Source organism: Ranitomeya variabilis, chromosome 2 (assembly GCF_051348905.1).
Source record: "Ranitomeya variabilis isolate aRanVar5 chromosome 2, aRanVar5.hap1, whole genome shotgun sequence".
Taxonomy (NCBI): Eukaryota; Metazoa; Chordata; class Amphibia; order Anura; family Dendrobatidae; genus Ranitomeya; species Ranitomeya variabilis.
Window position 1 is genome coordinate 1,081,163,144 of NC_135233.1, and position 144,179 is coordinate 1,081,307,322.

At 44.3% G+C, this 144,179-nt stretch overlaps 1 protein-coding gene across 1 annotated transcript; it reads right to left on the reverse strand.

The window, feature by feature from the left end:
• Positions 1-29,040: 29,040 nt before the first annotated feature.
• LOC143810212 (cytochrome P450 2K4-like) lies at positions 29,041-77,736 on the reverse strand. The gene is made up of 9 exons (XM_077293086.1): positions 77,484-77,736; positions 62,732-62,894; positions 58,405-58,554; positions 57,825-57,985; positions 35,890-36,063; positions 34,612-34,753; positions 32,300-32,484; positions 31,160-31,301; positions 29,041-30,122 (listed from the first exon to the last, which is right to left on the reverse strand). The coding sequence occupies exons 1-9, from the start codon at positions 77,673-77,675 to the stop codon at positions 29,941-29,943; spliced, it is 1,491 nt and encodes a 496-aa protein (XP_077149201.1). The 5' UTR covers positions 77,676-77,736; the 3' UTR covers positions 29,041-29,940.
• Positions 77,737-144,179: the final 66,443 nt, after the last annotated feature.

Here is a 144,179-nt window from a genome sequence, read left to right on the forward strand (position 1 = left end):
AACCATCGCCTTTATTGACCAATTCTCCACCTGGCTCCTTCACTTTCTGTCTGCTGACATTCCCACCATCATCATGGGTGACTTCAACATCCCCATTGACACCCACCAGTCAGCAGCCTCCAAACTCCTGTCCCTTACTTCATCCTTTGGGCTTACTCAGTGGTCCTCCTCAGCCACCCACACAGACGGACACACATTAGACCTGGTCTTCACCCGTTTGTGCTCCCTATCTAACTTCACAACCTCCCCTCTCCCTCTATCCGACCACCATCTACTCACTTTCACATCCCTGTCCTCCTCACCTGTCACCCATGTCCAGCACCACGCAGGAATCTCGCACACCTAGACACCAACACACTCTCTGACTCTATCCTACCACTGTCCTCTATGTCCTCACACCACGACACAGACACTGCCACTGCATTCTACAATGCCACTCTTGCATCAGCTATTGACACGGTCGCCCCTGTCATGCATAGCAGAGTGCGACGAACCAATAGACAACCCTGGCACAACAACATCACTAAAAAGCTTCGGCAAGTATCCAGAATTGCAGAACGGCGTTGGAAGAAAACGCATTCACAAGATGATTTCACTGAACTCAAACAAGCAACACTGGCATTCAAATCAGCTCTCACCTCTGCTAAAAAGGCCTACTTCACAACCCACGTATCTTCCTTATCCCACAACCCCAAACAGTTGTTCAACACTTTTAACTCCCTCCTCCGCCCACCACTGCCCCCTCCGACTTCCCTAATCGTTGCCGAGGTCTTTGCCATGCACTTCAAAAATAAGATAGACCAAACAAGGCAAGTCTTTGTTGTCCAACCACCAAAACCAGTTTGTATGAGAGACCAATGCCCAAACCCCATAACTTCACTCTCCAAAATCTCTGAAGGGGAGCTTGCTCATCTTCTCTCCAAATCACACCTCACCACTTGTGCACTTGACCCCATCCCATCCCACCTCCTCCCCTACCTCCCCACCACACAAATCCCATCCCTAACCCATCTCTTCAACCTTTCAACTTCTGGTACCTTCCCCTCTGCCTTCAAGCATGCCACAATCACACCTATCCTCAAAAAGCCATCCCTTATCCCAAGTGCTATGTCCAGCTTTCACCCCATATCTTTGCTCCCATTTGCTTCCAAACTCCTTGAACAGCATGTCCATGCTGAACTTTCCTCTCACTTTGCATCTAACTCTCTCTTCGACAACCTACAATCTGGCTTCCGTCCCCACAATTCCACTGAGACTGCCCTGACCAAAATTACTAACAACTTACTTACAGCCAAAGTTAACAGACAATTCTCTATACTCCTCCTCCTAGACCTGTCCTCTGCCTTCAACACAGTTGACCACTGCCTCCTACTACAGATCCTCTCTTCCTTTGGGGTCAAAGACCTTGCCCTATCTTGGATCTCCTCATACCTTGCCAACCGCACATTTAGCGTTTCCTACTCCCATACTACCTCTTCATCTCACCCCCTCTCTGTTGGAGTCCCCCAAGGCTCTGTCCTAGGACCCTTACTCTTCTCAATCTATGCACTTGGCCTGGGACAACTCATAAGGCCCTATGGCTTCCAGTACCATCTATATGCTGATGACACTCAGATCTACCTCTCTGGCCCAGATGTCACCTCTCTGCTCTCCAGAATCCCAGAGTGTCTATCAGCCATATCCTCCTTCTTCTCCTCTCGCTTCCTCAAGCTCATTGTGGACAAATCAGAACTCATTATCTTTCATCTATCATGCATATCTTCCCTACCTGATCTATCTATCAAAATAAATGAAATCACACTTTCCCCTGTCCCCAAAATCCGCTTCCTCGGAGTAACCCTTGACTCTGCCCTGTCCTTGAAACCACACATCCAAGCTCTTGCCACCTCCTGTCGCCTCCAGCTCAAAAATATTTCCAGTATCCATCCTTTCCTCAACCCACACTCTACCAAAATGCTTGTGCATGCCCTAATCATCTCCCGCCTCGACTACTGCAACATACTCCTCTGTGACCTACCTTCTAACACTCTCGCACCCCTCCAGTCCATCCTTAATTCTGCTGCCCGACTAATTAATCTCTCTCCTCGCTACACTCCTGCTTCACCTCTTTGCAAATCCCTTCACTGGCTCCCAATTTCCCAGCGTATCCAGTTTAAATTACTAACACTGACCTACAAAGCCATCCATAACCTTTCTCCTCCGTATATTTCCACACTAATCTCTCAATATCTTCCCTCACTGAATCTCCGGTCCTCCTAAGACCTCCTCCTCTCCTCCACGCTTATTCGCTCCTCACTCAATCACCTCCAAGACTTCTCCCGAATATCCCCCATCCTCTGGAATTCAGTGCCCCAACAGATCCGGTTATCCACTACTTTTGGATCCTTCAAAAGGAACCTGAAAACCCACCTCTTCAAAGAAGCTTACAGCGTGTAAAGACCACACGGCCACCTCAACACCATTGGAGCTACTGCAACCCTCGACCTACTGTCTCCTTCCTCATAATCCTGTAGAATGTAAGCCCGCAAGGGCAGGATCCTCTTCCCTCTGTACCAGTCTGTCATTGTTAGTTTTGTTTACTGTAAGTGATATTTGTATTTTGATGTAACCCTTTCTTTTGTACAGCACCATAGAATTAATGGTGCTATATAACTAAATAATTATAATAATAATAATAATAATTTGTTATAACCACAGTTAGTTACTATGCCCAGGCAATGCCGGGCTCTTAAGCTAGTATAGTCCACATAGCTACATAAAGCAGATCCTGATGAATAATTAATAGTGGTTCTTATAGCTATTGAAATAAGCATAAAAAAAGAAAAACACTCATTTAAGTGATATATAATTAGATATTTCTGTATGATCCACCACAATCAATGTTTTGGAGCAAACAGTTCTATGTGAATTTCACCAACATATACAAAAATCAGAGATACCTTAAAATAGGTCTTTTTTCTATTATCTTATGAGATAAAAATAGAAAAAAATAGATATATCTGTATGAGCCACCAAAATCGATGCCAGTGTAGACAATTACATGTAAATTCTCTCTCATGTAGAGATAATTGACAAAGGCACCCTAATAGATGCTTTTTCATACTCAACGCATTTCCACCCCATAGATCTGAGTATCATCAGGAGTCTAATAAATGTGAACATAGCATGGTTCTGTCTAATGCCCACAAGAGATTTTCAAGTACTGTATGGCTCACAAAACTACTGGGGGCAATGGAGAAAATAATGAGAGGCATAGTACAGTGTTGGGAATGCTACAGGAGGCCATTGTACTGTGTGTGGGGGAGGAGGCTACTGAGCGCCTTCACACAGTATGGGATGAGGCTACTGAAGGCCATCTTACATAGTGTGTGTGGCAAGAGGGGAAATACTGAGGGCCATCATACCATGTGTAGGGGGAACACTGCAGGCCATCATATATTGTGAGGGGAACATTGGGAGCCATAATACAGTGTTAGAGAGGCTACTGTGGGCCATTATACATTGTCGAAGAGGCTATTTGGGGACATCATACTATGTGTGGGGGAGGGGACTGCTGAGGACCATCAAGCAGTATGGGGGATACTGAGGGCCATCATACAGTTTGTGCTGGGGGTAAATGCTGGGGGCCACCGTACAGTGTGTAAGGGTACTGTCACACAGTGCAATTTTGATCGCTACGACGGTACGATTCGTGACGTTCTAGCGATATCGTTACGATATCGCAGTGTCTGACACGCTACTGCGATCAGACATCACGCTGAGAATCGTACGTCATAGCAGATCGTTTGGAACTTTCTTTCGTCGCTTGATCACCCGCTGACATCGCTGGATCGTTGTGTGTGACACCGATCCAGCGATGTGTTCACTTGTAACCAGGGTAAACATCGGGTAACTAAGCGCAGGGCCGCGCTTAGTAACCCGATGTTTACCCTGGTTACCAGCGTAAACGTTAAAAAAACAAACAGTACATACTTACATTCCGGTGTCTGTCCCCGGCGTCTCAGCTTCTCTGCACTGTGTGAGCGCCTGCTGGCCGGAAAGCGAGCACAGCGGTGACGTCACCGCTCTGCTTTCCGGCTATGGTGCTTACACAGTGCAGAGAAGCTGAGACGCCGGGGACAGACACCGGAATGTAAGTATGTACTGTTTGTTTTTTTAACGTTTACGATGGTAACCAGGGTAAACATCGGGTTACTAAGCGCGGCCCTGCGCTTAGTTACCCGATGTTTACCCTGGTTACCCGGGGACTTCGGCATCGCTCCAGCGCCGTGATTGCAAAGTGTGACCGCAGTCTACGACGCTGGAGCGATAATCATACAACGCTGCGATATCACGGATCGTGCCGTCGTAGCGATGAAAATTGCACTGTGTGACAGTACCCTAAGGGGAATATTGTGGGAAACCATACAGTGTGTGTGTGTGTGAGTGGGGGGAATACTGGGGGCCTCCATAAAATGTGTGTGTGTGGGGGCAAATACTCATGGCCACCATACAGTGCATGTGTGTGTGTGAAATACTAGGGGCCACCATAAAGTGTGTGTAGAGGGGAATACTTTTGGGCCACCAAACAGTGTGTTCGTGTTTGGGGGAAGTACTGGGGGCAAGCATACAATGTGTTTCTGGAATACTGGTGGCCACTAAACAGTGTTGGGAGGGGGAAATACTGGAGCCATCATAAAGTGTGGGGAGAGTGAGTATATTGGGGGCCAGGGCCATCATACTGTGTGTGGGGGGGGAACACTGGGGACCATCGTAGTGTGGGAGAACACTGACAGCGATCATATTGTGTTTGGGTTGCTACTGAGGGCCATCATACATTGTCTGGGAGGCTATTGGGGGCCATCATACAGTGTGTGGGGGAGGGGGCTACTCAGAGCCATCACACAATTTTGGGGAGGCTACTGAGGGCCACCATACAGTGTGTGTGTGTGAGGGAAATACTGGCAGCCACAGTACAGTGTATGTGGGTGGGGGGAATACTGGAGGCTACCATATAGTGTGTGGTTGTGAAGGGGAAATATTGGGGCAATCATGCAAAATGTGTTTGGGGAATACTGGGGCCACTATAGAGTATATGTGTGTGTGGAAAATATTGGGGGCCACCATAGAGTCAGTGTGTTTGTGTGTGTGTATGTGAAGGGAAATACTTGGTGCTACCATACAGTGTGTGGGGAATACTGGGGCCACCATACAGTGTGTGTATGTGGGGGAAATATTGGGGGCCACAATACAATATGTGTGGTAGGAATACTGGGGGTCACCATACAGTGTTGTGTGTGGAGTGGAAATATTGGGGGCCACCACAGTTGGGGAGGTGGGAAAATACTGGGGACTATCATGCAGTATGTGTTCAGGGAGGCTACTGGGGCCATCATAGTGGTGGAAGCTACTGGGGGCAATGTAAAGAATACTGAAGGCCATTGTACAGTGTTGGGGAGTCTACTGTGGGTCATTACATTGTGTATGAGGGATGGCCATCACAGAGCAGGAAGAGCTACTGAGGGCCATCATTCAGTATGGAGCAAGCCACTGAGGGCCAGCATAGAATTTGAGGAGGCTACTGAGGGTCATAATGCAATGTGGGGGTAGGTAATGAGGGCCATCATGCTGTATACATTGGGGGGAAAAGTATTTAGTCAGCCACCAATTGTGCAAGTTCTCCCACTTAAAAAGATGAGAGAGGCCTGTAATTGATGTCATAGGTAGACCACAACTATGAGAAATGAGAAAACAAATCCAGAAAATCACCTTGTCTGATTTGGCAAGATTTGTTTTGAAAATTATGGTGGAAAATAAGTGTTTGGTCACCTAAAAACATGCAATATTTCTGGCTCTCTCAGACCTGTAACTTCTTCTTTAAGAGGCTCCTCTGTCCTCCACTCATTACCTGTAGTAATGGCACATGTTTGAACTTGTTATCAGTATAAAAGACACCTGTCCACAACCTCAAACAGTCACACTCCAAACTCCACTACGGTGAAGACCAAAGAGCTGTCAAAGGACTCTCATAGTTGCGGTCTACCTATGATGTCAATTACAGGCCTCACTCATCTTTTGAGTGGGAGAACTTGCACAATTGGTGGCTGACTAAATACTTTTTTTTTCACTGTATATTAATTTGAAATTATTTGCTTGACTCACCCCAAACAGGGCAAGCTCGGCAAAAATTGTCACCAATGGCATGAATATCAAACCAAGATTAGGCTAAAAATCTTAGAACTAAACTATGTTTATGCTTTATATCATTATATTTGTTTTAAATTTCTTCACTATAAAGGAGAAAACTTGCTAGTTCTAAACAGGACTTCCCTCCCATTTTCCCCACCCCTCCTTTCCATGTTTATTCCCCCCCCCCACAACTTTCCCTAAGTTCCTACCCCATGTATAAAATGAATGCTGTTACACTCAAATGTACACAGTTGTTTTCTTTTTCTCTTTATTGTGTACAATTACACTCACTGGCCACTTTATTAGGTACACCTGTCCAACTTCTTGTTAACACTTAATTTCTAATCAGCCAATCACATGGCGGCAACTCAGTGCATTTAGGCATGTAGACATGGTCAAGACAATCTCCTGCAGTTCAAACCGAGCATCAGTATGGGGAAGAAAGGTGATTTGAGTGCCTTTGAACGTGGCATGGTTGTTGGTGCCAGAAGGGCTGGTCTGAGTATTTCAGAAACTGCTGATCTACTGGGATTTTCACGCACAACCATCTCTAGGGTTTACAGAGAATGGTCCGAAAAAGAAAAAAAATCCAGTGAGCGGCAGTTCTGTGGGCGGAAATGCCTTGTTGATGCCAGAGGTCAGAGGAGAATGGGCAGACTGGTTCGAGCTGATAGAAAGGCAACAGTGACTCAAATCGCCACCCGTTACAACCAAGGTAGGCCTAAGAGCATCTCTGAATGCACAGTGCGTCGAACTTTGAGGCAGATGGGCTACAGCAGCAGAAGACCACACCGGGTACCACTCCTTTCAGCTAAGAACAGGAAACTGAGGCTACAATTTGCACAAGCTCATCGAAATTGGACAGTAGAAGATTGGAAAAATGTTGCTTGGTCTGATGAGTCTCGATTTCTGCTGCGACATTCGGATGGTAGGGTCAGAATTTGGCGTAAACAACATGAAAGCATGGATCCATCCTGCTTTGTATGGAGCATCTTTGGGATGTGCAGCCGACAAATCTGCGGCAACTGTGTGATGCCATCATGTCAATATGGACCAAAATCTCTGAGGAATGCTTCCAGCACCTTGTTGAATCTATGCCACGAAGAATTGAGGCAGTTCTGAAGGCAAAAGGGGGTCCAACCCGTTACTAGCATGGTGTACCTAATAAAGTGGCCGGTGAGTGTATGTTGTCATTCCATTCAACATTCCTAAATAAAGAATTTACAAAAATAAATCTATAAACACACACTTCACATACAGTTCTTCTCTTCAGTTCATCTAAACTCTTGCAGTTGTTAAAATACCTTTTGTGACATAATAGTCACATGACTGTGATATCACCAAATGTCCTTAAGTAGTCTTAAATAGAAACAGAAATACTGGATGCCCCAAAAGATTACAAGCACAGGTCAATCGTCCAGTTTATACACTCTAACGCTGACCCTGACTATAACTAGGGCTTATTTTTCAAACATACTCCAAAAACCCTGAAGAATCATTCCAGGACTTATTTTCAGGGTAGGTCTTATTTTTAAGGAAACATGGTAGTTACTAATGTGGAGCTATGCAAATCATGCAGAAATGGGGGATTCTGCTGAGATGAAATCTAGCATTTCACTCGAATTTGGCAGGGAACGCAATGAGCATTAAATATGTTTTATAAAATTTAACGTTTCCTAATTTGCTCTGGGTCTCGCCAGACCTTCGATAAAAATATGTCTAGGATATATTGTACATACCTTGTGCTTGAAAGTTTGGACTACCACAATCTGATTTTTTCTGCACTTCCGGATTCTTCTTTTCTCCAGTGCGTAATGTCCTCTGTCCAGTTTCATCTCTGTGCTCCCAAGTGTAAGTCATGACTTCTCTATGTGCATGACACAAGGTCTAGTTGGTGAATCAAATAGAGCAAGGTGTAATGTTAAGACTAAAACAGTAACATAGGAAGCTTAGCTAGTGATAGATAGAGATGAGGGAATTTGCTCAGAAAACAATCGGCAAACAAAAATTTCGACACGAACATGGCACATTCGGATTTGTGATCGGAATCAAGAGCAAAATTTTAAAAATCGGAAAAGATGGAAAACATTTGGTAAAAGTGCTGGGAAATAATTGCGTTGCCACTAAAGTATTTTAAAATAGATAGATCACTATTCATATAATGCGTTTGGTGTCTTCAGGGGTAGGAACACCATATTTTCTTATTTTAATGCCGATACTCTCTCATTTTGGGCATTTGGTCTCCTTTCTCTGAGATAGCACCAATCTGTGGAAGAAGCTGAAGCTTTGACCATGCTCTTCTATGGCCCTTGCTAACACCAAAGGGGGCATCTTAATCGAGAATTCAAGTCATCATTTAACCATGGAGCAAGTTTATTGTTCTCCAGTACAACCTTTTCCTCTTTTTTCTCGGTCTGCGTGTGGAAGTAATGAAGTGGTTGTTCTTAAAAAAGGGCTTTCCACAAAAATGTACAAGGCAGTATGAGGTACAGCACCCTACCATAATCTACAGTAACTGGTGCTCTTGATATGGCAGCAAAGAGGGCCCAATAGACTGCTGTAGATTGGTGTAGGGTTGAGCGAAACGGATCCGTCATTTTCATAAGTCGCCGACTTTTGGCAAAGTCGGGTTTCATGAAACCCGACCCGATCCCTGTGTGGAGTCGGCCATGCGGTACGCGACTTTCGCGCCAAAGTCACGTTTCAATGATGCTAAAAGCGCCATTTCTCAGCCAATGAAGGTGGACGCAGAGTGTGGGCAGCGTGATGACATAGATCTCAGTCCCCACCATCTTAGAGAAGGGCATTGCAGTGATTGGCTTGCTTTCTGCGGCGTCACAGGGGCTATAAAGGGGCGTTCCCGCCGACCGCCATCTTACTGCTGCTGATCTGAGCGTAGGGAGAGGTTGCTGCCGCTTCGTCAGAAGCAGGGATAGTGATAGGCAGGGTACATTCACCACCAAATCGCTTGTGCTGTAGCGATTTCCACTGTCCAACACCACCTTTTGTTTGCAGGGACAGTGGAAGCTACATTTTTTTTCCTCAGCGCTGTAGCTCATTGGGCTGCCCTAGAAGGCTCCCTGATAGCTGCGTTGCTGTGTGTGTACGCCGCTGTGCAAACCAACTGCTTTTTTCAAAGCACAAATCCTGTTGTTCCTTCCTTTCTGCACAGCTATCTTGTTTGTTTGTCCACACTTTTGTGTGCAGCTGTCCCTTTTATAGCTGCCTGCCATACTTTTCTGAGATTACTGCAGGGAGATAAAGATTGGCAAGTCTGCCTCTGTGCCAGTGCTGTGTGTGGCATCTGTCTCTCAATGTGTGCCACAGAAAACCTAGTGTGTAATACAGGGCCATTTTTTTTTTAATTATCCCTGAAAAAAATAAATAAATAGTGGGAGATAAAGATTGGCAAGTCTGCCTCTGTGCCAGTGCTGTGTGTGGCATCTGTCTCTCATTGTGTGCCACAGAAAATCTAGTGTGTAATACTGGGCCATTTTTTTTTTAATTCTCCCTGAAAAAAAATAAATAAATAGTGGGAGATAAAGATTGGCAAGTCTGCCTCTGTGCCAGTGCTGTGTGTGGCATCTGTCTCTCATTGTGTGCCACAGAAAACCTAGTGTGTAATACTGGGCCATTTTTTTTTTTAATTCTCCCTGAAAAAAAAAAATAGTGGGAGATAAAGATTGGCAAGTCTGCCTCTGTGCCAGTGCTGTGTGTGGCATTTGTCTCTCATTGTGTGCCACAGAAAACCTAGTGTGTAATACTGGGCCATTTTTTTTTTAATTTTCCCTGAAAAAAAAAAAATAAATAGTGGGAGATAAAGATTGGCAAGTCTGCCTCTGTGCCAGTGCTGTGTGTGGCATCTGTCTCTCATTGTGTGCCACAGAAAACCTAGTGTGTAATACAGGGCCATTTTTTTTTTAATTATCCCTGAAAAAAAATAAATAAATAGTGGGAGATAAAGATTGGCAAGTCTGCCTCTGTGCAAGTGCTGTGTGTGGCATCTGTCTCTCATTGTGTGCCACAGAAAACCTAGTGTGTAATACTGGGCCATTTTTTTTTTATTCTCCCTGAAAAAACAAAAAATAAATAGTGGGAGATAAAGATTGGCAAGTCTGCCTCTGTGCCAGTGCTGTGTGTGGCATGTGTCTCTCATTGTGTGCCACAGAAAACCTAGTGTGTAATACTGGGCCATTTTTTTTTTTAATTCTCCCTGAAAAAAAAAAAATAAATAGTGGGAGATAAAGATTGGCAAGTCTGCCTCTGTGCCAGTGCTGTGTGTGGCATCTGTCTCTCATTGTGTGCCACAGATAACCTAGTGTGTAATACTGGGCCATTTTTTTTTTATTTTTTTTAAATTCTCCCTGAAAAAAAAAATAGTGGGAGATTAAGATTGGCATTTCTGCTTGAGTGCCGGTCCTGTGTGTGCCATCTGTCTCAAATTATCGGTGCACAGAAAACCTAGTGTGTCATACTGTTATTTATTTATTTTTTTTTAATTCTCCCTGAAAAAAAAAATAGTGGGAGATTAAAATTGGCATTTCTGCTTGAGTGTCTGTCCTGTGTGTGCCATCTGTCTCAAATTATTGGTGCACAGAAAACCTAGTGTGTCATACTGTTAATTTTTTTGTTTTTTTTTAAATTCTCCCTGAAAACAAAAAATAGTGGGAGATTAAGATTGGCATTTCTGCTTGAGTGCCGGTCCTGTGTGTGCCATCTGTCTCAAATTATTGGGGCACAGAAAACCTAGTGTGTCATACTGTTAATTTTTTTTATTTTTTTTAAATTCTCCCTGATAAAAAAATAGTGGGAGATTAAGATTGGCATTTCTGCTTGAGTGCCGGTCCTGTGTGTGCCATCTGTCTCAAATTATTGGGGCACAGAAAACCTAGTGTGTAACATTGGGCCTGATTTTCCTTTCAGTGTCAGGCACCTATAAAGGTATATGTAAATCCTACAGAAATTTGAGTTCACCTTATAAGTTGTTTTACAATAACAAATACCGTTACTTTGGTTACGTTTTGCAAACAATGAGGAAGTCTGGTGGAAGAGGTCGTGGCCGTGGGCGGTCATTGTCAGCTGGTAATGATGGTAGTGGTGGTGGAGCATCAGGTGGTCGTGGTAAAAGCAGTACAGCACCTAAGTCTTGAGTTGTTGAGCCAGGTTCGTCGTCTGGCTACACAAGGCCTCGAACGCTCCCTTTTCTGGGAGTAGGAAAACCGCTTTTAAAGTCGGAGCAGCAAGAACAAGTTTTGGCTTTCCTTGCTGACTCAGCCTCTAGCTCTTTTGCCTCCTCTTCTGAAAGTGCTAAATGTAAAAGCAGCGCGTCGTTAGTGGATGTTCACAGTCAGGGACAAGTCGCTTCCTTGTCTTCTTCACCCAGAACAAGAGAGAAGGATGCGTCAGGCGACACAACGGGTTACTCCATGGAGCTCTTTTCACATACCGTTCCTGGGTTAGACAGTGAAACAGTTAACAGGCCATGCCCATTAGAAGTTGAATCAGACATGGAGTGCACAGATGCACAGCCACAGCCAGATTACTATGCTGTTCCTTTTAAAATGCGCGCGTGTCCTGCCTCCCATGACGTCACGGCTTGTGATTGGTCGCGTCGCCCATGTGACCGCGACGCGACCAATCACAAGCCAGAACGTAATTTTAAAATCCTGAAGGACCTGAAATTATGTCACGGCTTGCTGTGATTGGTCGCGTCGCGGCCACATGGGCGGCATGCGACCAATCACAAGCCGGGACTTCACGGAAGGAAGTAAACGCGCAAATTTTAAGCAAAGAACGCTACCGGTTCCCTCCGTGAGGTCCAGGCTGCGTCGGAGAGGTGAGTATAGCAATATTTTTTATTTTAATTCTTTCTTTTACACATTAATATGGATCCCAGGGCCTGAAGGAGAGTTTCCTCTCCTTCAGACCCTGGGAACCATCAGGGATACCGTCCGATACTTGAGTCCCATTGACTTGTATTGGTATCGGGTATCGGTATCGGATTGGATCCGATACTTTGCCAGTATCGGCCGATACTTTCCGATACCGATACTTTCAAGTATCGGACGGTATCGCTCAACACTAGTCAGAATCTTAAAAGTCTAAATACAAGTTGCATGCATAGACATTTAACCACCATGCATTTGCAAGCCTGGACTAACTACCAAACGTCCCTAAAGGTTGCAGCACCCTCGGCCAATGAAGCTAATCAGCAACGCTACATCCCTTCCCTCCCTGTAAGCCCACCATTTCCCGCACCACCTGCAGTATCTGTGCAGCTTTCGTCGCCAGGCCAAAGCAGTCAGGGAATCACCAGGTTAGTAGTAGGAAACACTGCATGTAGGGCACCGGCAAGAATACCATCTCCAACCCTCTCTCAGTCACCCATGTCCACCGGCACCCCCGCTAGTTCCACCGTATGCAGCTCTCCAGTCCAGCTCACCCTCCATGAGACTCTCATTAGGAAAAGGAAGTACTCATCCTCGCATCCGCGTACACAGGGTTTGAACGCCCACATTGCTAGACTAATCTCATTAGAGATGATGCCCTGCCGGTTAGTTGAAAGCAAAGCTTTCAAAGCGCTGATGGACTATGCTGTACCACGCTACGAGCTACCCAGTCGACACTTCTTTTTGAGAAAAGCCATCCCAGCCCTCTACCACCATGTTAAAGAGCGCATGGTCCATGCACTCAGGCAATCTGTGACTACAAAGGTGCACCTGACAACAGATGCAAGGACCAGTATGCATGGCCAGGGACGTTACATGTCCATCATGGCACACTGGGTGAATGTGGTGGATGCAGGGTCCACAGGGGACAGCAATATTGGGACAGTTCTGCCTAGCCCACGGTCAAGGAAACAGTTGGCTGTAGGCGTTCGCCCCCCCTCCTCCTCTTCCTCGTCCTACTGCAGAAGCGAGAGCTCATCCACAGACCACAGTCGCACATCCACTCCATCCACAGCTGCCACTGTTGCACACCAGGTGTGCCATTATGGGACAGCTAGTGGCAAGCGTCAGCAGGCTGTATTGGCAATGAAGTGTTTGGGCGACAACAGACACACCACAGAATTTCTGTCCGTGTTCTTGCAGAAAGAAACCCAGTCATGGCTGGGCACTGTACATCTTGAGGCAGGCAAGGTAGTGAGTGATAATGGAAGGAATTTCATGGCTGCCATAGCCCTTTCCCAACTGAAACACATTCCTTGCCTGGCTCACACCTTAAACCTGGTGGTGCAGTGCTTCCTGAAAAGTTATCCGGGGTTACCCGACCTGCTCCTCAAAGTGCGCAGACTTTGCTCTCATATCCGCCGTTCGCCCGTACACTCCAACCGTATGCAGAACTATCAGCGGTCTTTGAACCTTCCCCAGCATTGCTTAATCATCGATGTTGCAACAAGGTGGAACTCAACACTGCACATGCTTCAGAGACTGTGCGAACAGAGGCGCGCTGTAATGCAGGGGCGGACCTACTGCCGGTTCAACCGGTGCAGCAGCACCGGGGCCCGGAGGTGGAGGGGGGCCCTTGCAGGCAGGGACATACAGGGGCAGGCTTTGTGCTGCTGCAGTAGATCGGTGCACGGGTGCAGGCCCCGCACTGTATTAGCAGTGTACAAGTGCCGGCCGGCATCCTCCTATTGCAGACACAGCAGGAGCCTGTGTGTCTGCTGATCTGACGTCACCTGCGCGCCGGAGAGGAGAGATGAAGTTAGTAGAAAGCCATGGGGTCCCGGCAGGAGGTATGTGACGGGCTTCATCTCACTCCTGCTTTCTTAGGCTACGTTCACATTTGCGGCCAGCGCCGCAGCGTCGGGCGCCGCAGCGGCGCCGCATGCGTCATGCGCCCCTATATTTAACATGGGGGCGCATGGACATGCGGCGCACTTGCGTTTTGCGCCGCATGCGTCGCTGCGGCGCCCGCGTCGGGGCGCAGAGGACGCAGCAAGTTGCATTTTTGCTGCGTCCAAATTCAATGAAAAAAACGACGCATGCGGCGCAAAACGCAGCGTTGTGCATGCGTTTTGCTGCGTTTTTGTTTGCGTTGTGCGCTGCGGCGCCGACGCTGCGGCGCACAACGCAAATGTGAACGTAGCCTTATCTGCTTTCTGTAGAGGATCTCTCTGTACTGTGAGATTTATTGCACCACCTTAAGTTTACATACAGATAAGGTCTCAGCTCCAGCGTCACCTGATCTGCATGTAAGCTGAAGCTGCAGCAATAAGTCACAGTGATCCTCACCCTGCACTGTGTGACCCTGAGCCCGGCTCCAGGACATCCCACATTATAGATCAGATATATATTTGTACTATGTGCACATATATAGTGTTATGTGCACTGAGCACTGACCAGGCTGCAGGAACTCACATTATAATATAGTATATTATAATGGTCAGTGCTCAGTGTATATAACACTATATATGTGCACATAGTACAGTGCACAGTATATACAGTATGGAGCATCATGTGTGGTCATTATACAGTATGGAGCATCATGTGCGGTCAGTATACAGTATGGAGCATCATGTGCGGTCATTATACAGTATGGAGCATCATGTGCGGTCATTATACAGTATGGAGCATCATGTGCGGTCATTATACAGTATGCAGCATCATGTGCGGTCATTATACAGTATGGAGCATCATGTGCGGTCAATATACAGTATGGAGCATCATGTGCGGTCATTATACAGTATGGAGCATCATGTGCGGTCATTATACAGTATGGAGCATCATGTGTGGTCATTATACAGTATGGAGCATCATGTGCGGTCAATATACAATATGGAGCATCATGTGCGGCAATTATACAGTATGGAGCATCATGTGCGGTCATTATACAGTATGGAGCATCATGTGCGGTCATTATACAGTATGCAGCATCATGTGCGGTCATTATACAGTATGGAGCATCATGTGCGGTCAATATACAATATGGAGCATCATGTGCGGCAATTATACAGTATGGAGCATCATGTGCGGTCATTATACAGTATGGAGCATCATGTGCGGTCATTATACAGTATGGAGCATCATGTGTGGCCATTATACAGTATGGAGCATCATGTGCGGTCAATATACAGTATGGCGCATCATGTGCGGTCATTATACAGTATGGTGCATCATGTGTGGCCATTATACAGTATGGAGCATCATGTGCGGTCATTATACAGTATGGAGCATCATGTGCGGTCATTATACAGTATGGAGCATCATGTGTGGTCATTATACAGTATGGAGCATCATGTGCAGGCCATTATACAGTATGGAGCATCATGTGCGGTCAATATACAGTATGGAGCATCATGTGCGGCAATTATACAGTATGGAGCATCATGTGCGGTCATTATACAGTATGGAGCATCATGTGCGGTCATTATACAGTATGGAGCATCATGTGTGGCCATTATACAGTATGGAGCATCATGTGCGGTCATTATACAGTATGGAGCATTATCTGCGGTCATTATACAGTATTGACCATCATGTGTGGCCATTATACAGTATGGAGCACTGTGTGGCCATATTTTTTTATTTATAATTATTCTTTATGAAAGTGTGATCAGCAGTGCTAAATGGGTGTGGTTGGGACGTGGATATGGGTGTGACTAGTTATGAATGGGTGTGGCCAGAGGCATGGCCTAAAATTTGCCGCGGCACGCGTTGCGCGCCGCAAGCTTTGTCCCTCTTTCCCATCTTCAAAAGTTGGGAGGTCTGATGCTGGGCAGGGAGGGGGGCCCAGACACATTTCTTGCACAGGGGCCCAAAGCTGTCAGTGTCCGCCACTGCTGTAATGTATTTGTGGGAGGATACACATACACGGGCAGGCAGTTGGATGGCAGACATGGAGTTGTCTGCTGTGCAGTGGTCGAAGCTCCAAGACCTCTGTCAAGTCCTTCAGTGTTTTGAGGAATGCACACAGCTGGTTAGTGCAGACAACGCCATAATAAGCATGAGCATCCCCCTAATGCGTCTGCTGATGCAAAGTTTGACACACATAAAGGAGCAGGCGTCTGCAGCCGAGGAAGAGGAAAGCCTTGATGATAGTCAGCCATTGTCTGGTCAGGGCAGTCTACAGGATGAGGTAGCAAGCGAAGAGGAGGAGGACGAGGAGGATGATGGGGATGAGTATTTTTTAAATGAGGAAGCTTCTCCGGGTCCAATGGAAATTGCTGGTGTGGCAAGGCCGGGTTCAGGTTTTTTGAGGGAGACAAGTGACATAGATTTGCCTGTACCTGCCCCTCAAACCAGCACAACCGCAGATTTGACTATTGGAACTTTGGCCCACATGGCGGATTATGCCTTACGTATCCTCAAAAGGGACCCACGCATTCTTAAAATGATGACCGATGATGATTACTGGTTGGCCTGCCTCCTTGATCCTCGCTATAAAGGCAAATTGCAAAATATTATGCCACATGAGAACCTCGAACAAATATTAGCAACCAAACAAGCAACTCTTGTAGACCGTTTGATTCAGGCATTCCCAGCACACAGCGCCGGTGATGGTTCTCACATGAGCTGCAGGGGGCTACAGGGCAGAGGTGTTAGAGGTGCACAAATCAGAAGTGGCGTTGGACAGAGGGGTTTTCTGACCAGGTTGTGGGGTGATTTCGCAATGACCGCAGACAGGACAGGTACTGCAGCATCTATTCAAAGTGACAGGAGACAACATTTGTCCAGTATGGTTACTAACTATTTTTCAGCCCTTATCGATGTTCTCCCTCAAGCGTCATTCCCATTTGATTACTGGGCATCCAAATTAGACACCTGGCCTGAATTGGCAGAATATGCATTGCAGGAGCTTGCTTGCCCAGCAGCTAGTGTGCTATCAGAAAGAGTATTAAGTGCTGCTGGTTCAATATTAACTGAAAAAAGGACTCGTCTGGCTACCCAAAATGTTGATGATCTAACCTTCATTAAAATGAACCACTCCTGGATTTCAAATTATTTTGCCCCACCTTTCCCAGGTTGGTCCCTACTAACGGTGTGTGCCGCTCCCTGGTGTTGTCCTCCACTGTATAAAGCTGAGCTTCAACCTTCAGGCTCTCATTAAGTAGTTGTTTTTAAAAATTGGTGGTTGGGGCCTACTAACGGTGTCTGACGCTCCCTGGTGTTGTCCTCCACTGTATAAAGCTGAGCTTCAACCTTCAGGCTCTCATTAAGTATTTGTTTTTAAAAATTGGTGGTTGGGGCCTACTAACGGTGTGTGCCGCTCCCTGGTGTTGTCCTCCACTGTATAAAGCTGAGCTTCAGTCTTTAGGCTTTCGGCCTATAGTAGCAGATATTAAACTGCATTTGGCCTTCAACTTTGGTTGGGCCCTACTAACGGTGTGTGCCACTCCCTGGTGTTGTCCTCCACTGTATAAAGCTGAGCTTCAACCTTCAGGCTCTCATTAAGTAGTTGTTTTTAAAAATTGGTGGTTGGGGCCTACTAACGGTGTCTGACGCTCCTGGGTGTTCTCCTCCTCCTGGGTGTTCTCCTCCTCCTGGGTGTTCTCCTCCAGGTTTCCTTGTTTGAGCTTCAACCTTCAGGCTCTCATTAAGTATTTGTTTTTAAAAATTGGTGGTTGGGGCCTACTAACGGTGTGTGCCACTCCCTGGTGTTGTCCTCCACTGTATAAAGCTGAGCTTCAGTCTTTAGGCTTTGGGCCTATAGTAGCAGATATTAAACTGCATTTGGCCTTCAACTTTGGTTGGGCCCTACTAACGGTGTGTGCCGCTCCTTGGTGTTGTCTTCCACTGTATAAAGCTGAGCTTCAGTCTTTAGGCTTTCGGCCTATAGTAGCAGATATTAAACTGCATTTGGCCTACAACTTTGGTTGGGCCCTACTAACGGTGTGTGCCGCTCCCTGGTGTTGTCCTCCACTGTATAAAGCTGAGCTTCAACCTTCAGGCTCTCATTAAGTAGTTGTTTTTAAAAATTGGTGGTTGGGGCCTACTAACGGTGTCTGACGCTCCTGGGTGTTCTCCTCCTCCTGGGTGTTCTCCTCCTCCTGGGTGTTCTCCTCCAGGTTTCCTTGTCTTAGCTTCAACCTTCAGGCTCTCATTAAGTATTTGTTTTTAAAAATTGGTGGTTGGGGCCTACTAACGGTGTGTGCCGCTCCCTGGTGTTGTCCTCCACTGTATAAAGCTGAGCTTCAATCTTAAGGCTCTCGTTAAGTAGTTGTTTTTAACCCCTCTGTGACCTTAGACGTACTATCCCGACGAGGTGACCTGGGCCTATCTGACCCTCGACGGGATAGTACGTCATAGCCGATCGGCCGCGCTCACGGGGGGAGCGCGGCCGGGTGTCAGCTGCATATCGCAGCTGACATCCGGCACTATGTGCCAGGAGTGGTCACGGACCGCCCCCGGCACATTAACCCCCGGCACACCACGATCAAACATGATCGCGGTGTACCGGCGGTATAGGGAAGCATCGCGCAGGGAGGGGGCTCCCTGCGGGCTTCCCTGAGACCCCCGGAGCAACGCGATGTGATCGCGTTGCTCTGAGGGTCTCCTACCTCCCTCCTCGCCGCAGGTCCCGGATCCAAGATGGCCGCGGCATCCGGGTCCTGCAGGGAGGGAGGTGGCTTACCGAGTGTCTGCTCAGAGCAGACACTTGGTAAGCCTGCAGCCCTGCACAGCAGATCACAGATCTGGCAGAGTGCTGTGCACACTGCCAGATCAATGATCTGTGATGTCCCCCCCTGGGACAAAATAAAAAAGTAAAAAAAAAATTCCCCACATGTGTGTAAAAAAAAAATAAAAAAAATATCCTAAATAAAGAAAAAAAAAAAAATTATTCCCATAAATACATTTCTTTAGCTAAATAAAATAAAAAAAACAATAAAAGTACACATATTTAGTATCGCCGCGTCCGTAACGACCCAACCTATAAAACTGCCCCACTAGTTAACCCCTTCAGTAAACACCGTAAGAAAAAAAAAAAAAAAAACGAGGCAAAAAACAACGCTTTATTACCATACCGCCGAACAAAAAGTGGAATAACACGCGATCAAAAAGACTGATATAAATAACCATGGTACCGCTGAAAACGTCATCTTGTCCCGCAAAAAAAGAGCCGCCATACAGCATCATCAGCAAAAAAATAAAAAAGTTATAGTCCTGAGAATAAAGCGATACCAAAATAATTATTTTTTTCTATAAAATAGTTTTTATCGTATAAAAGCGCCAAAACATAAAAAAATGATATAAATGAGATATCGCTGTAATCGTACTGACCCAATGAATAAAACTGCTTTATCAATTTTACCAAACGCGGAACGGTATAAACGCCTCCCCCAAAAGAAATTCATGAATAGCTGGTTTTTGATCACTCTGCCTCACAAAAATCGGAATAAAAAGCGATCAAAAAATGTCACGTGTCCGAAAATGTTACCAATAAAAACGTCAACGCGTCCCGCAAAAAACAAGATCTCACATAACTCTGTGGACTCAAATATGGAAAAATTACAGCTCTCAAAATGTGGTAACGCAAAAAATATTTTTTGCAATGAAAAGCGTCTTTCAGTGTGTGACAGCTGCCAATCATAAAAATCTGCTAAATAACCCACTATAAAAGTAAATCAAACCCCCCTTCATCACCCCCTTAGTTAGGGAAAAATAAAAAAATTAAAAAATGTATTTATTTCCATTTTCCCATTAGGGTTAGGGTTAGGGCTAGAGTTAGGACTAGAGTTAGGGCTAGGGTTAGGGTTAGGGCAAGGGTTAGGGCTTGGGTTAGGGTTAGGGCTAGGGTTGGGGCTAGGGTTAGGGCTAGAGTTAGGACTAGAGTTAGGGCTAGGGTTAGGGTTAGGGCAAGGGTTAGGACTAGGGTTAGGGCTAGGGTTGGGGCTAGGGTTAGGGCTAGGGTTAGGGCTAGGGTTGGGGATAGGGTTAGGGCTAGGGTTAGGGCTAGGGTTAGGGCTAGGGTTAGGGCTAGTGTTACGGCTAGTGTTAGGGCTAGTGATAGGGCTAGGGTTATTGCTGGGGTTAGGGCTAGGGTTAGGGTTAGGGTTGGGGCTAGGGTTGGAGCTACAGTTAGGGTTGGGGCTAAAGATAGGGTTAGGGTTTGGATTACATTTACGGTTGGGAATAGGGTTGGGTGTGTCTGGGTTAGAGGAGTGGTTAGGGTTACCGTTGGGATTAGGGTTAGGGATGTGTTTGGATTAGGGTTTCAGTTATAATTGGGGGGTTTCCACTGTTTAGGCACATCAGGGGCTCTCCAAACGGGACATAGCATCCGATCTGAATTCCAGCCAATTCTGCGTTGAAAAAGGAAAACAGTGCTCCTTCCCTTCAGAGCTCTCCCGTGTGCCCAAACAGGGGTTTACCCCAACATATGGGGTATCAGCGTACTCAGGACAAATTGGACATCATCTTTTGGGGTCCAATTTCTCCTGCTACCCTTGGGAAAATACAAAACTGGGGGCCAAAAAATAAGTTTTGTGGGAAAAAAAGATTTTTTATTTTCACGGCTCTGCGTTGTAAACTGTAGTGAAACACTTGGGGGTTCAAAGTTCTCACAACACATCTAGATAAGTTCCTTGGGGGGTCTAGTTTCTGATATGGGGTCACTTGTGGGGGGTTTGTACTGTTTGGGTACATCAGGGGCTCTGCAAATGCAACGTGACGCCTGCAGACCAATCCATTTAAGTCTGCATTCCAAATGGCGCTCCTTCCCTTCCGAGCTCTGTCATGCGCCCAAACAGTGGTTCCCCCCCACATATGGGGTATCAGCGTACTCAGGACAAATTGATAAACAACTTTTGGGGTCCAATTTATCCTGATACCTTTGTGAAAATACAAAACTGGGGGCTAAAAAATCATTTTTGTGAAAAAAAAAGAATTTTTATTTTCACGGCTCTGCGTTATAAACTGTAGTGAAACACTTGGGGGTTCAAAGTTCTCACAACACATCTAGATAAGTTCCTTGGGGGGTCTAGTTTCCAATATGGGGTCACTTGTGGGGGGTTTGTACTGTTTGGGTACATCAGGGGCTCTGCAAATGCAACGTGACGCCTGCAGACCAATCCATTTAAGTCTGCATTCCAAATGACGCTCCTTCCCTTCCGAGCTCTGTCATGCACCCAAACAGTGGTTCCCCCCCACATATTGGGTATCAACGTACTCAGAACAAATTGGACAACAACTTTTGGAGCCCAATTTATCCTGGTACCCTTGTGAAAATACAAAACTGGGGGCTAAAAAATCATTTTTGTGAAAAAAAAAGGAATTTTTATTTTCACGGCTCTGCGTTATAAACTGTAGTGAAACACTTGGGGGTTCAAAGTTCTCACAACACATCTAGATAAGTTCCTTGGGGGGTCTAGTTTCCAATATGGGGTCAATTGTGGGGGGTTTGTACTGTTTGGGTACATCAGGGGCTCTGCAAATGCAACGTGACGCCTGCAGACCAATCCATTTAAGTCTGCATTCCAAATGATGCTCCTTCCCTTCCGAGCTCTGTCATGCACCCAAACAGTGGTTCCCCCCCACATATGGGGTATCAACGTACTCAGGACAAATTCGACAACAACTTTTGGAGCCCAATTTATCCTGATACCCTTGTGAAAATACAAAACTGGGGGCTAAAAAATCATTTTTGTGAAAAAAAAAGGAATTTTTATTTTCACGGCTCTGCGTTATAAACTGTAGTGAAACACTTGGGGGTTCAAAGTTCTCACAACACATCTAGATAAGTTCCTTGGGGGGTCTAGTTTCCAATATGGGGTCAATTGTGGGGGGTTTGTACTGTTTGGGTACATCAGGGGCTCTGCAAATGCAACGTGACGCCTGCAGACCAATCCATTTAAGTCTGCATTCCAAATGGCGCTCCTTCCCTTCCGAGCTCTGTCATGCGCCCAAACAGTGGTTCCCCCCCACATATGGGGTATCAGCGTACTCAGGACAAATTGGACAACAAAGTTTGGGGTCCAATTTATCCTGATACCCTTGTGAAAATACAAAACTGGGGGCTAAAAATCATTTTTGTGAAAAAAAAAAGGAATTTTTATTTTCACGGCTCTGCGTTATAAACTGTAGTGAAACACTTGGGGGTTCAAAGCTATCAAAACACATCTAGATAAGTTCCTTAGGGGGTCTACTTTCCAAAATGGTGTCACTTGTGGGGGTTTTTAATGTTTAGGCACATCAGGGGCTCTCCAAACGCAACATGGCATCCCATCTTAATTCCAGTCAATTTTGCATTGAAAAGTAAAATAGCGCTCCTTCCCTTCCGAGCTCTGCTATGCGCCCAAACAGTGGTTTACCCCCACATATGGGGTATCGTCGTACTCAGGACAAATTGCTCAACAACTTTTGTGGTCTAATTTCTTCTCTTACCCTTGGGGAAATAAAAAAATGGGGGCGAAAAGATCATTTTTGTGAAAAAATATGATTTTTATTTTTACGGCTCTGCATTATAAACTTCTGTGAAGCACTTGTTGGGTCAAAGTGCTCAACACACATCTAGATAAGTTCCTTAAGGGGTCTACTTTCCAAAATGGTGTCACTTGTGGGGGTTTTTAATGTTTAGGCACATCAGGGGCTCTCCAAACGCAACATGGCATCCCATCTTAATTCCAGTCAATTTTGCATTGAAAAGTAAAATAGCGCTCCTTCCCTTCCGAGCTCTGCTATGCGCCCAAACAGTGGTTTATCCCCACATATGGGGTATCGTCGTACTCAGGACAAATTGCACAACAACTTTTGTGGTCTAATTTCTTCTCTTACCCTTGGGGAAATAAAAAAATGGGGGCGAAAAGATCATTTTTGTGAAAAAATATGATTTTTATTTTTACGGCTCTGCATTATAAACTTCTGTGAAGCACTTGTTGGGTCAAAGTGCTCAACACACATCTAGATAAGATCCTTAGGGGGTCTACTTTCCAAAATGGTGTCACTTGTGGGGGGTTTCAATGTTTACGCACATCAGGGGCTCTCCAAATGCAACATGGCGTCCCATCTCAATTCCAGTCAATTTTGCATTGAAAAGTCAAATGGCGCTCCTTTCCTTCCGAGCTCTGCCCTGCGCCCAAACAATGGTTTACACCCACATATGGGGTATCAGCGTACTCAGGACGAATTGTACAACAAATTTTGGGGTCTTTTTTCTCCTGTTACCCTTGGTAAAATAAAACAAATTGGAGCTGAAACAAATTTTGAGTGAAAAAAAGTTAAATGTTTAATTTTATTTAAACATTCCAAAAATTCCTGTGAAACACCTGAAGGGTTAATAAACTTCTTGAAAGTGGTTTTGAGTACCTTGAGGGGTGCAGTTTTTAGAATGGTGTCACACTTGGGTATTTTCTATCACATAGACCCCTCAAAATGACTTCAAATGAGATGTGGTCCCTAAAAAAAAATGGTGTTGTAAAAATGAGAAATTGCTGGTCAACTTTTAACCCTTATAACTCCGTCACCCAAAAAAATTTTGGTTCCAAAATTGTTCTGATGTAAAGTAGACATGTGGATAATGTTACTTATTAAGTATTTTGCGTGACATATGTCTGTGATTTAAGGGCATAAAAATTCAAAGTTGGAAAATTGCGAAATTTTCAAAATTTTCGCCAAATATTCGTTTTTTTCACAAATAAACGCAAGTTATATCGAAGAAATTTTACCACTATCATGAAGTACAATATGTCACGAGAAAACAATGTCAGAATCGCCAAGATCCGTTGAAGCGTTCCAGAGTTATAACCTCATAAAGGGACAGTGGTCAGAATTGTAAAAATTGGCCCGGTCATTAACGTGCAAACCACCCTTGGGGGTGAAGGGGTTAAAATGTGTGGTTGGGCCCTTAAAACGGTGTCTGATGCTACTGGGTTTTCTCCTGTTTTGTTGTCCCGACCTTCAATGTTCAGGCTTTCGGCTTACATTTTAAATAATTAAACTGCAGTTGGCCTACTACTTTGGTTGGGCCTAGTAACGGTGTGTGCCGCACCTTGGTGTTGTCCTGTGTTATTTTCCTGACCTTTAATCTTCAGGCTTTCGACCCAGACCACTACATTCCCCTTGCACGCTACACAGCCACAATCTGACCCTGCTGAAAGTCAAATTCCCCTTCCCGCATACTATACCACCTTACACAGGGACAAAGAGGAAGGTGCAGATGAAAGTGCAGGTTTCTTCAACAGGTAGGGGGGCATACTCGTTGGCGATGTCACAGGCACAGGGCCCCTCAGAGTACGCAAAAGTGTCGCTGCCGGTGGGAGGCGCCCCCGCCGTGCAAACACACCGCTGTACTTTGAGGGGCCCTGTGCCAGAGCCAATGCGAACGAGTGGGCCTCCCTGCTTGCTCAGGATCACAGCACTTGCAAAGTTGAAATACTTACCTCTCACTACTCCACCGCCATGACGTAGTCCACGTTTCCTGGGCCCACTAAAACCTTGAACCAGCCCTACCCCCCACAACTTTTGCCAAATGACCCCCAATTTCCAATGCCCAACTATTATTAGAAAGTTAATTAAAATTGACAAGCTTCAGAAACAAGAATTGATGTTTTTGGCATTAAAATGGGCACTGTAGGTGTTTTCCTGGCCTCCACTCACTGCCGACTATGCTTCCCCATTGACTTGCATTGGGTTTCATGTTTCGGTCGATCCCCGACTTTTCGCGATAATCGGCCGACTTCACTCGACTTGACTTTGGACAAAGTCGGGTTTTGCAAAACCCGACTCGATCTTAAAAAAATGAAAGTCGCTCAACCCTAGATTGGTGCTACAAGCATTTGATAAGGAAGCTGGATGTCATATTAGTGAAGAAGTATACACTGATACTAGGAAAGAAGAGGCTGCAATGTTGACCAAAAGTTTGCTTGATAGACCTGCCTGATTGAGAATCTGTAATATACACATTATTCAGAAATAACAGAGGAGGAAAGAAAGAATATTGAAATGTCTGGGACAATGATGAAGCACTACAGCACTAACTGTACATCATGCGGGAAACATAAATGGAAGATTATGTACCTTATCCATGATGTATTTTGTTGTTTAAAGGGGTAATTCACTCACTTCTGCATTGGGAGTTCAGTAAGGCCGTTGAAATGTATCTGCAAACACCATATCTGCTGGCTTGCAGGCACAAACTATAGATATCTAATTAAAATAGGTCAGAATATTATTTACTTGCAAACACAATCATTACTATATTAATAGACTTGACATTACTGGCCCCACTTCTTAATTTGGAAGTAAGTGGCGCCGGATAACTTCATTAACTAGAAATATTTCACTCCTGAACTCATGTGGCCTATAGGTGAGATACAGTTGCCTAGAATATTATGCCCTCACATTGAGAGATTGCAATCCTGAAATCACTTTTGGGGAGGTGAATGTTAGGGGTCAGGATTCTCCCGCTGCACAGGATAGATCCCAAGCCTTATCTGCCTCTACGGTTTCCCATTCAGGTTCAGCCACTGCGGGTGCTGCTGAGCATAGACATTGGTCCCAGTATCTTGCTCAGGCTTACGGTGTTCACTTGGTTACTGCTGGCTCTCCAGCCAAGTCTATGGTAACCGTCAATAGGCAGTGGCGATCTGATGCTCTGGAATCTAAGTCCAGAAATTGCCTTACTGATGTTAAGGTGAGCAGTTTTACATCTCTGCATGGTGTACCCCGGGTTGCGATTGCACTTTATTTTTTATTTTATTTAGAGCAATCCGCCAGCCCTAACAGTATACTAGCGCCAGGGGCTGGCTAGCAATGGCGGATGAGCAGCATCTCCAGCAGTACATCCAGCAGCTGGAGGACAGGCTGTCCACGCTTGAGCAGGCAACTTCAGCTGTGGATTTATCTGCAGTAGCGGCAGAAGCAGTCAGCAAAGTGGTCTCTAGAGTTTCTGCTGCAGCTCCTGTTCCGTCTTTTTCACATCTTCTGCTACCTGATAAATTCTCAGGAGACAGCAAGGCTTGCAGGGAGTTTGTGAATCAGTGCTCAATTCACTGTTACAGTTACAGGCCTCACATTTCTCGTATGAGCTAGCTAAGGTGGGATTTATGGTGTCTTTGTTGATGGACAGAGCATTGGAGTTGTCTACCCCACTGTGGGAGCTTAAAGACCAGGTGGTCTGGAGCGCCTCCCATTTTTTGGGTGTCATAAAAGTAGTCTTTTTGGGGCCACAAGTAACCCATGATACCACACTCCAACTTCTGGGTCTATCTCAGGGTTCGTCCTTGGTTAGTCAATTTGCCATCCAATTCCACACTCTGGCTTCAGAGTTGGAGTGGCCTGATAAGGTCCTGATACCTATTTTTTGGAGAGGTTTAGCAGATCATGTCAGGGATGCTTTGGCCACTAGGGAGATTCCTACTACTCTGGACGAATTAACATCTGTGTCCACTCTCATAGATCTCCGGCATGCTGAGGGGCAGTTGGAACGAGTTCAGAGTAGATCTGGGATTCGGTTGGCTCTGAACTTCACCCATCCCATGGATCCTCCAACTCAGGTTGATGACCCTGTAGAGCCCATGGATGTCTCTCGAGCGGAATCAAACACCCACTCTGTACTTCTAAAACCTAAATGTTTTGCCTGCCATTTTGCTAATAAATGTCCCAAGCATCAGAGGGAGTCACGTCGTCTAGTGGCTTTAGGGAGAGGCTCACTAGTTCCACTTGATGTGTTTTCCAAATTGGCCTTTGGGGTTTCTTTGATGCTTGGGTCGACTACTCTCAACGCTGAGTTGCTGAGGCTTGTGTGGTCTCTGGGGCTGAGGGCAATTTCATGTCTGCTACTTTCGCCCAATGGCACGCAATTCCATTAGTGATGCTTCCTAAGCCTTTGTCCATACAGTTAGCTAATGGGTCCGTTTTACCAAACTCAATTTGCCATCAGACTATACCTCTTACTCTCACCATGTCTCCAAAACATCAGGAGATAATTTATTTTATTGTTGTCTCTGAGGGTATGGATTGGGTACTTCTGGGGATGCCTTGGTTGCTCCTCCATTCTCCCCAGATTGATTAGGTGACAGGGAGCATACAAAATGGGGCAGTTTCTGTGAGAGTTTGTGTCTAAAGGCCCAGGTGCTCCCGGGGCGAGATCTATGTACCATCTGATCTTCATCCGGTGAGTCATTGTGAGGCATATATCTGGAAATGGGATGGTATCTCCTGTACTAAAAGAGGCACAGTGCGTTTGGAGCAAAAGAGAGCTTCAGCTGATGAGCAAGAGCACATCCATGCCTCCCAGCATGTAATGACTTTCAAGTGTGGCAAACGTCATCAGGGAGGGGATGTTAAGTGAGGGGTAATGTTAGGCATTTGGATTCTCCCGCTGCATGGGATAGATCCCAAGCCTTATTTGCATCTGCGGTCTCTCTTTCAGGTACCGCCGCTGCGGATGCTGCAGAGCATAGACATGGGTCCCAGTGTCTTGTCTCTTGTGGTGTTCCCTTGGTTACTGCTGGCTCTCCAGTCAAGTCTATGGTAACCAGCGAAAGGCTGCGGTGATGTGACGCTCTGGAGTCTAAGTCTAGAAATCACCTTACTGAGCATGTCCGTGATGTTGCGTCTTCTCATGGGTTGTCGAACGTCAGCTGCTCTGGTGATGTGGCAGCTCCGGATTGGCCTGTGGATGATGTCACGGCTGGCTGGGCATGAGTGTTTGGGGTGGAGCCTTGGGTTTAAAAGGCTCTCAGAGGCACAGGCGGGCGTGCTAGTATCATTTATATGTGGCTATGTGAATGGAGGCTCTACCACTCTGTCTGTGAGTGTTGTATATCTGTCTGGCTATTTGACTGTAAGCATAGGCAGGCAGCTAGCATTAGTGAGGGCAATTAGCCACTTGGCTTATCATCTGTTACCTACACATGTGCGGTTAGCACAGTAGAGTTTCAAAGCAAGCTCAACCCTTGTCAGGGTATTATGCTCAGCATCTGTTTAGTTTCTGTGTGTGATTGACACAGCTCTGATGCATAGCAAGCTTTTCCTCATGTTTTCCCTGTGATGTTTGAAAAGGGCATAGCACACTGTATGCATTCATTCAATACCTCTCTGTGGAGTAACGGAGTTTGGTGCTTGGTGTTCCGTTCACACTGTGTGGCGTTAGCACAGTGTGTCCAGGCAATCTCTGTCTGTTCCATCATTGTTCACACTAGCAGCAGTTTTACATCTCTGCACTGTGGGCCCCGGGTTGTGATTGCACTTTATTATTTATTTTATTTAGTGCATTCTGCCAACCCTAACAGTGGGTTTGATAAACTCTAAAAATTTTACAATGTAGTTTATGAAACATTCGCAACAAAATCAGGACTGTGGGCAAGCTTGCTGTGAGATTTTGAAAAGTGACCCATAGGCGTGGAGTGCATATTCATTACCTTAATGAGGGGTACCACATCACAGCTCTGCAGAGGAAGAAGCTGCCGACCCAGGACAATGGAGAAGCAGGGAAGTGCAGAGACTGTTACAGGCGGGGGTGAGTATGGCAGGGGAGGGAAGGGGAGCCATGCATACACGGGGGAGTATGGGGGAGCCATGCATACACAGGGGCGTACGGGGGAGCCATGCATACATGGGGGAGTACTGGGGAGCCATGTATACATGGGGGAGTACAGGGGAGCCATGCATACAAGGGGGAGGACACCGAGCCATGAATACAACAGGGGGAGCCACACATAGCAGGACAGGGATGAGGGGACAATGCAAATCTGGCTTATACTCAAGTCAATAAGCTTACCAAGTTTTCCGTGGGAAAATTAGGTGCCTTGGCTTATACTAGGGTCGGCTTATACTCGAGTATATACGGTAATAAAGAGCCTAGATCAGACCGCAGTGTGTAGACTGTTTCCCCTAAATAAAGACTCCAAAAGCAAAGGTGAAGATACCTTCCCATTGCTGAACTTCTTTTCATTCCAAGATACCACCCCAATGCATAGACAACAGGCTTGGCATAAGGACATTGTCTTAGAAAAATACAGGCTTGGGATAGTCGAGAACATTTCAAAGAGCATGCACAGCAACTGTTAGATTTGTTCTTCCATTAGTCCAAAATGTCTCTTTTTTATTTATGTATTTAATTTTTAAAAGTAGTTTTTTAGACATTTTTAATAATGTAATTATGAGTTCCCCTCAATGTCTGGATCAGTTCCATGTTTGTAAAACCTGTGATCTGTCCCAATTAGAGATTAGAATTAGAAGCAAATTGATTTGATGCATCTACCAGCTAAGATTCCCACTTTCCAATCGTATAATTGCTAAACTCCATGTAGAATAGTGGGGAAATCATTCTAATTTAATACCTTTATTTCACTGGTTGCTTTGCTTCGAAGAAAACATTTTATCCTTGAATGGAATTCAGAATTATTAGTGGAATTTTCACCCTATTAGGACCTTCACTTGTTAACTCAGACAAAGAGAAGCCACAAAAAGAACCTCTTACACCGAAGGGTCCAGCATGCCTATTCATATCACAAAATTAATTTCCCCTGCAATGGCACAATTTTACAAGTTCACATTGCCAAAAATCATCATTATTCTACATGGTAGTAAAGTTCCATTTTATTAAGACTGATGTATAGAAGAGATGGGAAAGGGTGAATATTGACCTACTTGCTCATTAAATTTAGCCAATTCACACTAAGTAGATTGCTTTACTGCATACTAAGAAAACACTCTGTCGGCAAGATTGAGATGAGTTTTACACAAGAACAATGTGATTACTCATTATTCCAGGCCTACATTTGTAATATGACAGGTTTTATACCATCGAATATGTGACGTGCTACACCTCACATTACCAAGCCTCTATTTTGTGAGGCAAATTGTCTCTTGAAGTTGCTTTTTTTCCTTATATTCGGGATACACAGCAGATTTTCTGAGAAATGGGAGGAATTGCTAGTCCTGTTGCACGTTTCGCATGAAATTCATTTATCTCTGGGGAAGGACGAAAGGTAAATTTTTGCATAAGGCTTGTAAAGAACAGGAACAATTCCATCTTTGCGAGTGTTTGTCCTGCACAAACTCTTCTTCCTAGAGTGGATTATAAGAATATAAGGAAAGTAAGTAGTATATCAACACACTGCACTTAATATGGAAACGTATAGGACTCTATCTCAGTTTCTACCCACTCCCATACGTTATAATTTTATTTTGTATTATGTTTTCAAAATTTAATTTTGTTTGCAAATTCGATTTATTTTATCTCTATCAAAAACAGATGGCAAGCTTCACTTAAACAACGGGTAAACCTAGTTGTATTGGGCTAAAGAATCCAGTATCTCAGAAACATGTCCTACAATCAGTATAAAAGTAGGGTAGATGGAAAGCCCACTATGAATTCTTACCCCAAAGGCCTAAATACTTGCAGTTCTGCCTTTTAAAAGAAGGGTAACATTTCCTGGCAAGAGTGGCAAGAGTTCACTGAAGTGTAAAGGGAATTGTTTATTTCAGAAAAATAATTTATAATACCATTATTTACAATTCTGTAGATTGGGGTTTTCTCATTAAATCAGTGATCTTGGTGCTCAGGTGACTAATAGTTGGAACATCATCACTTCTTGTCCCAGAAGAGACCATCGGAGCAACAGAACTGAAGCATCAGAGGATTTCAGGGGTAGGTATTTTGTTTAATTGAGATCCTTTTGTTCTGTAAACTTTTCCGAAGAGTGAAAAACCCCTTAATATTTATCTGTAAGGAGTCAGGACAGATTTTCATGAGGCATTCAATTTACGGAAAAGTTATTATCCACAAATATAATGTGCCCTGGAGTCTATGGGGCAATTTGAGAGGCTAGGTCTGATTTTAATTTTTAGAATCCATTTCAAAAATTTAAATTTGCAGGAATCTGCAAACTTTGTTAAATGTTAGATTAATTTGATTTAATTAAGAATAATTCTGCTTATCCTTAGTGGGGAAACTCTTCTTAAACAAAATCTAAAAGGGACAACCACTTTAAAAAAAATGCACAACTTTTTGAGATTCTTTTTGTAGCGATTTTGACTTGAACATGGAGGACCAAAAGGAAGCATTCACGATCCTAATATTGGATTATGGAAGAGTATATTACCTGCTGAGAAGGGCATAAAAGCAGATCTTTTGACGAACTGTCCCTCTGAATCAAGAAAATGTTCAGGATAAAAGGATCTAGGCTTCTCAAACTGTGTTCCATCATGTAAAACTGATTCCAAAAGAGGGATGATGTATGTGCCCTAAGGACCAATATATTAAAATGGATCATAATGTGGATTGTTTCATATATGTGTATCGGCAGGTTTCATTATTATACAGTTAGATTCAGAAATATTTGGACAGTGACAGAAATTTTGGCATTTCAGCTGTTTACCAAAACATATTCAAGATACAGTTATACAATCAATATGGGCTAAAAGTGCCAAATCTCAACTTTACTATCATGGTATTCGCATCCTAATTGAAGTAAGGGTTTAGGAATTACCACTCTTTGATATTTAGCTGCCTCTTTTTCAGGGGATCTAAGTTAATTGGACAATTATCTCAAAAGCTCTTTAGTGGTTTGCATGGGCTTTTCCCTCATTATTACATCATCAATTAAGCAGTTAAAAGGTCTGGAGCTTATTCCAGTCGTGGCATTTGCATTTGAAAGCTGTTGCTGTAAACCCACATCATGCCGTCAAAGAAGCTCTCAATGGAACATAAACAGATTCATAAGCATGTAATAAAAGAAGAAGCCCACCAGAAAGATATAAGAAATGTAATGAGTGACCAAATCAACAGATTTGTACATTCTGCAAAAAAATAGTGCTCGGAGATTTAGATTTTCTTGCCGCAGCTGAATAATTTACATCTGTTAGCCAGCTTGATTACATGTGGGGGTTCCCTAGCAACCAGGCAACCCTCACATGTACTTATGCTGGCTAACAGATGTAAATCATTCAGCTGCGGCAAGAAAAACTAAATCTCCGAGCACTAAAAAATACTCGGAGGACCCCCGAGCGTGCTCGAGAAATCTCCAGTAACGAGTATATTCGCTCATCACTATTCACCACTTCAGGTTTCACTAAGCATATTACTATTAAAAGTTTTGCTAGGAGGGTCTTTGGGTGGTCCTGTCTTTGTTAATTGTGATGCAAATATTTATTTTCATGTTCCAATAATTAGGATCTGCATACAAGGGCACTATTTGTATGGTCTGGTCCTATATGAAAGCAGCAAAAGCAACAATGCATACCTTTGGTATATTGTAGCCCTGAAAGAAAACATCCCTTGTAGTTTCTCGAGGAAGATTCATCGGTAAAATATTAGCAAATCTCTGAGTTTCATGGATGATGGCATTGGTGTAGGGCATATCCTTACGGTGGTCAATCCGCGGGATGGCGGAACCAATCACTTTATCAATTTCATCGTGTACTCGCTCTAAAGGAAGTAGATTGTGAAAAGAAATATGAATTTAGTTAAATCCAATTGCATATTTAATTTGCTGGATAATATGAGATTCTGAAATGATAATAACAATTAGAAAATACCGCGCTAGAAAAAATTGTTGTTAGATACTCCAAGCAACGAATCTGCAGGAGGAACTTTACCTATCTGGCATACGGCGGTGTGCATCTGCACATTAAAGAATTCATCACCTGCCTACCGTAACATTTACCTGACACCTCCACATGATTATAAGGTATGTGCCATGTAAAATACTATATATGACAATTAGCAAGTAAATTTGATGCATCCAGCACCAATTAGCACAATTTTCTAAAGGTGGTTTTACATTTCTCAGTTGTTGCTCTGCGGTTTATAGTTGTTCTGTATTCTAACTACAAGTACTCTTTGGAGTATCTAACAACAATTTTTTCTAGCGTGGTATTTTCTAATTGTTATTATCTATTTATGTACACTGACAGGAGGAACCACAGCCTCCGTCTAAATACCAGCAGCTTCTTTCCCCCCTCCCCAGAGTATACATAGTGCCTGTGTATCTGTTTGATAGAGATTCTGAAATGATTCACAACATTCCTCTGCAACCTGAAACCACAGATCTGTACTTGCCTCCAGTAGTTTCAAGGATCCTTACAGTGACATTTTTCTAAAATTTTCTCTGTTCATCTTCTGTACATTATTGTGTGATTCCATGGGACATGTCACATGACTTTATGTGATCTAGGTAGATTGAGTTAGCTAAATATGACCATATGAGGTGACATCAATATGACCATATGAGGTGACATCCTATGGAAGTGGCATCAAAAAGTTGGGTCTTGATTGGCTGCTTGTAAATTTCCCATGCACCACAACACTAGCTTCATCTTATCTTCTGAAAAGCGACCCATTGGAATGGCAAAAAATATATACAGTGGGGAAAGAAAGCATTTAGTCTGCCACCAATTGTGCAAGTTCTCCCACTTAAAAAGATGAGAGAGGCCTGTAATTGACATCATAGGTAGACCACAGCTATTGGCATCTGAATGTGGTGGTGCACCATCTTGGTTGTCAGGTCCGAGCATTCCTACATGAACAGTTTCCTGGAAAGTGGATTGGTAGTCGTGGGCCAGTTGAATGGCCACCAAAGTCTCCCGATCTGCCCTCTTAGATTTTTATCTTTGGAGTCATCTGAAGGCAATTGTCTATGCTGGTAAGATACGAGATGTGCAGCATCTGAAACAACGGATACTGGAAGCCTGTGCTAGCATTTTTTCTGCAGTGTTGATATCAGTGTGTCACGAGTGGGAGAAGAGGGAGGCATTGACAATCCAACACAATGGGCAGCGCTTTTTATAAGTGGTCATAAACTTGTAAATAACTCAAGAAAGAATAAAGTTACATTAAAACCAAGCACACCATTATTTTTCTTGTGAAATTCTCAATAATTTGATGAGTCACATGACCCTCTTCCCATTGAGAAATCATCAAGTTTGATCCAAAATGGCCAACTTCAAAATAGCTGCCATGGTCTCCACCCATCTTGAAAAGTTGTCCTCCTCCCATATACTAATGTGCCACAAACAGGAAGTTGATATCACCAACCATTCCCACTTTATTTAGGTGTATCCATATAAATGGCCCACTCTGTATAATCAATCCCAAAAATCTGGGGAAAGCTCACAGGATCTAGATGAATTGCAACATCTGTCTATGAGCACTTTTTTTCTAATCTGGGATCCTAAAAGTAGTTAAAGCTGGATAAGTAAAGTTTAGGAAACCGATACATTACTCCTAGCAGGGAATTCTATGTTATTAGAGGGTCCTTTTTCCCAGGGTCTACTTTTGGCCAGAGTAGATAGTAGTTATAAAAAGAGTCTCTTGTTCTGAAAGACTTGTCCTGTCCTCCATATCATGGACAACCCATGGATTTAATTGGGCACAGAGAAATACTTAATTTCTCCTCTGGAGGTGCTGCAGGAAAATCAACCACTTTCTGTCTGGTTTCCCTACAGAGTACAGGACATCACTGAGGTTCCAAAGAAAAAGAATTTGTGATTAACTAATTAGTAAGGTGTCCTTCTAACAAATAGAAAGCTCATTTAAAATCATCACAGAACTTACTCTGAATTTCAGGCTTCTGTACCATAAATGTAATGGCCCATCGTATAGTAGATGATGTGGTATCTGTTCCAGCCATAAAAAGTGTCGTTAAGATGCTTAAAAGATTATTTTCATGGAAATAAGTGTTGGGATCCAATTTTTCCTAAGTAGACATACAACATGCAAATGCATAGTACTTTTTATGATGAAGATCACTTTGATTACACTCCTGACAATTTAAGCAATTCCCAAAAAAATTGTGTTCACTTCTAGGGTAGACTCAATGGCCTTATTTCATCAAAACCAGCATTGTTGTCTAGATGAAGGGATGTGCTGGAGTCAAGGATGCTTGAAACATTAAGAGTTGCCCACCTCTTGATGAATAAGGAACATCTGAAAAGTGGCAAGCACCTCTGTGCCTATTTTGGCAGAAAACAACAAAAGTCACACATTTTTTGTGCAACTCTGCTTGGAAATTTATTTTTAACTTTTCAAAGTGTTTTTTGCCAGAATTCCTGTGTAAATACTTTGATGAATCGAGGCTTTTCTATTTTATGAAAAAATTATTGATAAGTTACAAAACAAGGTTACGCTAAAATGTTTCAACTTTTGTCGTTTTCACCAAGTGACCATGATGACATCATCACAGGTTCTTCTGCACCTCTAGATTTCTGCCTCTTTATGACTGGTTAGTTGCAAAAGGGGAGCAGAAATACTGTCTCTACACATATAACATAAACATTTCCTAACAGAGTATCACAAAATTAGGTTCTTAAAAGAAATTACGGTAATCTCCCACCACTCATCTCTGGATACATCGAGCCAAGAACAATAGTCATGAACACTATGATGAAACTACAGCCATCATAGTGGCATCATTCACACATCAGTTTTTCTTAAAAAATAAGAAAAATGAACAGATTATTCTGACCAGTCTTGGATGAGATTTTGGTCAGAGCGTGGTCTAAGGAAAAACATTTCTCCACCTTCTCCTATGTGACAGTCGGTGAAAATCGGATGTCATCTGAGTACAGTCTGATTTTTTTTTCATGGACCCATAGACTTGCTTTGCCGATTTTTATGTTTGGATCATAATTGGACATGTCTCCACAGTTTTTCGCAGACTACTAGGTCTGTGAAAATTCATGGACATTTGAGTGTCCCCATAGATTATCACAGGTATGGGTGTTGTTCATGAAAACCATGGCTAGCACTCGTATGTGTAAATCAGAAGTGTGAATGAGACCTTAGAAAGAATGTATCATTTACTACTAAGCATGATTTTTTACATTTTTTTACCTCTTCCTGTTTAATAAGAAATGCATCAATATAGCCACGCTGGTCATCTTTGTCCAGTGTCTTAAGGTGTTCCACGAATTTATTGTTAAAAAAAGTGTGCAGCTCCTTTACATTTTTCATTATTTTTATATGGGCATCTGACACGTATTTAAAGCCTGGTAATACATTGTACAGCTGTAAAAAGATGATTGGTAGAATATTAAACCATATGAAAAACTTGAAGACACAAATATAGTATATACAATATCAGAAATGCAGGAGAAATTATGTAAAATACTTTACAGACAACTGTCTGCTAGTTCTAGCGGCCAATAGATGAAATATAGCAATAATAAAAAAATATATAAGCTTGATTTCAGAAAGCACTTTACTTTCACAGTGCTACCATACATGTGTGCTAGTGATAATAAAATTTGAATTCAGCACTTCATTCAAATTTCACCAGGATTAAATGGATAGAATTGTGCTCTGAGGTTTTGCTGGACTCCAGAGCATAAAAACATGTTTAAATAAATAAATATATATATATATATATATATATATATATATATATATATACAGCACAGACCAAAAGTTTGGACACATCTCCTCATTTAAAGAAAACAACTGAAAATATGTCTTATATTCTAGGTGTTACAGCAAGTGGAACGCACCGAGTATAGATAGGTAGCTATAATGTGCATTCACAGCCCGGGGTCCACCGTGCAGAGATATCTGCTGCAAAGTAACGGCGGATAACCTCGGAGCTCACACGTGGGTTTAGCTTCACCCCATGTGAACTGGATGCGATCTCTGTTGCCTCACAGAGGTACACAAAACTATTTCCCTAAGGCTAGGTTCACATTGCGTTAATGGGTGATCGCTAATGGACAGTGTTGCACGGCAAAAATGTCGCAATTAACGCCGTGCAACGGGTCCGTTAGCGCACCCATTGACAGCAATGTTGTTTCTGCCTGAAGCGCATCGCTAGCGCATGCCTTTTTCGGCTCACGCTAGCGAGGTGCCGTTCTTTTGTGGCGCGCCTCGGATGCTGCTTGCAGCATCCGCGGCGTGCCCGAGGTCCGTTCTCCACTCTCGCAGATTGGGGATCTGCGAGAGCGGGGACGTTAACGCGACCCCTAAATGCGACCCCTACAAATACATTGCGTTAGCTCAATCCGCTAGCGCTAGCGCTAAACGGATTGCCCTAACGTAATGTGAACCTAGCCTAACTAAGGGTTGTGCTTGCTTCTGAACTCTTCTGTGCTAACAGCACACATGAAGGAACCAGATGCTAAGCCAATGGCTAATTGCCCCCACTGACGCTAACTGCCTGCCTGAGTGTACAGTCCCAAAGCTACAGCCTCACACTACATAAGTATAGAGTGGTATAGTATCCACTGGCATATGCCAAACACATTTGATACTGGTGCATGGCCGTGCAGCCATGCGAACCTTTTATAGTTGCAGCTCTACAGGACCTTCCTGGTGGACCAATAGGAGCTGCAACAGGGCCTGAGCAGGTGACCCCCGAGCTCCAATGAGAGGTCCTCCCGTGGGCATGCTCAGTGCATTAAAGCAGGACTTAGTCCCAGAAAAGAAATCCTATATAGAAAAGAAATACCAAGTTTTTTTTTATAAATAACCCTATAGTAAATATTACCAATAGATATATACCCAAAAAAAAATTACAAAAAAAAGAATCAATAAATTCAATTATATTATTTTATTTTATTAACCTCAAAGGCGATATCACACAATCCAAACATATTCATAAAAAATATTATTTTATTACAAATTAATTTTAAATTAATACAATAAAAAACAGTATGTGGCGGGTAGGGCACGTCAGATTAATTGGTAAAAAAGGGGGAATGTTGAATACTAGTAATGAAATAACAATTAATAATAAAAATAATAGTAATAAAGTAAATAAAAATATAGTACAGACCAAAAGTTTGGACACACCTTCTCATTTAAAGATTTTTCTGTATTTTCATGACTATGAAAATTGTACATTCACACTGAAGGCATCAAAACTATGAATTAACACATGTGGAATTATATACTTAACAAAAAAGTGTGAACCAACTGAAATTATGTCTTATATTCTAGGTTCTTCAAAGTAGCCACCTTTTGCTTTGATGACTGCTTTCCACACTCTTGGCATTCTCTTGATGAGCTTCAAGAGGTAGTCACCGGGAATGGTCTTCCAACAATCTTGAAGGAGTTCCCAGAGATGCTTAGCATTTGTTGGCCCTTTTGCCTTCACTCTTGTGGTCCAGCTCACCTCAAACCATCTCGATTTGGTTCAGGTCTGGTGACTGTGGAGGCCAGGTCATCTGGTGTAGCACCCCATCACTCTCCTTCTTGGTCAAATAGCCCTTACACAGCCTGGAGGTGTGTTTGGGGTCATTGTCCTGTTAATAAATGGTTCCAACCCCAAATTCTCTTTTAACCCCTTCCCGACCTTTGACGCATACGCTGCGTCATGAAAGTCTGTGCCTTCCCGACCTATGACGCAGCGTATGCGTCATGGAGGGATCGCGTCCCTGCAGATCGGGTGAAGGGGTTAACTCCCATTTTACCCGATCTGCAGAGACAGGGGGAGTGGTGCTTCAGCCCAGGGGGGGTGGCTTCACCCCCCCGTGGCTACGATCGCTCTGATTGGCTGTTGAAAGTGAAACTGCCAATCAGAGCGATTTGTAATATTTCACCTAAAAAACTGGTGAAATATTACAATCCAGCCATGGCCGATGCTGCAATAACATCGGCCATGGCTGGAAAACCTAATATGTCCCCCCCACACCCACCGATCGCCCCCCCAGTGGTCCGTTATGGGGTCCGGTCCCCTCCGTCCGCCTGCCGGCTCCCCCGTCCTCCTGCCCGCTCCCTCCTTGTTTGAATAAACCCCCCCTGTGGTCCGATCACCCCCCCTGTGCTCCAATCCACCCCCCCACCACCCCTTCATACTTACCGATCCTCTCGGTGTCCGTACGTCTCCTCGCTGGGCGCCGCCATCTTGGAAAATGGCGGGCGCATGATCAGTGCGCCCGCCGAATCTGCCAGGCGGCAGATTCCTTACAGGTACATTTTGATCACTGTGGTAGGTTCTATCACAGCGATCAAAATAAAAAAAATAATAAATACCCCCCCCCCCTTTATCACCCCCATAGGTAGGGACAATAATAAAATAAAGAAAATATATATTTTTTTTTTTTGTTTTCCACTAGGGATAGGGTTAGAACTAGGGTTAGGGTTAGAACTAGGGGTAGGGTTAGGGGTAGGGTTAGGGTTACGGGTAGGGGTAGGGTTAGGGTTATGGCATGTGCGGATTTGGCTGCGGATCCGCAGCGGATTGGCCGCGGATCCGCAGCGGATTTGGCCGCGGATCCGCAGCGGATTGGCCGCTGAGAATTCGTTGCAGTTTTCCATCAGGTTTACAGTACCATGTACACCTATGGAAAACCAAATCCACTGTGCCCATGGTGCAGAAAATTCCGTGCAGAAACGCTGCGTTGTATTTTCTGCAGCATGTCAATTTTTTGTGCGGATTCCGCAGCGTTTTACACCTGTTCCTCAATAGGAATCCGCAGGTGAAATCAGCACAAAAAAACACTGGAAATCTGCTGTAAATCTGCAGGTAAAACGCAGTGCCTTTTACCTGCAGATTTTTAAAAAATCGTGCGGAAAAATCTCACACGAATCCGCAACGTGGGCACATAGCCTTAGGGTTAGGGTTGGAATTAGAGTTAGGGTACCGTCTCACAGTGGCACTTTGATCGCTACGACATCCATACGATATCGCTGTGTCTGACACGCAGCAGCGATCAGGGACCCTGCTGAGAATCGTACGTCGTAGCAGATCGTTTGGAACTTTCTTTCGTCGCTGGATCTCCCGCTGTCATCGCTGGATCGTTGTGACAGCGATCCAGCGATGCGTTCGCTTGTAACCAGGGTAAAAAAAAAAACGTACATACTCACATTTCGGTGTCCTTCAGGTCCCTTGCCGTCTGCTTCCCGCTCTGACTGTCTGCCGGCCGGAAAGTGAGAGCACAGCACAGCAGTGACATCACCGCTGCGCTCTGCTCTCACTGTACGGCAGCACTCAGTCACAGCGGGAAGCAGATGGCAAGGGACCTGAAGGACACCGAAATGTGAGTATATACGTTTTTTTTTTTTTTACTTTTACGCTGGTAACCACGGTAAACATCGGGTTACTAAGCGCGGCCCTGCGCTTAGTAACCCGATGTTTACCCTGGTTACCCGGGACCTTGGCATCGTTGGTCGCTGGAGAGCGGTCTGTGTGACAGCTCCCCAGCGACCACACAACGACTTTCCAACGATCACGGCCAGGTCGTATCGCTGGTCGTGATCGTTGGTAAATCGTTATGTGAGACGGTACCCTTAGGGTTGGAATTAGGGCTAGGGTTGGAAATAGGGTTAAGATTAGGCTTGTGGTTAGGTTTAAGGATAGGGTTAGGGTTGTGTTGGGGTTACAGTTGTGGGTAGGGTTGGGATTAGGGTTAGGATTAGGGTTAGGGTTGGATTTAGGGTTACGGGTGTGTTGGGGTTAGGGTTGTGGTTAGGGGTGTGTTGGGGTTAGGGTTGTGATTAGGGTTATGGCTACAGTTGGGATTAGGGTTAGGGGTGTGTTGGGGTTAGTGTTGAAGTTAGAATTGAGGGGTTTCCACTGTTTAGGCACATCAGGGGTCTCCAAACGCAACATGGCGCCACCATTGATTCCAGCCAATCTTGCGTTCAAAAAGTCAAATGGTGCGCCCTCCCTTCCAAGCCCCGACATGCGCCCAAACAGTGGTTTACCCCCACATATGGGATACCAGCGTACTCAGGACAAACTGGGCAACAACTATTGGGGTCCAATTTCTCCTGTTACCCTTGCAAAAATAAAAAATTACTTGCTAGAACATAATTTTTGAGGAAAGAACAATTATTTTTTATTTTCATGGCTCTACGTTATAAACTTATGTGAAGCACTTGGGGGTTGAAAGTGCTCACCACACATCTAGATAAGATCCTTTTGGGGTCTAGTTTCCAAAATGGGGTCACTTATGGGGTGTTTCTACTGTTTAGGCACATCAGGGGCTCTGCAAATGCAACATGACGCCCGCAGACCATTCCATCAAAGTCTGCATTTCAAATGTCACTACTTCCATTCAAAGCCCTGACGTGCGCCCAAACAGTGGTTTACCCCCACATATGGGGTACCAGCATACTCACAACAAACTGGGCAACAAATATTGGGGTCCAATTTCTCCTGCTACCCTTGTGAAAAAAAAATTGCTTGCTAAAACATCTTTTTTGAGGACAGAAAAATGATTTTTAATTTTCACGGCTCTGCGTTGTAAACTTCTGTGAAGCACTTGGGGGTTGAACGTGCTCACCACACATCTAGATAAGTTCTTTGGGGGGTCTACTTTCCAATATGGGGTCACTTAGGGGGGGTTTCTACTGTTTAGGCACATCAGGGGCTCTGCAAATGCAACGTGACGCCCGCAGACCATTCCATCAAAGTCTGCATTTCAAATGTCACTACTTCCCTTCCAAGCCCTGACGTGCGCCCAAACAGTGGTTTACCCCCACATATGGGGTACCAGCATACTCACAACAAACTGGGAAACAAATATTGGGGTCCAATTTCTCCTGCTACCCTTGTGAAAAAAAAATTGCTTGCTAAAACATCTTTTTTGAGGACAGAAAAATGATTTTTAATTTTCACGGCTCTGCGTTGTAAACTTCTGTGAAGCACTTGGGGGTTCAAAGTGCTCACCACACATCTAGATAAGTTCCTTGGGGGGTCTAGTTTCCAAAATGGGGTCACTTGTGGGGGGTTTCTACTGTTTAGGCACATCAGGGGCTCTGCAAACATAACATGATTCCCGCAGACCATTCCATCAAAGTCTGCATTCCAAATCGTCACTACTTCCCTTCCGAGCCCCGGCATGTGCCCAAACAGTGGTTTACCCCCACATATGGGGTATCAGCGTACTCAGGAGAAACTGCACAACAACTTTTGGGGTCCAATTTCTCCTGTTACCCTTGGGAAAATAAAAAATTGTGGGTTAAAAAATCATTTTTGAGGAAAGAAAAATAATTTTTTATTTTCATGGCTCTGCGTTATAAACTTCTGTGAAGCACTTGGGGGTTCAAAGTGCTCACCACACATCTAGATTAGTTCCTTGGGAGGTCTAGTTTCCAAAATGGGGTCACTTGTGCGGGAGCTCCAATGTTTAGGCACACAGGGGCTCTCCAAACGCGACATGGTGTCCGCTAATGATTGAAGCTAATTTTCCATTCAAAAAGCCAAATGGCGTGCCTTCCCTTCCGAGCCCTGCCGTGCGCCCAAACAGTGGTTTACCCCCACATATGGGGTATCATCGTACTCAGGACAAACTGGACAACAACATTTGGGGTCCAATTTCTCCTATTATCCTTGGGAAAATAAAAAACTCCGGGCTAAAAATCATTTTTGAGGAAAGAAAAATATTTTTTTTATTTTCATGGCTCTGCGTTATAAACTTCTGTGAAGCACCTGGGGGTTTTAAGTGCTCACTATGCGTCTAGATTAGTTTCCTGGGGGGTCTAGTTTCCAAAATGGGGTCAATTGTAGGGGAGCTCCAATGTTTAGGCACACAGGGGCTCTCCAAACGCGACATGGTGTCCACTAACGATTGGAGCTAATTTTCCATTCAAAAAGTCAAATGGCGCGCCTTCCCTTCCGAGCCTTGCCATGCACCCAAACAGTGGTTTACCCCCACATATGAGGTATCGGCGTACTCAGGAGAAATTGCCCAACAAATTTTAGGATCCATTTTATCCTGTTGCCCATGTGAAAATGAAAAAATTGAGGCTAAACGAAATTTTGTGTGAAAAAAAAGTACTTTTTCATTTTTACGGCTCAATTTGTGAAGCACCTGAGGGTTTAAAGTGCTCACTATGCATCTAGATAAGTTCCTTGGGGGGTCTAGTTTCCAAAATGGGGTCACTTGTGGGGTAGCTCCAATGTTTAGGCACACAGGGCCTCTCCAAACCTGACATGGTGTCCGCTAACTATGGAGATAATTTTTCATTCAAAAAGTCAAATGGCGCTCCTTCCCTTCCGAGCCTTACCATGTGCCCAAACAGTAGTTTACCCCCACATATGAGGTATTAGCGTACTCAGGAGAAATTGCCCAACCAATTTTAGGATCCATTTTATCCTGTTGCCCATGTGAAAATGAAAAAATTAAGGCTAAAAGAAATTTTGTGTGAAAAATTTTTTTTACGGATTAATTTGTGAAGCACCTGGGGGTTTAAAGTGCTCACTATGCTTCTAGATAAGTTCCTTGGGGGGTCTAGTTTCCAAAATGGGGTCACTTGTGGGGGAGCTCCAATGTTTAGGCACACGGGGGCTCTCCAAACACGACATGGTGTCCGCTAAAGATTGGAGCCAATTTTTCATTCAAAAAGTCAAATGGCGCTCCTTCCCTTCCGAGCCCTGCCGTGCGCCCAAACAGTGGTTTACCCCCACATATGAGGTATCAGCGTACTCAGGACAAATTGGACAACAACATTCGTGGTCCAGTTTCTCCTTTTACCCTTGGGAAAATAAAAAAATTGTTGCGAAAAAATCATTTTTGTGACTAAAAAGTTAAATGTTAATTTTTCCCCTCCATGTTGCTTCTGCTGCTGTGAAACACCTGAAGGGTTAATAAACTTCTTGAATGTGGTTTTGAGCCCCTTGAGGGGTGCAGTTTTTAGAATGGTGTCACTTTTGGGTATTTTCAGCCATATAGAACCCTCAAACTGACTTCAAATGTGAGGTGGTCCCTAAAAAAAATGGTTTTGTAAATTTTGTTGTAAAAATGAGAAATCACTGGTCAAATTTTAACCCTTATAACTTCCTAGCAAAAAAAAAATTTGTTTCCAAAATTGTGCTGATGTAAAGTAGACATGTGGGAAATGTTATTTATTAACTATTTTGTGTCACATAACTCTCCGGTTTAACAGAATAAAAATTCAAAATGTGAAAATTGCAAAATTTTCAAATTTTTCGCCAAATTTCCGTTTTTTTCACAAATAAACTCAGAAATTATCGACCTAAATTTACCACTAACATCAAGCCCAATATGTCACGAAAAAACAATCTCAGAACCGCAAGGATCCGTTGAAGCGTTCCTGAGTTATTACCTCATAAAGGGACACTGGTCAGAATTGCAAAAAATGGCAAGGTCATTAAGGCCAAAATAGGCTGGGTCATGAAGGGGTTAATGTGTTTCTTCACAGCATTAAAGTCCAATTCACTTAAATGCGCATAACTTCAGTGGATATTATCAGTGACCAGTTTACACCGATTCAAAGCAATACATATCACATGGCTTTATATTTGCGGTCCCTAAACAGGCCAGACTTCCCTTGTCCAGTTTCCCTGGGCGACCGCACGCCATCTCACAGTCTCTATACGTCTCCATACACACAGCCTCATATGTTGCAGACACTACACACGCCAGCCCTCCTCTGACTAGTCCTCGTGGGTGTCCTGCATTGCTGTATCACAGTCTTTTTACAGACTCTTTACTCACAGTCGTACACAGTTCAGGATTTCCTCCAGATAGCAGCCAGGCATCATATCCACCTGTTTGCAATAGTTGCACATGCTAGTCCTCTTTTGGGCACAGGACATCCACCTCTGGGCACAGGACTGTCCACGTCCGACTCCTTCGGGCACAGGACATCCACCTCCGGGCACAGGACTGTCCACATCCGAGACCAGTACCATGGATGACTTGCATCTCTGTGTATTCTGTGGGTGCCAGGCTATTCAGCTGCCCTGGGTGTTGGCTCTGCTGGCCTGTGCCTCCATGGACTCTGCAGACCAGCACACACCAGACTGACACTGACATGCCCCTCGCACACCTGAACTGACACCTGACACACCCATACCCCTTACTGCAGGGTTTTTAAACACACACAAACCTGTGGACTTCAGCCACCTGGAAAACTCGGACCGGAAATCCGTGACTCTCATGCACACCTATGGACTTCATCCTTCTGCATGCACATTCTGGGGAGAACAAACAGTGCCCCCTAGCTGTATAAGAGGCCACAGCCTCACTATATATATAAGGGGTGCATTCGTGCACTATTATTCGTGTACTTTTTTTCCAAAGTATATTTTTTTTCTAAGTATGACGCAGTTATAACATGACAGAATATAACAAGCATCTCTCTTCTCTTCTCTTCAATACAGGTAAACATATCATTCATTCCCTGAACTGAACTATCCTGCATGTCTATTGCTCCATTCCCTGACAGCAAGCGGCTTGGATGGTAAACATATCATTCATTCCCTGAACTGAACTATCCTGCATGTCTATTGTTCCATTCCCTGACAGCAAGCGGCTCGGATGGTAAACATATCATTCATTCCCTGAACTGAACTATCCTGCATGTCTATTGCTCCATTCCCTGACAGCAAGCGGCTTGGATGGTAAACATATCATTCATTCCCTGAACTGAACTATCCTGCATGTCTATTGCTCCATTCCCTGACAGCAAGCGGCTTGGATGGTAAACATATCATTCATTCCCTGAACTGAACTATCCTGCATGTCTATTGCTCCATTCCCTGACAGCAAGCGGCTTGGATGGTAAACATATCATTCATTCCCTGAACTGAACTATCCTGCATGTCTATTGCTCCATTCCCTGACAGCAAGCGGCTTGGATGGTAAACATATCATTCATTCCCTGAACTGAACTATCCTGCATGTCTATTGCTCCATTCCCTGACAGCAAGCGGCTTGGATGGTAAACATATCATTCATTCCCTGAACTGAACTATCCTGCATGTCTATTGCTCCATTCCCTGACAGCAAGCGGCTTGGATGGTAAACATATCATTCATTCCCTGAACTGAACTATCCTGCATGTCTATTGCTCCATTCCCTGACAGCAAGCGGCTTGGATGGTAAACATATCATTCATTCCCTGAACTGAACTATCCTGCATGTCTATTGCTCCATTCCCTGATAGCAAGCGGCTTGGATGGTATCTGATTCATTCTATCTTCGGCATTGAATCCTGCATATAGCTATATATGTTAGTCATCTTATTATGCATTTGTTTGTGTTTATAGATATTTCACTCACTTTTGCTTGTCCCTATGTAGAGATATCACATAACTTTTTCAAAGGGGTTTATGATCCATGCAGACCTGGACATTTGTTTATCTGATCACTACATTTATTGTGTCCTGCTGTCTCAACTGAGTTAGATTGCAAGAGGGGGAGAAACACCCTTTTCCCCAAAAAAAAAAAAAAAAAAGAGATCTCTAAGAGCAGGCCTTCTATAAATGTGGACATAACTTGGGGATGCATTCATGCAGGGGTGCATTCGTGCACTATTATTCGTGTACTTTTTTTCAAAGTATATTTTTTTTCTAAGTATGATGCAGTTATAACATGGCAGTTAGACAGGGCAGGAGACAGGTAAGACAATCTAAATCTATTCCCTATTCATTTGAAACAGAACAAATACTCACCATATGTATCTGTATAATCTATATCCTGGCTGCTGCATTCACTCACTGCCCTTACATAAACTCTTTACACTCCATCCATATCGGCCCCTCTGTCCTTGCCTCTCCTATGTATAGCACTCATGCTCTGTTCACTTTGCTTAACAGCGCAGATCCATTCAGTCCCACCATCCAACACAAAAGACGCTCTCACAAATCACTTAACCATCTGCTCACTCTTTCTATCCTCCTTCTCCTAGTCGCTGGAGACATCTCTCCAAACCCCGGCCCCCCATGTTATAGCCAGTCAAACCTCCCAACTGCTACACCCAGAAACCCCTCTAACCTTATTAATATTCCATGCATGCCTTCTGTCTCTTTCAATTGTGCTCTTTGGAATTCTCGCTCTGTGTGTAACAAACTCTCCTTCACCCATGATTACTTCCTTTCTAAGGCTCTTAATCTCCTGGCTCTTACTGAAACCTGGATCCAGCAGTCAGACACAACCGCTGCTGCTGCTCTCTCCTATGGTGGACTACACTTTTCTCATACCCCAAGATCAGACAACAGAGCAGGTGGAGGCGTTGGGCTGCTCCTTTCACCCAAATGTACCTTCCAAGTTATCCCCCAAGTACCCTCACTTGTATTCCCTTCCTTTGAAGTCCATGCTGTCAGACTCTACGTCCCCTTCTCCATGCGAGTGGCGGTGGTGTATCGTCCTCCTGGCCCCTCTCATCAGTTCCTGGATCACTTTGCCACCTGGCTTCCACACTTTCTCTCCTGTGACACCCCCACCCTTATCATGGGTGATTTCAACATCCCCATTGCTTCTCCCCTTTCCCCGTCTGCTTCTCACCTTTTATCTCTAACCTCCTCTTTCGGCCTCTCGCAGCATACTAACTCTCCAACGCATGAAGATGGAAACTCCCTCGACTTGGTCTTCTCCCGACTTTGCTCAGTGGATGATTTCACAAACACCCCTCTCCCGCTCTCTGACCACAACCTTCTTTCATTCTCTATCAAGAACTGCCATCCCGCACAGGTCACCCCCACTTTCCACACTTATAGAAACATACAGGCCATTAACACCCAGAAACTTATGAAGAACTTGCAGTCCTCATTGGCCCCAATCTCCTCCATCTCATGTCCTGATTCTGCTCTGAACCATTACAATGAAACCCTGCAAAGTGCCCTGGATGAAGCTGCTCCTCCTATACATAGAGCAACTCAACACAGATGGCGACAACCGTGGCACACGCTGCAAACACGTTTCCTGCAGTGGTGCTCCAGGTGCACCGAACGTCTGTGGAGAAAATCTAATCTACCCGAAGATTTCATCCATTATAAGTTCATGCTAAAAACATACAACTGCCCTTCACCTCGCCAAACAAACCTATTTCAACACCCTCATCACCTCACTGTCCAATAACCCTAAACGTCTCTTCAACACTTTCCAGTCCCTACTCAACCCAAGAGAGCAGGCCCCAACCACAGATCTCCGCGCTGACGATCTGGCCAATTACTTCAAAGAAAAAATTGAGCACATTCGACAGGAAATCATCTCCCAATCTCTTCATACCAGGCACTGTCCTCCCTCCCCCACTGCATCTAGTTCACTCTCTGACTTTGAACCAGTTACTGAAGAAGAAGTAAGCAGGCTCCTTGCATCTTCTCGCCCGACCACTTGCACCAGTGACCCCATTCCGTCACATCTCCTCCAGTCCCTTTCCCCGGCTGTCACCTCTCACATAACAAAAATATTCAACCTTTCCCTCACTTCCGGTATTTTTCCCTCCTCATTTAAGCATGCCATCATACATCCATTACTTAAAAAACCCTCCCTCGACCAAAACTGTGCCGCTAATTATAGACCTGTCTCTAATCTTCCCTTCATCTCTAAACTCCTGGAATGCCTGGTCCACTCCCGTCTTACCCGCTATCTCTCAGATAACTCTCTTCTCGACCCTCTTCAATCTGGCTTCCGCTCTTTACACTCTACTGAAACTGCCCTCACTAAAGTCTCTAATGACCTCCTAACAGCTAAATCTAATTGTCACTACTCCATGCTAATTCTCTTGGATCTTTCCACAGCATTCGACACTGTGGATCATCAGCTCCTCCTCACTATGCTCCGCTCCATTGGCATCAAGGACACCGTTCTCTCTTGGTTCTCCTCCTATCTTTCTGACCGATCCTTCACTGTATGTTTTGCTGGTTCCTCCTCCTCTCACCTTCCCCTTACTGTTGGGGTTCCTCAAGGATCAGTCCTAGGCCCCCTCCTCTTCTCTTTGTATACTGCCCCTATTGGACAAACAATCAGTAGATTTGGTTTCCAGTACCATCTCTATGCTGACGACACCCAATTATACACCTCTTCTCCTGCTTTCACTCCGACCTTCTTAGAAAACACCAGTGATTGTCTTACCGCTGTCTCTAACATCATGTCCTCCCTCTATCTGAAACTGAACCTGTCAAAAACTGAACTCCTCGTGTTCTCTCCCTCTACTAACCTACTTTTGCCTGACATTGCCATCTCCGTGTGTGGTTCCACCATTACTCCAAAGCAACATGCCCGCTGCCTTGGGGTCATCCTTGATTCCGAGCTTTCATTCACCCCCCACATCCGATCACTGGCTCGCTCTTCTTATCTGCATCTCAAAAACATTTCTAGAATTCGCCCTTTTCTTACTTTCGACTCTGCAAAAACTCTTACTGTTTCTCTTATTCATTCCAGTCTGGACTATTGTAACTCTCTACTAATATGCCTCCCTCTTACCAAACTCTCCCCGCTCCAATCTGTCCTGAATGCTGCTGCCAGGATCATATTCCTCACCAACCGTTACACCGATGCCTCTACCTTGTGCCAGTCATTACACTGGCTACCCATCCACTCCAGAATCCAGTACAAAACTACTACCCTCATCCACAAAGCACTCCATGGCTCAGCACCACCCTACATCTCCTCTCTGGTCTCAGTCTACCACCCTACCCGTGCCCTCCGCTCCGCTAATGACCTCAGGTTAGCATCCTCAATAATCAGAACCTCCCACTCCCGTCTCCAAGACTTTACACGTGCTGCGCCGATTCTTTGGAATGCACTACCTAGGTTAATACGATTAATCCCCAATCCCCACATTTTTAAGCGTGCCATAAAAACGCATTTGTTCAGACTGGCCTACCGCCTCAACGCATTAACCTAACTACCCCTGTGTGGCCTATTAAAAATAGAAAAAACAAAAACAAAACACATAATCAGGTTCCTTGCATCGTGTTCTCATACACTTTATGCAGTTAATAGCCTCTGTGTCTGTACTGCTACATACTTAGGCTGTTAACTGGTTCATGCAGCTTTACATGAACACCCGAACCTTACACTATGGCTGGTCCAAATAACTAAAGCTATTGTTACCATCCACCTCTCGTGTCTCCCCTTTTCCTCATAGTTTGTAAGCTTGCGAGCAGGGCCCTCATTCCTACTGGTATCTGTTTTGAACTGTGATTTTTGTTATGCTGTAATGTCTATTGTCTGTACAAGTCCCCTCTATAAGTTGTAAAGCGCTGCGGAATATGTTGGCGCTATATAAATAAAAATTATTATTATTATTATTATATACTGTATATACAGTGCCTTGAAAAGAATTCACATCATGTAAACTTTTCAAAAAAGCATGTGGAAAAAAGAGCTCTGATGAGATGAGACCAAATGAGAATTTTTTGAGTTAACTTCAAGATGCAATGTTTGGTAGAAATTTTACACTGCACATCATGCTGAAAACACCATCCCTACTGTCAGACATGGGGGTGTGTTGTGAATTTGGTTTCTGGGCTCCCCCGGTGGTCACTTGTGGTACTGAACTTGTGTGCTTCATCGCCTCTGTTTACCTGTTTCCATCAGGATGTGGGAGTTGTCTATTTAGCCTTGCTCCTCAGTCATTTCTATGCCGGCCAACAATGTTACCAGAAGCCTTTCTGTTGCATGTTCCTGCTCCTAGACTACAATCAGCTAAGTTGGACTTGTAGTCCTAAGTTTGTTTTGCATTTTTGTTCCAGTTCTCTGTGTTTGAATATTTCTGAGGCTGGAAGCTCTTGTGAGCTGAAATTGCCACTCTGGTGTCATGAGTTGATATTAGAGTCTTAAAGTAATTTCAGGATGGTGTTTTGAAAGGGTTTTCAGCTGACTGTGTAGTTCCCTTTTCTGTCTTCCCACTATCTAGTAAGCGGACCTCAATTTGCTAAACCTATCTTCATACTTCGTATGTCAATTTCCTCTAAAATCACCGACATTATATGTGGGGGCTACTGTCTGCCTTTTGGGGAACATTTCTCTAGAGGTAAGCCAGGTCTGTATTTTCCTCTGCTAGGGTCAGTCAGTTCTCCGGCTGGCGCTGGGCGTCTAGGGATAAAACGTAGACACGCTACCCGGCCACTGTTAGTTGTGCGGTAGGTTTAGCTCACAGTCAGCTCGAGTTCCCATCTTCCAAGAGCTAGTCCTTTTGTATGCTTTACTACGGTCTCTTGCCATTGAGAACCATGACAGTTTGGCCGGCCAAGGGTTAAAATAATTGGCAGAAGAAAGGAGAGAAAAGAAGTCTGCAGAGAATTTTTTTTTCTTTTCCCTGAGTTTGCTCATTAGTTGATTCACTAGCATCTCTGCTTACTGCAGCCTTCGTCTCTCTCTCCTTCTAATCCTTGAATGGTTCTGATTTCACCTGATGAAAATGGATCCTCAGAGTTTAGCTACTGGTTTGAATAATCTCGCTATGAAGGTTCAAAGTTTACAGGATTTTGTAATTCATGCTCCTATATCTGAACCTAGAGTACCTTTGCCTGAATTTTTCTCCGGGGATAGATCTCGCTTCCAGAATTTCAAACATAATTGTAATTTATTTTTGTCTCTGAGATCTCGCTCCGCTGGAGATCCTGCACAGCAGGTCAGGATTGTAGTTTCCTTGCTCCGGGGCGACCCTCAGGATTGGGCATTTGCTTTGGCACCAGGGGATCCTGCGTTGCTCAATGTGGATGCGTTTTTCCTGGCTTTGGGGTTGCTTTATGAGGAACCTCAGTTAGAGATTCAGGCTGAAAAAGCCTTGATGGCCCTGTCTCAAGGGCAAGATGAGGCTGAAATATACTGCCAAAAATTTCGTAAGTGGTCTGTGCTTACTCAGTGGAATGAGTGCGCCCTGGCGGCGAATTTCAGAGAGGGTCTCTCTGATGCCATTAAAGATGTTATGGTGGGGTTCCCTGTGCCTGCAGGTCTGAATGAGTCCATGACAATGGCTATTCAGATTGATCGGCGTTTGCGGGAGCGCAAACCTGTGCACCATTTGGCGGTGTCTACTGAGAAGGCGCCAGAGATTATGCAATGTGATAGAATTCTGTCCAGAAGCGAACGACAGAATTTTAGGCGAAAAAATGGGTTATGCTTCTATTGTGGCGATTCAACTCATGTTATATCAGCATGCTCTAAACGTACTAAGAAGGTTGATAAGTCTGTTTCAATTGGTACTTTACAGTCCAAGTTTATTCTATCTGTGACCCTGATTTGCTCTTTATCGTCTATTACCGCGGACGCCTATGTCGACTCTGGCGCCGCTTTGAGTCTTATGGATTGGTCCTTTGCCAAACGCTGTGGGTTTAATTTAGAGCCTCTGGAAGTTCCTATACCTCTGAAGGGTATTGACTCCACGCCATTGGCTAGTAATAAACCACAATACTGGACACAAGTAACTATGCGTATTAATCCGGATCACCAGGAGATTATTCGCTTCCTTGTGTTGTATAATCTACATGATGTGTTGGTGCTTGGATTGCCATGGCTGCAATCTCATAACCCAGTCCTCGACTGGAAAGCAATGTCTGTGTTAAGCTGGGGATGTCAGGGGACTCATGGGGACGTACCTTTGGTTTCCATTTCGTCATCTATTCCCTCTGAGATTCCGGAATTTTTATCTGATTATCGTGACGTTTTTGAGGAGCCTAAACTTGGTTCACTACCTCCGCACAGAGATTGCGATTGTACAATAGATCTGGTTCCGGGCAGTAAGTTTCCAAAGGGTCGTTTATTTAATCTATCTGTGCCTGAACATGCTGCTATGCGGGAATATATTAAGGAGTCCTTGGAAAAGGGACATATTCGTCCTTCGTCATCTCCCTTGGGAGCCGGTTTTTTCTTTGTATCTAAAAAAGATGGCTCTTTGAGGCCGTGTATTGATTATCGGCTTTTGAATAAAATCACGGTTAAATATCAGTATCCTTTGCCACTGCTTACTGATTTGTTTGCTCGAATAAAGGGGGCCAAGTGGTTCTCTAAGATTGATCTTCGTGGGGCGTATAATTTAGTGCGAATTAAGCAGGGAGATGAGTGGAAAACCGCATTTAATACGCCTGAGGGCCATTTTGAGTATTTAGTAATGCCTTTTGGTCTTTCAAATGCCCCTTCAGTCTTTCAGTCTTTTATGCATGACATTTTCCGTGAATATTTGGATAAATTTATGATTGTGTATCTGGATGATATTTTGATTTTTTCGGACGACTGGGACTCTCATGTCCAACAGGTCAGGAAGGTTTTTCAGGTTTTGCGCTCTAATTCCTTGTGTGTAAAGGGTTCTAAGTGCGTTTTTGGGGTTCAAAAGATTTCGTTTTTGGGGTACATTTTTTCCCCCTCTTCCATTGAGATGGACCCTGTCAAGGTTCAGGCTATTTGTGATTGGACGCAACCCTCTTCTCTTAAGAGCCTTCAGAAGTTTTTGGGCTTTGCTAATTTTTATCGTCGATTTATAACTGGTTTTTCTGATGTTGCTAAACCGTTGACTGATTTGACTAGGAAGGGTGCTGATGTTGCTGATTGGTCCCCTGCTGCTGTGGAGGCCTTTCGGGAGCTTAAGCGCCGCTTTTCTTCCGCCCCTGTATTGCGTCAGCCTGATGTTACTCTTCCTTTTCAGGTTGAGGTCGACGCTTCAGAAATCGGAGCTGGGGCGGTTTTGTCGCAGAAAAGTTCCGACTGCTCCGTGATGAGACCTTGCGCGTTCTTTTCTCGTAAATTTTCGCCCGCTGAGCGAAATTATGATATTGGTAATCGGGAGCTCTTGGCTATGAAGTGGGCTTTTGAGGAGTGGCGTCATTGGCTTGAGGGGGCTAGACATCAGGTGGTGGTATTGACCGACCACAAGAATTTGATTTATCTTGAGTCTGCCAGGCGCCTGAATCTTAGACAGGCGCGCTGGTCGTTATTTTTCTCTCGGTTTAATTTTGTGGTTTCTTACCTACCGGGTTCTAAAAATGTGAAGGCGGATGCCCTTTCTAGGAGTTTTGAGCCTGATTCCCCTGGTAATTCTGAACCTACAGGTATCCTTAAGGATGGAGTGATATTATCTGCTGTTTCCCCAGACTTGCGACGGGTCTTGCAGGAGTTTCAGGCGGATAGACCTGATCGTTGCCCGCCTGGTAGAATGTTTGTTCCTGATGATTGGACCAGTAGAGTCATCTCGGAGGTCCATTCTTCTGCGTTAGCTGGTCATCCTGGAATCTTTGGTACCAGGGATTTGGTGGCTAGGTCCTTCTGGTGGCCTTCCCTGTCGCGAGATGTGCGAGGTTTTGTGCAGTCTTGTGATGTTTGTGCTCGGGCCAAGCCTTGTTGTTCTCGGGCTAGTGGATTGTTGTTATCTTTGCCTATTCCGAAGAGGCCTTGGACTCACATCTCCATGGATTTTATTTCTGATCTCCCTGTTTCTCAGAAGATGTCTGTCATCTGGGTGGTGTGTGACCGTTTCTCTAAGATGGTCCATTTGGTCCCCTTGCCTAAATTGCCTTCCTCATCCGAGCTGGTTCCTCTGTTTTTTCAAAATGTGGTTCGCTTGCATGGTATTCCGGAGAATATCGTGTCTGACAGGGGAACCCAATTCGTGTCTAGATTTTGGCGAGCGTTCTGTGCTAGGATGGGCATTGATTTGTCTTTTTCGTCTGCTTTCCATCCTCAGACTAATGGCCAGACCGAGCGAACTAATCAGACCTTGGAGACTTATTTGAGGTGTTTTGTGTCTGCGGATCAGGATGATTGGGTTGCCTTTTTGCCCTTGGCGGAGTTTGCCCTCAATAATCAGGCTAGTTCTGCCACCTTGGTTTCTCCTTTCTTCTGTAATTCGGGGTTTCATCCTCGTTTCTCTTCCGGTCAGGTGGAGTCTTTGGATTGTCCTGGAGTGGATGCTGTGGTGGAGAGGTTGCATCAGATTTGGGGGCATGTGGTGGACAATTTGAAGTTGTCCCAGGAGAAGACTCAGCATTTTGCCAACCGCCGTCGTCGTGTTGGTCCTCGTCTTTGTGTTGGGGACTTGGTGTGGTTGTCTTCTCGTTTTGTCCCTATGAAGGTTTCTTCTCCTAAGTTTAAGCCTCGGTTCATCGGCCCGTACAAGATATTGGAGATTCTTAACCCTGTGTCCTTTCGTTTGGACCTCCCTGCATCTTTTTCTATTCATAATGTCTTCCATCGGTCATTGTTGCGCAGGTATGAGGTACCGGTTGTGCCTTCCGTTGAGCCTCCTGCTCCGGTGTTGGTTGAGGGTGAGTTGGAGTACGTTGTCGAGAAGATCTTGGACTCCCATGTTTCCAGACGGAGACTTCAGTATTTGGTCAAGTGGAAGGGCTACGGTCAGGAGGATAATTCTTGGGTGACAGCCTCTGATGTTCATGCCTCCGACTTGGTCCGTGCCTTTCATAGGGCTCATCCTGATCGCCCTGGTGGTTCTGGTGAGGGTTCGGTGCCCCCTCCTTGAGGGGGGGTACTGTTGTGAATTTGGTTTCTGGGCTCCCCCGGTGGTCACTTGTGGTACTGAACTTGTGTGCTTCATCGCCTCTGTTCACCTGTTTCCATCAGGATGTGGGAGTTGTCTATTTAGCCTTGCTCCTCAGTCATTTCTATGCCGGCCAACAATGTTACCAGAAGCCTTTCTGTTGCATGTTCCTGCTCCTAGACTACAATCAGCTAAGTTGGACTTGTAGTCCTAAGTTTGTTTTGCATTTTTGTTCCAGTTCTCTGTGTTTGAATATTTCTGAGGCTGGAAGCTCTTGTGAGCTGAAATTGCCACTCTGGTGTCATGAGTTGATATTAGAGTCTTAAAGTAATTTCAGGATGGTGTTTTGAAAGGGTTTTCAGCTGACTGTGTAGTTCCCTTTTCTGTCTTCCCACTATCTAGTAAGCGGACCTCAATTTGCTAAACCTATCTTCATACTTCGTATGTCAATTTCCTCTAAAATCACCGACATTATATGTGGGGGCTACTGTCTGCCTTTTGGGGAACATTTCTCTAGAGGTAAGCCAGGTCTGTATTTTCCTCTGCTAGGGTCAGTCAGTTCTCCGGCTGGCGCTGGGCGTCTAGGGATAAAACGTAGACACGCTACCCGGCCACTGTTAGTTGTGCGGTAGGTTTAGCTCACAGTCAGCTCGAGTTCCCATCTTCCAAGAGCTAGTCCTTTTGTATGCTTTACTACGGTCTCTTGCCATTGAGAACCATGACAGGGGTGGTAGCATTACGCTGTGTTGGTCAGAGTTGATGGGAAGATGGATGAAGCTAAATACGTACAGGGCAATCCTGGAGAAAAACTGTTGGAGACTGCAAAAGACTTGTGACTGGGTGTAGGTTTACCTTTCAGCAGGACAACGACCCAAAACATCTTCCCAGAGCTACAATAAATGGTTTATATCAATGCATATTCATGTGTTTGAATGGCACAGTCACAATCCAGTCCTAAATCCCATTGAAAATCTGTGACAAGACATGAAAATTTCTGTTCACAGGCGTCTCCATCCAATCTCACTGAGCAAGAGCGAGTATGCAAAGAAGAAAGGGCAAAATGTCATGTCTAGATGTACAAATCTGGTAGGGACAGACCCCAAAAAACTGTCAGCATTAATTGCAGTGATAGATGATTGTACAAAGAATTGACTCAGTGGGACTGTATGCAAATTCACTGCACAGTTTTTAGATTTCTATTTTTTAAATAGTTAGAAAACCATGCAAAGTTTTCTTTACATTTCACTAATACTTATTACTTTGTGCTGTTATTCCATAAAATCCCAATAAAATACATTTAAGTATGTGTTTGTAACATGAAAAAATTTTGAAAATGTCACTGGGAAAATCACTTTTCAAGTTGCTTCTTTCTAAGAGACCACTGCAAAATGTTCAGTTTGTCTGATTTTTCTCTTTATAGGTATATTTTTGAGTGAAATGTAAATTGTTCTTTTATTCTATAAACTTCTGACAACATGTCTCCAAATTTTTTATGACAAAGAACAATGGTGAAAAAAAACCAGTACTTTCAGACCTCAAATAATGCAAAGAAAGCAAGTTCCTAATCATTTAGAAACAACAATACTCATGTTTTAACTTAGATTGAGATCAGAATTCAATATTTTGTGGAATAACCATGATTTTTAATCACAGCTTTCATGCATCTTGGCATGCTTTCCACGAGTCTTTCACACTGCTTCTGGCACAAAAATGTCAGCAGTTCTTCTTTGTTTGATGGCTTGTGACTATCCATCATCCTCTTGATTACATTCCAGAGGTTTTCAATGGGGTTCAGGTCTGGAGATTGGGCTGCCCATGACAGGGTTTTGATGTGGTGGTCTCTTATATATCAATATATATATATATATATATATATATATATATATATATATATATATATATATATATATATATATATATAATTTTTTGCAGTGTATATATTTTTTTCTGTGCGTACATAAATATATATACAGTGCTTAGCATAAATGAGTACACCTGCTTTTTTAATCATTATCTCAATGAATACAAGTGCAATTTCAAAAACTTTTACAATTCTGCAATTTAAAGAAAAAATGTTTTAATCCATTACATAAAAAGAAGGTTAATAATATAACTTTTATTTCGAAATAGTCAACTTAACTAAATTTATTTGATTAAAAAATGAACACACCTCACATCAAAACTGGCTACATATGGTATTTTGCATGACCTCCATGATTTTTAAGGACTGTGCCAAGTGTTCATGACATGGAATGAGCAACCTATTTTATAGCCTGGATACCGGATGGAGAGTGATGATAAATTGTATCTTCAAAAAAGTTGTGATCTCTCAGTATACAGATTCACTCTAAAATATTTGCTGCATTCTCTGCTTCAGCTTTTATACAGGCGATTATAGTCCCTCCTGATTGGCTCTGCTTTATGATGTGAAGTGTAAGCTGAAAGGCATTATGGGGAAGTCTATATGGCTGCATCTGAGGTCTCATGAACCTTCTCTGACTTATGCAATTTTTTGCTTTGTGTTGGAACAATTTGCGCAAATCAATTTGAAAATTGTTTCAATTTGCCAATTTGATCCAATTTGAATCAATTTGCTCATCTCTATAATCGAATATTAATAATAAAGAGATAATAGATCTGCATCGTATTACCGTAATTGATGAGCTCCCAAGAAGTCTCATATTTTCATCTATATTTGTCATTACTTTGAACAGAGCAGGATCTTCATAGTCAAGTCGGTGACCAAGGATAATGGATATGATTATATTCCCGATGGCGAAATTTGTTTTTGTGGTCAGTTCAGTAGGTTTACCTGTACAGTAAAAATAAAAAATACATAACAATATACAATTTGAAACTTAGTTTTAATTTCAGTAAACATAACCCATCATCTCCAGGAAATAGTCATTAAGTCAAAGGAGATTCCTTCTTAAATTTAAATAATTACAAAAAAAAAAATCCAGCTTCTTCTGTTTAGTTTTGTGTGGGTGTCACATTAGAGGGGAGTTAACTATATGTTTGACCAAACAGAACAGGGCAAAATTAAAGTTGATAATTTTGCTTGGTCGCCGAATGATAGAATATATATTCAAATGGCCCCTGGCAGAAAAAATCTTCTCCATCACTGAAGTAGAGTATAACATGTCTTAGTCATGTCCCATCACGAAATCTAGTGAAAAAACAATTCCAGGTGTAGATTGTGCAAAATGCCTATTATTTATATTCTTATACCTTCCAATGATTCCAATTTCCTAGTTAGAAATCCACATTCCTCAATAATCCGATCCTCTATTGTCTTCTTGCCCATACCGAAGTCTCTTAACGTAGATAATGTGAATCTTCTCATTGCTTTCCAGTTCTCACCATGAGAGAATGGGACGCCTTTTAAAGAAAAAAGAAAAGAAAAGTAATCTAACATTGGACGTGTGTCGTGCAACACTGCAATTGAATTGACACATTGCAACATTGGATGAAATTATTTTCTATGATGCCATGGTGTGAACTGTAACTTGCTGTGACAGCGACACCGAGTCACAAATGTTTCCAAATGTTTTGAATTTTCAGTGTCTTTTTGCAAGGAGCATACTAGTGCAGCGCCCCAGAGTCCTGGTTGTTGCAGTACTGGCGCTCCGCCGCTAAGGGGAGTGCTGGTACGTCTGATGGCACCTAAGGAGTTCACCTGACCAGGTATCACAGACACCAAAACACTTCACAGTCTGGCCTCCAGGGGGAGCAAAGGGCACTATGTATTAGGCCACTCCTCACAATCTGGTAAAACTGGGGGATGGACCAAAAGTTAGAGAGAAGCTGACTGGGGATTGAACAGGCAACATCCTGTGGCAGAGGGTGTTGCGGGGGGAGACTCAGGGGGGTCCCTGTCAGGGGTGGGATCCTGGCAGAGACCTAGCGAACCAGAGAGAACGTTAATGAACCGCGCCTGCACGATATTGCGGTGGTATCTCAAGAAAGGACAAGAAGTGAGGTTTATTGTGAAGAGTGAGAAATGAGATCAAAGCAACAGGGAGATAAAGCCAGTAGGAGTCGTGCTGTAAGACCGAGGTAACATCCTACTGAGGCGCGTAGCCGGTGGCCGGAATGCCGAGGATGTATTGGGCTCCAAGCATTACTTTAAACAGTGGCAGGACAGTCAGTTATAGGCGGGCTGTCTCACCTAAATCACCTAAGCAGACATAGGGGGCAACAGTGGGAGAGGGGCGACTCTAGGGTCCCGGAAGAACTCCAGGCCTACCCGTCATACGGGTGCGTCCTAGCCATATCATCTGGGGGACGGAGAAGAACATCAGAATCAGTTGTGAGGGAACATCAGAAACAGACACAACAGTTGTGAGGACTATCCTGTGGTGCTCAGCAGGGAAGGACTACAACACACAGCGCTAGTTGGTAGGCACTGATTTCCACCTGCAAAGGGAACTCTGGATGTGCCATCGGACCGGCCGGTCTCAGCCAGCTCGGTTAGCAGTTCTCTGGATTGAGGATCCTGAAGCCTTCAGTAAAGAGTTAAAGAGACTGCAACCCTGTGTCCTCGTTATTCATCGTCATCTGCACCATGCACCACCACCTACATCTTTCATTGGACGCCCCTTAGCAGGGTCGCGGACCGGGGTCTAGCCACCGTGACATCGCCAGAAACACAAAAGAGAGACCCGGTGCTGAGTACTCTGTGGCCCTGTGTCTGGGGGGCGCTCCACTACACTTTTGCCATAGACTTTAATGCAGTTCTCATGCAATGTTTGTGCAACTTGTCTTTTTCAATCAAAGAAAAATTAGACCTCTAAAATATTTCTGAGAATTGCTGCAATGCGGCAAATGTTGCGGTGAAGCACTAGCCATATTGTGATATGATCATTAACAGAGATATGGCTTCATCAGGCGCATCATTAGTATGGACCGTCAATACCTCATCAGGGAGGAGCGCAAAACTCTGCACATCCACCGATCAGCTCTTTCCAGTGCTGGCCACAGGCAAAAGTGCGGAGCTGCACAGAACAACTCCATGATCTTCATGGTGGCTACTGCTGGTTACTTCACATCTGCCAATTTCAGCCTATGGTATAACCCAATTAATTTTTTGTACATACGTCAAGGATTAAAACATAACCTTTAATACGATGCTAAAAGGTAAAAACAGTACAATTACCAAAAGAAAGTGCAAGGTGCATATAGTAAATGAACAACACTAAGCAGAACAATCTCATCCGTCCGGATGCTAATTCTGATATGATCACTGCTCCTGTATCAGCGGTGGATCCTTTCACCCTTTCTTGGTGCCGACGTGTTTCATCTAGCTCATCAGGGGATACCATTGGGGTTAAAGTGATTATGCCGTCCCACAGACACTGTCCTTGACGCGCAAGAAGGATCCACCGCCGATACAGGAGCAGTGATCATATCAGAATTAGCACCCGGGCGGGTGAGATCATTCTGTTTATACTGTATATGCCAGTCTGTTTTTTCTCAGGATGAAGTGTTTGGAGCCAAGAGTATGGGACTCTCTTTGGCAGACACCCAGAGGGGCCCAGTAGGGTGTCCATGTAATAATAGGGGTTGCCTAGTGATTCATCCTGGGATCTTGTTAACCCGATATAGACTGGGGTTTGATAAACCCTGTAGTCTAGGGTAACGGCGACAGTGGTTGTTCTATTTTTGTGATAAGGTGGAATCACACTCATTTTTTGGCTGATATAATATGTGGACAAATGATGATGGTATGATCTGCACAGCCTAGTGCATGAGTGGATTACCTTGGAATGGTCTGCACCATATAGAGGACCGCACACCGGATGGTGAAATAAGTGTTTATTACATGTAGCTGGAGAATTGTGTAAGCTACTTGTAGGCAGGTCCAATTAAGGACTAGGGTTTTGAAACCTGGATAAAAAACCCTTACATTTTAGTCCTGGTGCAATCCATTGGTTGCTTAGTATTGTTCGTTTACTATATGCACTTTGCACTTTCTTTTGGTGATTGTACTGTTTTTACCTTTTAGCATCATATTAAAGGTTATGTTTTAATCATTGACGTATATACTTCACATCTGCCCCATATTTATTTGAATAGGGGTTGGATATGCAGTACCCGGCCATGGTTGCATTATAGTTGAAAAAAATTTGCTGTGCAGCTCCATAATTGAGCACTTCCATTCGTGTTCAGCATCGGGAACAGCTGATTGGGGGAGGTGCCGAATGTCGAACTCCAGACATCAGACAATTGAAGGAATACGGGTGCACATAAAAAAATGATTCATAGTCCAAAAACAGAAAAAAAAGGTGGTATTAACCATCCAGTAAAACATTCCTTTATTTAGTCCATAACACGGGAACAGCAGGAGAGGAGTGCATACCCTCTGTGGACGACAGCCGTTTCGCACTAGCTGTGCTTCCACGGGTCCTGAGTGAGTGCTACCTTTTTAATCTGTTTTTGGACTATATATAATGTCATGTACTGCTTTTGCCATAATTTGGAGATGATCCCAGAGGTTGGGTTTTGCACATGGCAGTTTAATTATTGAAAAGTTAAAAATTAGGTTAAAATAATGAGTCAATCTTAAACGGACGGGTCAATAGGACAAACTAATCAGTTATAAGCATCTAAAACTTAAAACAAAACATAAGGAAGCTCTCATAGCAATATTTTTTTCCATACAGTAAATGTACTGTATAGGTAATATAGTGCCGGTATATTAGAATACATTCTGATCGCTATCTTCCCCAGTTTCCAGCATGGCTCCACTCCTCTTGTTGATCATGTGGGCAGTCCTCAGCTTTGCCCTTGCACACAGAGACTGCTGCAATTGTCCTCCAAACAAGGCACCATAAACCAACATTGAGAAAGCGACTTTCGGTTCAAACATAAACTCCTTTGTGGTCCAGAGAGCATTTTCTCAGGTCAGTTGACCCACGAGAGGACCGGAAAGAAGCTGAAAAATTGTAAATATGGTGATAATGGTAGTTTAATGCAACAGCACTACATAATTAATTAGTAGGGATTGCAGAATAAGCATTTAGCTTGGAAAGCTTTTTCAATAAGGCTGGGTTCACATTAGCTTATCTGATGCGCATCGTACAGATCTCCATAGATCCGCATGCGTCTTGTGTACCTATTTTTAACATTGTGTATGCAGGGACATGCGTTTGCATCAGTTCGCTTGCGGATGATTGCGTATAAACAACGCATTACTGTCTATGCCAACCTATTGGTACGCAAGGACATGCGTATGCATGCGTTCCATGCACTTGCGTACTTTGGACTGCGCTTGTCCATGAACACTCCCATTGAGATATGCCCTCCTGGAAATATTGAACCCATGCACATAAACAACATGAACACAGGCAAAAAACCCCTACAAACGCATGCACACGCAGCTTTTTTGGCATCATGTGCAACAGGATAAAAAATGCAGCATAATCATGCGTTTAAATGCGTTTTGGCATGCATTTGCACATGCAGATGATACTCTGAGCACAGATACGCCAATGTGAACTTAGCCTTAATGAGTATAATAGTATGAAAAAAGTAAATTGTGGTGTGATAGCTGTACCCCATCCTTGGTTAATTTCTTCAAATATTCGGACATAACCTCTTTCTGAGAATTCATCAGCATAGTCCACAAGTGCACTTTTCACTGTCTCGTACCCAGACAGAATCACCATTTTTAGGGTACCCATTTGGATGCTGTATACAGGGCCATATTTTTTTGCAAGCTGAAATAAATAAAAAATTTTCAAGGATTTTAATATTCACATTTTTGTAAACAAAAATAAAATAAAACATAGAAATGAAGAGAAAGTGGAAAAATAATTGTTGTTACAGTAGTGTCATAATGCAGCCCAACTTTCACAATACAGAAAGAGGGACAAAGGATGCATGGTGCCCCTGAAGGTCCAGTCGCCACAGAGCTACTGCACCTCACCCAGAGGTGTGGTACTCCGCTCTCGGGTAAGGAGGGGGCACTACCCAAGACCCATACTAGCATCCAACACTACACCACTCCAGGCCAGGGGATCTGGGCGGACACTATTGAAGGAGGGCCCCATCTCAGGCTGGAGGGAGAACTAGGTAGAGGTTGTGGGTGGAGAGAATGTCAGGTGTAAGGAGTTGTCATGGAATCAAGAGGGAGGAGTTAGTGAGAGAGAGGAGAGAGGAGTAAGAGGTAGTGTCTGAGAGAAGCTACTGAGAGAAGGAAAGAAGGGGTCTTAGGGGCCAGGGAAGTGAGGATTCCACCCTGGGCGCCTGAATCCACGCCGACCGTCATCAGGTAGAAGAAGCAGGTCGCAGTGGGGGAACTGGCCCCCACACTACTGGAGAACTACGAGGCTCAGCTAGCAAGCCGGAGGATGTGGTTACTCTGCATGTCACAACCACAGCCACACACATTCGCCGAAATGGCAGCCACATAGAATCAAGGGGACCAGGAGGACGTCGCCCGACAAGATCTGAGGCTGCTGGCTTGGGACACTGTGTGTGAGGCGCAGAGCAGGACGAAGCCAGAGCAGATAGACGGCAAGGGAAGGCACATAAGAAAGGGGGTCTCGAGAAAGTGAACCCCAATTAACCTGAGAGCTGGCTGGACCACAGACCCGGAAGATGCAGCACCTGGCTGGGGACTTCGTATAAGAACTGTGAGTAAACTGTGGAAACTGCACCCTGCTGTGTCCTGTGAATTATTACTGCGTCACCTACTCTGCATCACAACACTCACCATCATTGACTTTAACTCTTTATCTCCCCTGGGGCCTAGCTCTACGCGTGGACAGCTGTAACAACTCTGCTGCATAACCAACTGCCCCAGTGGACCTGTACCACAGCATTGGCCATTTTCCTTATTGCCAAACGCAACGGGTGGTGTCACAAACTAATCCCCTATAAACTTTATTCCCCTTTAATTTGACATTTATTGGACACCCAGGGACATGGACCGGGTCACTGCTGCCGTGTCTACCCCCTTAAGAACCGTTGGACCTGGCCCGAGTACACCACAGCCCTAGTGGGTGCTCCATTCTGGCATCACGAATAGGATATACTGACCGGGTAAAATGGGTCCCATGCGCCTATCGTGGGCCAGGTTGCCAATGGCGTGAAATGCCGTACTCGCCCTGTGTAAAAACTTCAATGAAAAAGGGATGGATCCATCTCCTAATATGGCTGGCGGGAAAAAGAAGGAACTGCCCATGAAGGAGAGAGAGGGAACAGCTTGTGGGCATGGCAGAAAACCCAGCAAGCAACTTGGCAAGCAGTGGTTGCTAGGAGCATGGGGTGGAAGAAGTGGACTCCCCCAGCCAGCGGGATGGGAACCAAGAACAGCTGCCTACCATGTACTCAGAATTCTTTGCAGTGGAGGTGAGGAGTTGAGCCACCAGCTCCTGCGGTCACAGATCTTCACAGTGTCGGCGTGGAAGGAGGCATTGTTGGAGAAAGTGTGCGAGTGGTGAGTGGCCTCGCGACCAGCATCCCTGACCCCAGCGGAGGAGGAGGCCTGCACCGGAGAAACAATGGATGCAGGTAATGTGACCAACCCTTCCCCAGTGATCAAAGAGACCCTAGTTGGCCCATTGAAGCTCCCATCAGCCCTTAGACCCTGCCAGGTATGAAAAAATCTAGCCTGGGACCGGACATCAGACATCGGGGACCAACTGGCGGTACTGCTGCAACCTAACTGTATGCCCCGGGAGGAGCGTGAAGGATGGGTGACGTTCCACTGGGAACACACGGGAACTGATTTAATTGGGTTCCCTGGGAGGCTCAGACAGAGTGGGGCTGTGTAGAGATAATTAGCTGGGAAGAATATCGCCAGCAGCAGGTGCTCAAGTGTGAGCAGGAAGAAGAAGAGCGTGAAGCCCAGTGGAGGGCCATGGAGGACAAGAACAGGAAGGCCAAGGCCCAGGCATGTAAAGCTAGATATGCTGACCAGGTCCACTGAGGCAGGTCACCGTGGTTTCTTTTAAGCTAAAGAAAGGCTGGGGATTCATTAAGGAGCCCAGAATGGTCTCAGAAATTTTTGTCACCCGGCGAGATGTTGAGGAACACCTCCTGGAAGGACACCCAGATTGTGACCTATGCCTGGGAGACCAAGTTATCTACATCTGACACTGGGATGAAAACGGGTGGTACGCCCTTAACATACGAAAATGCCCATGGAGGTGCATTGACCCAGGCCAGTAGATGCCAGTCCAGAAATACAATGAGAGGCCTCAACATCAGCTGCTGCAACGTACTCTGCAACAACAACAGCAAAAACAACAGTACGCACACAGGCTACCCAGATACGGTGGTAGGGCATGATCCATTTGAGTTACCAAATGTGACAAAGGAGCCAGAACTTCCCTGGCAAGGAGGTTGCAGGCCTGAGGAACTGTCCTGGAAGAAGAAGTAAGAGGTGACAGAACATAACTGTAAATAGTTAAGTAAACCTGAGATAAAACAAAAATTAGGGGCGCTGCACAACAAATGTACCAACTGGACCTGCTGCAGCTAATATTAGGACCTAACTACCAAGTAGTCCAATGTCAGGCAAAGAAGCCAAAATAAATCTTCTATATGTGGAAATATTTGCGCTGCAGGTGTATTAAGAGTTCCCCCTAGAGTTGCAAATAATAACAATAATAGTTCAGGATGGCATAAAGATTTGTACCGGGAGGTAACTTGTGATATTCCTTGCACACACTTTTACCTTGCTCTAGTGTGATGGTTGTAATTTTCATGGAGCGTTGTCAAAGGTCCTTGCCGTCTTCAGATGGCCATATTAAGATGTCCAAACTTTGCTTAAATGGATCCGCAAACGTTCCAAGATGTAAGTAATGAGGTGTAAACCTGTCCCGGCCGGTGACAGGCACCTCTATTCTATTGTAAATAATTACCCGCTCACTGAACAGTGATGCGCGCTTCCAAAAGCAGCTTGCCGGCGAGGTGCAGTGAAACTGCAAGACCTCGCGTGACGTCACAATCACGTGAGGCCTCACGTGATCGGCTGAAGGGTGAGTACAGTCTGCACCATAGACCAAAATTAATCCAACGCGTTTCGGAGTCAGCAGACTCCTTCCTCAGGGATGGTATGGTGCATGACAGAAGGGTTTATATAGTGTTACAAATGGAAGCGCTACACTCATTGATTGAACGCAGAGTTCAATTTCGCTGTTCAGACCATTCGGAATTAACGTATTCATCTCAAATATCCATCTACTTTCTTCTCTTGACATCTGATGTACAAAGTTTCCTTTCCGCCAGCTTTTCTTCACCACTTTAATACCCGTAACAATGGTGTCTTTTATTAGTCCTCCATGGTATTTCAAAAAGTGCTGTGACAGGGGGTGACCTTCAAATTTATTATTAATATTACGCAAATGTTCCCCGATGCGCACACTCATAGCTCTTATGGTCCGCCCTACATACCATTTCTTACACGGGCACTGGATACCATATATTACCCCCTGGGTCCAGCAACTTATGAAATCTTTAATTATTATTGTTCCTCCATCTGGATTATTAATGTTCAGTTGTTTTTTTGTATGTAATTTTTTACACGGTAAACATTTACCGCAGGGATAGAAACCAGACAAGGTATTTAATTTGTATGGCAGTCTAGGCGAAGATGGTTTACGGATTGTGGGGGCAATAATATTCCCCAGATTGTTTGCTCTTTGATAAACAAATCTGGGGTACTCCGCTAGTAATTCCCCAATTATTTTATCCTCTCTCAATATATTCCAATGTTTTTTCACAATTTTTTTAAAAAAAATGACTATTGGAATTGTATGGGGTTATAATAGGAATATCCTCTCCAATAGTCATTTTTTTAAAAAAATTGTGAAAAAACATTGGAATATATTGAGAGAGGATAAAATAATTGGGGAATTACTAGCGGAGTATCCCAGATTTGTTTATCAAAGAGCAAACAATCTGGGGAATATTATTGCACCCACAATCCGTAAACCATCTTCGCCTAGACTGCCATACAAATTAAATACCTTGTCTGGTTTCTATCCCTGCGGTAAATGTTTACCGTGTAAAAAATTACATACAAAAAAACAACTGAACATTAATAATCCAGATGGAGGAACAATAATAATTAAAGATTTCATAAGTTGCTCGACCCAGGGGGTAATATATAGTATCCAGTGCCCGTGTAAGAAATGGTATGTAGGGCGGACCATAAGAGCTATGAGTGTGCGCATCGGGGAACATTTGCGTAATATTAATAATAAATTTGAAGGTCACCCCCTGTCACAGCACTTTTTGAAATACCATGGAGGACTAATAAAAGACACCATTGTTACGGGTATTAAAGTGGTGAAGAAAAGCTGGCAGAAAGGAAACTTTGTACATCAGATGTCAAGAGAAGAAAGCAGATGGATATTTGAGATGAATACGTTAATTCCGAATGGTCTGAACAGCGAAATTGAACTCTTTGCGTTCAATCAATGAGTGTAGCGCTTCCATTTGTAACACTATATAAACCCTTCTGTCATGCACCATACCATCCCTGAGGAAGGAGTCTGCTGACTCCGAAACGCGTCGGATTAATTTTGGTCTATGGTGCAGACTGTACTCACCCTTCAGCCGATCACGTGAGGCCTCACGTGATTGTGACGTCACGCGAGGTCCTGCAGTTTCACTGCACCTCGCCGGCAAGCTGCTTTTGGAAGCGCGCATCACTGTTCAGTGAGCGGGTAATTATTTACAATAGAATAGAGGTGCCTGTCACCGGCCGGGACAGGTTTACACCTCATTACTTACATCTTGGAACGTTTGCGGATCCATTTAAGCAAAGTTTGGACATCTTAATATGGCCATCTGAAGACGGCAAGGACCTTTGACAACGCTCCATGAAAATTACAACCATCACACTAGAGCAAGGTAAAAGTGTGTGCAAGGAATATCACAAGTTACCTCCCGGTACAAATCTTTATGCCATCCTGAACTATTATTGTTATTATTTGCAACTCTAGGGGGAATTCTTAATACACCTGCAGCGCAAATATTTCCACATATAGAAGTTAAGTAAACCTGGTTAGGTTTTGTTAAAGGTAATGTGGTTAAGTCTTGTTAAGGCTAGTTAATGCAGAGACAGAGTGGTCGTGGACAGTGAATGGCCAGAACTTTTTTTGTACGAAGTTAGCACTTAATGTGCTCCTTGTTGATTTTACATTACCCTTTTAGAGTGCGAGTATGTCTTTAACAGAAGACCAAAGAACAAAAACCGCCTGGCATGGCCGAAAAAGTGGTCCAACGAGGTGACCGTCTATGCCCTGTAGCCACGTCCAGGAACTACGTTGGGGGTTTGAGATGGGTTCACCCATATTGCACTAAGAACAGTGAGAAGAATACCCATCTCGGGAACCCACTGTAACCTGCTGAACTCAATTGAGAAAAGTTTACAGTTTACTAAGAGTAGTGCTATGTTCTATGTTCATATCTATATGTAACGTTCAAGTGCAAAATACCTCTCATAAGGTGAAGATGGAGTTACATGTTTGACTGTTTACTCGTTTTGCATGTTTGAATGCATTCAGAAAAATATTTGTATGTTTTTTAATATCTATTTTACTCTGCTCCAGCCCTCGGACGTGCTGTGTTTAACGAGAATGTGGCGCCCCTGAAGGTCCAGTTGCCACAAAGGTACTGCACCTCAGCCAGAGGTGTGGTACTCCGCTCTTGGATAAGGAGGTGCACTACTCGAGACCCATACTAGCATGCAACACTACCCCGCTCCAGGCCAGGGGATCTGAGCGGACCCTATTGAGGAAGGGCCCCATCTCAGGCTGGAGGCGGAACTAGGTAGAGGGTGTGTGTGGAGAGAGAGTCTGTTGTGAGGAGTTGTCATAGAAACAAGCAGGAGGAGTTAGTTAGTGAGAGAGGAGAAAGGATTGAGAGGAAGTGTCTGAGAGAATCTCCTGAGAGAAGGAAGGAAGAGGTCCTAGGGGCCAGGGAAGTGAGGATTCCACCCTGGGCGCCCAAATCCACGCCGACTATCGTCAGGGAAAGGACCAGGTCACAGTGGGGGAACCAGTCCTCAGACTAGTGGAGAATTACAAGGCTCAGCTAGCAAGCCGGAGGCCGTGGTAACTGTATGTGCCACAGCCACACACATTCGCCGAAAAGGCAGCCACATAGAATCAAGGGGACCAGGAGGACATCGCCCGACACGATCCGAGGCTGCTCGCTTGAGACACTGTGTGTGGGGCACAGGGCAGGAGGGCAAAGCCAGCACAGAGAGATGGCCAGGGAAGGCACATAAGAAAGGGGGTCTCAGGAAAGTGAACCCCAATTAACTTGAGAGTTGGCTAGACCACAGACCCGGAGGACACAGCAGCAGGCTGGGGACTGCATATAAGAACTGTGAGTAAAAAGTGGAAACTGCAACCTGCTGTGTCCTCTGAATTATTACTGCATCACGTGCCCTGCATCACAACACATTCACCATCATTGACTAACTATTTAACTGCCTGGGGCCTAGCTCTACCCGTGGAGAGCTGTAACATTTCTGATGCATCACCAACTGCCCCAGTGAACCTGAACCGCAGTGTCAGCCATTTTCCTTGTTGCCGAGTGCCACGGGTGGCCTCATGAACTAATGCCCCATAAACTTTATTCCCCTTTAATTTTACTTTTATTGAACACCCAGGGCCACGGGCCGGGTCACTTCTGCCTTTACTAACCCATTACGAACCGTTGGACCCGGCCTGAGTACCCCATGGCCCTAGTGGGCGCTCCAGATGTGGCGCAAAACATGGGTCACAGAAAATTTTGAGCACGCCCATTTACCTTTGTTTCTACTATTGAAAAAGGAGATGTCAGAAGAGGTAGTGATTATTTTTGCTACATTTTTTTTCCTAATAAGTTTCTGAATAAAAAACTTCATGAATGTGGTTTTGAGAACATTTTGGAGTGCAGTTTTTAGAATGATGTCATTCTTTGGTATTTTCTGTAATATAGGCCCCTCAAAGTCTCTTGAAATGTGATGTGGTTTCTAAAAAATGTATATTTTGTTGGAAAAATTAGAAATTGATGATGAACTTTAAACCTTTCTAAATTATTATCAAAACAAAACTGTGTTTCAATAATGATGCAGATGTAAAGTAGACATGTGGGAAATATTATGTATTAACTATTTTGTGTTACATAACTTTCGGGCTTAAGGGCATAAGAATAAACAATTCAAATTTTGAAAATTGCTAAAATTTTCAGCAAATTTCCGATATTTTCACAAATAAAAGCAAGTCTTATCAAACAAATTTTACCACTATCATGAAGCAGAATATGTCACCAAAAAGTGTCTCAGAATCACTGGGATTTGCAAAAGTGTTTCAGAGTTATTACCACATAAAATGACAGTAGTCAGAATTGTTAAATTTGGCTTGTTCGAGAAGGGTAAAACAGGCTGGGTTTCAGCATAGGAGGCCAGGCTTAACTAAACAGACTGAGGATAGAAAAGGTATCTTTGCGGTCAGCATAAAACACTAACAAAAAACCACGCAGAGTGTGCAAAAGAAACCACCGTACCGACTCACGGCACGGTGGTGCCACTCTGTATCCCAGAGCTTCCAGCTAACAGAACAAAATCATGATAGCAAGCTGGACAAAAACAATGATAACAAATAAGCTAGCCGAAACTTAGCTTTTGCTGAAGTAGACAGGTCATCTGAAAGATCCAAGAGAACTGAACCAGTACTAGGACATTGACAGCTGGCATCAAGTAACGATCTGAGTGGAGTTAAATAGAGCAGCCAGCCAAGGCCTCAACGAGATCAGCTGGAGAATGAATCTCAGAACCAGCAGCTCCACTCACAGCCACCAGAGGGAGTCCATGAACAAAACTCGCCGAAGTACCATTCATAACCACAGGAGGGAGCTCGAGAACAGAATTCACAACAGTACCCCCCCCCTTGAGGAGGGGTCAGCGAACCCTCACCAGAGCCTCCAGGCCGATCCGGACGAGCCAAATGAAAGGCACGAACAAGATCGGCAGCATGAACATCAGAGGCAACCACCCAGGAATTATCCTCCTGACCATAACCTTTCCACTTGACTAGGTACTGAAGTTTCCGTCTCGAAATACGTGAATCCAAAATCTTCTCCACCACATACTCCAACTCCCCCTCAACCAACACCGGGGCAGGAGGATCAACGGAGGGAACCATAGGAGCCACATATCTCCACAATAACGACCTATGGAACACATTATGGATGGCGAAAGAAGCTGGAAGGTCCAAACGAAATGACACAGGATTAAGAACTTCAGAAATCTTATAAGGACCAATGAAATAAGGCTTAAACTTAGGAGACAAAACCTTCATAGGAACAAAACGAGACGACAACCAAACCAAATCCCCAACATAAAGTCGGGGACCAACACAGCGACGGCGGTTAGCGAAACGTTGAGCCTTCTCCTGGGACAATGTCAAATTGTCCACTACGTGAGTCCAAATTCGCTGCAACCTGTCCACCACAGAATCCACACCGGGACAGTCCGAAGGCTCAACCTGCCCTGAAGAAAAACGAGGGTGGAAACCAGAATTACAGAAAAAAGGCGAAACCAAAGTGGCCGAGCTGGCCCGATTATTAAGGGCGAACTCAGCCAAAGGCAAGAAGGACACCCAATCATCCTGATCAGTAGAAACAAAGCATCTCAGATATGTTTCCAAAGTCTGATTGGTTCGTTCGGTTTGGCCATTTGTCTGAGGATGGAAAGCTGAAGAAAAAGACAAATCAATGCCCATCTTAGCACAAAAGACCGCCAAAATCTTGAAACAAACTGGGAACCTCTGTCCGACACTATGTTCTCCGGAATACCATGTAAACGAACCACATGCTGGAAAAACAATGGAACCAAATCAGAGGAGGAAGGCAATTTAGGCAAAGGTACCAAATGGACCATCTTAGAGAAGCGATCACAAACCACCCAGATGACCGACATCCTCTGAGAGACAGGGAGATCCGAAATAAAATCCATGGAAATATGCGTCCAGGGCCTTTACGGGACCGGCAAGGGCAAAAGCAACCCACTGGCACGAGAACAGCAGGGCTTAGCCCGAGCACAAGTCCCACAGGACTGCACAAAAGAACGCACATCTCGTGACAAGGAAGGCCACCAAAAGGATCTAGCCACCAAATCTCTGGTACCAAAGATTCCAGGATGACCAGCCAACACCGAACAATGAACCTCAGAGATAACTCTACTAGTCCATCTATCAGGGACAAACAGCTTCTCCGCTGGACAACGGTCAGGTCTATCAGCCTGAAACTCCTGCAGCACCCGCCGCAAATCAGGAGAGATGGCAGACAAAATTACCCCCTCTTTGACAATACCAGCCGGCTCAGGAACTCCCGGAGAATCAGGCACAAAACTCCTTGAAAGGGCATCAGCCTTCACATTCTTAGAACCTGGAAGGTACGAAACCACAAAATTGAAGCGGGAGAAAAACAGCGACCATCGAGCCTGTCTAGGATTCAACCGCTTGGCAGACTCGAGATAAGTCAGATTCTTGTGATCCATCAAGACCACCACGCGATGCTTGGCTCCTTCAAGCCAATGTCGCCACTCCTCAAACGCCCACTTCATAGCCAACAACTCTCGATTGCCCACATCAAAATTGCGCTCAGCAGGCGAAAACTTTCTAGAAAAGAAAGCACATGGTTTCATCACAGAGCCATCAGAACCTCTTTGAGACAAAACAGCCCCTGCTCCAATCTCAGAAGCATCCACCTCGACCTGAAACGGGAGCGAAACATCTGGCTGACACAACACAGGGGCAGAAGAAAAACGACGCTTCAGCTCCTGAAAAGCCTCAACGGCCGCAGAGGACCAATTGACCACATCAGCACCTTTCTTGGTCAAATCAGTCAACGGTTTAACAACACTAGAAAAATTAGCGATGAAGCGACGGTAAAAATTAGCAAAGCCCAGGAATTTCTGAAGGCTCTTCACAGAAGTAGGCTGAGTCCAATCATAAATGGCCTGAACTTTAACAGGGCCCATCTCGATAGTAGAAGGGGAAAAAATGAAACCCAAAAATGAAACCTTCTGAACTCCAAAGAGACATTTAGACCCCTTCACAAACAAGGAATTAGCACGAAGGACCTGGAACACCATTCCGACCTGCTTCACATGAGACTCCCAATCGTCCGAAAAGACCAAAATATCAACCAAATATACAATCATGAATCTATCCAGGTACTTTCGGAAAATGTCATGCATAAAGGACTGAAACACAGATGGAGCATTAGAAAGCCCGAATGGCATCACCAAGTACTCAAAATGGCCCTCGGGCGTATTAAATGCTGTTTTCCATTCGTTGCCCCGTTTAATACGCACAAGATTATACGCCCCTCGAAGATCTATCTTGGTGAACCAGCTAGCCCCCTTAATCCGAGCAAACAAATCAGACAGTAGCGGCAAAGGGTACTGAAATTTGACGGTGATTTTATTGAGAAGGCGGTAATCTATACAACGTCTCAGAGAACCATCCTTCTTGGCCACAAAAAAGAACCCTGCTCCTAACGGTGATGACGACGGGCGAATATGCCCTTTCTCCAAGGACTCCTTTATATAACTCTGCATTGCAGCGTGTTCTGGCACAGATAAATTGAACAGTCGGCCCTTCGGAAACTTACTACCAGGAATCAAATTAATAGCACAATCGCAATCCCTATGAGGAGGTATGGCACTGGATTTGGGCTCATCAAAAACATCCCGGTAATCTGACAAGAACTCAGGGACTTCAGAAGGATGGGAAGACGAAATAGACAACAATGGGACATCCCCATGTACCCCTTGACAACCCCAGCTGGATACAGAGATTGATTTCCAATCCAATACTGGATTATGGACCTGTAGCCATGGCAAACCCAAAACGACCACATCATGCAGATTATGCAACACCAAAAAGCGAATATCCTCCTGATGTGCAGGAGCCATGCACATGGTCAATTGAGTCCAGTACTGAGGCTTATTCTTGGCCAAAGGTGTAGCATCAATTCCTCTCAATGGAATAGGATACTGTAAGGGCTCCAAGAAAAAACCACAGCGCCTGGCAAACTCCAAGTCCATCAAATTCAGGGCAGCGCCTGAATCCACAAATGCCATAACAGAATAGGACGACAAAGAGCAAATCAGAGTAACGGACAAAAGAAATTTTGGCTGTACCGTACCAATGGTGGCAGACCTAGCGAACCGTTTAGTGCGCTTAGGACAATCAGAGATAGCATGAGTGGAGTCACCACAGTAAAAACACAGCCCATTCAGACGTCTGTACTCTTGCCGTTCAGCTCTAGTCAAGGTCCTGTCACATTGCATAGGCTCAGGCCTCTGCTCAGAAAACACCGCCAAATGGTGCACATTTTTGCGCTCACGTAAGCGTCGATCGATCTGAATGGCCAAGGACATAGACTCATTCAGACCAGCAGGCGTGGGGAATCCCACCATAACATCCTTAAGGGCTTCAGAAAGACCCTTTCTGAAAATTGCCGCCAGCGCACATTCATTCCACTGAGTAAGCACAGACCACTTTCTAAACTTCTGACAATATACCTCCGCTTCATCCTGACCCTGACACAAAGCCAGCAAAATTTTCTCTGCCTGATCCACTGAATCTGGTTCATCATAAAGCAATCCAAGCGCCAGAAAAAACGCATCTACATTACGCAATGCAGGATCTCCTGGCGCAAGGGAAAATGCCCAGTCTTGAGGGTCGCCACGCAGCAAAGAAATAATGATTTTTACTTGCTGAATGGAGTCACCAGAGGAGCGGGGTTTCAAAGCAAAAAACAGTCTACAATTATTTTTGAAATTCAGGAACTTAGATCTATCCCCAGAAAACAAATCAGGAATTGGAATTCTGGGTTCTAACATCGGGTTCTGAACTACATAATCTTGAATGCCTTGTACCCTTGCAGTGAGTTGATCCACACAAGAGGACAGACCCTGAATGTCCATACCTACACCTGTGTCCTGAACCACCCAGAGATTTAGGGGAAAAGAGAAACAAAACACACTGCAGAAAAAAAAAAAAATGGTCTCAGAACTTCTCTTTTCCCTCTATTGAGATGCATTAACACTTTGCGGGCCAGCTGTACTGCTATGATTGAGCTGGTGGTTAGGAGCACTAGAAATGACCTGATGAGCAAACTAGTAATACAGGACGAGCTCTGGGAAGTGGGAGCTCTGCTGACCGCAAGCCCTAATCCTATCACAACAACTAGAAATAGCCGTGGAGCGTTCCTGACTCTGCCTAGACGCCTCTTCACAGCCTAAGAGCTAACTGCCCCTAAAGATAGAAAATACAGCCTACCTTGCCTCAGAGAAATCCCCCAAAGAAATAGGCAGCCCCCACATATATTGACTGTGAGTTAAGATGGAAGTCACAAACACAGAAATGAAACAGGTTTCAGCATAGGAGGCCAGGCTTAACTAAACAGACTGAGGATAGAAAAGGTATCTTTGCGGTCAGCATAAAACACTAACAAAAAACCACGCAGAGTGTGCAAAAGAAACCACCGCACCGACTCACGGCACGGTGGTGCCACTCTGCATCCCAGAGCTTTCAGCTAACAGAACAAAATCATGATAGCAAGCTGGACAAAAACAATGATAACAAATAAGCTAGCCGAAACTTAGCTTTTGCTGAAGTAGACAGGTCATCTGAAAGATCCAAGAGAACTGAACCAGTACTAGGACATTGACAGCTGGCATCAAGTAACGATCTGAGTGGAGTTAAATAGAGCAGCCAGCCAAGGCCTCAATGAGATCAGCTGGAGAATGAATCTCAGAACCAGCAGCTCCACTCACAGCCACCAGAGGGAGTCCATGAACAAAACTCGCCGAAGTACCATTCATAACCACAGGAGGGAACTCGAGAACAGAATTCACAACAGAAGGGGTTCAAAATGGCCTTTTATTTAGGATCCAAAAAAAATGGTAAGTGGAGAATTTTTTATGTAGTACAAATATCACTATAACTATGCTATAGTAGAAATAAAATTAAAAAAATAATAACCAGTACTTAACAGAAATAATAATAAGATTACAGTATAATATTAATGAAAAATAAAAATATAATCATATACAAGGGATTCAAAAGTAGTAGTAGTAGTTATAACACTAATAAAAAGGTAGTTAACTAATTATGCAAATGATTCCAAGTCTGCTTCAAATCCGATGTCTCGGCAAGAAATACGCAGCATAAAATACATGCATTTTTGACACATTTTATTTCATTTTTGATGTGTTTTTTTACCTGCCTTTTTTCCATTGATCAATATGGGGGAAATCTGCAGGAAAATCACAAGAATTGACATGCTGCAGATTTAAATCGTCAATTCCCCTGACGAAGGTGCTTCTCCGAAACGCGTGTTGGGGCAGGTGTGCAGACCATTTGAGCCCCCTGTTGGTGCATTGCCTCAGGTAAACAGTAAATCAATATCCAATGTACAATGTGTTGACCGCAGCTGCAATATAGTTGATATTGTCTGCAATCCTTTAGCTATGGATGCCCTATAGGGTCCTATTCTAAGATCTAAGATATTTATCTATGATTTGCAAGTTTTATCTGACACTCTTTAGTAAGCTATCTTTTCACATTCTCGCATTTAGGATTGTACCTATGTATATTTATGCCTAATATGTGTTTAGGTAGTTTTATGGGATTTCTTATGGTCTGGAATGCCCCCAGCATATAGACTGTATGTTGGTTTATACAGTATGTGTTTGTCCACACTTATCCTTGCCTGCCTAAAATAATTAATAAAGCTATTTTATATGCACTTTACCATAGACCTTGAGATTGTCTTTTTGGTTCTCTCCCCTCCCTCTGACTGTTATAATTTGACAATCAGTCCTTATTGAGTCCGGCGTATATGCTAGAGGGTTTATACATACCTTTGGATTGCTTCCCCCTATTGTGGGACATTGATATTAGTATATACCCTTACATCGAATCCCTCTAACATAGGAATGCCTGTCACTAATCTTCTGCAGAAAAAAAGTGACAAAGTTGCAATGTGTGCACAAACCCTTAGGTTTTGTCGCTTTTTTCCCAAACAGATTGACTAGTACCAGCAAAGCACATAGCAATAATGTGTCTACTTTATGCAGCATTTCTCCTGGTGCATAAATGCCTGCTACAAACATTTGATGTGTGCGGGTGTGCTAGGTTTACTGAATCAGTATGGCACATATACTGTAAAGTGCCAGCTTTTGCCCCAGCCCCTGAGGAACCCCCATGACTTGTCCCAGAGAAATACTCGCATTCTCTACGTAAAATACACATATTCTACACCATGCAAAATTCATAAATTACCTTCATATAAGTTTCATTAGGTCTTTTAATATTTATCATGTGAAGATTTCCAATCACCGGTAACGCCCAAGGTCCAGGAGGAAAGTTTCCAGAAGGAACATCCAAGGTCCATAACTTAAAACTTTTCAAAAGAAGTAAAATTAGCACAAGAGAGAGTGCGTAAAGTGTTAATGTATAGCAGGAGAAGTCCATAGCTGTTCCAGAATGTGCAGCAAGCTGCAGAGTGTATATCCACAAAGCTCAGAACATTATTATGGTCCTCACTGTTTTTTTTATAGTTTACAAAAAGAGATGATTCACAAAGCGAGCTAATCATTCTCCACATGGAAAACTTTGCCTCTTTTCTTTGGTTTGTAAACTTAAAGGGAACCTGATATTATCAAAATGTATACTGTACTAATCTGACCCCATGATCCTGCTTTCAATTAACTAATAATAATAATAATAATAATAATAATAATATTTTTCTTGCTAAGTTTTATGATTAGTTTTGGTTGCATAGTTTTAAACTAAAAAAAGTATCTACTTGTGTAAAAACAAAAAAATGTTGCTCCAAGTCATCTGGGAGTCACCCAGTCTTCCTTGTAAGCATGCCTATTGTCTTTTGATTGATTGCTCCAGGCTATGGTAACATGACACCAGGATTTTCTGAAATCCCTGGCATCTCAGCAGAATGACTCTGCCATGCACAGGGACTGTATTATCACAGCCTCCTGTACCTATCTTTTCCACTGACTGTTCAGCATAAGCTGTCACACACATGAGAAATAACACTATATCTGACCATATTTGGGAATCTCTTTAAAATCCTGTGTGATGGAGAGCCAGGGCCGTAGTCATAGCTGAGGATTGCGGTATATCAGTACCCATTACTCATCATACCTGCGATTCCAGGTTCAGCACTATCAGGGTCTCTTCTCTGTTGCAAAAGACGCTTTGTAATCAGTTTCACATGAATTGAGACACAGTCCTTAACAACTTTCAACTGAACAACTTTCAGGAAACAGCACAACCAGTTCTATTTCAGCATTGACATCATGTTTCAAGCAGTACACATCTTTTTCTTTCGCTGTTGTCTTCCCTTTGTCACTAAGCAAGCTCCCTGGTCGGACTGTATCATACGGCTCCTCAGCGTCCTCCCTGTACAGACTTACTTTGCTTAAGAATTCCCTCAGTCGTTTCGCATTGGATCTGAGGGCATCTGCCGTGCTATAAGCTACCACATAGTGAGCAGCCTGCCCGTCTGTTTTGTTGTGTTATTCCTTTCAGCTCCAGTTCTCATTAAACACTGTCACTGCTGCTGTTCTGCTATTTTTCTGGCCTGGTGCTGGTCTAGTCTGCTGTTCCTGGATGGCTGGGTTTATTTCTTGGCAACGTTACATGGTCACTGTGCTGTCCTGTGCATAAGCCCGTCTGGACTGTCAGGGCACTCAGGGCCTCCTGAGTAGAGTTGAGCGACTTTTACTTTTTTCGGATCGAAATCGAAACTTTGTCAAAAGTCAGGTCGGGTGAAATAGGCCAAGTATTGCGAAAAGTCAGGGGCTGACTGAAACACGAAACCCAATGCAAGTCAATGGGGAATCAAAGTCGGCAGTGAGTGGAGGACAGGAAAACACCTACTGTGCCCATTTTAATGCCAAAAACATCAAATCTTATTACTTAAGCTTGTCAATCTTAATTTACTTTATAATAATAGTTAGGCATTGAAAACTGGGGGTCATTTGGCTAAAGTTGTTGGGGGGTAGGGCTGGCTCAAGATTTTCGTGGGCCCAGGAAATGCGGAATACGTCATGGCGGTGGAGCAGGGAGAGGTAAGTATTTCAACTTTGCAAGTGCTGTGATCCTGAGCAAGCAGGGGGGGCCCACTCATTGGCACTGGCACAGGGCCCCTCATAGTACGGCGGTGTGTTTGACGGCGGGTGGCGCCTCCCACTGGCAGAGACACTTTTGCGTACTATGAGGGGCCCTGTGCCAGTGACATTGCCAATGAGTATGCCCCCCCACCTGATGAAGGAACTTGCACTTTCATCTGCACCTTCCTCTTTGTCCCCGTGTAAGGTGGTATAGTATGCGGGAAGGGGAACCTGACTTTCAGCAGGGTCAGATTCTGGCTGTGTAGAATGCAAGGGGAATGTAGTGGTCTGGGTCAATGTACCAGCAGACTCATCTAGCAGTGGCTGGGCAATGGGCAGGATGAGGAGGAAACACAGATATAGGCCCAAATAATAAAGTAGGCTAAATGCAGTTCAAAATTGGTAACGACTAAACAGGTGGCATTGCTTTGTTCAGTGGAGGAAAACTGTAATGAGTGGCAGACACAGTTTGTAGGCCCAAATAATAAAGTAGGCTAAATGCAGTTCAAATGTGGTAACAGGACTAAACAGGTGGCATTGCTTTGTTCAGTGGAGGAAAACTGTAATGAGTGGCAGACAAAGTTAGTAGGCCCAAATAATAAAGTGGGCTAAATGTCTGCCAAAAAAGTGTTCATAAATAAACAGGTGGCATAGCTAGGTACAGGGGTGGGCTCCTCTGCTGAGTAGCAGACAGTGGTAGTAAGCACAAAGTATTAACTGGTCTAAATGGAGGCCAGGGCCCCTGTATATTTTAACTATCATTTCAACAAATTTGTGTTGGCAGTGCCATTGAAGGATTTAACAGCACAGACTAAACAGTGGTGGGGCAGGGAGAGGTAAGTATTGCAAGTGGTAGAGCACTGTTCAAGCTGGGGGGGAACATTCTCTCGTGGGCGGCGGTACTGGTACAGGGCCTCTCATATTACAACGGTGTGTCTGACGTTGGTTGTGCACCACCACCGTCAGAGACACTTCATTGTACTATGAGGGACCCTGTGCCACTGCCGTCGCCTGAGAGTGGGCCCACCCACCTGTCCAGGCAAACGGCTCTCGCACAGGTGCTTGCACCAGGTGGTGACCACGGCCCTGTGGGGGGAGTCAGCCCTGTTGTGAACTCTGCTTTCGGACTCCCTCCTGTGGTCGTGAGTGGTACTGTGTGAGTTCTATCTTTGGGCTCCCTCTGGTGGCTCTTTTGTTATTCTGCGGGTCTGTGGCTGGGATCAGCTGCCTCGTCACCTGCTATTCAGGTTTTCTATTTAACTCACCTGGACCTTCACTCCTTGCCTGCTGTCGTTGTATTCAGTGCTGGTCCTGATCTCTCCTGACTTCATTCGTTATCTGGCTCTCCAAGAGAAGCTAAGTTTTTGCTAGTTTATTTTTTGCTCATCTGTGTTCAATATGTTTTCTCAGTATATGATGAGTTCAGTCCAGCTTGCTAATATGTGATCTTTTCACTTGCTGGTAGCTCTGGGGTGCTGAGGTTCTCCCCTCACATCGTTAGTTGGTGTGGGGGTTCTTGTATCCTCTGCGTGAATATTTTTGGATAGGGTTTTGTACTGACTGCATAGATTCTTTACTGTCCTCTTTCTATTTAGTGATTAGCGGGCCTCCTTTCCTGAACCTGTTTTCATTACTGCGTTTGTGCTTTCTCCTTTACTCACCGTTATTATTTGTGGGGGGCTGTTCTAAACTTTGGGGTTATTTCTCTGAGGCAAGTGAGGCTTTTATTTCTCTCTAGGGGTAGCCAGTTTCTCAGGCTGTGAAGAGACGTCTAGGATTTTAGGTAACGTTCCACGGCTGCCTATAGTCTGTGCGGTTAGGATCAGGTTTGCGGTCAGTCCAGTTACCACATCCCCAGAGCTCGTCCTATGTTCTCCTACTTAGCTGGTCAGATTTGTGATCCTAAGCCACTAAGGATCATAACACAGCCCATTTAGGGAGGTATAAAAATGGCCTATGGTGGAAATTCAGCAGCTGCAAATGGAGGAATTGGAGAAGTCAGTAAGAGGAGGCCAAAAGCAAGACATTTTTCAGGAAAGCTACGTGTCAGCAGGGGAAGGTGGGGCAAAATAATTTGAAATCCATGATGGGTTCATTTTAATGAAGGTTAGATCATTCATCAACATTTTGGGTAGCCAGACGTGTCCTTTTTTCGGTCAGTATTGAACCAGCAGCACTGAAGACTCTTTCTGATAGCACAGCACACTAGCAGCTGGGCAAGCGAGCTCCTGTAATGCATATTCTGCCAATTCAGGCCAGGTGTCTACGTTAGACGATGACGCTGGCTCAACACCTCCAGCCTTAGGTGCTATTGTGCTTTTCCCACTACAACCAGATGCACCACCACCCCCATCAGTACCAGCTGGCAACCACCGCCCACGGGCTCTTCCACCAGACTTCCTCATTTTTTTGGAAAATCTAACCAAAATAACAACCGATATATAGTACTGTAAAACAAGGTGGAAGGTGTATATAAACTTGTTGAGAATTTAAATCTCCCTTTTTTTTGGAGAGACTGAACCAAAACTCAGGCCCTGTGAATAAAACAACACAATGTAAGTGGCAGAAAGTGGCTGGAAGATATATGAGAAAATACAAGGACGGTAGTACAATTTCAATCTCCCTACAATGATCTCAGGACAAGTATGGCAGCAATAAAAAGGACTGCACAAAAGTGTGGACAAATAAACAAGATAACTGTGCAGAAAGGAGCAACAGGATTTTTGCTTTTATATAAGCAGTTGGTTTGCACAGCAGCGTACAAACAGCAATGCAGCTACCAGGGAGCCTTATAAGGCAGCCTAGTAAGCTACAGAGCTGATGCACAAAGATATAGCCTCCACTGTCCCTGCAAAAAAAGGTGGTGTTGGACAGTGGAAATCACTACAACACAAGCGGTTTGGAGGTTAATCTTCCCTCCCTAACTATATCTCTTCTTCTGATGAAGCTGCGGCAACCTCTCCCTATGCTAAGATTGGCAGAAGTAAGATGGCGGTCGGCGTGCACGCACCTTTATAGCCCTTGTGACGCTGCAGAAAGCAAGCCAGTCACTGTCATGCCCTTCTCTAAGATGGTGGGGACAGAGACCTATGTCATCACGCTGCCCACACTCTGCATCCTCCTTCATTTGCTGAAAAATGGCACTGAAAGCGTCATATGAAACGTGACTTTTGCACGCATATCGCCGACCTCATGGCCGATCCCACACTAGGATCGGGTTTCATGAAGCCCGACTTTGCAGAAAGTTGGCGATTTTTGAATTTGTCCGATCCGTTTCGCTCAACCCTACTCCTGAGCTGTTCAGCTCCCAGACTACACTGAGCTAAAAACAGGAAGCTCTCTAACTTATCCCACAGTGGCCCCTCCTATAGTAAACAATGTACAGAGAATGAACTAACTAGTCTGTCAGCACTCCATCTTGAGGACTATAGGGGTACTGCACTTTCCCTATGTAAAAATTATTATACATAGTAAGACAAGTCTGAATATTTATACAAATATAGGCAAAGGGGATATTAACACTAAAGAAGGGAGTGGAGTATCACACGGTCCCAGTACACCTCTTACACCTGCAGGCTCTATCATTAAGTTTCAGTTATCTCTGAGCTAGTGGGGGAAGACTAGCTGCTATTATGTGTCCCATAACAGCACACTAATACTTGTATCTACTGGATACAGGTTGGGCAAAGCTTTTTCTTTTTTCTCTTCTTGTTCTGCTATCTCTCTATTTCTTGGCATGCTTGGTTATCATCTGAACCCAATGCACACCTCAGACTTAAGAGATTGTCCAGTCCAAATTGACAAGACTTCAGTCACTCTGTGTTACTGCAGACTTATGAATTCCACCAGCACATGCACTGTGCATTGTGGTGATTTGCCGGTTTCATACCTGGGACTAAAGTATATGTATGAGTTATACATATTCCCAGCCAGTGGGTGTGGCCTTACTTTCATATGTGGCGCCCCAGGGTTCTGGTCATCACAGTGGTATTGCTTTCCTCTCAGGGAGAGTGATGCTACGTTTGGAGGCAAGAAAGGATTACTGCATTCAGGTATCACAAACATGCAACACATTCACACTCCAGGCCACCAGGGGGAGCTTCTGCTCCTATTTATTAGGTCAGTCCCCATATATACTGTATATATAACTGGTAGTCTGTAGGGAAAAAGTTAGAGAGAGAAAGTTCCAGACAGTAGTCTGAGGAGGACAGAGGGTCCACGGAGCTGTGCATGCCCACAGAGCTCCAGCTCCCAGAAAGAGACATTTTGAAGGAGAATGGTATTGCAGCAAGCGTAAAGGGAGTCGAAGCAAAGGAGAGGATACCAGAAGGGGACCAGCCCCGAACAGGCTGCCTCCTTCTGAGGTGCAGAACCCCGGTAGCCGGAACACCGAGGTAGTAAGGACCTCTACACCTTATTTCAGAGACTGGCAGGACAGCTAATTGCATGTTACCTGTCCGCACCTACACCCAGGAGGCACGGTGACATCTACAGAGCCGGGTTATCTAAGAGACCCTATAAAGAGGCTCAAATCACCAGTCATAAGGGTTTTGTCCTATCCTATATGAGGGACAGAGAGAGTGAAACATCACATCTGTGAGACCCTTATGTGAAGCCATAGGTAGTAAGGGACTACACCACTGCAGTGCAAGGAAAGGCTATTGATTTCCACCTGGACAAGGGTACTATGGACTTGCCTCTAAACCGGTCGGACTCTGCCTACCCTGTGGTCTGGTGCTCTGGACTGTGGATGCTGAAGCCTTCAGTAAAGGTTAAGAGACTGCAACCTTTTTTCCTCGTTCTTCTCTGCGCCTCTCACCATTCAGCCATCCACTCACTGGGAAGCCCTGGGTATACCATCTAGCTGCCATAACATCACCCCAGTGGACCCCCTTAACGCAGTATCGGTCACCCTGACCAAATGCCACAGGTGGCATCACGAACATAAACTTTACCCCTTTAAAGACCTTTCCCTTTTATACAGATGTCCCAGGGTCACGGACCCGGTCAGCCACCGTGACATCCCCCTGTGAAGTACCGGACCCGGTTCCAAGTACCCCACTGCCCTGATGGGGCACTCCATATACACTTGTATGGAGCAAGGCAGTGCCCTCTAGTCTGCTACACTCACTGCATGGCCAGGTCACTAGAAGGGGCATGGCCTCTCTTCATAGAAGTGTATGTGTTAGAATCTGTTTAGTTTGTGACTATCCCCCATTTTCTTGTGGTGTTCTGGCTGCTGGTCTTTTCCCTCTGGTGCTGAGTTTGTTTTGGGTCAGGTGATCGTATCACTCTTTATTAACCAGCACCTGCCTCCTAGTCCTTGCTGGACAACAGTGTTAAGCAGATTTAGTTCTGGCTTGGTGCTTTGCTTTGTCTTCTGTGTGTGTTATTTGTGCAGTACTGGGACCTCTGGTTCTGCTAGTCTTAGTTTCCATTTTCTGTTGATTTCTGCAGCCTTCTCTGTGTTTTCTATTAGGAGGTGACCCGGTTTTGTACCCAGTCCTTAGATCTTTTAGGGACCTCCTTCCCCCTATCTATAGGTCTTCGCTTGAGATTATCCTAGGATCGTCGGTGGGTCTATTCGCTAAGGAATGGGTCACCCACTCCATCGTAGGGTTTCAGCCTAGTCATAGTGCAGGGTCAGTTCCCCCCCTTCTACCCAAGTCCCGTGTTGCAGTTCCGTAACAGTATGTAGCAAAGCCACCCCCACTGGCCTGCAGTATGTATAACTCAAAGATATCCTCCGGTCCCAGAACTGAAAATGGCGAATCCCCGAAAGGGGCAGTGCATGTGCAGGGGGGATTCATAAGTCTGCAGTCACACAGAGTGACTGCAGACAACAATTTTGACCTGAAAGTGACCATTTTACAAAATAACAAATCATAAATATACCCCATAAAAGTTTGATTTTATTAGTTTTCATTAAAAGTGACCAACCAGTGGTTTCACACCAAAAAAAATGACACACAGTGGAAGTCCCAAAGACAAAAAACTTTGGGGGTTACTAGGAGTCCCTGGTCTGGTGCCTATACTTGCACCTTCCTAACTGCGGAGGTTGGCACCCTATGGGATACGTATTGGCACCCCCGCTCAGCGATGACTGCCTCTTTACACCTTAGATATCCTACAGTGAGCCAGGTGTTCCCTCCCACAATATGTGTACTTAAGGGGACCTCTATAACTAAAAAGATGTCACTCCTATCGTTCCATAGGGGACATGCGCAGTGTGGTTTTTATCCACAATGCACTACCTTATGCGGATTTCCGGTCCGCTATGCAGGAGAGAGGGCGAGATGTGGGGATATTTAAATGGAGGTGAGTGAATCATCGGTAATGCATCATATCTATATCGAGACACATTTCTTATATCGGGCCTCCTGATGAGCCAGAGGGGCGAAATGTGTTGAGGTGGAGCTGGCGGGTGGCGTTCAGATAAGTACCATGATTCCTTGCATGCCATGATTAGTGATGGCAGATATAATTCTTGCTTCAAGTTATATTGGCATGACCTGATATTGATAATTATTATGGTTGTCTGTTACTTCCAAATTGTAGGGGAGCAATCATATCAATCATAAAATAATACAAAAAATGGGGGGTTTCCTCTACTATTTTACTCCCCAAGCCTGGATCAAAAGTAATATAATTATCTAGGGTTGCCACCAAATGCCAATTGTGTTCTCCATTGTTTTTAATTATATTCTGTTTGGGGGCTGATAGGAGTGACATGTGTTTAGTTATAGAGGTCCCCTTAAATACACATATACACATATTAGGAATATGCATTACTAAATAAAGAAAAAATACATATAATGTTCCAATAAATACAATTCTTTATGTAAACAAAAAAACAACAATAAAAGTACACATATTTAGTATTATAGTAACGACCCGACCTACAAAACAGTCCCACTAGTTAACCCCTTCAGTAAACACCGTAAAAAAATAAAGAATAAAAACACAGCAAAAAAAATTTCTTTATCATCATACCGCCGAACAAAAAGTCGAATAACATGCGATCAAAAATACAGATATAAATAACCATGGTACCGCTGAAAACGTCATCTTGTCCCACAAGAAATGAGCTGCCAAACAGCACCATCAGCGAAAATATAAAAAAGTTATAGCTCTCAGAATAAAGTGATACAAAAACAATTATTTTTTATATAAAATAGTTTTTGTTGTATAAAAGCGCCAAAACATAAAAAATGACATAAATAAGGTATAGCTGTAATCGCATTAACCTGAAGAATAAAACTGCCTTATCAATTTCACCACATGCGGAACGGTATAAACGCCCCACCCAAAAGAAATTCATGAATTGCTGTTTTGTGTTCAATCTGCCTCACGCAAATGATAATAAAAAGTGATCAAAAAACGTCATGTGCCCGAAAATGGTACTAATAAAAACGTCAACTCGTCCTGCTGAAAACAAGTCCTGACATGACTCTGTAGGCCGAAATATGGAAAAATTATAGCTCTTAAAATGTGGTGATGTAAAAACTATTTTTTGCAATAAGAAGCGTCTTTTAGCGTGTGACAGCTGCCAAACATAAAGACTCTATATAAAAACCCGCTATAAAAAGTAAATCAAACCCCCTTTTATCACTCCCTTAGTTAGGGAAAAATAATAAAATAAAAAAATATATTTATTTCCATTTTCTCATTAGGGTTAGGGTTAGGGTTGGGGCTAAAGTTAGGTTTAGCGCTAAAGTTAGGGTTAATGTTGGTGCTAAAGTTAGCATTGGGGTTAGAGTTGGGGTTAGGGTTTGGATTACGTTTACAGCTGGGATTAGGGTTAGGGTTGGGATTAGTGTTAGGGGTGTGTCAAGGTTAGGAGTGTGGTTAGGGTTATGGTAGGGAATAGAGTTAGGAACCCTGAGGAAGAAGAGTGCCGCTCTTCGAAATGCATTGGTTGTTTCCCATCCCCTTTTTGAGCGTTCTAGCGCTCCATACTGCAAGTGACGTCACTAAGTAGGAGGAGCCTATCGGCCATCTTTTTTGTTACATGCGGTATTCAGGGAACGCTACCGGCCGGGGCTTCCCTATACTGCACCTTGCCATCTGATACACACTACACCGCAGCCCCGGGTGCATTTACCGGGCGGGCGAAGAGACACTCAGCACGGGTCCACACTCAGCCGCATCTATCTGGTATAAGGTAAGCTGAGGGACATCAGTGTGTGGATGGTGTATGGATAGTGTAACAAAGTATAAGAACCTGTGGGCAAATTGATTATTTGGTACTGTCCTCAGGAGTTTTTGCCACTAGCAATACGTGTAGGATCTCTGTGGACTACTTCCCCCATGTATTGCATGTAGGTGGCATTTGTTTTCGTATCCTCAAGCGTGGCATCTATTGGTTCCACGGATTTATATTGATATACAGGGGGGCACTACCCTGACTGATTCCAGCAGCTGAGGGTCCACAGTTTCTGGGTGAGCGCCAGTGTTATTGTTATTAGATCAGATCAGAAGTCGACTGAATCTCGTTCTAGCTTCCTGTCAAAATGTGGTCAGCGCAGTACTACACTGATGAACCCAGACAATTGCTAGGATGTTGTGGGTTGGATGCCAGACAAAGGCTTCGTGTTTTGACAAGCAGGGCCATAAAGTCTTCCACATGGTCCAGCTAAGAGGCTGGGCCTCTGAATCCTCAATCTAGTCCTCCTTCATCCCACCATCAAGAGTCCCAGGAGACATATGATCCCATCGCTGGCCACTATGAGGAACTGTTTATAATCCTTTGTAATTTGTCAGGCCTCTCAATGTGCACCATTAAAGAGGGTCATGAGGAGGTGGAGTGCAGTGATGATGACCAAACATTTGAGCACCCATGACCAGGAGAAAGCCACGTTGGGGAAGGTTAATTCATGTCTGATGAGTTGGAGGATATCATGACGTAGAGTTGATATGAGGTCAGCCTAAAATCGCACCTCAGGAGGAGAATCAGATTGAAAAATTGGAAAATGATGTAGTCGATGATGAGGCCACTGATTCTACCTGGCACAGATGCACACCTAGCGAGCACAGCAGTGCAGACAGGGATGGATCAGTATTAGTGATGAGCGAACGTGCTCGCCACTTCTTGGTACTCGCCCAAGCATCACTGTGCTCGGTGTACTCAGCGAGCACCAAGCATTTCCGGGATTATTTGGTGGGAGCTAGGGTCTCCTCCTTTTAATTTTGGTGCTTTTTAGAGCACCAAACAACATGCAGGGATTTTCTGCCATGCACTGTAATACCGCAGCCATATTTGCTGTGGTATTACAGTGATTGGCTGGCCGCACAGCATAATCAGGTCTATAAGAGACCTGGCGCCGCACTGCTCACCGCATTCTGCTCCGGACCCAGCTAGTGTAGGGAGAGCTGCTTCTGAGATAGAGTCAGATTCTTTCTTTTATTAGTTAGTGTGGGTCTACTAGTGCTCAATCCACAAATCCTGATAAACCAACAGTCCTTTTTAGGGCTAATTCGGGGGTACATAGATTGCATCACTAGGTAGGCAGGGGAGTCTATGTGCAAATATACACATCAGTGCAAGGCATACAGACACTGTATGTGAGTATATAGATCTCACTGCATACATCAAAAGCCTAAATTACTGTCTGCTGCTGTGTATATTTCATATATACGTAGCTGCAGGTATCCGTGGCTAGGATTTTTATTTTTTTTGCACCTTATACCTGCTAATTTTATTACAACGCAATACATAGCCCCTTTTTTTCTACATTTATATACTGGGTCACACTGCAAACTATCGCCTGATCATTTCAATATAAGAGCGTGAAAATCTAACGATTTAAAAAAAAAAAAATTGTCCCCAGCGTCAGATGTGAGAGCGCAGAAAATTCTGGCCCTTTTTTTGGCACTATAGTATTTTTTGGAGTGTCTTACAACATTTTTGGACACCATTTTGCTGACCAAAAAAAATCTATAGATGGCACAAAAATATTTCGCTACAGTTCTTATATTTATAAATATATTTTACAATTTTAGTTAGTTCTCCAATTTTTTTGTGTCATAGCCTACTTATTGATACAATTTTGGCTGGCCAAGAAAAATCCAGGCCACATATTGAAACAGTCTATTATCTTAGTCAGACGCCCGGTCTATCTGTGGTCTCCAAATACTTGCTTTTCAGGCATACATTCCACTTTTTGGTCTGCTGCCCTTGGTCTATACAGTATTTTGTGGTTAAACATGTTTATAAAAAATCCAGGCCACATATTGAAACAGTCTGTTATCGCAGTCAGATGCCTGATCTATCTGTGGTCTCCAAATACTTGTTTTTCAGGCATACATTCCACTTTTTGGGCGTTGTGTTAGACAGTAATTGTCTTTAAAAAAATAAAAAAAGGCCACATATTGAACATTGCGGTTTTTCTGTCAGAGGCCTCCTTTATCAAGTGTTTTATAAATTGTTGCATTTGAGTGCTCCTTTAAACTGGTTTTGGTATGTCTTACCATAGGTATTAATAAAATATGTTAAAAACAAAATAAAAAATACCAACATTCTATTGAACTAAAAGTGTGTTTTTACGGCACACTGTTCACATATAATTTTTCTCAAAATTAATCCATTTGTATTGAACTTTTAAAATATTTCAGGTCCAATTAAAATGGGCAAGGCAAGTGGCAAGTGGCAAGGGACAGGGAAGTGGACGTGAAGCTGATGGTGCATGCAGAGGACGAGGCCGTGGCAAAGCTGAAAGTGGGTCACAACAAAGACCCACATCTTCGTGCTCGACCTTCCTGTCCCAGTCTCTAAGGGACCGCAGCACAACACTACTGAAGCCAGAGCAGTGTGAAGCGCTTGTTGGTTGGATAGCGGATAAAGCTTCCAGTCACTTAGCTACCACCGCAACCATGTCTTCAACATGGTCAAGTCTGAGTAGCCATGAGTCTGGACCGCATATTACTCACCCTGATCCTCCTTCCTCCCACCATGCCGAGTGCCCTGAGACAACTGATCTCACACTTGGACACTCCAAAGAGCTGCTCACTTTTTTCCTTTAAAGGTTATGGACCCTTGGCCCGTCAACTTGAATTGGGGCAGGATGATATCGCATGTAGCGATGTCCAAAGATTTGCGCAGCCATGGTCACATGAAGGTGATGGTGGGAAAGTGTCACAAGTAGGGTTGAGCGACTTTCATTTTTTTAAGATCGAGTAGGGTTTTGGGAAACCCGATTTTGTCCAGAGTCGAGTCGAGTGCAGTCGGCCGATTATCGCTAAAAGTCGGGGATCGACCGAAACACGAAACCCAATGCAAGTCAATGGGGAAGCATAGTCGGCAGTGAGTGGAGGCCAGGAAAACACCTACAGTGCCCATTTTAATGCCAAAAACATCCATTCTTGTTTCTGAAGCTTGCCAATCTTAATTAACTGTATAATAATAGTTGGGCATAGGGAATTGGGGGAAAGTTGTGGGGGGAGTAGGGCTGGCTCAAGTTTTTCGTGGGCCCAGGAAATGCGGACTACGTCACGGCGGTGTTGCAGGGAAAGGTAAGTATTTAAAAGTTGCAAGTGCTGTGATCCTGAGCAAGCAGGGGGGGGCCCACTCGTTCGCATTGCCACTGGCACAGGGCCCCTCAAAGTACGGCGGTGTGTTTGCATGGCGGGGGCGCCTCCCACCAGCAGCGACACTTTTGCGTACTCTGAGGGGCCCTGTGCCAGTGACGTCGCCAATGAGTATGCCCCCCCACCTGATGAAGGAACCTGCACTTTCATCTGCACCTTCCTCTTTGTCCCTGTGTAAGGTGGTATAACATGCGGGAAGGGGAACCTTACTTTCAGCAGGGTCAGATTCTGGCTGTGTAGAGTACAAGGGGAATGTAGTGGTCTAGGTCAATGTACCAGCAGACTCATTTAGCAGTGGCTGGGCAATGGGCAGGATGAGGAGGAAACAGATATAGGGCCAAAGAATAAAGTAGGCTACATGCAGTTCAAAATTGGTAACAGGACTAAACAGGCGGCATTGCTTTGTTCAGTGGAGTAGCAAACCCAAGAGCAGCAGACACTGTTTCAAGGGCCTAACCACACTAGTAGGCCAAATGCAGTTTAATATCTGATAGTATAGGGCGAAAGCCAGAATGTGGAAGCTCAGCTTTGTTCAGTTGAGGACAACACCAGGGAGGGGCACACAGACAGACACCTTTAGTAGGCCGGAAAAGCCTATTGCATTTTTTAAAATGGTAATTTGGAGCAGAAGGTTGAAGCTCAGCTTTATTTAGTTTAGGGCAACACCAGGGAGGGGCAGAAGCCGTTAGTAGGCCCTAACCACCCTTTTTTTTTTTTTAAACCACTTAATGAGAGCCGGAAGGTTGAAGCTCAGCTTTATTTAGTTGAGGACAACACCAGGCAGGGGCACACAGACAGACACCTTTAGTAGGCCGGAAAAGCCTATTGCATTTTTTAAAATGGTAATTTGGAGCAGAAGGTTGAAGCTCAGCTTTATTTAGTTGAGGGCAACACCAGGGAGGGGCAGAAGCCGTTAGTAGGCCCTAACCACCATTTTTTTTTTTTAAAACCACTTAATGAGAGCCGGAAGGTTGAAGCTCAGCTTTATTTAGTTGAGGACAACACCAGGCAGGGGCACACAGACAGACACCTTTAGTAGGCCGGAAAAGCCTATTGCATTTTTTAAAATGGTAATTTGGAGCAGAAGGTTGAAGCTCAGCTTTATTTAGTTGAGGACAACACCAGGCAGGGGCACACAGACAGACACCTTTAGTAGGCCGGAAAAGCCTATTGCATTTTTTAAAATGGTAATTTGGAGCAGAAGGTTGAAGCTCAGCTTTATTTAGTTGAGGACAACACCAGGCAGGGGCACACAGACAGACACCTTTAGTAGGCCGGAAAAGCCTATTGCATTTTTTAAAATGGTAATTTGGAGCAGAAGGTTGAAGCTCAGCTTTATTTAGTTGAGGGCAACACCAGGGAGGGGCAGAAGCCGTTAGTAGGCCCTAACCACCATTTTTTTTTTTTTAAAACCACTTAATGAGAGCCGGAAGGTTGGAGCTCAGCTTTATTTAGTTGAGGACAACACCAGGCAGGGGCACACAGACAGACACCTTTAGTAGGCCGGAAAAGCCTATTGCATTTTTTAAAATGGTAATTTGGAGCAGAAGGTTGAAGCTCAGCTTTATTTAGTTTAGGGCAACACCAGGGAGGGGCAGAAGCCGTTAGTAGGCCCTAACCACCCTTTTTTTTTTTTAAAACCACTTAATGAGAGCCGGAAGGTTGAAGCTCAGCTTTATTTAGTTGAGGACAACACCAGGCAGGGGCACACAGACAGACACCTTTAGTAGGCCGGAAAAGCCTATTGCATTTTTTAAAATGGTAATTTGGAGCAGAAGGTTGAAGCTCAGCTTTATTTAGTTGAGGGCAACACCAGGCAGGGGCACACAGACAGACACCTTTAGTAGGCCGGAAAAGCCTATTGCATTTTTTAAAATGGTAATTTGGAGCAGAAGGTTGAAGCTCAGCTTTATTTAGTTGAGGGCAACACCAGGCAGGGGCACACAGACAGACACCTTTAGTAGGCCGGAAAAGCCTATTGCATTTTTTAAAATGGTAATTTGGAGCAGAAGGTTGAAGCTCAGCTTTATTTAGTTGAGGGCAACACCAGGGAGGGGCAGAAGCCGTTAGTAGGCCCTAACCACCATTTTTGTTTTTTAAAACCACTTAATGAGAGCCGGAAGGTTGAAGCTCAGCTTTATTTAGTTGAGGACAACACCAGGCAGGGGCACACAGACAGACACCTTTAGTAGGCCGGAAAAGCCTATTGCATTTTTTAAAATGGTAATTTGGAGCAGAAGGTTGAAGCTCAGCTTTATTTAGTTGAGGACAACACCAGGCAGGGGCACACAGACAGACACCTTTAGTAGGCCGGAAAAGCCTATTGCATTTTTTAAAATGGTAATTTGGAGCAGAAGGTTGAAGCTCAGCTTTATTTAGTTGAGGACAACACCAGGCAGGGGCACACAGACAGACACCTTTAGTAGGCCGGAAAAGCCTATTGCATTTTTTAAAATGGTAATTTGGAGCAGAAGGTTGAAGCTCAGCTTTATTTAGTTGAGGGCAACACCAGGGAGGGGCAGAAGCCGTTAGTAGGCCCTAACCACCATTTTTTTTTTTTAAAACCACTTAATGAGAGCCGGAAGGTTGAAGCTCAGCTTTATTTAGTTGAGGACAACACCAGGCAGGGGCACACAGACAGACACCTTTAGTAGGCCGGAAAAGCCTATTGCATTTTTTAAAATGGTAATTTGGAGCAGAAGGTTGAAGCTCAGCTTTATTTAGTTTAGGGCAACACCAGGGAGGGGCAGAAGCCGTTAGTAGGCCCTAACCACCCTTTTTTTTTTTTAAAACCACTTAATGAGAGCCGGAAGGTTGAAGCTCAGCTTTATTTAGTTGAGGACAACACCAGGCAGGGGCACACAGACAGACACCTTTAGTAGGCCGGAAAAGCCTATTGCATTTTTTAAAATGGTAATTTGGAGCAGAAGGTTGAAGCTCAGCTTTATTTAGTTGAGGGCAACACCAGGCAGGGGCACACAGACAGACACCTTTAGTAGGCCGGAAAAGCCTATTGCATTTTTTAAAATGGTAATTTGGAGCAGAAGGTTGAAGCTCAGCTTTATTTAGTTGAGGGCAACACCAGGCAGGGGCACACAGACAGACACCTTTAGTAGGCCGGAAAAGCCTATTGCATTTTTTAAAATGGTAATTTGGAGCAGAAGGTTGAAGCTCAGCTTTATTTAGTTGAGGGCAACACCAGGCAGGGGCACACAGACAGACACCTTTAGTAGGCCGGAAAAGCCTATTGCATTTTTTAAAATGGTAATTTGGAGCAGAAGGTTGAAGCTCAGCTTTATTTAGTTTAGGGCAACACCAGGGAGGGGCAGAAGCCGTTAGTAGGCCGTAACCACCCTTTTTTTTTTTTAAAACCACTTAATGAGAGCCGGAAGGTTGAAGCTCAGCTTTATTTAGTTGAGGACAACACCAGGCAGGGGCACACAGACAGACACCTTTAGTAGGCCGGAAAAGCCTATTGCATTTTTTAAAATGGTAATTTGGAGCAGAAGGTTGAAGCTCAGCTTTATTTAGTTGAGGGCAACACCAGGCAGGGGCACACAGACAGACACCTTTAGTAGGCCGGAAAAGCCTATTGCATTTTTTAAAATGGTAATTTGGAGCAGAAGGTTGAAGCTCAGCTTTATTTAGTTGAGGGCAACACCAGGCAGGGGCACACAGACAGACACCTTTAGTAGGCCGGAAAAGCCTATTGCATTTTTTAAAATGGTAATTTGGAGCAGAAGGTTGAAGCTCAGCTTTATTTAGTTGAGGGCAACACCAGGGAGGGGCAGAAGCCGTTAGTAGGCCCTAACCACCATTTTTTTTTTTTAAAACCACTTAATGAGAGCCGGAAGGTTGAAGCTCAGCTTTATTTAGTTGAGGACAACACCAGGCAGGGGCACACAGACAGACACCTTTAGTAGGCCGGAAAAGCCTATTGCATTTTTTAAAATGGTAATTTGGAGCAGAAGGTTGAAGCTCAGCTTTATTTAGTTGAGGGCAACACCAGGCAGGGGCACACAGACAGACACCTTTAGTAGGCCGGAAAAGCCTATTGCATTTTTTAAAATGGTAATTTGGAGCAGAAGGTTGAAGCTCAGCTTTATTTAGTTGAGGGCAACACCAGGCAGGGGCACACAGACAGACACCTTTAGTAGGCCGGAAAAGCCTATTGCATTTTTTAAAATGGTAATTTGGAGCAGAAGGTTGAAGCTCAGCTTTATTTAGTTGAGGGCAACACCAGGCAGGGGCACACAGACAGACACCTTTAGTAGGCCGGAAAAGCCTATTGCATTTTTTAAAATGGTAATTTGGAGCAGAAGGTTGAAGCTCAGCTTTATTTAGTTGAGGGCAACACCAGGGAGGGGCAGAAGCCGTTAGTAGGCCCTAACCACCATTTTTTTTTTTTAAAACCACTTAATGAGAGCCGGAAGGTTGAAGCTCAGCTTTATTTAGTTGAGGGCAACACCAGGGAGGGGCAGAAGCCGTTAGTAGGCCCTAACCAAAGTTGAAGGCCAAATGCAGTTTAATTTCTGATACTATAGGCCGAAAGCCAGAAGGTGGAAACTCCGATTTAGACAGTGGAGGACAATTTGAATTAGGGACTGCAGACAGACTTAGTAGGCTGTCCCCTGTGGACCATGCATCCACCACATTAACCCATTGCGCCGTAATGGACACGTAATCTTCCGTGGCCATGCCTACAGGTCCATGCGTCTGTTGTCAGGTGCACCTTTGTACTCACAGATTGCCAGAGTGCATGGACAATGCGGTCTTCTACATGCTGGTGGAGGGTTGGGATGGCTTTTCTCGCAAAAGAAGTGTCGACTGGTTAGCTTGTAGCGTGGTACAGCGTAGTCCATCATGGCCTTATTAATAGTAAATAAAATATATAACTAGGCTCTATGAACTTTTAAATAGGTTCCAGGGGTACACGGGCAGCATTGGTGTGGTCAGTGGAGGAGTATTGCAAGTAGGGGCTGCAGACAGGCTATCAAAGGCCTAAAATAACAAACAGTAGGCAGTCATGGCAGTTTTACATCGGTTACATGGATACACAGGCAGGCACTCCAGGCAGCATTGTGGTCAGTGGAGGAGTATTGCAAGTAGGGGCCGCAGACAGGCTATCAAAGGCCTAAAATAACAAACAATAGGCTCATTGCAGTTTTACAGCGGTTACATGGATAGACGGGCAGGCAGCTTGGTGGTGAGTGGAGGAGTATTTAAAGTAGGGACCGCAGACAGGCTATCAAAGGCCTAACATAACAAACAATAGGCTCATGGCAGTTTTACAGCGGTTACATGGATACACGGGCAGGCAGCTTGGTGGTCAGTGGAGGAGTATTTAAAGTAGGGACCGCAGACAGGCTTCAAAGGCCTAACATAAGAAAATGGGCTGGCTGTAGGCACTTTATAATTGGTTCCAGGGGTACACGGGCAGCAGTGGTCTGGTCAGTGGAGGACTAGTGGAAGGAGGGACCGCAGACAGGCTTCAAAGGCCTAAAATAACAAACAATAGGCTCATGGCAGTTTTACAGCGGTTACATGGATACATGGGCAGGCAGCTTGGTGGTCAGTGGAGGAGTATTTAAAGTAGGGACCGCAGACAGGCTTCAAAGGCCTAACATAAGAAAATGGGCTGGCTGTAGGCACTTTATAATTGGTTCCAGGGGTACACGGGCAGCAGTGGTCTGGTCAGTGGAGGACTAGTGGAAGGAGGGACCGCAGACAGGCTTCAAAGGCCTAAAATAACAAACAATAGGCTCATGGCAGTTTTACAGCGGTTACATGGATACACGGGCAGGCAGCTTGGTGGTCAGTGGAGGAGTATTTAAAGTAGGGACCGCAGACAGGCTTCAAAGGCCTAACATAAGAAAATGGGCTGGCTGTAGGCACTTTATAATTGGTTCCAGGGGTACACGGGCAGCAGTGGTCTGGTCAGTGGAGGACTAGTGGAAGGAGGGACCGCAGACAGGCTTCAAAGGCCTAAAATAACAAACAATAGGCTCATGGCAGTTTTACAGCGGTTACATGGATACACGGGCAGGCAGCTTGGTGGTCAGTGGAGGAGTATTTAAAGTAGGGACCGCAGACAGGCTTCAAAGGCCTAACATAAGAAAATGGGCTGGCTGTAGGCACTTTATAATTGGTTCCAGGGGTACACGGGCAGCAGTGGTCTGGTCAGTGGAGGACTAGTGGAAGGAGGGACCGCAGACAGGCTTCAAAGGCCTAAAATAACAAACAATAGGCTCATGGCAGTTTTACAGCGGTTACATGGATACACGGGCAGGCAGCTTGGTGGTCAGTGGAGGAGTATTTAAAGTAGGGACCGCAGACAGGCTTCAAAGGCCTAACATAAGAAAATGGGCTGGCTGTAGGCACTTTATAATTGGTTCCAGGGGTACACGGGCAGCAGTGGTCTGGTCAGTGGAGGACTAGTGGAAGGAGGGACCGCAGACAGGCTTCAAAGGCCTAACATAAAAAAATGGGCTGGCTGTAGGCACTTTATAATTGGTTCCAGGGGTACACGGGCAGCAGTGGTCTGGTCAGTGGAGGACTAGTGGAAGGAGGGACCGCAGACAGGCTTCAAAGGCCTAACATAAAAAAATGGGCTGGCTGTAGGCACTTTATAATTGGTTCCAGGGGTACACGGGCAGCAGTGGTCTGGTCAGTGGAGGACTAGTGGAAGGAGGGACCGCAGACAGGCTTCAAAGGCCTAAAATAACAAACAATAGGCTCATGGCAGTTTTACAGCGGTTACATGGATACACGGGCAGCTTGGTGGTGAGTGGAGGAGTAGTGCAAGGAGTGTCTGTCCCAGTACTCCCAAAATATAAATAAATGTTAATGTCTCGCAAAACAACCAAAACAAAAAAAAAGGTGGCATACTTAGGTACAGGGGTGGGCTCATCTGCTGAGTTTCTGACATAGTAATTTGGCAGTAACTATTTAATGGTGCCAATATAGGACACAGACACATACTACTTTAAGTTGCATCATAGATGTCTACAAATTTGTATTGTCAGTGCCAGACATTGAATGATGTCAGCGAATAGACTAAAGATTGGTGGAGCTGTGCGACATAATTTTGCATGTGGTAGAGCACATTTTGAGCTGGGGTAGGGGGGAACTCTCTAGAGGCCGGCGGGACCGCCCCAGGGCCCCTCATGTTACAACGGTGTGTCTGACGTTGGGTGTGCACCACCACCGCCAGAGACACTACATTGTACTATGAGGGACCCAGTAGCAATGCCGTCAACCAAAAGCGAGCACACCCACCTCTTCAGACAAACAGCAGTCTCACGGGTGCTTGCGCCAAGTCGCGATACCACGGCCCCGTGTGGGGAGTTTGGCCATTTAGGGAGGTGTAAACATGTCGTATGCTGTACAATCAGCTGCAGCAAATTAGACATTAGAAAAGTAATTCACAGGCAAGAGCCTTTCATAGGAAAGCTAGGTGTCGGCCGGGCAAGGTGGGGCAAAAGATTTCGAAATCCAGTTGTGGTTCATTTTAATGAATGTTAGATCGTCAACATTTTGGGTAGCCAGACGAGTCCTTTTTTCGGTTAATATTGAACCTGCAGCACTGAATACTCTTTCTGATAGGACACTTGCTGCCGGGCAAGCAAGCTCCTGCAATGCATATTCTGCCAATTCTGGCCAGGTGTCTAATTTGGAGGCCCAGTAATCAAATGGGAATGACGGTTGAGGGAGAACATCGATAAGGGATGAAAAATAGTTAGTAACCATACTGGACAAATGTTGTCTCCTGTCACTTTCAATTGATGCAGCAGTACCTGTCCTGTCTGCGGTCATAGCAAAATCACTCCACAACCTGGTCAGAAAACCCCTCTGTCCAACGCCACTTCTGATGTGTGCACCCCTAACACTCCTAGTCTGCTGCCCCCTGGAGCTCGTGTGAGAACGATCACGTGCGCTGTGTGCTGGGAATGCCTGAAGCAAACGGTCAACAAGAGTTGATTGTTTGGTTGCTAATATTAGTTCCAAGTTCTCATGTGGCATAATATTTTGCAATTTGCCTTTATAGCGTGGATCAAGGAGGCAGGCCAACCAGTAATCGTCATCGTTCATCATTTTCGTAATGCGTGTGTCCCTTTTTAGGATACGTAAGGCATAATCCGCCATGTGGGCCAAAGTTCCAGTTGTAAAATCTCCGGTTGTGATTGGTTGAGGGGCAGTTGCAGGCAAATCTACGTCACTTGTGTCCCTCAAAAAACCAGAACCCGGCCGTGACACGCAACCAATTTCCTGTGCCCCCGGGAAAGGTTCGGCATTAAAAATATACTCATCCCCATCATCCTCCTCGTCCTCCACCTCCTCTTCGCCCGCTACCTCGTCCTGTACACTGCCCTGACCAGACAATGGCTGACTGTCATCAAGGCTTTCCTCTTCCTCTGGTGCAGACGCCTGCTCCTTTATGTGCGTCAAACTTTGCATCAGCAGACGCATTAGGGGGATGCTCATGCTTATTACGGCGTTGTCTGCACTAACCAGCCGTGTGCATTCCTCAAAACACTGAAGGACTTGACACATGTCTTGTATCTTAGACCACTGCACACCTGACAACTCCATGTCTGCCATCCTACTGCCTGCCCGTGTATCCTCCCACAAATAAATAACAGCACGCCTCTGTTCGCACAGTCTCTGAAGCATGTGCAGTGTTGAGTTCCACCTTGTTGCAACGTCTATGATTAGGCGATGCTGGGGAAGGTTCAAAGACCGCTGATAGGTCTGCATACGGCTGGCGTGTACAGGCGAACGTCGGATATGTGAGCAAAGTGCACGCACTTTGAGGAGCAGGTCGGAGAACCCAGGATAAGTTTTCAATAAGCACTGCACCACCAGGTTTAAGGTGTGAGCCAGGCAAGGAATGTGTTTCAGTTGGGAAAGGGAGATGGCAGCCATGAAATTCCTTCCGTTATCACTCACTACCTTGCCTGCCTCAAGATCTACTGTGCCCAGCCACGACTGTGTTTCTTGTTGCAAGAACTCGGACAGAACTTCCGCGGTGTGTCTGTTGTCGCCCAAGCACTTCATAGCCAATACAGCCTGCTGACGCTTGGCAGTAGCTGGCCCATAATGGGACAACTGGTGTGCAACAGTGTCATCTGCCGATGGAGTGGTTGGCAGACTGCTGTTGTGAATTTGGATTCTGGGCTCCCCCGGTGGCTACTGGTGGAATTGAACTGGTGTCTTCATCTTCTCTGTTCACCTGTTCCCATCAAGATGTGGGAGTCGCTATATAACCTTGCTGCTCTGTTAGTTGCTTGCCGGTCAACAATGTTATCAGAAGCCTCTCTGTGCTTGTTCCTGCTCCTAGACAACTACTAGATAAGTTGGACTCTTGTCCATGTTTGTTTTTGCATTTTGTTCCAGTTCACAGCTGTAGTTTCGTTACTGTGTCTGGAAAGCTCTTGTGAACGGGAATTGCCACTCTGGTGTTATGAGTTAATGCCAGAGTTTTAAAGTAATTTCTGGATGGTGTTTTTTGATAGGGTTTTCAGCTGACCATGAAAGTGTCCTTTCTGTCTTCTGCTATGTAGTAAGTGGACCTCAAATTTGCTAAACCTATTTTCATACTACGTTTGTTATTTCATCTCAACTCACCGCCAATACATGTGGGGGGCCTCTGTCTCCTTTCGGGGTATTTCTCTAGAGGTGAGCTAGGACTAATATTTTCCTCTGCTAGCTTTATTTAGTCCTCCGGCTGGGCTGGGCATCTAGAATCAACGTAGGCATGCTACCCGGCCACTGCTAGTTGTGCGTTAGGTTTAGTTCATGGTCAGCTCAGTTCCCATCTTCCAAGAGCTAGTTCCTATATATGCTTATGCTATGTTCTCTTGCCATTGAGATCATGACAGTTTGACCGGCCCGCAAAGTGTTAATTGTTTGGGCTGAAGCAGGAGAAAAAGAAGTGTTGAAGGGAAATTTTTTTTTTTTCCCCTCAGAGTTTGGCTGCCTAGCCCTTAATTGCTGTCTAGCTGCTTCTTACCTCCTCTTAACCCTTGAATGGCTCTGTGTCCACCTGTTTGTAATGGATCTTCAGAGTGTAACTGCAGGTTTGAATAATCTCGCCACGAAGGTACAAAATTTGCAAGATTTTGTTTGTCATGCACCTGTATCTGAGCCGAGAATTCCTTTGCCGGAATTTTTCTCGGGGAATAGATCCGGGTTTCAGAATTTTCGAAATAATTGCAAATTATTTTTGTCTCTGAAATCTCGCTCTGCCGGAGACCCTGCACAGCAGGTCAGGATTGTGATTTCCTTGCTCCGGGGCGACCCTCAAGACTGGGCTTTTTCATTGACACCAGGGGATCCTGCGTTGCTCAATGTGGATGCGTTTTTTCTGGCCTTGGGGTTGCTTTATGACGAACCTCATTTGGAGCTTCAGGCAGAAAAAACTTTGATGTCCCTATCTCAGGGGCAAGATGAAGCGGAAATTTACTGCCAAAGATTCCGTAAATGGTCTGTGCTTACTCAGTGGAATGAGTGCGCCCTGGCGGCGACTTTCAGAGAGGGTCTCTCTGATGCCATTAAGGATGTTATGGTGGGGTTCCCTGTGCCTGCGGGTCTGAATGAGTCCATGACAATGGCTATTCAGATCGATAGGCGTTTGCGGGAGCGCAAACCAGTGCACCATCTGGCGGTGTCCACTGAGAAGTCGCCAGAGAGTATGCAGTGTGATAGAATTCTGTCCCGAAGCGAGCGGCAGAATTTTAGACGGAAAAATGGGTTGTGTTTCTATTGTGGTGATTCTACTCATGTTATATCAGCATGCTCTAAGCGCACTAAAAAGCTTGGTAAATCTGTTTCCATTTGCACCTTACCGTCTAAATTTATTCTATCTGTGACCCTGATTTGCTCTTTGTCATCTATTACCACGGACGCCTATGTCGACTCTGGCGCCGCTTTGAGTCTTATGGATTGGTCCTTTGCCAAACGCTGTGGGTATGATTTAGAGCCTTTGGAGACTTCTATTCCTCTGAAGGGGATTGACTCCACCCCATTGGCTAATAATAAACCACAATACTGGACACAAGTAACTATGCGTATTAATCCGGATCACCAGGAGATTATTCACTTTCTGGTGCTGTATAATCTACATGATGATTTGGTGCTAGGATTGCCTTGGCTGCAATCTCACAACCCAGTCCTCGACTGGAGAGCTATGTCTGTGTTGAGCTGGGGATGTAAGGGGGCTCATGGGGATGTACCTGTGGTTTCCATTTCATCATCCATTCCCTCTGAAATTCCTGAGTTCCTGTCTGACTATCGTGACGTCTTTGAAGAATCCAAGCTTGGTTCGTTACCTCCGCACCGAGAGTGCGATTGTGCCATAGATTTAATCCCGGGTAGTAAATACCCAAAGGGTCGTTTATTTAATCTGTCTGTGCCTGAACATGCTGCTATGCGAGAATATATAAAGGAGTCCTTGGAAAAGGGACATATTCGTCCATCGTCATCTCCCTTAGGAGCCGGTTTTTTCTTTGTGTCAAAAAAAGACGGCCCTTTGAGACCATGTATTGATTATCGGCTTTTGAATAAAATCACTGTTAAATATCAATACCCATTGCCGTTGCTGACTGATTTGTTTGCTCGCATAAAGGGGGCCAAGTGGTTCTCTAAGATTGACCTTCGTGGGGCGTATAATTTGGTGCGAATCAGGCAGGGGGATGAGTGGAAAACCGCATTTAATACGCCCGAGGGCCACTTTGAGTATTTAGTGATGCCTTTTGGTCTTTCTAATGCTCCGTCAGTTTTCCAGTCCTTTATGCATGATATTTTTCGCGATTATTTGGATAAATTTATGATTGTGTATCTGGATGATATTCTGATTTTTTCGGATGACTGGGACTCTCATGTCCAGCAAGTCAGGAGGGTTTTTCAGGTTTTGCGGTCTAATTCTTTGTGTGTGAAGGGTTCTAAGTGTGTTTTTGGGGTACAGAGGATTTCCTTTTTGGGATATATTTTTTCCCCCTCTTCCATTGAAATGGATCCTGTCAAGGTTCAAGCTATTTGTGATTGGACGCAGCCCTCTTCTCTTAAGAGTCTTCAGAAATTTTTGGGCTTTGCTAACTTTTATCGTCGATTTATTGCTGGTTTTTCGGATATTGCTAAGCCATTGACCGATTTGACTAAGAAGGGTGCTGATGTTGCTGATTGGTCCCCTGATGCTGTGGAGGCCTTTCGGGAGCTTAAGCGCCGTTTTTCCTCTGCCCCTGTGTTGCGTCAGCCTGATGTTGCTCTACCTTTTCAGGTTGAGGTCGACGCTTCTGAGATCGGAGCTGGGGCAGTGTTGTCGCAGAAAAGTTCTGACTGCTCCGTGATGAGGCCTTGTGCCTTCTTTTCCCGTAAATTTTCGCCCGCTGAGCGGAATTATGATGTTGGGAATCGGGAGCTTTTGGCCATGAAGTGGGCTTTTGAGGAGTGGCGCCATTGGCTCGAGGGGGCCAGACATCAGGTGGTGGTATTGACTGACCACAAAAATTTGATTTATCTTGAGACCGCCAGGCGCCTGAATCCTAGACAGGCGCGCTGGTCATTATTTTTCTCTCGGTTTAATTTTGTGGTGTCATACCTACCGGGTTCTAAGAATGTTAAGGCGGATGCCCTTTCTAGGAGTTTTGAGCCTGACTCGCCTGGTAACTCTGAGCCCACAGGTATCCTTAAGGATGGAGTGGTATTGTCAGCCGTTTCTCCAGACCTGCGGCGGGCCTTGCAGGAGTTTCAGGCGGAGAGACCTGATCGTTGCCCACCTGATAAACTGTTTGTTCCTGATGATTGGACCAGTAGAGTCATCTCTGAGGTTCATTCTTCTGCGTTGGCAGGTCATCCTGGCATTTTTGGTACCAGGGATTTGGTGGCAAGGTCCTTCTGGTGGCCTTCCCTGTCACGAGATGTGCGAGGCTTTGTGCAGTCTTGTGACGTTTGTGCTCGGGCCAAGCCTTGTTGTTCTCGGGCTAGTGGATTATTGTTGCCCTTGCCTATTCCTAAGAGGCCTTGGACGCACATCTCGATGGATTTTATTTCAGATCTGCCTGTTTCTCAGAAGATGTCTGTCATCTGGGTGGTGTGTGACCGTTTTTCTAAGATGGTCCATTTGGTTCCTCTGCCCAAGTTACCTTCTTCTTCCGAGTTGGTTCCTCTGTTTTTTCAAAATGTTGTTCGTTTGCATGGTATTCCTGAGAATATCGTTTCTGACAGAGGGACCCAATTCGTGTCTAGATTTTGGCGGGCATTCTGTGCTAGGATGGGCATAGATTTATCTTTTTCGTCCGCTTTCCATCCTCAGACGAATGGCCAGACCGAGCGGATTAATCAGACCCTGGAGACATATCTGAGGTGTTTTGTGTCTGCTGACCAGGATGATTGGGTTGCTTTTTTGCCATTGGCGGAGTTCGCTCTCAATAATCGGGCCAGCTCTGCCACTTTGGTGTCCCCGTTTTTCTGTAATTCGGGGTTTCATCCTCGATTTTCCTCTGGTCAGGTGGAATCTTCGGATTGTCCTGGAGTGGATGCTCTGGTGGAGAGATTGCATCAGATCTGGGGGCAGGTGGTGGACAATTTGAGGTTGTCCCAGGAGAAGACTCAGCTTTTTGCCAACCGCCACCGTCGTGTTGGTCCTCGGCTTTCTGTTGGGGATTTGGTGTGGTTGTCTTCTCGTTTTGTCCCTATGAGGGTCTCTTCTCCTAAGTTTAAGCCTCGGTTTATCGGCCCGTATAAGATATTGGAGATTCTTAACCCTGTTTCCTTCCGTTTGGACCTCCCTGCATCCTTTTCTATTCATAACGTTTTTCATCGGTCATTATTGCGCAGGTATGAGGTACCGGTTGTGCCTTCCGTTGAGCCTCCTGCTCCGGTGTTGGTTGAGGGTGAGTTGGAGTACGTTGTGGAGAAAATCTTGGACTCTCGTGTTTCCAGACGGAGACTCCAGTATCTGGTCAAGTGGAAGGGATACGGCCAGGAGGATAATTCTTGGGTGAATGCATCTGATGTTCATGCCTCCGATCTGGTTCGTGCCTTTCATAGGGCCCATCCTGATCGCCCTGGTGGTTCTGGTGAGGGTTCGGTGCCCCCTCCTTGAGGGGGGGGTACTGTTGTGAATTTGGATTCTGGGCTCCCCCGGTGGCTACTGGTGGAATTGAACTGGTGTCTTCATCTTCTCTGTTCACCTGTTCCCATCAAGATGTGGGAGTCGCTATATAACCTTGCTGCTCTGTTAGTTGCTTGCCGGTCAACAATGTTATCAGAAGCCTCTCTGTGCTTGTTCCTGCTCCTAGACAACTACTAGATAAGTTGGACTCTTGTCCATGTTTGTTTTTGCATTTTGTTCCAGTTCACAGCTGTAGTTTCGTTACTGTGTCTGGAAAGCTCTTGTGAACGGGAATTGCCACTCTGGTGTTATGAGTTAATGCCAGAGTTTTAAAGTAATTTCTGGATGGTGTTTTTTGATAGGGTTTTCAGCTGACCATGAAAGTGTCCTTTCTGTCTTCTGCTATGTAGTAAGTGGACCTCAAATTTGCTAAACCTATTTTCATACTACGTTTGTTATTTCATCTCAACTCACCGCCAATACATGTGGGGGGCCTCTGTCTCCTTTCGGGGTATTTCTCTAGAGGTGAGCTAGGACTAATATTTTCCTCTGCTAGCTTTATTTAGTCCTCCGGCTGGGCTGGGCATCTAGAATCAACGTAGGCATGCTACCCGGCCACTGCTAGTTGTGCGTTAGGTTTAGTTCATGGTCAGCTCAGTTCCCATCTTCCAAGAGCTAGTTCCTATATATGCTTATGCTATGTTCTCTTGCCATTGAGATCATGACAGACTGCGTTCTGTGGAAGAGCTGTAGCTTCTGCAGGAGGACGAGGAGGAGGAGGAGGAGGGGGTGCGAACGCCTACAGCCAACTGTTTCCTAGACCGTGGGCTAGGCACAACTGTCCCTAAATTGATGTCGCCTGTGGACCCTGCATCCACCACATTCACCCAGTGTGCCGTGATGGACACATAACGTCCCTGGCCATGCCTACTGGTCCATGCATCTGTAGTCAGGTGCACCTTTGTACTCACAGATTGCCTGAGTGCATGGACGATGCGCTGTTTAACATGCTGGTGCAGGGCTGGGATGGCTTTTCTGGAAAAAAAGTGTCGACTGGGTAGCTCGTATCGTGGTTCAGCGTACTCCATCAGGGCTTTGAAAGCTTCGCTTTCAACTAACCGGTAGGGCATCATCTCTAACGAGATTAGTCTAGCTATGTGGGCGTTAAAACACTGTGTACGCGGATGCGAGGATAAGTACTTCCTTTTTCTAACCAGAGTCTCATGTAGGGTGAGCTGGACTGGAGAGCTGGAGATCGTGGAACTTTCGGGTGTGCCGGTGTACATGGCAGACTGAGAGACGGTTGGAGACGGTATTGTTTCCGCCGGTGCCCTAGATGCAATATTTCCTCCTACAAAACTGGTGATTCCCTGACCCTGACTGCTTTTGGCTGGCAAAGAAACCTGCACAGATACTGCCGGTGGTGCGGAAAATGGTGGCCTTACAGTGACGGAAGGGATGTTGCGTTGCTGACTAGCTTCATTGGCCGAGGGTGCTACAACCTTGAGGGACGTTTGGTAGTTAGTCCAGGCTTGAAAATGCATGGTGGTTAAGTGTCTATGCATGCAACTAGTATTTAGACTTTTCAGATTCTGACCTCTGCTTAAGCTAGTTGAACATTTTTGACAGATGACTTTGCGCTGATCAGTTGGATGTTGTTTAAAAAAATGCCAGACTGCACTCTTCCTAGACTCGGATCCCTTTTCAGGGATTGCAGACTGAGCTTTAACCGGATGGCAACGCTGTGCTCCAACACGTTTTGGCTTTGACACGCGTTTTGGGCCAGATACGGGCCCGGCAGATGGAACCTGTTGCGATGTTGATGCCTGCTGCGGCCCCTCCTCCACCTCCGCTTCTGAACTACTGCCGCCTGCACCCTGTTCCCCCAATGGCTGCCAATCGGGGTCAATAACTGGGTCATCTATTACCTCCTCTTCGAGCTCGTGTGCAACTTCGTCTGTGTCACTGTGTCGGTCGGTGGTATAGCGTTCGTGGCGGGGCAACATAGTCTCATCAGGGTCTGATTGTTGATCTGTACCCTGAGAGGGCAATGTGGTGGTCTGAGTCAAAGGAGCAGCATAGTACTCTGGCTGTGGCTGTGCATCAGTGCACTCCATGTCAGAATATACTTGTAATGGGCATGGCCTGTTAAATGTTTCACTTTCTAAGCCAGGGACGGTATGTGTAAAGAGCTCCATGGAGTGACCCGTTGTGTCGCCTGCTGCATCCTTCTCTCTTGTTGTAGTTTTTGCTGAGGAGGACAAGGAAGCGACTTGTCCCTGACCGTGAACATCCACAAGCGACGCGCTGCTTTTACATTTACCAGTTTCGGAAGAGGAGGCAAAAGAGCTAGAGGCTGAGTCTGCAATGTAAGCCAAAACTTGCTGTTGCTGCTCCGCCTTTAAAAGCGGTTTTCCTACTCCCAGAAAAGAGAGCGTTCGAGGCCTTGTGTAGCCTGACGACGAAACTGGCTCCACAGCTCCAGACTTAGGTGGAATATTTTTATCCCCACGACCACCTGATGCTCCACTACCACTACCATCATTACCAGCTGACAATGAACGCCCACGACGACCTCTTGCACCAGACTTCCTCATTGTTTTAAAATCTTAACCAAAGTAACTTTATTTGTTGCTGTCAAACAACTTACACGGTGAGCTATAACTTCAGTATGATTTCAATATCCCTTAACAGGTTGGTGAGACCACAAGGAAAATCAGGCACAATGTTACACACTCTGTTTTCTGTGGCACAAAATCACAGAGATGACACACACGCAGGACTGTCACTCAAGCACTAATGTCAATATTAATCTCCCACCTAATTTTTTATTTTTTTTTTCTCAGGGAGACTTTAGAAACCAAATAATATTAAAAAAAAAAAAAAAAAAAAGGCTTTCTATGGCCCACAATTAGAGAGAGAGAGGTGGCACACCCAGGAGTCAAGACTGGCGCACAAGCTGAAAGGGCAATATTACTCTCCCACAGTTTTTTTATGTATTTTTTGTTTTTTAAGGGAGACTTTAGAAACCCAATAATATTTAAAAAAAAAAATAAATAGGCTTTCTATGGCCCACTGAATGAGAGGGAGAGAGGTGGCACACCCAGGAGTCAAGACTGGCACACAAGCTGAAAGGGCAATATTACTCTCCCACTGTTTTTTTATGTTTTTTTTTTTTTTTTTCAGGGAGACTTTAGAAACCAAATAATAAGAAAAAAAATAAATAAATAAATAGGCTTTCTATAGCCCACTGAATGAGAGATAGCACACACAGCAGTGGCACACAAGCCCTGACTGAGGCCAATATTTTTCTCCCACTGATTGATGTAGTGTTTTTGTGTTGAGGTAGATTTTAGAACACAAATCAAGGAAAAAAAAAAATAAATGCTTTCTATGGCCCACTGAATGAGAGAGAGGTGGCACACCCAGGAGTCAAGACTGGCACACAAGCTGAAAGGGCAATATTACTCTCCCACTGTTTTTTTATGTATTTTTTGTTTTTTAAGGGAGACTTTAGAAACCCAATAATATTTAAAAAAAAAAATAAATAGGCTTTCTATGGCCCACTGAATGAGAGGGAGAGAGGTGGCACACCCAGGAGTCAAGACTGGCACACAAGCTGAAAGGGCAATATTACTCTCCCACTGTTTTTTTATGTATTTTTTGTTTTTTAAGGGAGACTTTAGAAACCCAATAATATTTAAAAAAATAAATAAATAGGCTTTCTATGGCCCACTGAATGAGAGGGAGAGAGGTGGCACACCCAGGAGTCAAGCCTGGCACACAAGCTGAAAGGGCAATATTACTCTCCCACTGTTTTTTTATGTATTTTTTGTTTTTTAAGGGAGACTTTAGAAACCCAATAATATTTTAAAAAATAAATAAATAGGCTTTCTATGGCCCACTGAATGAGAGGGAGAGAGGTGGCACACCCAGGAGTCAAGACTGGCACACAAGCTGAAAGGGCAATATTACTCTCCCACTGTTTTTTTTTTTTATTTTTTTTTTTTTTTTCAGGGAGACTTTAGAAACCAAATAATATTAAAAAAAAAATAAAAAAAAATAGGCTTTCTATAGCCCACTGAATGAGAGATAGCACACACAGCAGTGGCACACAAGCCCTGACTGAGGCCAATATTTTTCTCCCACTGATTGATGTAGTGTTTTTGTGTTGAGGTAGATTTTAGAACACAAATCAAGGAAAAAAAAAAAAATGCTTTCTATGGCCCACTGAATGAGAGAGAGGTGGCACACCCAGGAGTCAAGACTGGCACACAAGCTGAAAGGGCAATATTACTCTCCCACTGTTTTTTTATGTATTTTTTGTTTTTTAAGGGAGACTTTAGAAACCCAATAATATTTTAAAAAAAAAATAAATAGGCTTTCTATGGCCCACTGAATGAGAGGAAGAGAGGTGGCACACCCAGGAGTCAAGACTGGCACACAAGCTGAAAGGGCAATATTACTCTCCCACTGTTTTTTTATGTATTTTTTGTTTTTTAAGGGAGACTTTAGAAACCCAATAATATTTTAAAAAAAAAATAAATAGGCTTTCTATGGCCCACTGAATGAGAGGGAGAGAGGTGGCACACCCAGGAGTCAAGACTGGCACACAAGCTGAAAGGGCAATATTACTCTCCCACTGTTTTTTTTATGTATTTTTTGTTTTTTAAGGGAGACTTTAGAAACCCAATAATATTTAAAAAAAAAAATAAATAGGCTTTCTATGGCCCACTGAATGAGAGGGAGAGAGGTGGCACACCCAGGAGTCAAGCCTGGCACACAAGCTGAAAGGGCAATATTACTCTCCCACTGTTTTTTTATGTATTTTTTGTTTTTTAAGGGAGACTTTAGAAACCCAATAATATTTAAAAAAAAAAATAAATAGGCTTTCTATGGCCCACTGAATGAGAGGGAGAGAGGTGGCACACCCAGGAGTCAAGACTGGCACACAAGCTGAAAGGGCAATATTACTCTCCCACTGTTTTTTTAGGTATTTTTTTTTTTTTCAGGGAGACTTTAGAAACCAAATAATATTAAAAAAAAAAAAAAAAAAAATAGGCTTGCTATAGCCCACTGAATGAGAGATAGCACACACAGCAGTGGCACACAAGCCCTGACTGAGGCCAATATTTTTCTCCCACTGATTGATGTAGTGTTTTTGTGTTGAGGTAGAATTTAGAACACAAATCACGGAAAAAATAAATAGGCTTTCTATGGCCCACTCAGTGAGAGATGGCACACACAGGGATGGCACTGTAGCAGAAATGCCAATCTTAATCTCCCACAAAAAAAACAAAAAAAAAACAGGGACTGTCCTACAATTACTATCTACCTGCAGTAATGTAAGCCAGGTATGGCAGGCAGCAATAGGAGTGGACTGATGCACAAATTAAATAAAAAGTGTGGACAAACAAAAAAGATAGCTGTGCAGAAAGGAAGGAACAAGAGGATATGTGCTTTGAAAAAAGCAGTTGGTTTCCACAGTGGCGTACACACAGCAATGCAGCTATCACGGAGCCTTCTAGGGCAGCCCAATGAGCTACAGCGCTGAGGGGAAAAAAAAAAAAAATAGCTTCCACAGTCCCTGCACACCGAAGGTGGTGTTGGACAGTGGAAATCGCTGCAGCACAAGCGGTTTGGTGGTTAGTGGACCCTGCCTAACGCTCTCCCTGCTTCTGACGAAGCGGCAGCAACCTGTCCCTAAGCTCAGATCAGCAGCAGTAAGATGGCGGTCGGCGGGAACGCCCCTTTATAGCCCCTGTGACGCCGCAGACAGCAAGCCAATCACTGCAATGCCCTTCTCTAAGATGGTGGGGACCAGGATCTATGTCATCACGCTGCCCACACTCTGCGTTCACCTTCATTGGCTGAGAAATGGCGCTTTTCGCGTCATTGAAACGCGACTTTGGCGCGAAAGTCGCGTACCGCATGGCCGACAAGCACAGGGGTCGGATCGGGTTTCATGAGACGCCGACTTAGCCAAAAGTCGGCGACTTTTGAAAATGATCGACCCGTTTCGCTCAACCCTAGTCACAAGAGGTGGACGATGATGAGACACAATTGCCAGAAAGTCAGGAGGAGGAGCAGGGTGCAGAACTGGAAGACGAGGTGGTGGATGACAACATAGTAACTGATCCAACCTGGCAGGAGGACAAGCAGAGCAAGGACAGCAGCACACATGGGGAAGGAGGCATATCATCCCAACAGGCAGGAAGAAGCAGTGTGGTGGCTGCAGACAGAAGGCGTGCATCCGTTCCCCGTAACACCAGCATGAGGGAAGTTGCCATTCCAACTGTTAGACCTTCCCGAGTCTGGTTATTTTTTAAAGACTCTGACGATAACCCCAAAGAGGCCATTTGCAGCACCTGCCATGCCCGCATCAGCAGGGGTAGCAAAGCTACCAGCCTGACCACCACCAGCATGATCAGGCACATGGAAGCAAAGCACCCGCCTTTGTGGGCCAAACCTCAGGCTTCAGGAACATTATCTGCAGGAGACAGCATGGCTTCTTCCACTGTTTTGTGTAGAAGCCAATTCCCAGTCCACGATGCATGCGAAGATGCCTCGTACCCTGCACCTGTTATTGCCCACAGTCAACCAGCACCATCATCTAGCCCATCCACATCCTCGTCCAGAGCAGCCTTCAGTTGTCTGTACCTCAGTCATTGGAATGCAAGCGGAAATACACAGCCAACGCCCCACAGGCCACAGTACTAAATTCTCACATTTCTCATCTGCTTGCACTCGGAATGTTGCCTTTGCCAGGGTGAACATGTTCTATGCTGCTACAGCCATTCATTTTTTGGCAAGGGTGTCTATGATCCCCAAAATTTTTTTTTTAAAAAATGTACCCCTCATGGGGAAATGTTTGTCAGCGCACGCACTTAGTGTATGGGCATTACGAGTCTAGGAGATCCACTCCTTTAAATTGTGTCTAGTTTTTAATGAGGCCTTCCTTCACGTATCCACAATCTCTGCCACTAGAACACCAGGGTGAACATGTTCTATGCTGCTACAGCCAATCAATTTTTTGGCAAGGGTGTCTATGAACCCCATAAAAAAAATTAAAAAATGTACTCCCCATGAGGAAATGTTTGTCAGCACATGCACTTAGTGTGTGGGCATTACAAATCTAAGAGACCCGCTCCTTTAAATTGGGCCTAGTTTTTAATGAGGCCTTCCTCCATGTCTCATCATCCACCGCCACTAGTTCACCAAGGTTAACATGTTCTGTACTGCTACAGCCAGTCATTTTTTGGCAAGGGTGTCTATGATTCCCATAAAAAGTTTTAAAAAATGTACCCCCCATGGGGAAATGATTGTCAGCCCGTGCACTTAGTGTATGGGCATTACGAATCTAGGAGACCCGATCCTTTGTAATGGGACAGGTTTTTTAGCAGGGCCCTCCTCCACGTTTCTTCCATGGGGGGATTGGGGTGCGTGCTAATTTGAGTCAAGGCGGCTCTTGCATTCAATGCATAAGGAAACAGTATGGTGGGACCAACTGAAGAATGTGAAATGGGTTTTCCTGTGGCCATCCAGTACCTGGGTTCAAAGGTTTCTTGGGGTGTAGATGACTTGATAGAAGGGCAGGCCTTGCATTCAATGCAACATTTTTTCTGGAAGCCCTCCTGTACCTCTCATGAAAGGGGTATTGGTGTGCGTCGTAATTCTTGGCAGCCAAGCCACTCACTACATAGGCAATAACAGCATAGGAGACCCACTGTTTAATAATAGCCGTTTAAGAATATTAGTGCCGCCTGATGCCCCTCTAAAAATAAGCTTTGTGACTTTAAGAGTCAATTCTTCATAAATGAAACAAGATGTGTCTCCTTATGTATCACACCACATGGCCAGCTAGGGTTGTGAAATGCTACAATGACATTTCCCAGTGAATGCATTTGTATTGGTTGAAAGCAATAATAAAGTTGAAAAACACATCAAAAACGCTGAGTGTGAACATAGCAACATAGCCCAAGTGGTGGAGGATCATTTTGGTCTGGGGTTAATTACTTTGCCTTATATACAAGTCATTACCCTGGAAAGGATGTGCCTTAACATATTTCCCAGAAAAATCCATTTTGGTTTTGTTTTTGTATGTTTTTTGGTGCACCTGTAAAAATGGTGTGAAACTCTGACAACATTGCTTACAGCTGTGACCTAGGAGTCAGAAATGCTTCCAGGGGAAATCCCTATGATGTTCCCATGTCATTTGAGCAGTGTTTACATCATTTTCCGATGTTTTTAGACCAACCCCTGGGGGGATCGTGGTAAAAATGCTTGGGTTTCCCATAGACTTACATTGGGCTCGTTACTTTGGTCAAGTATTCCAATTTGCTTGACCCGAGCAACGAGCACCCAAGCATTTTAGTGCTCGCCCATCACTAATCACTAATCAGTAGCACAAAAACAAGCAAGAATATAAGCATATAAGGGGACAGTACAAATATCTCTCTGAGGATCCGTTTATACCAAGGAATGTAATGGTCACAAGGGTAAATTCTATGTGTCTGGAGGAGAGAAGATTTTTCCACCAACATAGAAGATGATTCTTTACTGTAAGGGCAGTTAGAATCTGGAATTCCTTTCCTGAGGAGGTGGTGATGGATAACTCAATTGAGGGGTTCAAGAGAGGCCTGGATATCTTCCTGGAGGGTAACAATATTGTATCTTACACTTATTATGTTCTTTAGAAGGACGTAGATCTGGGGATTTATTCTTACGGAATATAGGCTGAATTGGATGGACAAACGTCTTTTTTCGGCCTTGCTAATTATGTTATTACTATGTTCAGAAGAGGTAGTGGTTTGACCAGAGGGAGAACTCAGTCAACTGTTCAACAGGACTCTTTGCACTCGGCTAGATAACAGGCCAATGGTGTATTGTTCCCCTGAATGGCTGTTTTTTTTCTGAAATTCATTCAGACAAAACAACTGTAATTTGCATCATCTGCCAAACCAAGCTAAGAACAGGCAAGAACACTGCCAAACTGAGCACCAACAGCATGCAAAAGCACAGGGCAGCCAGGCACCCTAGTAGGTGGGCTGAATGCCTGGGTTCAAAATTGTTGTCTGATGGTAGAACCACTGTCTTTTCCCCTCTGATATGGCCTTCCAAATCTGCTGCCCATGAAGCAGGCGCTGATGCCCACAAACTGCAGTTGCACAAACACAACAATCAGCAACCACATCCAGTTCTTTGTTCCAGCCCAGAGTTCACTTGTCCCTGCCCCAGACGTTTAACAGAAAGCAGAAATATCAACCCACCCACAGGCAAAAACTATAAACCACCACATTGGCAGATTGGTAGCCCTGGAAATTTTGCCAGTTCCACTTGTGGGAACTGACTCTTTCCGTGACCTCTTGGTGATGGCAGCACCATGGTGCTCAATTCCCATCAAACCCAAACGGTGTGCCGTCAACGCGTTACATAAGCAAGCCAACGCAGTCACAGGGAAGATCTACTTTACCACAGACACGTGGACATGTTCTTGTGGACAGGAACTCTACATTTCCCTTGGCACACTGGATGAACCTGGTGGAGTTTGGGACAAAGTCGGAGGCTGAGACATCACACATCTTACCCACACCAAGAATAGCGGTCCCAACTTCCATCAGGGTTTCAATATCCTTGTATTACAGTTCCTGTCTTTCCTTCTCCTCCTCTTTCTCATCAAAAGTTGCCTCCCCATCACTCCCCAGATGGAAGGTCTGCAGCACTGCCTTGGCAAAGCGGCAGCACACTCTGCTGAAATAAAACTCATAACGTAGCCGAGTTGTTGAAGGTGATAAAAGAACAGACAGGTCAGCAGCTTTTCACGCTCAACCTCCAATCCAGTCTGGTTGTGTGCGATAATGAAACTTGGTGCACTGCAGCCCTCTGCCAGTCAGGCCTTTATTTTTCAGAGTGGCCCAACGGAAGCCTCTTCTTAGTGCAGGACATATGAAAGCCCGCATAGAGTTTTCTAAAAAAACACATGAAGGACACCCAAACTATGAGAAATAAGATTCTCTGGTCTGATGAGATGAAGATAGACATTTTTGGTGATAATTCTAAGCGATATGTATGGAGAAAACCAGGCACTGCTCATCACCTGCCCAATACAATCCCAACAGTTAAACATGGTGGTGGCAGCATCATGCTATGGGAGTGTTTTTCAGCTGCAGGGACAGGACAACTGGTTGTACTTGAAGGACACATGAATGAGGCCAAATACAGAGATATCCTGGATAAAAAACCTCTTCCAGAGTGCTCTGGACCTCAGACTTGGCCAAAGGTTCACCTTTCAACAAGACAATGACACTAAGCACACAGGTAAAATAACAAAGGAGTGGCTTCAGAACAACTCTGTGACCATTCTTGACTGGCCCAGCCAGAGCCCTGACTTAAACCCAGTTGAGCATCTCTGGGGACACCTGAAAATGGCTGACCATCAAAGTTCACCATCAAACCTGACGGAACTAGAGGGGATCTGCAAGGAAGAATGGCAGAGGATCCCCAAATCCAGATGAGAAAAACTTGTTGCATTATTCTCAAGAAGACTCATGGCTGTACTAACTGAAAAGGGTGCTTCTACTCAATACCGAGCAAAGAGTTTGAATACTTATGACTATGTGATATTTCAGTTTTCTTTTTTATTAAATTTGGAAAAAAATCTACATTTTTTTTTTTAGTCAAGATGGAGTGGAGAGTGTACATTAATGAGAAAAAAATGAACTTTTTTGAATTTACCAAATGGCTGCAATGAAACAAAGAGTGAAAATCTTAAGAGGTCTGAATACTTTCGTTCCAACTGTACTTCACAATCCGGACTTCCCTAAACAGTACAGTACAGTACAGAAGCAGGGGGTGACAGTCCCGATGGGGAAGGTCCAGAGTGTGGGGGTGTTTGTAAACACCATTGCTGAAATCCAATGGGTTGAAGAAATGAGGAGAGAACTTGTGAGTGTGAAAGTAGAACCGGCTTACATAAAGAAGAAAACAGAGGCTATCAGTAGTTCTTCAGAGAGTAGGGAAGGCCCAGAGCCTCTCCATGACTCCAGAATGTTTCGCCAGCCGAGGCTCATCACCGAGGAAGAGGGACATCTCACCGCCCGTTAAACTAGATGGCCCCGAGTCGGGGGGACCCCACCCGGAGCCAGAACAGGTGAGGAAGAGTAGTCCCGCAAGTTTAGTGTCAACGTGCCCCCTGATATGGGCAGAAATGGACGGATGTGCAGTGTGATGCCTGGAGGACAAGGGCTCGCAGGTGACAACAATGCCAGAAGCTTACTTCCAGAGACTGTGATAAAGTTAATGGCGGCCAACTAACTGCCCATCTGGGTCGCAGGAGGGGTATGGATGCATGTGTTTATCTATGGGAAAGACCTGGTATGGAAAGGCGTGGTATTGACACATAGAGAAGTGAGTAACAAGCCCGCTGTCGCCTTGGGGATGAATGTGCTGAAGGAGTTTGGAAGCCTTCTCATCAGGGAGCCCTCTAATGAGACTCTAAAACAGTGGGACCCACATACACCACAGAGAAGAGTTTTTCAACAACTAGCACGAGTGGCACAAGTACAGGAGTCTAGCTGTGAGGGAGGAGTGTTAGGAAAAGTAATCATCATGGCCTCCACCAAAATCGTTCTTCCACCAGGACAAACAGTATTATTCCTGCCCATTCATGCCTGTGTCCCTCAGGCGGGGGTTGAGGTCCAAATTGAACATCCTTTTCAGAACAACTACCCACGGGACTCCTAGTGGCACATACATTAGCCACTGTACGAGAAGGGACTGTTCCTGTGCTGTGCATTAATTTAGGAGACCAGAACTTTACCGTTGTTCCTAGAAGTGTGGTGGCCCGAGTAATGAATCCACATGAGGAAATAATACCCTCCCAAGCAGTACAGCTTGAAATACAACCTGGAGACCCTTGGACTGTGGCAGTGAACTCCATCACAGTACCAGAACCTCATTACATCAAAGAGGGCCGACCCATATTGGAACAAATTCGGGCCAAGTTGATCAAACTCACACCTACCCAGGTACAACAGGTAGAGGCTATGCTGGTGGGTATAAAGATGTTTTTTGCTCTCCACGAAGATGATTTTAGTTGCACCACGGCCATTACGCACAAAATACCAACTGGAAACACCACACCTATAAGAGAGCGTTACCGACAGATTCCCCCACAGTTATACCAGGAAGGGAAGAGTGTTCTCTGTGCCACGGACCTCCATCTCTTCTTCACACTCGGGCCTGGACCAGGAGACCACGTGCCAAAAGACCCGGAGGATTCATCACTGGAAGGAGACAGTGTAATGCCTTTCTGCGGGACCGGATCAGAGACCTCTCATGCCGCCTACGGGGCCACCGAAGGATCTTCCAGCCACCTTCGTCCAGTGCACAGAGACTGACAATATAACCTGCAGTACTTGCCTTTCCGCATCCGCAAATTCATATCCTTTTCCCCCTGCTTATTTCAACACTGTTTTATATAAAGAACCTGTTAACCCTTGCTCTGTCTCCTGTGTGTCACTGTATCCTATGCAACTGCTAGTATCCTACACACAGACCCATAGACTTTTTATTGAACTTCTACAATGATGTGCACATACACATGCATAAGCAGAGTACTTCTGTGCTTTGGTTTGAGCAATTGCTGGATGTCTCAGGACTTAGGTGTCAATTGATCAATAAGGCTTTTAAAAAGCTACAGGAAATAATCAAACATCTATATTTACAAAAGTTAAACATTAAACAATATTATCCATATATACTGTATTTGCAATTAAGTTACTTTTTTGGTGATCTTCCTTAGAGCTGTTTTGATCTCTTTATTTCTAAGGGTGTAAATGATAGGGTTTAAAAGTGGGGTAATGGTGGTATAAAAGACGGTATATATTTTAACAGTGCCTGCATCAGAGCGAGCCCTTGGATTCAGATACGAAAACATTGGCAATCCGTAAAATATGCTTACAACTATTAGGTGGCAAGTGCATGTTGAGAATGCTTTCTTCCTCCCTGATGATGTAGCAATTCTCAAAACAGATCTTATAATTCTAACATATGTGGCGATAATAAAAATAGTTGGTATAATTAACAGGGCTGATCCTAGAATAAAATTCAGAAGCTGGATCACAACAATATTGCCGCAGGCTAGGGCTATGATCTCAGGAATTTCACACTCAAAGTGATTTATTTTATTTCTGCCACAGCGATCCACGCTCCATACCGAAATTACACTTGGAGTAGTCAGGAGAAATCCACAAATCCACGTTCCTAAGGCAATTTTGATGCACACTGCCCTACGGATAATGGTCGTATAATGCAAGGGATGGCATATTGCTACAAAGCGGTCATAAGCCATTACAGCTAAGAGAATACATTCCACTTCTCCCAGGGCCAGTGATATGAACATTTGGGTCACACATTCTCCCATCGATATGTTTCTCTTGGAAGATAGAAAGTCCCTCAGCATCCGTGGTATGATAGATGTTGAGTAGATAATGTCCACACAAGAAAGGTTGGCAAGAAAAAAGTACATAGAGTTATGAAGGCTTCTATCGATGATAGCTACCAGGACAATAAGAAAGTTCCCGGTAAATATAATGATGTAAATAATTAGGAAAACCACAAAAAGTATAATCTGCAACATGTGATTATCAGTAAGTCCGAGAAGGATAAATTCTACAACTGCAGAGACGTTATTTTCAGCCATAATACAAAATGAGAAAAGTAGAATAATGGGAATTTCTTGAGGTTTTCATTACCTGCATGAAGTTATATCATTGTACAAAAAACAATCCAAAAGAAAGTAAAAACAAGAAGAATGAAATTTTATTCAGTCAGTTGTTATTTATTTAAATTAATATTTACTGTACCAATTTTGGCAGCTAAAAGACTAAAAGCAAATTGTTCCGGAATTCCAATGTAACTTTGGCCAAAAGAAGGTGGGATTCTTATAAATCCTAGCCAAAAGCAGGAATTATGTTGTGTTACTGACAGAAGTGGGCTGTCATCGGAATTCAATGTTAGCTTAACAAACTGATTTTGACAAGTACAGACGAAAATGGTGATCAAACAAATTAAATTCACATTTTTCAACCGGAAAAAATCCAAATGTCTGGTACAAACTTTCTCCACTCAGCATTTCTTTAGACATGGAAAGTTGTCTAAGCAAAGCATTTATGTAAATTTGGGGAGTCAGAAGACACGACTGAACAATATCTTATGTGGATGACCTTGACAATTTACATATACCATATTTGGCGGATTATAAGACACACCCCAAATTTTGAGGAGAAAAATAAGAAAAAAAAAATATTTTTTAAAATGGTGGTGCCTCTTATAATCCATGCATCTTATTGCTTACCGGGGGGTTGTGGCTGCAGTGAAGTGGGGTCCCAGGGTCGCATGTTGGAGGAGGCAAGAGTGGAGCATTGCTGCAGGATGCAGTCTGGGATGAGGGGGTGTTCGGTGGTGCAAGGGCTCTGCTGACATTTTGTGAAAGCAAAGAGCCCCCACACTTTCATGGTTTACTATGTGGTGGACTTTGGAAAAATGGCTGCTGGGGGTGGCACATGCACAGATGGAGATCTTGGCACCAAGATCTCGGGAGATGTGATCTCAGCTCCTAAAAAATGGCTGCCATGGGCGGCGCTTGAGCAAATGGAGATCTCGGCACCAAGATCTCGGGATATGAGATCTCAGCGCTGAGATCTCATCTCCCGAGATCTTGATTTCGAGATCTCCATCTGCGCATGTGCTGCCCCGGCAGCCATTTTTCTGGAGTCCATCGCATAGTAAACCATGTAAGTATGGGGTCTTTGGGCTTTCACAAAATGTTGGCACAGTCCTTTCACCACCGAACACCGGCAGCGGCTCAAATCCGAACACCCCCTTATCTCAGCCTGCAGCAATGCTCCACTCTTGCCTCCTCCAGCAGCGACCCCGGGACCCTGCTCCACCGCAGCCGGTAAGGTATATCCGCATTAGAAGATGCATGCCCATTTTCCCAAAAAATTTGGAGGAAAAAAGTGCTTCTTATAATCCGAAAAATAAGGTAAATATCTTAAAATCCTGTAATAAAGTACAGTTCCTGATCTTTTGGAGGTAAGTTCCCCCTATTCACTTCCAAGAGCGCATGGCTCTTACATCTGACTGGCCACAATGGTGACTGAAGGGGCTTTCATCCGAACTGGGAAGCATGGAGACTTTTAAGGAACGTGGAATACATTGTAAATGAAATGTTTGAGTGTTGGCAAAGTAGATGTACTGTACTTTATTATTTTAAAGAAAAATATCTATTTTTTTAATTCAAATGTAGAAAACCCTTTAATTGCAATCTTAATATCCAAAATCCATTTAGCTGAATTTACTAATCTAATGTCCTCTCCTGTTTAGAAGTACAATTAAATTATACATTACTGGCTTGTAAACAGTCTATTAGTAGGAAGATGGTATGGCACTTTAAATATATAAGATAAAATGACCCTTGGTGATAGCATGGTTCACCTCAAGGCTGGTAGTTGCAGCATAGACATGCACTATAAGTTTATTAAGAACAGTGTTACTCATGAGGTGGCAACAAACTTGTTGGTTATAGTTTGCTTGGATTGGCCCACAGGGGAACAGGTGAATTACTGAGAAGGCCCCTGTAAAAGAGTAAGCCTTTATCTTTCTACATGAGCAGTAGCAGACAATGGCAGATTTTCATCATACATGTAACAAGCTAACTAGTTTATTATTAAAAAGAGGCATAGAAAGATGTGTGAATGAGTGCAATGCAATATTTTGATGTAGCTGAACAGTGTGGCCCAAGACCAAGAGTCAATGTTACTTGTGGGCCCATTGCATCTCAGCCCGACACTGAATTATAGAGTCTTAAAAGGGATAACAAGTTTGATGGTCCAACAATTTCAAAATATTTATATATATATTATTGAAAAGATTATGGATTTATTTGCCAGAACATTTTGCAATGGTTAATTCACTTGACATCATCTTTGAAGGCCTGGATATTTTTGAAAAAAATTATACTACAGTTTAGAACTACAAGATTTTGGAGATGGGACATTGATCCGATAAATTAGTATGAACGCAATGTCTGGAGTCAGGAATTTTTATTTTCCCTGATATAGAGCAATAACTATCTGCTTCATGGGTTTCTGGTAGGGATGAGCAAACATGTCCGGTGAAACTTGGTTTTCCCTCGAGTATCAAGGTGCTTGCATGTGTTCATTACTTGGCGAGCAATGGGCGGTGCTCAAGTTCAAACTCAAATTCACCACCCCGCATCTTTGGCCCTTGTTATGCAGAGAATAGGCATGCAGGGATTGCCTGCTAGCCACTGTAATGCCGTCGCCATTTTGATTGTGGCATTTCTATGATTGGCTCGCCGTGTGACATCATCAGAGATTATATAAGAACAGGTGCCACCCTGCTCGGCACATTGACGCCATTGCACAGCTTTGTCAAATAAATAAGGCAGCACACTGTGGCGCTAAAACATGCAAACATGAAACATGAAAATTGAACTGCATTACTGCACTAGAAATATGAAAAAATGAGAGTGTTTAGCGCATGAATTGGCCAATTCATGTGTGCCTGGTAGCCACATTAGGGCATCTCTCGTGTACCAGGTCCTAAAACTTTCCTTTTCTAGCTGAGAATAAATGTCTTCATCTGAATGGGTACCTGTGAAACCTTTTCTTAGACTAAAATTCTCTCTCTCTGTGGAGGGGTAATGGACCTGTTGCGATTAAAAATCCTGCGGCTAAGAGGCGGAGTGCTCAGTCAGAAGACTAAAGAATACAAATTTCAAAAAACTGACCGTCACATCCAAACAACGAATAAGTGTGAACAGGTGCTGAACCTAGAGTCACCAACTCATACATAGTCAAATAAATAAGGCAGCACACTGCGGCGCTGAAACATGCAAACATGAAACATGAAAATTGAACTGCATTACTGCACTACAAATATGAAAAAATTAAAGCGTTTAGCGCATAAATTGGCCAATTCATATGTACCTGATAGCCACATTAGGGCATCTCTTGTATACCAGGTCCTAAAACGTTCCTTTCCTCGCTGAGAATAAATGTCTTCATCTGAATGGGTACCTGTGAAACCTCTTCTTAGACTAAAATTCTCTCTCTCTGTGGAGGGGTAATGGACCTGTTGCGATTAAAACACCTGCAGCTAAGAGGCGGAGTGCTCAGTCAGAAGGCTAAAGAATACAAATTTAAAAAAACTGACCGTCGATCGCAACAGGTCCATTACCCCTCCACAGAGAGAGATAATTTTAGTCTAAGAAGAGGTTTCACAGGTACCCATTCAGATGAAGACATTTATTCTCAGCAAGGAAAGGAAAGTTTTAGGACCTGATATACGAGAGATGCCCTAATGTGGCTACCAGGCACATATGAATTGGCCAATTTATGCGCTAAACACTCTCAGTTTTTCATATTTCTAGTGCAGTAATGCAGTTCAATTTTCATGTTTCATGTTTGCATGTTTTAGCGCCGCAGTGTGCTGCCTTATTTATTTGACTATATATGAGTTGGTGACTCTAGGGTCAGCACCTGTTCACACTTATTCTATGTTTGGATGTGACGGTCAGTTTTTTGAAAATTGCACAGCTTTGTGACACTTCGTATTGGATGGAGAGAGTGCTTGTCTAGGCCTGTGTGTGCACAGTATAATGAACTAGAGGCCTGTAGTGTTGATACCAGTGCTGAAACTGAGACAAAATACTAACAGTCCCACTAACAGATAATTGTTTGCTTTGCTGTTGGTTTCAAATACTTTCTGCATTTAGCCTAGGGAGGGAGAGAGAGTCACGGGAGCAGGGAGAGTGACTAAATACAGTCTGTAAACAGGAATTAGGCCTGTGCAGTCAGTTGGCAAATATATAGCTGCAGCTTTTTTTTTTGTGGAGGCTGAAAAATGGAATATATCTTGTTCCTTCAAGTATTACGTGCTTTGAGGTCCTTTTTTGTGTTATATAACACACCCACAAATTGTTAAAACATTTTCCGGGGCCACATTTCTCCATCATGCACTATTCCGTAGTACATTTTTGTAATCTCTAAAACAGAGAAAAAGCTGTTAAAACTTTTGTACGGTTAACGTCTCAGCCATCCAGTGTTACGTGGTATGTGAACATTTCTGTAATCTATAAAATTGAGAAAAAACTTTTTACAAATTTTGTAGGGGGTTTGCTTTTCTCAGCCATACAGAGTTACATGGTCTGGGAATATTTATGTAACCTCTAAAATTGAGAAAAAGCTTTTAAAAATTGTGTAGGGTTCCATTTCTCAGCCATACAGTGTTACAAGATCTGGGTACATTTCTGTGATCTATATAACTGAAATAAATGTATTAAAACATTTTTCGGGATTGAATTTGATTATCATCCAAACAATTTTGTGGTCTTCCTGTTATATTACGGTAAACTCCTAAAAACCACTTTGATTGCTGCAGATTACCATTTTTTCATTTTATTAAAAATAAACATGGTTTCAAGAGACTTTGCAATTACAAAATCCTTAAAGAATGTATTAAGGGACACGTAAGTGGAAGTGCTCATGATGTCACACACAGATGCCAAGGAAGTGTTGTAGGTTTGGCTACGTTTGAAGCCGGAGCCCAAAAAACATGCCCATCGATCACACATAGCTTCCTGACCCACTTTTTAGGGAGGCACAATACATTACTTCTGAGGCCAGAGCAGTGCGAACAGGTTGAAGTTTGGATAGCAAATAAAGCATCCAGCAGGCTTGGCAGCACCCCCCAGTCTTCCACACGGTCCACTCTCACTAGCATTACATCTGGATCACTTAAACTCACCTTCATCTTCCTTTGTCCCACCATGTGGAGTCACAGGAGACTAGTGATCCCACACTAGGACACTTTGAGGAGCTTTTTACAATATAATTTCTTGGTTGTGGCCTCCCAACCTGCATGCTTCAAGGGGGTCAGGAGGACATGCTGTTACACCGAAATGCCTATGAAAAAAATTACGTGAACAACTGGATATTACCAACAACGACATACTTGAGGATTACCTGGAGTTTCAAAATTCTAACTTAAGTAATTTTGCAGATAATAGCAAAAAAGTAAGCATGGGGGCCTAAAAGGCCCCCAATACGCATGCTAGGGTTAATGATGCACAAACTTTAGAGCTGCCACGGCCACAAGAACATGACCGAAGGGAAATGGCAAATTTTGGATAAGAAGGAAGATTATGAGACACGTTTGCCAATAAGTCTTATTGTTGTTAAGTCACAAAGTCAGGAGGACCAGGATGCGGTGGTGGAAGACAAAGTGGTGGATGAGAAGTGCAGTGAGAAGCCAGCAGCCCTGAGGAAGAGATATTGGCAGCACTGAAATGGATAGGAAGAGGTAGTGGGGTGACCAGAGGGAGAAGGCTGGAAACTGATCCACAGAGCAACCACACTCTAGCATTTCTCCATCAAAGAGTTAGTTATTCCCCAGTCTGGGCCTTTTTAAAGAGAGTTCTCAGACAAACAAAATGGCCATTTTGCAACCTATGCCATGCCAGTATCAGCAATGACCACTAGCCTAACCCCCACCAGCATGATCAGGCAAGTGTGATCTAAGCACACGACTTTGCAGGCTGAACGCCTAAGGGTACTGTCACACAGTGCAATTTTGAACGCTACGACGGTACGATTCGTGATGTTCTAGCGATATCGTTACGATATCGCAGTGTCTGACACGCAGCAGCGATCAGGGACCCTGCTGAGAATCGTACGTCGTAGCAGATCGTTTGAAACTTTATTTCGTCGCTGGATCTCCCGCTGTCATCGCTGGATCGTTGTGTGTGACAGCGATCCAGCGATGCGTTCGCTGGTAACCAGGGTAAACATCGGGTAACTAAGCGCAGGGCCGCGCTTAGTAACCCGATGTTTACCGTGGTTACCAGCGTAAAAGTAAAAAAAACCGAACCGTACATACTGACCATCTGATGTCCGTCAGGTCCCTTGCAGTCTGCTTCCCGCTCTGACTGTGAGCGCCGGCCGGAAAGTGAGAGCAGATCACAGCGGTGACGTCACCGCTGCGCTCTGCTCTCAGTGTACGGCCGGCACTGTCAGAGCAGGAAGCAGACTGCAAGGGACCTGACGGACATCAGATGGTCAGTATGTACGGTTCGGTTTTTTTTACTTTTACGCTGGTAACCACGGTAAACATCGGGTTACTAAGCGCGGCCCTGCGCTTAGTAACCCGATGTTTACCCTGGTTACCAGCGAACCTCGGCATCGCTCCAGCGCCGTGATTGCACAGTGTGACCGCAGTCTACGACGCTGGAGCGATAGTCATACGACGCTGCGACGTCACGGATCGTGCCGTCGTAGCGATCGTAATTGCACGGTGTGACGGTACCCTAAGACCACAAATGTGGTATCAGGTGAAACCACTGCCTCTTCTCCTGTGCTATCTGCTTCCCAATCCCCGTGTCCAAAACACTGGTGTAGATGCCTCCTGCCCTACACCTGTTCTTTCACATGCTGACTTACCATCATCAGGCACTTCCAAATCCTTGTCCAAGCACAATGTTCAGCTGTCCCTACCCCAGACAGTAGAGCAAAAAAAAACCTCCCAGAAACAGGCCAAAATACTAAACGGGAACATTTCCAGGCTGCTTGCCATGGCAATGTTGCCATTTAGATTTGTAGAAATGGAGGATTTCCATTGACTCGTAGTGGCAGCTGTTCTTCAGTACTTTTTCTTCCCGTGTTCCGTCCATGACTTGTAGCAGCATGTTACATAGTTACATAGTTACATAGTTATTAAGGTTGAAGGAAGACTTAAAGTCCATCTAGTTCAACCCATAGCCTAGCATGCCCTAACATGTTGATCCAGGGGAAGGCAAAAAAAACCCATGTGGTAAGAGTAAGCTCCATCATGGGGAAAAAAATTCCTTCCCGACCCCACATACGGCAATCAGACTAGTTCCCTGGATCAACGCCTTATCAAGGAATCTAATATATATACCCTGTAATATTATACTTTTCCAGAAAGGTATCCAGTCCCCTCTTAAATTGAAGCAATGAGTCACTCATTACAACATCATACGGCAGAGAGTTCCATAGTATCACTGCTCTTACAGTAAAGAATCCGCGTCTGTTATTATGCTTAAACCTTTTTTCCTCCAGACGTAGAGGATGCCCCTTGTCCCTGTCACCGGTCTATGATTAAAAAGATCAGCAGAAAGGTCTGTGTACTGTCCCCTCATATATTTATACATTAACATAAGATCACCCCTTAGTCTTCGTTTTTCCAAACTAAATAGCCCCAAGTGTAATAACCTATCTTGGTATTGCAGACCTCCCAGTCCTCTAATAACCTTGGTTGCTCTTCTCTGCACCCGCTCCAGTTCAGCTATGTCTTTCTTATACACCGGAGACCAGAACTGTGCACAGTATTCTAAGTGTGGTCGCACTAGTGACTTGTATAGAGGTAGAATTATGTTCTCCTCATGAGCATCTATGCCTCTTTTAATGCATCCCATTATTTTATTTGCCTTTGTAGCAGCTGCCTGACACTGGCCACTGAATATGAGTTTGTCATCTACCCATACACCCAGGTCTTTTTCATTGACGGTTTTGCCCAGAGTTTTAGAATTAAGCACATAGTTAAACATCTTATTACTTCTACCCAAGTGCATGACCTTACATTTATCCCCATTAAAGCTCATTTGCCATTTATCAACCCAAGCTTCTAGTTTACATAAATCAGCCTGTAATATAAATTGTCCTCCCCTGTATTGATTACCCTGCAGAGTTTAGTGTCATCTGCAAATATTGAAATTCTACTCTGAATGCCCCCTACAAGGTCATTAATAAATATGTTAAAAAGAAGAGGGCCCAATACTGACCCCTGTGGTACCCCACTACTAACCGTGACCCAGTCCCAGTGTGCTCCATTAATAACCACCCTTTGTTTCCTATCCCTGAGCCAACTCTCAACCCACTTGCACATATTTTCCCCTATCCCCATTATTCTCATTTTATGTATCAACCTTTTGTGTGGCACCGTATCAAAAGCTTTTGAAAAGTCCATATACACTACATCTACTGGGTTCCCTTGGTCCAGACCGGAACTTACCTCTTCATAGAAGCTGATCAAATTAGTCTGACATGATCGGTCTCTAGTAAACCCATGCTGATACTGGGTCATAAGGTTATTCCTCTTCAGATACTCCAGTATAGAATCCCTTAGAATGCCCTCCAGGATTTTACCCACAGTAGAGGTTAAACTTACTGGCCTATAATTTCCGAGTTCAGTTTTTGTCCCCTTTTTGAATATTGGCACCACATTTGCTATACGCCAGTCCTGTGGTACAGACCCTGTTATTATGGACTCTTTAAAGATTAAAAATAATGGTCTATCAATGACTGTACTTAGTTCCTGCAGTACTCGGGGGTGTATCCCATCCGGGCCCGGAGATTTGTCAATTTTTGTGATTTTTAGACGCCGCCGTACTTCCTGCTGGGTTAAGCAGGTGACATTTAATGGGGAATTATTATCACTAGTCATATTGGCTGCCATGGGATTTTCTTTTGTAAATACTGATGAAAAAAAGTCATTTAGCATATTGGCTTTTTCCTCATCCTCATCCACCATTTCACCCAGACTATTTTTAAGGGGGCCAACACTATCATTTTTTAGTTTCTTACTATTTATGTAGTTAAAGAATATTTTGGGGTTATTTTTGCTCTCTCTAGCAATGAGTCTCTCTGTCTCAATCTTTGCTGCCTTGATTTGCTTTTTACATAATTTATTTAATTTTTTGTATTTATTTAATGCCTCCTCACTACCTACTTCCTTTAATTCTCTAAATGCTTTCTTTTTGTCACTTATTGCGCCCCTTACAGCTTTATTTAGCCATATTGGTTTCCTCCTATTTCTAGTATGTTTATTCCCATACGGTATATACTGTGCACAGGTCCTATCCAGCATGCTAATAAACGTCTCCCATTTTCTTTGTGTATTTTTATGCCTCAGGATATCGTCCCAGTTGATTGCACCAAGATCCTCTCTCATCCGTTGGAAATTTGCCCTCCTGAAGTTTAGTGTCCTTGTCACCCATCTACTACACATCTTATTAAAGGAGACATGAAAACTTATTATTTTGTGATCACTATTCCCCAAGTGACCCCCAACCCTTATATTTGATATGCGGTCTGGCCTGTTGGTTAATATTAGGTCTAGCAGTGCCCCCCTTCTTGTTGGGTCCTCTTGTGTCCAGGAACATCACCCGTGCCCTTTATAATGCACTTACTGGCATTGTGCACTTAACAGCTGACACATAGACACGTGCTTGTGGGCAGGGATGCTACAATTTCTTGACGTGCACTGATTTACCATTGTGGAGCTGGGGCCGAATCACACTCTGGCATTGCATATGTGCTCCTAACACCGAGGATTGCTGGTCCTACTTCTATCACGTATCCTCCACCTCCTGCACCACTGCACCAGTTCATACACCCCCTCCTGCTCCTCTTCCTCCTCCATCTCTGATGTGCTTTCTCAGAGCATCTCATCCACATCAGTTGGAAGCTAAAAAGTAAGTAGCACTGCCTCAGTGAAGTGGCAACAGGCTCTGCTGAAGCTAATTTGTCTAGGAGACAAACCACACACAGCGGCAGAGTTGCTTAAAGGAATAACAGACTAGAAAGATCTGTGGTTTCTGCCGCTGAACCACCAGCCAGGCATGGTCGTGTGTGATAATGGGTGTAACTTGATGGTGGCTGTGATTGGCAAGCTCACATACATACTATGCTTGGCATATGTGCTCAACTTGGTAGTTCAGTGGTTTTTGAAAATATACCCAGATTTGCCAGAGCTTCTAGTCAAGGTACGTCGCGTCAGCGCATATTTCAGCATGTCTGCTACAGCTGCTGCCGCTCTGGCTGTATTACAGCAGCGTATGCAAGTGCCAGCTCACCAACTGATGGGCAATGTGCCAACAAGCTGGAACTCCACACTGCATATGCTAGCAAGGCTTTGTGACAAGCAAAGGTCAGTGGTTGAATACCAGCTCCAACACCCCCATCAGTATTCTGGTCAACATGTGAACATAACAACCATAGAGTGGGGATGGATGTCTCACACAACCTTCATCTCGTCTCTCCGACATGGATGGGCTGAGGATGGGAATTAGGAGGAAGAGAGGGAGATGGAAGAGAGGGAGAGTTTTCATCATTGTGGAGACAGGGAAGTGTTGACAGCAGGGTCCTTGGCATGTATGGCAGAATTTATGTACCGCTGCCATTCCCGTGACCCTGACCCGTGACTTTGCTAAGACAACTGCAGGCAAGGTAATGAAAGAACTAATCTGCAGACATGAGGACCCAGAAACCATGGAGAATGAGAGGGGTACAATATTCACTGAAGAAATAATGAAGGAAATTTTTGAGGTCCTGGGAAAAGGGAAGAACTTCCATACCCCTTATGAACCACAAAGCAGTGGAAAATGGAGAGATTAAAAAGGACACTTAACGAAAAATTCAAAAAATCATGGCGGACAAAAGAAAGAACTGGCTAGAGTGCTTGTCCCTTGCATTCTTTTCAGTCAGAAACACTACAAATAGGCTGACAGGCTTATATCTGTAGAGATCAGATTGAAGAATCCATTTTGTCTTCCTCTACTCAGAGACGTATATGAAGAAACTTGAGCAAGGTAGACATTTCCTTTTATGGACGCATTCCTTCTTGTTATTGTGACCTTTAACCTACATTCCAGAAGTTGAACGTTATTAGTAGAATAGATACTCTTTGTTAGAGAATATGAGCCCTTGTACGCATGTCTGTAAATGCTTATCTCATTCCTATATAAACAGGAGGGGTGAGCCCAGTGAGTCAGAGGCGAGCTCCTGGGCGATCCCTGCATATGATCACACATCTCTTGTGCTGTGTGTTATTACTTGGATCTCTCTACATCAGTAAGCCGGGGACTGATAAGGACTCAACATTTCCTGGCGCTCGAACAGGGACCCGAGGTGAGAGTATTTACTCAAGATTTACCTGCGGATACGGACAACGGAGATCTGGGATAATGGACGGCAAATGAAAAAAAACCTGGCCAGGTAAGAGACATTATTAGTTCTCTTTTATCTGCCCTGTATTATCCGAAAGATCTCTATGAGCCGTGTCATGCTGGGTTAGTCTAGTAGTGAGTAGATACCTATAGAACTCGGGTTACCATATTGTATAGATTTATGAGTCTAGTCCCTGGCAGTGTGTGAACAGTGTGTGAACAGTGTGTGAACAGTGTGTGAACAGTGTGAAGGTTGTGACATGTTGTGAAAGAAGAATAGAAGTACGTAGAACAATAAGCCACGATTGTTAGAACAAGGTTATTGGTGAAGTCAGCCTAACTGGGTTATGAGGTAGCGTCCTTCTGGGAGACCTCCGCCCATGCTTGACTCTCCTATAGAACTTGTTTCTACATTCCCTGGATAAGGTGTGATAGAATGAGCCCAGGACGCGGGTCCATGAGCCTGGGACAAGTATGCTAACTGACACAGAAAGTTTTGTGATCTGTATGGTGTTGCTGGGTCTGTGTGCATAATAGCACTTAAGTACGTCCTGCATATTAGAAGAAACAGAGCAGACAAGCCCTTCAATATTTTAGCTCCCTAGGAGAGAAGGCAACGAGACGCCACCAACAGAGGAAGTGGTTGTCCAAACGTCACCTGGGGTAGAAATAGCAAATATTGAAAGGATATTTTAGCTCCCTAGGAGAGAAGGCAACGAGACATCACCACAGTGATTGTCCAAACGTCACCTGGGGTAGAAATAGCTAAAATGAGAAATAAACAGACCAAAACTGTTTTAGGACAAGTGGAAGCAGCAGATATCATACAGGAAAGATGTGGAAAGGCAGTCAGAAGTCAGATTAGAAGAGTAAGAGGAAAATTGGGAATTTCAGAAGCACTTATGTTCAGTACAGAATGGGAAAGACTGAGTAAAGAACGAGGTGGAATTATCAAAGACAATGGGTGGGAAGAAATCATACACTGTATGATAGAGGTCTCAAAAAAACAGCTAAAGAGGAGAATTGGAAGTATGATCCAGACACTTCCAAATGGATCATGGGAAAGGGAAAAAGTTGTGACATAATCCCGCCACCTTACCTAGATCCAAAAGCCCAATCATTTGTACCATCTGGAAGAGCAGAAGGAGGAAAACAATTTCCAGCCTTGTATCCCAATCTTGGTGGGGTAGGAGGATGGGAATGTTCACACTGTGGACAACAAAATCCAGATGGGAGAAATGATTGCCTAGCCTGTGGTACACCTAGATATGGCGCTGTACTTGCCCCTGTTAGGGTAGTACCTAGACCTTTTAGAGAAGTTGGTGCTAATGGAGTAATGGCAACCCACTACCATAACACACGCCAATACTTCCCTTGGTCCCCTGCTGAGGGTATGTCCCTCTTACATAACGCACCAGATCCTGTCCAGTTTCCAGTTAGATTTGCACAATATATACAACAAATCATGCAGACTCATGCTGGGGTCTGGGCGGACGGGGAAGAATTATGTAGAATGAAAATGTCCCCCGGACTTTTTCAGGAATTATTGACACACCTACAGCCCAATAGACCAGTGGCAGAAGGGGGTGCCTTACAGACAGAAGCATCAGGCACCCAGTTCACAGAGGCATTAATAATTTTCATGAGAGGAAAACAGAGGGAAAGGGGGTCTACAGGTGTGATTATGCAGAAATTTGGGCAAAGTATTGAAGAATATAGTCAAGAACTAGAAAATAGCTTTAGGGATGAAGGATTAGATATGACTGATGCTTCAGTAAGGAGACTTTTTACAAAACAATTAATAGAGGGGTTAGATCCGAAAATCAGAGAAAGATTTAAATCCTCTACTCCAGATTGGAGAACAATTGAACAACCAAATATTGTGAAACAACGATGTTTAGGAATAGCCATGGATATGAGAGAGAATCATAAGCCTGTTAGAATAGCACAAGCTAATACAGGAGGAAGAGTGAGACACAATTTTCTTTGCCACTACTGTAAAAAGCCAGGTCATTTCCAAAGAGAGTGCAGGAAGAAGTTGGCAGATATAAAGTCAGGCAAATTTGTTCCCAGAAATAACCCTCCCCAAACGGACAACCAGCAGAAATCTACCATCATAGATGGTCCCATACCAGATTCAGATTGACTCAATGTGTTACAAACTTCCCTACCAGCTAGAAGACCTATGAGACAGGTGAATGTGGGGGGGAGAGAGATTCCATTTTTGATAGATACAGGTGCAACTTCCTCAATTTTGAATCAAGATTTTCTTCCAAATCCGGAAGATATTTCAGAACAAACAACTTTTGCTGAGGGTTATGATGGGGTAATTCGAACACTGCCATATACTGTGCCCCTAGAGGTCTCATTAGGACCTAAATGTTTTGCATCCAGATTTTTGTATGCCAGAGGTGCCCCAACATGTTTGTTAGGAACTGATGTACTAAAGAAATTAGAAGCTAACATCAATTTTAGGGAAGATGGCACAGTTATGCTGACTATCCCTGATGATGCAGAAACATTAGAACAATATGTCAGAATTCAGGCTTTTGAGGATTATGCTGAAGAAAAAGAGTACACCATAGATCTAGACCTCTCAATGGTCCCAGAAACACTGTGGGCACAGGGTGACACTGATGTGGGATTATTACATATATCTCCTGTAAAATTATCTGTGCAACCAGGAACTGTTCTCCCACAGCTCAGACAATACCCTGTGAGTGCCCAGCAGGAATTAGCAATTACAAAACAGATAGAGGGATATAGAGAGAAAGGAGTTTTGGTAGAGATACAATCACCTGCTAACACCCCTCTGTATCCAGTCAAAAAGAGAACTCTTGATAAGAGTTCTATGCCCAAATATCGTATGGTACATGATCTAAGAGAAATAAACAAAGTTCTAGATCCAATCACCCCAGTTGTACCCAATCCTCATACGTTACTATCACAGATACCAGCCAGTTCACAAGTGTTTACTGTAATAGATCTTTCAAATGCATTTTTCTCGGTTCCTTTACACCAAGATAGTTGGCATTTGTTTGCATTTACATTTAAGGGCAAACAGTTGGCGTGGACACGCCTTCCACAGGGAATGATACACTCCCCTACTCTTTATTCAAATGCCCTACAAACAGTTCTTCAAAGGTTTGAACCTGAATCACAGGTAGTAATTTTGCAGTATGTGGATGACCTACTACTTTGCTGCCCAGATCTAGAAACAGCAGAAAGGTCCACTGTGAGTTTACTATGTTTTCTAGAAAAAGAAGGGTGTAAAGTGAATAGACAAAAGCTACAAGTTTGTCAGATCAAAGTGGTCTTTCTAGGTCATTGCATTTCTCAAGGTAAAAAGCATCTTACACCTCAAAGAACTGAAGCAATAAGACAGATGAATGAGCCTAGAAATCATAAACAGCTACGAGCATTTTTAGGAATAGTGTCTCATTGTAGACAATGGATTATACATGCCAGTCAACTAATGCAATCACTGTATGACTGTGTAAAAAGTGAACCTTATTTGTTGACAAAAGAAGGTCAGATTTCGTTCCAACAATTAAAAGATGCCCTTGTTTCAGCTCCAGCGTTAGGGCTACCAGACTACACCAAACCATTTCAGCTTATGGCTGCAGAAGTTGATTCCCATGCTACAGGAGTTCTTACCCAGAAGCATGCAGGGAAACAAAGACCAATTGCATATCTTTCAGCAAGGTTAGATCCAGTAGCTAGGGCAGCGCCAACCTGTGTACGTGTGGTTGTTGCTGTCTCGCTATTGTTGGACAAAGCATCAGAAATTGTCCTAGAGTATCCACTCACAGTTCAAACTACGCATGATGTTTATGGGATATTAAACCAGGTCCAGCCAAAACACATTTCCATGGCCAGACATTTGCGGCTACAGTGTTCTTTGCTGCTCCCCTCTACTATCACATTTGCAAGGCTTCAGACTCTCAATTTAGCTACACTGCTACCTCTCGAGTCTGAAGGGGGGAATAAGGACACTGATCCACACGCAAATTTTTTCCCTACAGACACACATGATTGTACAGAGCTCATTTTACAAGAAACGGTAGGCTTACCCAATGTATCCGAAACACCACTTCAAAATCCAGATTTAGAGCTGTTTATAGATGGTAGTAGGTTTGCAGATGACACAGGTAATTTCCATACAGGGTATGCAGTTGTGTCAGAATCTGAAACTCTCAAAGCAGAACCTCTTCCACCGAAACAGTCTGCACAAGAAGCAGAACTAACAGCATTGATTGAAGCGCTAAAAATAGCTGAGAATCAGACAGCTAATATATACACTGATTCTAGGTATGCACATGGTATTGTGTTTGACTTTGGAGTAATCTGGAGAGCTAGAGGTTACATGACAGCGTCAGGCCAACCTGTAAAACATGCTTCTCTGATCAAACAGATCTTAGAGGCTGCACAAGAAACAAAAGAAGTAGCAGTAATTAAGGTAGCTGCACATGTGAGACTCGACACTAGGGAATCTAGGGGAAATGATAGGGCTGATAAAGCAGCCAAGGCAGCAGCGGTCAAACCCTTACAGCAGGTTCATACTGTAAACCCCACAGAAAATACTGAAGATAGACTGAGACAAGCACAGGAAGATGCAGGAGAAGAGGAGAGGGACAGGTGGAAAAAGGAAGGGGCAGAAGAACAAGCAGGAATTTGGAAGAAAGATGGACTAATATGTCTACCTAGAGCCTGGTACCCGATTGTAGTTGGTGGACTGCACCACCCTACTCATGTGTCTGCAAATGCAATGACACTGCTGGCAAAGCAAGTCTGGTTGGCTCCAGGTTTTGGCAACTATGCAAGAGACTATTGTGCTGCATGCGTTATATGCCTAACACATAATCCTGGACAGACAACAAAGACCCCTATGAAGCATCACGTCCGACCTCTCTATCCGTTTCAGCGATTACAAATAGACTTTATCCAGCTGCCAAAAAGTAATGGGTATGAGTATGTGTTGGTATGTGTGGACATGTTCTCGGGGTGGCCAGAGGCCTATCCAGTTCGGAAGGCTTCAGCTAAAAACACTGCTGTAAAGCTAGTTGCCGAACTGATACCCCGTTACGGTCTCCCTGAAGTGATCGAGTCAGATAGGGGTACTCATTTCACTGGAGAAATATTTCAAAATGTACTGAAAATGTTGGGTGTTGAAAGTTAGTTACACACTCCGTACCATCCTCAAAGTTCTGGTAAGGTGGAACGCATGAATGGAACTTTAAAATTAAAAATACAGAAAGCCATGGCTGAAACAGGAAAGCCTTGGACAGAATGCCTTCCACTGGCCCTTTACTCAATACGCAATACCCCAAGGGGTAAGACTAAACTGTCTCCATATGAAATTTTGTTTGGCAGGACTGCCAATTTAGGATGTTATTTTCCACAGCAACTTGTGTTAAATATTGAGTCATTGACTTCTTATGTGCAAAATCTTCAGAAACAATTAACTAAGGTGCATGCACAAGTTTTTGCTTCCCTTCCAGATCCTGACAACATTGAAGGAAGTCACAAGTTGGAACCAGGTGATCAAGTCTATGTAAAAAGACACACCAGAAAGGCTCTTGAACCAAGATTTGACGGACCCTTCCAAGTCCTGTTGACAACACCTACATCAGTCAAGCTTGAAGGAAAGGCATCATGGATACATGCAAGCCATTGCAAAAGAGCAGTATAAAACTCATAACATTGATGTTAATAGTATTAACCTCAACGGAGGCATGGGATAAACTGAATTCTCTAACCCCTTTGAACAATAGATTCGTACAACATCATAGAAAATTAGTACATGACTTGTTAAATAATACACAACCCCTAGCAGATTGTTGGATCTGTACCCATTCACCAGTATCAGCCACAAGTATACCTTTTCTAGCAGTTCCCGTGTCAGTTGAAGAAATATTCGCTTGGCCTAATTGTTCAGACAACCTGGCCAACAACCAAATTGGTAATACTAGGCTGTGGAATACTACAATCGCCATACCAGTTGTGGGATGGGTAGAATTTCCTTGGTGGCAGGGTAATCTTACAGGAAGAATAGGCAACTTACAATATTTTGCATTCAGGGGAGGAAAATGGGTACCTAGAAATAAGACTGGATTAACTGATTTAGGACAGGTCCCCACTGAAAATCTACAGCTCAGTTTCAGTACAACCACCGACTCTTCTTATGCTTTCAAACCTACAATGTTGGAAAGGTACATACATAATAGAAAATGGGAACATTCTGCGTTGTTCCCCCAAGGTGATGCAAACAGTTGTACAAGCAAACCGGGGAACCTGGTTTGTAATGAATCCGATGAGTATATCAGAGGAATGCCTTTATGTGGGAATCCCGCAGCCGGGTACTGTAGCCCCTTGGGACAAAAACCCTCTTGGTGTATGCTTCAGAATGTATCTAGATTTGTGGATTTGGCTCACAGATTGGTATTGCAGCACTCAGCACTATGGGATCTGCCTGAAGGTACATTTTGGATATGCGGAGAAGGAGCATATAAATGGCTTCCCGTAGGTATAAAGGGTACTTGTACATTAGGACGCCTAACCCCGGCTACTTTCATAATTTCAAATAAACAAGTGAATATGCAAGCCGTGCCCAAGCACACACTGTATAAAAGAGCTGCAGATAACTCACCACGTCCCTCAGGGAGACCACACATAGTGCAAATGGGTATAGCCAATAAAATTGTCAGTTCTATTTTTATTTATCCTATGTTAACACAAATGTGGGATAAATTAGTTAGAGCCACGGATTATTTAGATGATCAGATCTGGGATATATTGGATATACTAAACACTAGTATAGCTGTACAGAATCAGCTTATAATAGTCGTCAACCAACATACCCTGGTATTGGATTATCTAACTGCCTCACAAGGGGGTATGTGTCAAATCATCGGACCCACCTGCTGTCATTATATAGACCCGAATAGTACGATGAGTATGACATTCAAATTAAAGGATGTACAACGACTCAGAGATCAGTATGATAAAGACAATGACCAGAATAAGGATAGCTGGTGGTCTGATACTTTCTCTTTTCTCAACCCAGCCAACTGGTTCAGAGGAATCGGCGGGTGGGTTGCTGGGATCATGCAGAGCATAATACATATAGTTATGATTATTGTAGTCATATACGTACTATTCCAGATTGTGCTCAAGAGTATCTCAGTATGCACAGATAAATTTTGTGTAATGGATGCAAGAGTATAAATTTTCTTCTTCATTCTTATGTTATCCTCTAGTGATTCTAATTAATATTACTGTACTAATTTTTGTTTTTATATTTTAGTATACTTATTGCAGAACAAAGAAAAGGTTGTGAGAGTTAAACGGAAGAATTGATAGTAGATTTGATTCTCTTATTGAATACAAGCGTGTACATGTGTAATACCAAAAATAAAGGCTTTGTCTTTGGCCCTGTGGTAATCTAAAATATGGATATGTTAAAGGGGGATTTGTGATAGATTATAAAAGGAATATGTCAAAGGGGGGAATTGTAGAGATCAGATTGAAGAATCCATTTTGTCTTCCTCTACTCAGAGACGTATATGAAGAAACTTGAGCAAGGTAGACATTTCCTTTTATGGACGCATTCCTTCTTGTTATTGTGACCTTTAACCTACATTCCAGAAGTTGAACGTTATTAGTAGAATAGATACTCTTTGTTAGAGAATATGAGCCCTTGTACGCATGTCTGTAAATGCTTATCTCATTCCTATATAAACAGGAGGGGTGAGCCCAGTGAGTCAGAGGCGAGCTCCTGGGCGATCCCTGCATATGATCACACATCTCTTGTGCTGTGTGTTATTACTTGGATCTCTCTACATCAGTAAGCCGGGGACTGATAAGGACTCAACATATCTATATGCAGTCCTTTTTGGTAGTGCCTCAAACACAGGTCGGTACTTCCCGCAGGTGTTACAGATGTAACAAGTTGCTATGACAGCTTATGTTCAGGCCTTGCAGGAAATACTTAAAGTGCTGCATAAACATGTTTTCATCCATTCCAGATCCCATTGCAAGTAAAGATGTGCATTATTTGAATCAAGGTGATTATATGGTCATACACAGAGATGTGAGAAGAAACCTAGATGCACAGTTTGATGGCTCGTTGCAAGACCAGCTGATCACATCCACCTCAGTAAAACTTGAGGGAAAGCCCATCTAGATGCACACCAGTCATTTCAAAAGGCTACCCCGCCAGCAGAATGATTGTTGTACTAATATCTTGCTGGGAGCAGTAGGGTTATTGCACCCAACAAAGACATTGAATAAGCTTTTAAATATGGACTGGGTCAACAAACTTATTTATCACCATACTGCTCTTATAAAGAACATGGAAGGGGAAAAACCAAAGGCTAGTGGAATCTGCACACAGTGCTCAGTATCTTCAAGGACTATGTCGTATTTAACCATACTTCTAGAGCCGTGGTAGGTACTGTGAATATTTACAGAGATCACTTGAAAAATGTTGAGTTCACATACAAATGCTTCTCACAAAATTAGAATAATCATAAGCATTCTAAGTGTTTGAAAAGGTCCCTTAGTCTGTTTCAGTAGGCTCCACAATCACAGGGAATGCTGCTGACTTGACAGATGTCATCGACACACTCGACAAGAAGAGTAAGCCACAAAAGGTCATTGCTAAAGAAGCTGGCTGTTCACAGAGTGCTGTATTCAAGCATAATAATGGAAAGCTGAGTGGAAGGAAAAACTGTGGTAGAAAAAGGTGCACAAGCAACCTTGAAAGGATTCTTAAGAAAAGGTCATTCAAAAATTTGGTGGAGATTCACAAGGAATGGACTGCTGCTGGAGTCATTGCTTCAAGAGCCACCACACACAGAGGTATCCAGGACATGTGCTCAAGTGTCAAATTCCTTGTGTCAAGCCACTCATGACCAATAGACAACGCCAGAAGCGTCTTACCTGGGCCAAGGAGAAAAAAATTGGACTTTTTCTCTGTGGTCTAAGGTGTTGTTTTCAGATGAAATTAAATTTTGCATTTCGTTTGGAAATCAAGATCCTGGAATCTGGAGGAATAGTGGAGACTGAGGCCACAATCCAAGCTGCTGGAAGTCTAGTGTGAAGTATCCACAATCAGTGATGGTTTGGGGAGCCATGCCATCTGCTGATGTAGGTCCAGTGTGTTTTTATCAAGACCAAAGTCAGAGCAGCCGTCTACCAGGAAATTTTAGAGCACTTCATGCTTCCCTCTGCCGACAAGCTTTTTAGAGATGGAAATTATATCCTCCAGCAGGACTTGGCACCTGTCCACACTGCCAAAAGTGCAAATATCTAGTAAAAAAACAACGGTATCACTGTGCTTGATTGGCCAGCAAACTCACCTTACCTTAACCCCATAGAGAATCCATGAGGTATTATCCAGAGAAAGATGAGAGACACCAGAGCCAACAATGCAGACGAGCTGAAGGCTGCTATTAAAGCAACCTGGGCTTCCATAACCCCTCAGCAAAGCCACATGCAGATCGCTTCCCTGCCACGCCGCATTGGTGCAGTAATTGATGCAAAAGGAGCCCAGACCAAGTGTAGAGTGCATTTATGGAACATACGTTTCAGTAGGTCAACATTTCGGATTTTAAAATAATTTCTCAGCTGGTGTTATAAAGTATTCTAATTTACTGAGATAATGACTTTTGGGTTTTCATTGGCTGTAAGCCATAATCATCAACAAACACTTGAAATAGATCACTCTGTTTGTAATACCCTTTATAATATATGAGTTTCACTTTTTGTATTGACGAACTGAAATAAATTAACTTTTTGATGATATTCTAATTTTGTGATAAACATCTGTATATCAACCGTGTCCAGTCAGTTGTTTTATGCCTGAGCTTAACACAATTTATGAAATTGATGAGTGACAGATCAGACTTCATAGCTGGGGAGAAAGTCACAACATCACAATTTTTTTATCTGCTTTCAGACTGACAGCATAGCAACTGATGCACCTGACATTGTGTGCATATACAGTTAGCGGAATATATATATACAGTATATGTGAACACAGTGATGGGTGATTAGTGAAGGACACATATGTGAACACTGTGTGTCCAATTTTTGTTTCCAATTTATTTTTTTGGTTGGGTGGATTGTATAATTAAAATTGCGGGTTGTACCAAGGCAAATCTGAAAACTGCAGCAATTAAGGAATATAAGAAACATCGAAGAGAAACACATACCAATCCCATGATGCAATTGAAAAGAAAGATAGTAAAAGCTGTGACATTTTTAGACAGTCAGTCCTTTTTATATGTTACATCTTAGTTGTGTTGTTCTGTTTTCTTCAGGACTGGATGTCCCAGGGGCTTTATTAGTGTACAGTAATTACACGTAACTAGTAGACAGATGTGTCAGCTTCAAAATAGGGAATATATCCAAAACAATTGCCATCAGCACATATGGCCAGGCTTTGAACTCTACTTTTAAATATGTATGTATATATATATATATATATATATATATATATATATATATATATACATACCTTATTTTTCAGACTATAAGACGCACCGGAACATAAGACGCAGGTTTTAGAGGAGAAAATTAGAAAAAAATGAAGCAACAAATGTGGGCAATTCTGTACTAATATTCCCTATCCTGGTGTATATATGGTCCCCTCATCCCCATCCAGGTATACATGGCCCCCTTAATCCCTTATTCATATCCTGTTATACATTGCCCCTTTATCCTGGTATGCATAGCCCCCATCCCCATCCTGATATGCATGTCCTCCTCAACCTTATCTTGGTATGCATGTCCCCCTCATCCCTAGCCTGGTAGGCATGTCCCCCTTATCAAAAACAGTAGAAATCCACCATAACGCACTTGTGAACACACTTCTTTCTTTATTCACCAAAAGAACTCAGAGAGTAAAACAGCATCAGCGTTGTAAGTTACATGATATGCAAGATTGATGCTTTTCAGGTTGGCTACGCACCCTTAATCATGATACCAGGATAGTGATGAGAGGGCCAAATCCTCTGCTGAGCACTTTTGGTGAATAAAGAAAGAAGTTTGTTCAAAAGTTCACTGAGCTGGATTTCTGCTGTTTTTCATTGTTCCACGTCTTGACACAGCATTTCCTGTGCCCTGAACACTTCAGGATGTCTATTATGGTGAGCTGGACTTATTTCTATGTCCCCCGTATCCCTAGCCTGGTAGGCATGGTCCCCATATCCCTAGCCTGGTAGGCATGGTCCCCGTTATCCCTATCCTGGTATGCAGGGCCACCATCTTCATCCTTGTATGCATGGCCCCATCCTAATCCTAGTATGATTGGCTCCCATCCCCATCCTGGTATGCATGGCCCCATCAGTAAAACATGAAAAATCTTCCCTGTGCGCCCTTGCGGCGCCTAGTTCCAATGCCAGCAGCAGCTTTATGCTTGTAAGCAGCACATGTCAGTGACATCATGAGCTGCTTACAAGCCGAGGACAGCTGCCTGAATACTCACTGATCTCCACTCCGGGACAATGTGTGTGGAAAACAGTGAATATTGATTTCTCTTTAATAGTGAACACACTGTTAGCCTCAGCAGCCGGCTTCCTGCAGCTGCCGTGAGTTCAAGTGTGCCTGCTACTAAAGGGAATGAATAATCACTGCTTTCCACTCCCGTGGGCATGGAATGCAGTGAATTTTTATTTCTCTGTAGCAGCGAGAACAGGAGTTAGCCGCTGCCGCTGGCTCCTGCCTCCTGTGATCCGCTGCTCTGCCGCTGCCGCTCCCCCACCTCCACCTCCAAATCCACAGCCAGTGCAGGGACATCCTGACTATGAGACACACTCCCATTTTACTCCACATTTTTGGAGGAAATAAGTGTATCTTATAGTCCAAAAAATATGGTATATATTATAAAGCGGGTGAAACAGGTATTGAACACGACTCCTCTTTTCTAAGTATATATTTTTATTAAGATGGAATAGATATGAAATTCTCACCAGGTGTCACAACCAATTCCTGCCCCAGCACTGATTGGAGCGATAGGACGATGACAGCGATGGCACAATCAGAGTTCAGAAACACAGATCCACCTCCTTCAAGTGTACGTCCTGCAGCTGCCGAGCCACTAATCTTCAATGCAGACCACTGGTCAATGTCTGACCTTGCTTTTGGCAAGGACTTTTTTCCTGTCTATTTTTTGTTATCCCCTTTATGCACTGCATGCATGCATGCATCCTACAGCCATTGAGCTCTGGACGGTGATACACATAACCGATGGGCACCCTTTTATTTGTGTGCGTGGAAAAATAATTTTAAAAAAAATGTAGGTAAGTATTATTATTATTATTTATTGTTATAGCGCCATTTATTCCATGGAGCTTTACATGTGAGGAGGGGTATACATAATAAAAACAAGTACAGTAATCTTGAACAATACAAGTCATAACTGGTACAGTAGGAGAGAGGACCCTGCCCGCGAAGGCTCACAATCTACAAGGGATGGGTGAGAATACAGTAGGTGAGGATAGAGCTGGTCATGCAGCGGTTTGGTCGATCGGTGGTTACTGCAGGTTGTAGGCTTGTCGGAAGAGGTGGGTCTTCAGATTCTTTTTGAAGGTTTCGATGGTGGTTGAGAGTCTGATGTGTTGTGGTAGAGGGTTCCAGAGTCGGGGTGATACGCGAGAGAAATCTTGTATACGATTGTGGGAAGAGGAGATAAGAGGGGAGTAGAGAAGGAGATCTTGTGAGGATCGGAGGTTGCGTGTAGGAAAGTACCGGGAGATGAGGTCACAGATGTAAGGAGGAGACAGGTTGTGGATGGCTTTGTACGTCATGGTTAGGGTTTTGTACTGGAGTCTCTGGGCAATGGGGAGCCAGTGAAGGGATTGACAGAGGGGAGAGGCCGGAGAATAGCGGGGGGACAGGTGGATTAGTCGGGCAGCAGAGTTTAGAATAGATTGGAGGGGTGCGAGAGTGTTTGAGGGGAGGCCACAGAGCAGGAGGTTGCAGTAGTCAAGGCGAGAGATGATGAGGGCATGGACTAGGGTTTTTGCAGATTCTTGGTTGAGGAATGAACGGATTTGTGCAATATTTTTGAGTTGAAGTCGGCAGGAAGTGGAAAGGGCTTGGATATGTGGTTTGAAGGAGAGATCAGCGTCAAGGATAACCCCGAGGCAGCGAGCTTGTGGGACTGGGGAGAGTGCGCAGCCATTTACTGTAATGGATAGGTTCGTTGGGGGGGTCACGTGAGATGGGGGAAAGATGATGAATTCTGTTTTGTCCATGTTAAGTTTCAGAAATTTAGCGGAGAAGAAGGATGAAATAGTGGACAGACATTGAGGGATTCTGGTTAGTAGGGAGGTGATATCTGGTCCAGAGATGTAGATCTGTGTGTCATCACATAGAGGTGATACTGAAAGCCATGAGATTCTATGAGCTGTCCCAGGCCAAAGGTGTAAATGGAGAAGAGCAGGGGCCCAAGGACTGAACCTTGTGGGACTCCGACAGATAGGGGGCGAGGTGAGGAGGTGGTGTGTGAGTGGGAGACGCTGAATGTCCGGTCTGTTAGGTATGATGAGATCCAGGATAGGGCCAAGTCTGTGATGCCAAGGGATGAGAGGGTCTGTAATAATAGGGAATGGTCCACTGTGTCAAAGGCAGCCGACAGGTCGAGGAGGAGGAGAACAGAGTAGTGTCGCTTGCTCTTGGCGGTTAAGAGGTCATTGGTGACCTTAGTTAGCGCAGTTTCAGTGGAATGGTGTGACCGGAAGCCAGATTGTTAGCGGTCAAAGAGGGAGCAAGAAGAGAGATGGGAGGACAGTTCAAGGTAGACGTGTTGTTCCAGTAGTTTTGAGGCATAGGGGAGAAGTGATATAGGGCGATAGCTAGATACAGAGGATGGGTCAAGAGAGGGCTTTTTGAGGATAGGTGTGATGGAGGCATGTTTAAAGCTTGAGGGGAAAACACCAGTTGTTAGTGATAGGTTGAAGAGATGGGTTAGGGTTGGGATGAAGATTGTGGTGAGGTTTGGGATGAGGTGGGATGGGAGCGGGTCAAGTGCACAGGTGGTGAGATGCGATCTTGAGAGTAGAGTGGCGAGTTGATCTTCTGTAATG

Excerpts from the sequence above, each read along its gene's own strand:
- LOC143810212 (XM_077293086.1), bottom strand. The coding sequence starts at position 77,675 with ATGGACTTCTCCTGCTATACATTAACACTTTACGCACTCTCTCTTGTG. Across the intron at positions 57,986-58,404 it reads GAAATTGGAATCATTGGAAG|GTAAACCTACTGAACTGACC; the intron begins GTATAAGAATAT and ends TTTACTGTACAG. Across the intron at positions 31,302-32,299 it reads AGGGCTACAATATACCAAAG|GGCACATACATCATCCCTCT; the intron begins GTATGCATTGTT and ends ATTGGTCCTTAG.